General features: G+C 34.5%; 1 long non-coding RNA gene across 1 annotated transcript; it reads right to left on the bottom strand.

Moving 5' to 3' along the window:
* Positions 1-63,183: 63,183 nt before the first annotated feature.
* Positions 63,184-122,624, bottom strand: LOC134471032 (uncharacterized). The gene is made up of 3 exons (XR_010040374.1): positions 122,489-122,624; positions 89,497-89,598; positions 63,184-66,386 (listed from the first exon to the last, which is right to left on the bottom strand). It is a non-coding gene; the product is annotated as an uncharacterized LOC134471032 (long non-coding RNA).
* Positions 122,625-144,179: the final 21,555 nt, after the last annotated feature.

Below are 144,179 nucleotides of genomic sequence, written 5' to 3'. Positions count from 1 at the left end.
GAACTTCTCTTTTCTTTCTTGATGTAATGGCACACATGCTCTGTATTGTAGAAGGTAGACAAATTTCTAAAATGTAGGATTTTTAAATCTTAGTGCTATAATTTTAATCACTTTTAAGTGATTTGATGAATTTGAAAGTTCATGAAGGCAGAAGACCGACATATAGCTTTAATCTTTGTTTTACATCCATTTATTATTTATGGAACAGGTTAAGAATGGGATATTTGTATGTTGGAATGTATAATTTGGCCATTGTTTACTAAGCACCAGATATTGTCCCCCCACAGTTAGATATACTCATAAATTTCTTTTTATACTTACATTATTTTGAATTACTGACAGTTGCAACTAAGATATAACTGTACTTAATCAAATGAAGTTGGGTACCGTTATATTTCTATAGCCAGTAAGCACTCGTGGATCACCTACCATGAGCAAGATCCTACTGGCAAAATGCACACAATTGCTCTACGTTTCCAGCGCTTGAGGTTGCATAGAAGGCACACATGGAATTGAGGTGAGGGGATGATAAATTTGGGAGAGTTTGGAAAGTCTTCAAAGGGGAGGAAAGACTTGAGAAAATAATTAAAAGGAAGTAGACAAAGGAGAACACAAAACTTATTTTATGTATATGTAAGAGTTAGAGCAAAGGGGAGAGGGGAGACAAGCATTTATAGGAGCTTGTAAAATTACAACTGATTCAGTGATCTGGAGAAGTGCAGCGTTCACATTCCAAGAGAAGAGAATAAGTAAAATCAGGCCAAAGGAATATATAAAGGAGAGTTTTATAGGCTGCATCAATGACTTACAATTTTATCTTTCAGAAGATGGGCAGGCACCACTGGGATTTAGGTAGTTTGTGTGTTTAGAAATGTCATTCCCTAGGCAAGTTCAGATGGTTTACTGCAGAGAGCCAAGAAGCAGAGATGAGTCAAGAAGCTGCTGATAACATCCAAATGAGAGATGATGAATCAAGAATGGGAGGAGCTTAGATGAAAAGAAAAGATACAGTTAGAATAATGTTTAGCTCCAACTTAAATACCATATTGAACATAAAATGCTTCCTTCTCCAGAGAAGTTATAAACTATTTCTACTTTTAATCCTTGGGACAGAGGAGAAAACTGATAGAGATACTGTAGAATGACTAAATGTGTTAGTAGCACAATTTAATAAAGTTGTATACAATCATTTTTATAATTTGAATATTTCACTTATCATCAGTCCACACACCAAAGGTACAAAGATTCAATAGCTACTAAACGCATCTGGAATACTCTAATTTTCCCCTTGGTCTGAACTTTCACTCATCTCATTCTACTGTGGAAACAGAAAGTGTCACTATCTTAATAAAACAGCATAAGATAATGCCAAGGCATTAAAGGATGGCTGTAACATAGTGGAGAAGTTAGAGAGATTTTAGTAAAATGTCAGCCTTTGTGCAGGTACAGCGAATGGTAGGATATAACACAATGTGTGGAAAGGGCAGGGAAGATAACAACTTTGCTGAAGCAGAGAATTTATGTATACGGAACTAGGTTTGACTGAAAGGTAGTGGACTCATTCTATACTGTAGAAGATCATGAACACCTAGCTCAGGAATTCACACATTTGTTAATAGATTTATACTTTAAGTCATTAGATCACGGCATTTTGTTGAATCTATTTCACTTCAATCAAGTTTATTTTTCCATACTCATGACTCCAAGGTTCAGTGCACTTGAGCATAGTCATATATAATTGTTTTCGAGTCTGGCTAATGAATGCACAGTGATTTCTTTCTCATCTTTTTTTCTTCCTTCATTTTTTACTTTAAAGTGAAAGAATACACCAGAATGCTTATCCTAACACTATAGATTACTCAATAGTTTAATGAAGAAATTGCATATATTTATTAAAAGTAAATAAAATATATATAAGTATAGAAATATGTGGTACTTCTTAAATTGTTTATTCCAAAGCACAAGTACAAAATGTATTTAAAATATAATTTCTCTACCATTTCTTGAGTGTTTGTAAAATTTAAATCTAGTTTTACTACAAATATTTTGAAACAGTTGGTAAAATTATTTCCATTCAATGATCTATATATTGTAGATATATTATCTAAATATAATTAAGTCAATGTAGAAATGATATAGAAAGAATGAGGATAAATGCAAATTTAAACTTTGTCTACTCATTTATAAACAGACTTTAATCTTAATGGAAACATCACTGACAGAGACACTGACTATATTTAAGGTATAAAATATGATGTTTTGATATACATTTTGAAATGATTGGTACAATCAAGCTATTTCATATATCTACATCTCAAATAGTTGCCACTTTTAGTGGGTGATGAGAATTCCTAAGATCTACTCTTAGTAAATTTCAAGTAGAAAATATATTATTATTTATTATGGTCATTATGATGTATATTAGAATACATTTGTCTTATAACCAAAAGTTAGTATCTTTTGTCCAACATTTCTTCACTCATTTGTATACTACAATTTTACAGACATTGTTTACTAATTTTCTTTTTACTTGTATCTTTAGGGTTTTCTTTATTTAAACTGAAGTTACATTGAAACAGACTATTTCTTTTGACTTTTCTGATTCAGATACCTTTTATTTGTTCCCCTTTTATATTATCTCTGCTTAGGAGCTCTCATATTGTGTTTGATAGAAGTGCTGAGCATGAATATCCTTGTTACTAACCTTAGAAAGCTTTCAACTTTTCATTATTATGATGTTAGTTATGGCCTTATGATACCTGGATTTTGTTGTATGTGATGAATTAAATTCCTCCTACAATTAACTTGTTGAGAATTTTATCATGAAAGGATATGAAATTTTGTCAAATAATTTTAATGTGTTTATACTGATTATCATATTTTCCTTCATTCTGATAATGTATCATATTTATTGATTTTCATTTATCCTTATATAGATAAGATCATTTCATCCATTTTTGTGTTTTCTAAATGTTTTATTCTACATTTTATTTTGTGTATTCACTTTCTTAATGATATCATTTGATAAATAGAAGTTTTTTATTTTATTTTGAAGAAATTCCCTCGCTGTTTAAATTTAAGGCCAATATTTTCTTCTCTTGAGAAATCTTTTGTCTGGGTTACAGAGACATACTTCTTGATACTCAAGTTTTTGAAGTTTTGTTTCTACTGGGTACAGGGTATACAGTCACAATTTGATACATGTTACAGCAGATAATCATCAAATCTGGGCAGTTTGTTCTCCCTTCCTTATACATTTGAGAGGTTTTGGCTGATTTATTTATGTTAGTCATCTTCCTGTCCATCAGATTGTCTAGCTGTTACTGATTTCATTTATTGGGGCATTCAGTGGCCATTAAACCCATCTAATAAAATTTATACATCATTTCCATTATGGTTTGCATTTCTTAATAGACACCTGTTTCTTTTTCCAACTTTTCTCTTTCTCTTCTAAAACTTCCAAACTCTTTCTGCATTAAGACACTATTTTCTATAAATCATTGACCCTATTTTCAAAAGTTGCTTGTAAAAGTTTTATTGTTAATTTTTTTTTATTTAAAGAAAAGGAAACAAAAAAAATACATGGGGATAAAAAAAGGGTAGAAATAATACAAAATTACAGAAAAAGAAACGGCAAGAAATTGCTGGTTGATAAGTTACATATTGTCATCTTAGAAATAGCTGTTTAGGTTATAGAATTAAAGTATTTAGAATGACATTCAAAAAGTGACACTACAAACAGTTCTGTTCAATGATCGAACAAAAGCTCAGTAATATGGTTATCAGTCCTACACATTTGTTTTGCATCTCAGAGGGTAAGATTAAACATATCAAAAGAGAACAAAACAGTTAAAAAAACAATTTAAAGAAATACAGATTTCAAAGCAAGTCCGCTGGAGATCTTCACTGTCTATCTAACTGTCTCTAGTTTCTTACAAATAGTTGTCCCCATCTTCACCCACTTTATATACTTATTGCATATTATAGAACTAATCAAATCATTACAGGATGATGAAGGCTTTTTAGGTCTTCAAGATCTAACATTAGGGAAGACAATAATAACTACCATCGCGTCTCTCATTCTCTTTGTGATAGCAGTCCCCATCTCTACATATGATGAAATTGAACTCAAGAAACCAGTCCAATGTCATTCTAATCAGCGAACAATAGTATTGCTAGAATTTATATCATAATTCTACAAAATTAGCCTTGGGTTTCTTAGCGTCTCTTCCTCAGACTATCTGTTCATTACATCTTGCATTATATAATCTGTTCCCGTAAATAATTAAAAAAAAAAAACTCATGTGTGAATTTCTACATATATATCTATCCTATCCGTATTATAGGGAAAACCAAGTCGTAGCAAGACAGCAAAACAATTTCCTAGAAAAACATGCAATGGATAAGACATATAAGACCACAATATAGATGATCTTCCGTAGTTACTATGTTTTCTCTTGTTATTTTCAATAGATTTGTCCACAACACCGGCTTATTATAGTTAAACATAGTATTACCTATATTTATAAAAACTTAACTTTGACAGCATTGTAGGATTTGAGAGATGTTAATAGTTAATACCAGTATGGATATCCTTTACATCTTGTCATCTTCAGAGTAGTTGCCTCTACTTTTAGGGTTGATACTAACAAGTATACCAAATTCAAATAAAATCAGCCAAGGCCAACCCATAGTCTTATGATTCAGATTCAATTAAGATCAGTCATAGTAAGACAATGTAAGTAATACAGGATTTCAGTTTAAGTTAATAGGAAAGTAAGGATAGTTACCATGGTATAACCTGCTATTTTTGGGTCAAGATATCTGTGCCCTCAAATCTAACATGAGTGGACAGACCAGAACAAATTAAATTCAAACTAAATATGGGGATAAGACTACTGTGTCTTTTAAATCCTTATACACCATTATCATTAATGACTTCTGACTTTTTTAAATAGTGTTTTAGAGCTGTCTATACTAAAGACTATAGCTTACCGTCTCTGCCTCATGTCTGCTACTCTACTTTTTTGCTGTAATTTGTCCACCTTATTCCCTCATTCCACTGTCTGCCCCATTCATTGAGGCCTCTCTGCCACTGTTGCTGGAATCCTGGTATCCCTTCCTCTCTTTCTCTGTAATGTCCTTCAGCACTCTCTGTAGGGTTGGATTGGTGGCCATGAACTCCCACAGTTCCTCCTTGTCTTGGAAGCATCTTATTTCTCCATTAATTTTGAGAGAGAGTTTTGACGGGTAAATGAGCTTTGGTTGCATATTATTTTCTTTCAGGACTTGGAATATTTCTCACCACTCCCTTCTTGACTTAACAGTTTGTGTTGATAAGTCTGCTGTTATTTTGATAATTTTCCCATTGTAGGTAATCTGCATCTTTTCTCTGGCTGCTTTTAATATTCTGTTCTTTTGGTGGATTTCTGGAATCTTGATTATTATATGTCTAGGCGTAGATCTGTTTTTGTTGTAGGTAGCTGGTGTTCTGTATGCCTCTTTTATCTGGATATCATTTCTTTTTGCTATACATGGGAAATTTTGCTTTAATATATCTGTGAATATTCTTTGTATTTCATTTTTGGTTGCTCCTGCTTCCTCACTCACATTCTTTATTCTTAAGTTATGTATCTTTTTGTCATCTTCTAGTTTTTGAATTGTTTCTTTCTGGTTCCTTGTTATTTTTAAGAGGCTTTTTCTTTCACGATCATATGCATAAATCTCTCTTCAAGTTTCAGAAGACTGTCTTTAGTTTCTGTCAAGGCATTTTGCCAGAATTCAATGGAGTTTTTAGTTTCCTGGTAATCCCTTTGGATCTGTTTCATGTATTCTAAGTTATGTTTAAATTCTTCTTCAGAAGTTTCTCTTTCTTTTCTGATTTCCTCAGTTCTTCCATCTGTGTTCTCTTGGGCGGGACTTGTCATTTCTTTAATTAATCTCTTTATATCTTGCCTCACTTGGATCAGGAGTACAGCTTTAAATTCATCTATGAGGTCATGGAGGTATTTTTTAATTTCAGCTGAAGCTGTGTCAAGTATTGGATGGTTACTGTGCTTGTTCTCTTCAGTGTTTACTTCTCCTGGGCTTATTTTATCATGTTGGGCAGCTGGACATTTTAAAAAATTTTTATCTTTTGTCATGTTACTGGTTTCTTTCAGACTGGAGTGTCCTGGGGGTCTCTGGCCCTCTCCAAATTGCTTAGGGCCTTTCAGAAGCATGCTGACTTGAGTTTTTGCTGTCCTCCCCAATTTTCTGTTATCTGGGGTAGTCTGGGATGCAGGGGCGGTACAGGCTAGCCTCCAGCCTCTGTGCCAGTCAATCCGTAAATTAGGCTGTACTTTCTGGATGTCACTGAGTTGTGACTATTTTGTATCTGCTTATGGGGCCCCAAGCAGAGGCTTGGTTTAGCCCCAGTAGCTCCTGCCAGTTCTCGCTGTACCAGAAGCAGCTGACTAATGTCACCATGGCACAGGGTTCTGCCCAAATCCCAGCTGTTCTCTTCCAGACCTCTCTGTAACAGGAGCACCAGGACAGCAGATCTGCCCAAATCCAAGATGTCTTCCACTAGTTCTCTGTACGACGCTGAAGCCAGCACTTACTCAGGCTCTGCCCAATTTCAAGATGTCCTACACCAGACCTCCCTACAGTGGGACTCGGTGATGTCACCGAGCTGTAGGTTCTGCCCAACTCTAAGATGTCTGCCGCCAGACTCTGTGTTATTGATGTCCCCGTGGTGGCGGGCACTGCCCAGTTCTAAGATGTTCTCTGGCCAACCCCAGCAGCCGCGGGGTCCCCAGTACTCACCAGGGTTCGGTGCAGGTCCTCCTCTTGGGTCTATTGCTCACCACGCCGCTCGCCCTCCCTGTGCTCTCGGCACAGCGTGGAATGATCAGAAAACTGCACAGCGTTCGGCTTCGGAGCTCCAGAGCCTTTCACAATCTCCTCTGGTGCAGGGGGGCAGTCCTGACTGCTTCTCGGGGTCCCAGGTCTCAGTTTCCAGCAGTCACCTGCGACCTGGTTGCACCTCCGCTGGATTGCCCCTCAGGGTAGACTTTATTGTTAATTTTAATGACTCATATCACATACTACTTTTTCTCTTGATTATAGGTCACATTTCTATTTTAAAATTGTTTAATGTTTACATTTTTAAATCTCATCCTGGATATTTTGGATCACATAATGCAGAGTTCTTTTAAAATAGTGTAACTTTGACGATGATTAATTTTTAGCAGATGGATTTACTTTGCTCCAACTCTGATACTGTCTACCGGGATGTAGACAGCATTAAAAGTAGTTGTTTCTTCCCCTTTAGGCCAACAGTTTCCTCCTTTTTTTGTGTCTCACTTGTGTGTGAAAAATTACAAAGTAAGTCAAGGGCCTGGAGCATTTGCTGACATTTTATTCTGTTCCTATTTCTTGATAGTTGTTCCTGGGGTTTTCTGCTACCTGGACTGTTATTCCCAAACTCTAATTTCCCACTGCTTATTTCTCAAGATAGTGAGATTGGGGCTTTCTGCTTGATTTCCTGTTTGCATCATCTCCTTTTTGCATGTTTTTGGGCAAAAACAGTACACAAATGCACACATCACTAAGTACAGTGTGCCTTTTTGAAGAGTTGACTCTTTAAATCTTGTTTTTGAATATTATGCAATACTTTTTAAATGCAATCAGCTCTTCTAAAAAAATGTGTGTCCCAGTATGCCAAATGATGCAACTAAAAGAAGAAGGCTTACAGAAAATAAATCATATTAGGGATGCAACATTCCAGCATTTCATTAGTGAATTAAAAAACATATTGGTAAAGAGGAAGCCTAGTTTTCCAGGTGTTAAATGGTTAGAAAATGCATAAATACTACAATAAGTATGCCATTTTCCTTGTAAAACTTTAGAATTTATTTGTGCAGTGAATTTTGCAAATGATGCATTCTGTGACTTATTATGAAGTGGTGGAAAGATGTAGATATAGATGCATGTGGTTCATAATAAATGGGAAGAATTGAAGCAACCAATAGATTTGTAGGATGTATGTCTATGTGTATATTATGTGTTGCTACGAAATTAAACTCAGGTAAGTGCCATTTCCTGCATTCAGGTAAAGTTTTATATAGATGAAATTGGCATAAACAAATGTGAAATCTGAATTTTGTTCAAATTGCTTTGAGTAAATTTATGGGTTCAAAATAAGCATTATAACAAAATAAGCATTATAACAAAGCTGACTGTAGTTTTTAAAAAATTACATTAAATTTATATTTGTCATTTGTAGAGTTAGTTTAAAACAAATTAATTTATTATTACTGAAAATAGAGCATACATTTTTATTTGAACTGTTTACTTCTCTGCGCCTAACATCTTTCATTTATCATTATTTGTAAAATTTGCTATTGTTTTGTACTACATGTATTTTGTTGATTCTTTATTGTTGCATGATATTATATTTTATAAATATATGACAATTTATTTTCCATTATACTGCTGAATATTTTGGTTCTTTTAAGGTTTTAACTATTTTAACCAAAGTTGTTATGATGTTCTGATGGGTGATGTATGTAAATATTTCTGGATCACAGCATATGTGAGTGTTTATCCATAGTAGACACTGACAAATAGTATTTCCAGGAAAATGTAACTATTTGCATTCATGAAAACTTTGTGAGAGTCTGGTTCCTCTACATTGTCTCTGATACTACTTACAGTCCTTTAAATATGGGTACCTTGTTGAATTTTCTACTGATCTGCAAACTAACATTTACATGTTCATATGTGGGGTGGGAAATTAGTTTTAGAATTTTATTATAATGACTTTTAAGAAATAAAATATTTATTAATTAAGAATAGTCCAATAAACATAACAATGGTCATTAAAATAATTAAACAATGGATTAAATATTGCAGAGAATCTGTAAATTTCATTTTAATAGATTTTAGTGGCTTTATATATCAGATCAAATGACCACTCTCTAAAGTAATTGATTCAATCACTTTGGATCCATTCAACATATTTTTTTTTTAAAAAGAATGAGATAAGGGAAACTTTAAACAAAAATTTTTAGTAGTTATGATTTCTCAAATAAAAGAATTTTTTAGTAATTTGTCTACGTATACTGGCAAAGTCTTGAAATGAAATTGAAGCTCGAAATTTTCTCTAGTTTTTATTCAAAATCTGTATGTACTATGAATTAAGATTGTTTAAAATAATTATTGAATGAAACTTAATATTATTAAATCAAATTTAGTATTAGGAAATGTGCCTGGTGAGTACATGACCATTTAGAAGAAATTAGTGCACTGTATTAGTGGCTATTTAAGTTTATTTTTTGATCTGTGTTAGAATTTCGTGGTATCTAAGCACTATTCATGCTAAGAATTAATGCTAAAGAAAGGAAGGAATGTGAAAGAAAAATACAATTTTTTACAAGGTTCTTGGAGGAACTTAGCGTCCCAAGGTCACTGAAGGAAACAGGAAACAGGTACAGTCAGCCCTTACTTATAAGAAACCTCTGAGGAAATAGAGATAAATGGTCTTCAAATGAATTTTTAGCTCAGACATTAGTTTCACCTGTGGTTTGCCAAGGATTTTTTTTTCACAACAGAAATTTGACCTGTCATTTATTTGTCAATATATTAATATCTTCTTATATTTTGGTGGAAATGGTGGCAAGGAATGGGAAGAAATCTAAGTACAGTGAGTTAGGTAAATGAGAGGCAACCTAAATCCCTCCTTTTAGCATGTCAGTGGCATACAAGAAGCATAAAATGATCAAATACTTCAAAAAGTAATACTCTTAATCTAGGAGATCCAGGAACGTCACCCAATTTCTTTTGAATTTCTAAAATAATATTCTTTCCTCTCATGTAGGCTTCATTACTAAAACTCCGGCTTCATTACCATTTCTTTATAAGTCCTTGGGTATATTTGAGTAGAAAAAAATAATGTAATCTAACACATGTATCTGTGGGATGTATGCCCTTGTGTGTGTCCGCATGTGTTATTTATATTTCAACATAATCTCAGAGAAGGGTTTCACTGCACTTGAAGAAGAGAAATGAGTAGAGCAGACTCACGAAAGGACTTGATGGATTATGTTGCAGAAGATTTGACAAGAGAGAGAAAGGCAATTGCAGGATAAAATCACTACTCTGTGGAAGAGAAAGAAGTGAAGCTATTAAATTCAGACACATCATCAGTGGTCAGATTATCACTCCCTGGTTAAGAAGTGTGAGGGAGAAAGAATAATACAAGAGAAAAGGGTAATAGAATTTTAAAATAGTTGGTTTGAGATGGCTGGGAATAGACACTTTAAATGTCTATTGATTTTTACTGGAAATAATGAAATGATAGCCCCAATCCTAGATTTTTTTTAACAGAAGATTTATTTGAGCCTGGCTTAGGTCAAGGATAACAAGGCTCCAGTTACTCTAGGTTTGAGAAAATCCTACTCTGGAGTTTAAGAACTGCAGACCATATTAATTATGAGTGTAGATATTTATCCTGCAACTTCAACCTTTTTCTCTTTTACTGTTGTTCACTTAACTTTATTGATGCAAGCCTGAGAGATAAAGTAACATATGCCCATACCTCTGAATTTATGATATAATTTACAGTTTTTTTCTTAAAAGTCATAGCTTTACTGGATTAATTGAAACTATTGGTTAAGAAATATCTAGGTTAAAATTTTTGATATTACTGTTTTTCAGCTTATTTTATGAGCCTAGACAATAATTTTTCCTTTTATTCATTGGTTTTGTCAAAAGTAATTTAGTGATTTTCCACTATATTTATTACTCTTTTATTTTGAAATACATCTAGGAAAGTCATCATGTTTTAGAATTATACATTTTAGGTAGAAAAATCAGCAAAGATATCAATTGCTTTAGAAAAACCTTTGATGTAATTATCTCCAACAGGTAAAATAAAGTAAAAAAGCAAAAGAGTATTTTGATGTCTGTAAGACAGCAATTTTAAGTAAATTTTCTTAGGAAATTTTTGTTTTTATTTATCCTGCTTAAACATCACTTTGTTGGAAAGATAAAAAAATCAATGAACTTTACTTTTCATAGTTAGAAAAAGTAAATTTATAGAGTACACTGGTACATTTATTCTTCTAAAGAGCTAGATGGCTTGAATTTTTCATAGTTGTCGAAATTATAAAAAATTAAAGAAAGGAAGGAAGAAAAAGAAAGGTAGAGAAGGAATACATAGCTCTAGATAAAGAATTGAACCTAGCTGTGGTGCTACATATCTATATTCCTAGCTACCTGGAAGATGAGGCAGGAGAATTTCAAATTTGGTGAGATTTTGTTTCAAAACTTAAAACAAATTAAATTAAGATTAGCTCAGCGTGAAAACCTTGCTTTCATCACCCACTCCCAAAAATCTTTCTTTAACCTATTAACAATGATTATTAATCATTTCTTAATTCTGTTTAAAATGGACTCACTGTCACTGTTATTGTTAGTGTTAATATTACTATGCACATATATCTACAAAGTGTTTAAGAATTACAAAAAAATATGAAGGAAATTTTGTATTTCTCTACTTCTATTGTTTTAAAAGTTGCTTCTTTGTGTTTTAGCTAATAGATTAATTTTTAAAAATATTCCTAAGAAACTGTAACAAATAGAAAACTTAGTAGAGAGGATTGTGTTCATAATAACAAATATGCAGACATAAATTTGAAGCCAAATACATATGAATGAAAACATTGCTTTACTAAAATATTTAACATTGAGTACTGCACAGAAAATCCTATGTGTTTATGTAAATGTGATCTAAGGTATTGTTTATATGCAGCAAAATTTCTCTGCCAAGAACATAAGCATGCCTGATTGAGGAATTAGGTATGAAATATTTAAATCTATGCATAATCCAATAAAGTATTGGGTTATTATTTTTGTTCCAAAGTATACATTGTTCTAGACAATGAAGAGTAGATTTGATATGTCATACTAGTAACATATTGAAACATGTTTTGCATTTACTCAATTGCTTAGCAGTTCTTTTTGTTTTTTTGTTTTTGTCTTTTACTTTTTTATTGGTACTGGGGATCGAACTCATGACTGCCTACTTTCAAGGCAGTTGCTTGTGCCGCTGAGCTATGCCCTGCTTAGCAGTTTTTTATTAGAACAATTTGTTATGTACTGCACTAGATATAACATTTATGGATAATACAATGGGAATAATTAATCAATATGAACATAAGATAATTTAATAGGGGATTTATCAGAAATATTAAGTGCTGGTATATAGCGTGGGTTTCAGTGTGCATGGGAGAAAAATTAACAAGCATCAGAAAAAAGTGTAACTTATGTTTTGTCTTGTTACTTTTCTCTCATTGCTGAGACAAAATACAGTTAAAAATGGAAAGGTTTATTGAACTCTCCGTTTGTGGAGGTTTCAGTACATAATTGGCTAGCTCCAAGGAAGGGTGGCAAATGGCAGAAGGGTGACAGTTCATGGTGACAGAAGGCAATAAAAAGGCAACAAGAAAGACAACAAGGCAAGCCTATTTCTACCCCTTTTAATGTACCCAGTCTACCAGGTTTAGGATGGTGTCAATTCAATCCATTGACTGATCCAACAACCCCTCCCCTCTTAATCCCAGCACCTTTAGTTCCAGCACGGCACTACAAATAAATTGCACACTATAGATTCAGCTATCTGTGATAAAACCCCATGACTGCGTGAAGCTTTGGGGGGACAAACCACAACATTCCACTCCTGGAACCCTGAAAACTCATACACATATCTTTATGCAAAAGACATATAGTTTCAAGAGTTTCCAAAGTTCAAATAGTTTCCAGTTTAAAATATTGTTTCACAAAGGAATATAAATCTCATCCCTGTTTTTTCATCTTGGCTGGAAACAGAATAAAATGCATTACTTTACACTGTGTTTCTCAAATGCATGATTGATTAACCTTACATCAAGTAAGGGATATATTTTGGAATTATGGGTTAAGGAGAGATGCCAGGTGCTTACACATTGGCATCAAATTTTTTGAATTCATCTTATATTTCTTCCTGGGTGTTTCTTTCTTTTTTTCTTTGTGGTAGCTCTCAGTGTATATAAAAAGATGTGAGGAGCCACATATACGACAAAGAGAGACTCTGCAGAAGTCATAAAGGATAAAATCAAGTGAGCTGGTATTAGGAAAATTTGACTTTATTTCCCCATGGCTTTTACCTAATTGTTTCTTTCTATTTGCGTTTCACTGAAAACTCTTGATGAATAAATTGCAATTGTGCCAAACTATGAAACTGTGGTAAATATGTCCATTTTTGATTAATGGCTCTATCATCCTCTGCCAACCAGGAATCTACAGACATTAATTTTAGTAGGAACAGCTGGTTCTGGAATACAGGTGCAGTCTGTTCCTGCCACATAAACTGCCTGTGATATATTAATAAAAGAATTATGGTTTAACTTTTTCAGATATCATCAAAAAGTCAGGTCAAAACTTTCATGAAAGAGAGAGGATAAATACACTGTAATTTGTTTTCATTTTTGTTCAGTACATTGTCTTACTTGTAATTTTTATCGTTTTGAACATAGCATTATTTGGTTATGAAGGGGAAAAGAGAGCTAAAAGGGCTTTAGTGAAACTGGTCATGGCTTATAAAGAAAGAAGCCTCAAATTAGTAATCACTGCTAATTAAATAAGACTAGAAGTAAAAGTATTCATCTCTGTGAAGGATAAATAACATAATGGATTTTAATAGAGAATGTCAGTTTATATTACCAGTCACAGATCTTGCTTTGGTCAGTCGTGCCATCTTTAATGATTTATATCTTCATTTCCATCATCATTTGCTTTGGTAACTTACTCTTGATACCTCAGTACATAATGAAACTGAACTATATATTTAAAAAGATATGGTTTATGGAAGATAAAGAATAAATTATAAATAACTACTGGATAGCACTTTGACACTTCAGCAGAGGTTATTTTGAAGATCATAACATTTGGTGGAAAATTTAAAGGAGAAAATTCTGCATCAGGCAGTGTGGTATGAAGGAGAACATAAAACCCATGCAGCTTGGACACTTCACTGCTTGCCAAGTTTAATTTACTGTATACCGGTTATTATCTAACTTAAAATCCCTGTGATTCTTGTCTTAAATTTGTTTATTTTTGTAATTTCCAGTTTGTTTTCAGGAACAATGAGAGAATACATGTATAGTGTTTATTAAATAGTTGTCACCTACCATGAATTCTTTACAGTGTAAGGATTCCATAATTAAATATTGTTTATTCTTATTAATATCTAGGTGTACATTATTACACTAGACTTTTACTGAATTATTTCTGGTAAAAATTTCCATAATAGAATAATAATTAAAATATGCTTATTCCTACACTCAATAAAGTTTGATTATCAAAATAATAAAGTTACCAGATCTCTGATATGTTCCAGAAATCTATGGGAAGTGATAAACACTCTTGAAAAGATATATTTAAAATCAGAAAAAAGTATTCCAACACTACTTTATCATTTTCTAGTTGAGCAGGATCTTATCTAGTAATGTAATTTCAGTGATCTAGTAACATTATTTTGCAGTTTGAGAAAAATGTTAAATATTACATCTATTTCTGACTGTAAAAAAATTGCTTTCTCTAAGTTTGATAGTTATGGAAAATTAGGTAATATGTGTGTGAAGAATACCTCATCAGCAGTCAATTGCTTTATGAAGTTTCCTTTTATTTACCAGCGAGCTTATTTACATAACTTCCATCTTCAAGATCCAATTCATAAACATTGTGTTCTGAGCATGAAAACTTGTTATTCCCTTAAAATATATTATGGTTTTTGTATTTATGAAATGAGATGACTTTAAAAAGATTAGCTGCTAAAATAGCAACAGGGATTAGAATGAATGTAATTCTTGAGTTGAGAGAGAATGTTTTTTCTCTTTTTCTCTCCTTACTTGCAAATAGGGCTTTACAGTTACTTTAAATCTTTTTCTTCATAGGATGAACTACACTTAGTTGGTACATCAGATCTAGAGTGAGGAAAGAGAGCTTTCCAGCAGACCTCTGCCGGCAAGCAGAATTTAGGCTAATTTGTCTTTCCATGGCAATTATTCTGATTTTGCTGACACTTTCTGGATTGCTAACTGATGATACTTGCCAGACTGCACCTGTAGACTCCTGTTGGCTGAAACAGGAACTTTGAAAATTAGATCTATGAAAAAGAACGTATCAATCCTGTCTATTTGGTATCTAATTTGTTCTTTTTAAACTTCACTTCCTGCCTGCCTAACCTACTTCCTGTACTGCATTTTCTGTGTACTGAGAGAATACACCTGAGAATGAAATGTTAAGCGTCCAGTGATCAGCAGCCTGCAGCACCTCACTCCCAGTTGAAGGAATTTTCAAGTGCACTGGAAATTGAAAAATGTTAACAGGATGTCTTATTTTCTCAGAAGATAGGCAGCTAGGCATGAAATATAGTTTTAGGCTGAGGCCAGATAGTTGAGTAGCAATGATAGAGATGTTGATGACAAATTCCAGATATTGGCTACTTGCCTAAATTTTTAAGTAAAGAAAGAATTTGACACTATTTTGAAACTGAAGTGGTTCATCCAAGGCCATGAGTACAATTTTTAAATGTAAAAAGCTCTGTGACTTACTTGATAACTATATACTTGAAATTTATTGCTTCCTTGTATCATAGATGTAAAAGAGACACCAATTGGGATTTAAGAGTTTTTAAGTGGAGTAATATCATTTAACATTGGAACATGAAGTCTTTTAATGATAAAAGAATTTGCTAAATTATAGCCACACTAACTAGCAATAAAGAAAACTTGCTTTCATGCAAAACTTGTCTCTGAGCCTTGATTTTCATCACTTGCTTAAGTAAATTATTTAGTAGACTACATGAACAAAAAGAGAAATGTTGTAACTTAGTTTTTCCGCCTTTAAGAGCAAGTTTTTAAACATGTCATCCCAAGTTCCCTAAATGATTAGTAAATTAATTGCAAAATAGTATTTCATTTCTCTAAACCATGTCATAAAGACAAAACAAAGACAAAAGAAAAAATTCCATTTCATCTGTCACTAAAAAAAAATCACTTGCAAATCACTTCTCACTTTTCAAGAGGTTAATATTTCACATGGCTTCAAGAGAAGAGTTTAGTGCATGAAGTGTAATATAACAGAGCTGACAGGGACTAGTCAAGCCTAACATGTGAGACGTGAAGCATAACACAGCAGAAGAGACTGAAGATAGCTGCTCTCTTTTCTATTTTCATGCTCAAATAGTGCATGGCAAAATCTAAAGCTTGGAGTCAGCCTGTTTGGATTGAAATCCCAATTCTTATACTCACCAGTGGTGTCATATGGAATGAATTTAACACTTCACACTTCTACCTTTTGTAGATTTTCCAACTACAAAACAGGGATGTTGAAAGAATTAATTATTAAATTAATTAATTTAAGAGAGAACTCAGTGCTGGTCACATAGAAGCTCTCCATTGTGAAACCAATTAAAACTTCTCATTTCATGCTGCAGTCTGGGAAACCAGAGACTGTTTCCAAGAAAGAGTATATTCCTAGCAGGCATCATAACCTCAGATTAAGGAAAATAATGAAAATATTTTGTTTCTTTTAAAAATTAATAAGTATATAAGACTAAGTCCAGTCAGTCCATCTCTTACTTTTCTACTATAAATTTGTACTTTAGCATGATAGTAGCTTGCTGTGCATCTCTGTACCTTTCCCTGAGGGACACAGGAAACAATGTATATATTTACTCACTTGATGTGATGAATGGCAAGCTGTGTGCATGTGTGCAGAAGTGACAAAATGGAATTTTTACCTACGTTTTGCTCTCAGCTAACTGGTTTACTGGAGCATCACAGAGTGTCCAATAGACCCATATCACTCCAAAATTTGTTAAAAATAGAAGTTTTGATTTTTCTGAAATAGTCCAATTCAGTACCATGGCATATGAAAAATGAAATTTGAGTTTTATAGGTGGTAAAAGGAAATCATCAGATTACTCATGCATGAATGATAAGGATGGTAAAATACATGGTTTCATAACAGAAGGGTAGTGTGAGTATATAATGATAATGATGATGACTTTGATATTGGCCTTATGTGAAATGGAGCAAGAATTAACTCATAAGACACAGAGAATCCAGACCTTCTTGATCCAGATGATGAAAAAAACCACCCATAGCCAGTGAGTAACTGGCTAGTGAAAACGTTATAAAATGGCTACACAACCAAACAGAATTATCTAATGTTAGAATTAGGTCCAAAAATATAGTGAGGGTCTGGATAGAGGTTCAAGGTATTGCACAGCATAGCAGCATTGCCAGTCAATGTTGGAAATTACAACAGATGAGATGTTACAAGATACTGTGAAATACATAAAGGATGAAATGCCAGCAAAAAATCTGCATGCATAATAGCCATATTAAAAAATATATTTGTTCTGATACCTCACTAGCTGAACTGAAAGCACTTGTAGGTGGGCTGTACTTAGCAGGGATTTTTATGGTGATCGCAAGAATGTAAAAGATGTATTGAAAAGTGATGGGTCAAAATATGGCATAAAATTATGTCATTGTACATGCAAAGGCTTAATATACTTTCCATTTAGAAATGTATCCTGGAACACAGGAATCTTGTCTTTATTTGTATAGTAATAAACTGAATGATGTTAACTGTCTCGCTCTCATCTCCCAAACTATGTGGGAGTTCAACATGTGATGTTCAACAATTGGCTTATGGTTTCTATTTGATTTACATTTGCTAACACAGCACAGGTGGACCAGTGAAGGAACTGTAGGCAGGAACAAAGCAGAAATTGCAGATGAAATGTTGCAATTATGAAACAGAGAATTGCACAGTAAAATCATTGGATTCCACAAAAATCTTACATGGGCCTCATATATGGCAAGAAAAACAAACTGGTACTGCTGATGTCAGTATTTTACCATTAAGGAAACACTGATAGGGAAACCTTAACAAAATGAAAGACTGAGGCAGAAACTTTTCAGAATGAAAATGAACATGCAGTAGATGTTGTTGATGAGTTGTGCAGCACTTGAGACACAAAGCATTGGCAAAGGTTTTATTTTATGTGATCCTAAACATGTGGGGCATAAAAGTTTAATAGTTTACAAAGAAAACAACAAGTGCAAAATATCATGAAGAAATTTTCTTAGAGTATTGGGACTGGAGCTCATGAAGATTGTTTAGAGCAGAGGAAAAATAAAATGTTTCTGCCAAGGAAACTATGCACAAAAATTGTGGAGAACACTGGTGATCTGACAGGTGAACAGGCAGGTGCATAATCACAAAGAACTACTATGACAACAGGAAAGCAAAAATGGTATTGACCATGCCCTACCAGAAAGTACAGGAAAATAAAATATATGTGCTATAAGTGTAAGTGATACTTATGTATGGAACATGTAGTCGTCGTGTGTGAAAATTGCCTTGGGTGTGGCAGTTGAAGGAAAGCTTACTTCTTTGATAAACTCTTGCTTGTGTTTACGTTGTATTTCACATAGGTTTTTATTTTTGAATCTTAGCAAAAAAAACACAAAATCTTATTGCTCACCATGAATTTAATATCGTTAAAAAAGCCCACCACATGTACATATTTCTATAAAAACACAGTAATTTGTTTATGCTTTCTTATCTGTTTTCTTTAAATTATTCTATTATTCAATATTTTACATTTGATACATATCATAATTATATATAGCTCTTGTTTGCTAGAAGTCAAAATTCTCCAACAGAGTTATGTGGCAGGAAATAGTTTATTTAAGTGGAAATATAAGTCACATAAAGATTCTATTAAAATATGAAAATGAACTATTTCTATTTCCCCCTAGATAGTATTATTATTGATTTGAAGGAAGTATAGGTTAGGTGGAAGCTTGTTTAAAATTTCTAATTTTTAGTCTTTAAAAAGATATTACTGTGTAACATGGTAAGTTTAGCATTATTTAGATTATCTAAAATTGAGACGAAGTTAAAGTAATAGATACTCAGTCTTTACCTAGAGTGGACTATTAAAAAGGAAGTGTATGCTACGTAATATGGCAAAACATTGGGCATTATCAAATAACTATGATGGTTGATTTTAGGTTAAAACATTGTGGGATAAAATACTTCACAAGAATAAAAACCATGCTTAGGAGCCCGGATTTAGTGCAGTGGCTCAAACACTTGCCTGGGAAGTGCGAGACCGTGAGTTTGATATCAGGTACAAAAAAAAATAAAAAGCTTAGGTTTTCTGTCTCTGATGAATGTTGACCGTACCAACCCAGTTGCACAGTGGTGGAGAACCCAGGGCACATGTGCTACGGTAGGCTGTTTGTACCGTGGAACGCTCTAAAGTATTGCCATCACTGTGAACTAGCTATATTACGGTTTACACCATGAATAAATCCCAAAGCTCTCACCTGTTCAGGGGCAGGCTTTTGCAGGCTTTTGGAAGGAGGCTGGATTGTGGGTCTGCACTCATATATGTAGTGTATTTATTCACCAGTGAATTCAGTGGCCAAGTGTGCTGAGAGGTCGGTCTGGTCAGAAAAGGGAGGCCATTGTGAGATGACTGAGGAGGTTGTATCGCCCTTGGATTACTTTCTACTTTATTTGCTTTCTGGTTACAGTGATGTGAAAAGCTGGCCTTTCCACCATGCTGTTTTGGCATTTCAGACTGCTTACCATAAACTGACACTTCTATGACTATGAGCCAGAATGAACTTTTTCTTCTTTAAATTGTGTGTGTCTGGTTTTGTGTCTCGGCAAAGGGGAAAAGTGAATAGAATGACCATTCTGTCTCTATTGTGAAGAGACTGTAATGTTAACAATGATATGCTCTGGGTTATTTGGGTGTAGGCATTTTGAATGCAACCAAGTTTGGTCAATTAGATGCACTTAGAGATAGAAGTGAAGTGAGGGGATGGGAAGAATCAGACTTCTAAGAGTCAGTTTAGCTGTTTTGTTTACTAGAAGGCATCTCCTGGTGAAGAAATACACAGCTATGGTCATTTCCTTACACTGGCAGCTTTAACTTGTGTGGAGTTTGTAGTTTCCTGATATGGGACTATTCGGGGTTGACTACAAATTCTAAATTTGAAAATGAACTCCAGAGGAACTTTGTGAAATTTTATCATGATCTATGTTTTCAGTCCTCTCCAAATTCTGTGCATCCACGGATGAAATATCTTAGCAGGTAGTGAGTTTTCATTATCAGGGATATCAAAGGAGATATTGATAATCATTAGCCCAGATGTCATGAAGGAAGTAAAAACAGTATGGTGACATAAGGAGACTGTACTATTGGTTTCCTTTTAATCCTGAGATTCTAGTAAATGAGCTACTTTTGATGAATTTCAGTATAAATCAATGCTAATTCATTGAAAAGACTTCTGCCATGAGATGATTTGTGGATTTGTGTAAGCCCTAAGAGTAGCAGTGAATACAAGGCGTTAATTAAAAGACCAACAGTGTCTAGAGCAAACGTATTTGAAAAATTCCATATTAGATTTCATTTTCTTCCTTATTATTTTATTCTTTAAAGTTTTGAATCTTACGCTGACAAACTTAAAAGAAGTACAGGAGCCTTCAACTATATGCTTCATACTCAGATCTGAGAAAAATAGATTGGATTTATCTTTCTATACCAAAGGACTTGCTCATTTGTAAATAAAAATATTCAGTATTAAGAATGTATGCCTCAATGTATGAATATGAAAAATATTACATTAATGTAGTAATTTCTTTTATTTGTTGTAGTAGTCATTTACAAGCCTGCTGATTTCAATACATATTAAATTATAGCTTTATATGGCATGACATTTGGGTACTTTGTTAAATTTAAAAATCTAACAATTCTTTTGCAAATCAATGTTTCATAACTTAGCTTGTAATAAATTAGTGATTTGTGACTTGCCAAAATTTTAATGTTTTGTTCAAGGCCATTTTATAAAGCAAGTTATTTGAACATTAGCTTCTGAAAGCATATGTGATTCATTTGTTGATAAAATACTGCAATGAATTTGTTTTTTCTACTAGCTGACAAGAATGTTACACAAGTATATGAGTTGATGTCTGTAAATATTCTTTATAAACTGCAAATAGTATGAGAAATTGATATGTATAAGACATATAACCTTTATAATATATCTAAAAAATGAAATATTAGGAGTAAAGAAATTCCACTATTTCCTTTAAAGTCATGACTTATGTAGGATTATTCACTACAATGATCATTTGTCATTGCACAAAAAAGTGCTAGACCATTTATTAGAAGAGAAATGAGTAATAATAAATATTATGTATTAGAATAGATGAATCAATATTATAAGTATTCCTGCATGCTATAAATGTCTTTTGAGAAAAATATATCCAAGAAAATTATTAAAATATTAAGCCTAAATTATCAGTGAAATCAAATTACTATGTACCCTGGAGCAGTCAGGGGCTGTGCTTATCATTTATAAAAAGGGGCCAAACTGAAAGAGGAAGGAAACTCAGAACAGACTAGGTTTTTAATGTATTTACTGCAGTAGTGTTGCAGATCAAAGCACTGGCTCCCTGTATTTCATTTTTGTATGCAGAATGACAGTGGTTGGTGACCAAGTTCATGCAATGCAGTCAGGATATCACTTCACATCCAAGAAGCCCGAGTGAAAAGAAGTAAGGAGTCAGTTCAGTAGAAAGGAACTGAATCAAAGAGGAGGAAAGCGCTTCAACTGAGGCTCCCAGTAAAGAGCTTGCTGGGGGCTCTGGAGAAACACCTCAGGAGAGTCTCCAATAGTGGAGCTACAAAGTAGGGCCTCTGGCTAGGAACACAGATGTGTAAGACCATGCTTGGACTGGAAGTCAGGGGCTGAGTCCTTGCCTATAGCTGATTCTAGAAACCTAGTACACAACTGTGCATACCAAATTTGGTGAGGTGATGGCCTCTTCTCCACTTGGAACCTGCCTAGCTAATCTTAATATTTTTCTATGAGAGACAATACACTAATTTTGTGGCTGGAAAGCAGGCTTCCCAGATACAAGGTAAACTATATTTCTTGGGTCTATATTATCAAAAATTATAAAAGGTTATTTCATGTTTAATACCTGAATTGCCTGTATATAAACTCAGAAGTAGGCAATACCTGTGTAAAGAAAACTACATGATTTATTGCAGGTCATCATAAAATAAAGCTTAAATAGTTGAGAAGTCATAAACTATTTCTTGGGTAGAAAAGCATGTAACACTTAACGCTGTTAACTTCCCTAAATTTAATCTACAGTTAATTCAAATCAAGATCCTAACAGATGCTCTTGAAATGCGATGAATGAATTCAGAATTCCTCTGAAGAATTTAAGAAACTCTTAAATTGCTTTTTTTTTTTTAAATTGTAAAAACTCTGACATTTAAGGGTTTTTTTTGTTGTTGTTTTGTTTTGCTTTGTTTTGTATAAAGAAGCCATCAGGAAGAATTCAAGGGCCAAGCTACCTTGGAAGTAAAACTTCAATATTGCACAATGATAAGAAGCGAAGTTTAGGAAATTAAAGAAACATGATTTAACCATTGAGGGAAGAAAGTGATTTTTGTCTGAAAACTTCATGTTTTCAGAAAGGTTACTTTTTAGAGAAGAAACTTTTCATTTGATTCTTCTTTGTCCAATTCTCTGTGACTGGCTACTATTATGATGGTTATATGCTATTTTAACATTTCATTAATTTATTTTATATTTTCATTTTGAGACCCTTAAGATACTCTGAAAAACAGATGCATACTCTTAAATGTACATAGACACACATTTATATATGTGTGTAAATACATTAGTGTAGTGAGATGTTAAAATAAGTATAGTGTAGATCAACAAAGTAGCGGTGGGGCCAAGTGTGAGTGAGCTGCTTTGAAAAGACAGTAATTATAAGATGCCTCTCTGGGGGATAACACTGTAGCAGATGCTCTTAATATTAGCATCATGTATTTTAACTTAATATTTGACACTTTACAGATATTTTCCAACTATGGATATTTAGTTTGATATTTTAATACCAACAACTAATGTCGTCAGACACTTTCTAAACAAGTCCCAAAACAGATAAGAAAGGATCAGCGTCAGCATTCTGAGACTACCATGTATGAAAATGGTTCAATTATCTTGAATTTACTTAGTGACAGGCCATTTATTAAAGAGCCTATGTGTATAATTTATGATTAAAGACTTTAAAAGATTGTTTAAGTCTCTTCCTATTATATAGATCTAAAATTGTAGTTATTAAAATACAGAACAGTTAAAGAGTTTTGAGTAGTAGCCAAACTCAGGTGTTCTTTTGTTTTAATTAGCAACTTACTCTTAGACTGGGCCAGCGCCTTGGAGTTAAAATGAGCTGGTGACTTCATTCTCGAATCTGACTGCCTTTAGCATTTTGTTCCAGAAGCAATTGGATCAACTGACATAGGGAGGTTTTTCCTAAGAAGCATTTTACTTGGTTGTAAGCATATGACATCTATTTTGCATGGGTTGGGGAGGAAGTCAGCTGGCACCACATTAGAGGCTGGATTAATGGCATTAGAGGCTACAGACTCCTGTTTTCATAGAAATGAACCTTGGATGTTCAAAAGAGGAGACAGATTTTAATCCTGTATATCCTGCCCCTAGTGAAAACTTGTATAGATGTGTTTTTGTGTTTGTAACAAGGGAGTGGTTAAATAATTTTATCTTATAAAGTTTCCATTGTGATCAGAAAGTCTATGGGGGAAATATATAATAAAATTTCTATAAATTTTGATTAGCAGAATATAGACATATTAGTCGACTAACAGTGACAATACAATGCTCCCAAAGAGTCTGGAAACATCCAAACTTTATGTTCATTGCTTTCTGAAAATCTTAATTTAGTCTACAATTCATGATTGAGTCACTTGAGAGAACACAGAAAGCTGGCATTTTAAAACTTGAGTAAAAACATTTTCATCCTTCAAGACTGAATTCAAACATTGACATACACACACATATATATATATATATATATATATGTCATATATTTATATATTTACATATACATGTGCATTGAAATGCAACCGTGCTGACACTTAATGGAGAAGTTGGTTAGTTGCTACCAATAGAGTAGTGGAGGATGAAAACAAAAATTGTAAATCCACTGACCAGCACGAAAGTGAAAGCAATAGAGAATACTCTCAAAACCTGGTCTTTGGCTCTATCCTCTGACTTATTATTTCTCTCAAATATAAAATAGACGCATCCATGGTTCTTTTTTGCTTTATTTCATAAGGTTGGATTACCAGTTGTGTGCTTACCAGAAGTTTAAACAAATAAAAGAAATGAGAACAATTCTGTAGACATGTTTGCTTTGTCTTGAGCTAATACATAAGTTTTATCCCCCTTGAAAACCAGTAGCCCAATTACTGATATTGATGATTATGTACTATAGCCTACATTTGTTACACTTGGCATATGGCATCATTAAATATAGCATCATTAAACCATGAATATAAGTGATGCTTGCATTAATATTTAAGACTATGGAAAGCAAGTGAAAACAATATAGTGAAATCATGCAGTATTGAAAATCATGGGCATCAATAATGAATGAGGGCTTGTTTGTGCTTTCACACTGGAACTCCAAATTTATAATCTGCAGAGCAGTCCTTAAATGTATACTTTACCTAATTTTCCAGTTGATCTTTATACAGTCTAAATTTTGGAGTGGTTAGGTGGTTTAGTCTAATTCAAATGGGTTTTTGTTTTGTTTTGATGTTGATTTTTGGTGGTATTGAGGGTTGAACCCAGGGCCTTCACACAGAGGTACATTCCCTACTCCACGACCCTTTATTGAGAAAGACTCTGGCCAAGTAGGTCAATTGCTTAGGCTGAGCTTGAGCTTATACTATCCCTGCCTCAGCCTCTCAGAATATTGGATCACTGAAAAATGTCACCATGTCCTGTTCAGATGACATATTTTTGAGGAATAGTTACAGTAGCCTAACTTTATTTAAGTTAAAACGTACTCTGCAGTAGAAAAAGAATGATGAAATAAGAGAGACCAAGTTTGAGGCATTAAAATACAGTAGTAAATGATTTTGACATGAAATAAATGATTCAGTAATGATAAATTTTTACTTACTTTTCCTGAGAAGATTGGAGGATGAGTTGGATGTTGGGTTAGGAAAAATATTAGAAAGAATGAATGCATAAGCAGTTGTGATTGATTGGCTCCCTAACCAAACTATAATCATGGAATGCTGGACAGGTTTGATGGATACAAAGAAAAGCAAATGATGAATTATGTATCTGTTACATGTGAGGGATAGACAATCACATATACATATAGTATACATCATGTAGTATTCTGCATATATAAATAATACCCGAAGCAACCTGATTCTTAAAAAGACAAAGCCATTCAAAAAGACATTTTACCAAAAAATGTTTGTGTGTGTCATAAATACATAGAATACACAGAAAAATGCTCAGAATCATCATCTGGCAAATGTAAATAGAAACCAAAATGATCCATACTACCCACCCATGGGAGGACTAAATATTCTTTTTAGAATGACATTGCTTTCGGTGGGCATACGGCACAACTGGCACTGTCTTCGAATTTCAGTATGAGTGAAAAGCTTCTAAAAGAGGAAGTTGTCTCCAAAGAGACAAGACATAGCATCAGATATCTGATGAAGAGGGCTGGAAAAGGATCACATAATTCCTTCAGTATTGTGATGTGAAATTATTGAAACATTATGTTTGACCAAATGGCTAAAAGAACAGTCTATCAAGTCTAGATACCTTGTTTTTACACATTTGATGACGTAAAAGGAATAGTACACATTATCCTTAAAAAGAAAATATTGTTTACCTAAAAAGAAAATGTCAATTTGTAGTTACACTGAACAAGCAAAACTCCAAAAAAAGAGAAGATAGGGATCTAAGAATGATTAGATGGGCAAAGAGATGAAATTCCCAGGGTGACAGACTTGCAAGAAGCTACAATAAAATTAATTCAAACTCTATGAGTAAGTCAGAAGGGTCCCGTAAGACTGTCATAAGGAGGAAGGCAAATGCTGTCATCACAGCTGCACATGACAGGTACAGAGATTGAACAAAAGAGAGGTGGAGGAATAAGGTGCTTTCCTTGCAATTTGATTAGATGGAAATAAACAGCTTGAGACCTGAAAACCAGAAAAGTCACGATGTACCTGATCAGAAATGTAACATACTTTCCATGGTAAAAAGAGGTAAACTATAATAACAATTTAAAGACTAATTATCACAGATTTCCCTGACTACCTGTTTGAGCAGGCAGTGATTTATGAATCAGACAGTATCAAATCAAACATGATTTGAGTTCTTGTTTGTGGAAGAGTGGCAAGGAAAACACTTGATTTTAATGGAGTCTCCCTAGTTAGAGGTTAATTCATGGATTCTGGGTGGTAAACTCTCTAATTAGGGCTTGGTTGACATTTTCTGATTGGTTTTCATTTTCCTAAACTGTACACATTTACATTAAATTAGAATTTGTTTTGTTTGTTTACTAAGAATTCAGGGTCTTAGATTTGTCTTAGTCTGTGGCATCACATACACAGTGTTAACTCCTCAGCACTTGCCTTTAGATGGTCCTGGTAGATATGACAAATATCAAAACAGAAATGGTGAGGGAATTGTTCTGGCTGAAAGAGTAGCAAGTCTCAAGGGATCAACACAACCAAGATCTAGCTTGTAAACTGAATGCCAAGCAGATGGTGAGTCCTGGGCCAAACTGAGCGCCAAATTCAACAACTTTCAAGGCAGTCACATGCTAAAATTTGACTCTAATTATTTAGCAACATAAAATTATACTTTGTGTTTTATGTATTCAATCATTGTACTAAATCCTGTAGAAGACAAAATACTAGCAGTGCTCTAACATTTTGATTATTTATAGAGAAAAGTTGGAAGTCAATTGTTGCTAGAAAAGGAATGTAAAGGCTATGAAACAGTAGCAATAACATGGTATCATTTAGGGCTCAGACAGAAGCAGCAGTATGTATGTACATGTGTGTATATATGTTATACATATATACATGTTTAATATTTAAGGGACTAACTATGTAATCCCAAAGACTAGATGGGTGACAGCAGGGAAGAAAAGTAAAATAATAAACTGAGTGTACTTTATGAGGCTGAGCTGAAGGGTAGATTTGCTACAGCACTAGTAAGACAGTATATATATATATATATATATATATATATATATGATATTTAATGAAACTATGATATTTAATGAAACTATGATACTATGAAACTATGATACTATGATACTATCATTATTTTGATGATTTCTATTGATTAAAAATGAATCAGGTTTGTGAGATGCAGTTTGAAAGTGAAACATCCAATTAAGAATACTTATTTGAAAATAAGCTATCTTTAGTTTAGAATCACTGGACTATATCTCTTTAATTTAAAGCAGAGAGAGAAAGATAGTAAAGTGACAGAAACTACCAGAGCAATTACTAACACTGAAAGAAATAAGCACCATGAAAGTATAGACATTTAATTTTGCTATTGGCAGCAATTCACTTAGCAGCTATTCACTCTTAATCAGCCTCAAGTTGTAAAGAATAGAATAATAAGCACTATTAGAATAATTCACCATTCATCAAGAATAATAAACCACTTAGAATAACAAGGCTAAAATAATAAACCAGTGTTTCAAACACAGAAAAGGAGAGTGGGGAAGAAGAGGAGATTCTTAGAGAAGTTGAGCGTGTTGATGTTGTGAGCTCCCCTAATTAGTGTTAAATTGCACATTGACTTCTCAGCGTCACACGCTTGCATCTTGCTCAGTACTGCTCAGTGTGGTTTATGGGTCATCTGGATTGGACCCATCTAGCATAATGATGGTAGTGGAGAGAGAGAGAGAGAGAGAGAGAGAGAGAGAGAGAGAGAGAGAGAGAGACAGACAGAGAGAGAGACAGAGAGAGAGAGACAGAGAGAGAGAGACAGAGAGAGACAGAGAGAGACAGACAGAGAGAGAAACAGACAGAGAGACAGAGAGACAGACAGAGAGACAGAGAGACAGAGAGAGACAGAGACAGAGGAAGAGAGACCGTCCAAGGCTCCACTTTAGCTGGAATGATTGTTCTTTACAAATTTATTTACTATTCCACCTTAAGAACATTGTCTTCTGCTGTCACTGATTGCCAGAATGTGCTTGATTTTAACTTCATCTATCAAATATCTGCCTATTATTCAAGCCTTAGCTGAACAACTGTTTCCTTCTTACCCTTCTCAAATCTAGCTCCCTATCCACTTGCCCTCTCTGGAATAGGTAAGAGTAGATCACAGACTCCTAAAAACAAAAGATATTGCAAAGATTATTTAGTTCAATTTGCTGGTTTTGAGAAGAGGAATATGGAACAGAAAATGGTTAGAGCTTTCACTTAAGAGTCAATCTCTCTTTCCAAACAAGTAATGATCCAGTTGTTCTTCAGAAAGTCAAGCATACTATATAAATACCACTGTATGTGGTTATTTTTAGCACTGTATTATAAATAATTTTGAACACTAGTTAGATGCTGGAAAACAACTTTCCGCTCTCTTCTAATCTACTGATTTTACAAGTCAATAAAGTATTCATTTATAGGATTCAGTCCTTGTCAGCAACTTGTGAGTCAAATGAGAAATCATTGGTCCTCTTCAGTTCTCTAAATATAGATATACAGGTATATATGTGTACATGTGTGTATATGTGTGATTTAAATATATGGTGAATGTTTAAAGTAAAACAATTATTATAGTAAAAGACATTTGTCATTCATCTCATTCACTTGAGCCCACTTGTCCCTTGGTTCTTGGCATTTTCTGAAGCATTTCTGGAAGTCCTCTTTTGTGAACTCTTCAGTCATGCTGTTGTGTTTCCTTGAAGTCCTGAATCAATTCAAAATGTTTACCGTTCACTGTCATTTTGACTTTGGAGAAGAGACAGGATTTTCACAGCACCAGATCAGATGAGTAAGGTGACTAAAGACACATGTAATGGTTTTGCTGGTCAGAAACATTTTTAATCAGCTCAGGACACTGAGGTTGTCATAAGAAGACACTCAGGAAGGAGGACGTCCAGAACTGCTTCAGAAAATGGCAAGGGTGGTGAGACAAGTGAGGGGAAGTATTTTGAGGGGAATTAATGGCAATGTGTCTCTGACAGCAACAAATCGATTTTCACATTTATTTTAAACATTTATATATTTTGAGCACATTGTTCATGTGTATATTAGTATTAATATAAAAACACATATACATTGTACCTTTGTATATTATATATATATATATATATATTGTATATTTGTATACCATGTACATATATGAATGAAATACATTGATGACAACTGAAAAATTGCATAAGATAATTTCAGAATAATACTTGAAAGATATGTTTGAACAACTTCGTGTGACTATGAAATATTACTAAATTAGCCTCATTATCATGTTCAAATATTTAAGTTTAAGTATAACTCTATAGTGAAAATTAATTAGATGTGAAATTTTTATTTTTTTTAAATTATAGCATGTTTGCATTCTTGAAGGTATATATGATTTAAAATTCTCTTAGGTTTATATAAAACAGAATTTAGTATTCAAATAACAATCTGATAATTAGATTGATCTGATTTTATTGTCCTTTAAAGAAAACACTTAGGTAATTCTATTCAATGAAAAAGTGGCCTTCTGAAAAAGAAATTCTTAGTATCTTAACATGACCCATATATAGCAGATATCTTACAGAGTAACCTTTGATATAACTTTGAAAGCAAAAATTTAAATGTTTTTTGATGAACTTAATCAGTGCTAAATTTTTGCACAATTTTACACATAATGGACTAGATTTTATGAAGTTAGTGAAAGGGGAAGTTTTAAATAGTTTTTTATTAAAATATTTTCCCTTCTCAAAACTTTTAAATAGTTGTATTAGTGCAAATATTTATCTAGCATTTTTCTCTACATTTGATAATCTCATTTATGAGTGTGTCAGAAAAAATATATTTTCAATGATATTCTGGTGAGTGCATAAGTTCCAGAAAGACATGAACGACTACAAATATTAAATGGGAACTATTTGATTAAATATATAATTAAATATTAGATAACAATATTGCTATTGGATATCAGCATCATAAATGACATAAAGAGAAATAAATATATTGTTAACAAGAAACAGATTGTTTTAATTTGCCTATACAAAGTATATTTTATTTATTAAGAGGTTCTTTAGCATAAGCCCTGAGCAATGTTCCTTCAAAGCTTTGCTCATAGATGATATAAAAAAAAATTCTTCCCCATCTCCCTGTACCTACTCACTATTTGAATTCATTTTAGCTAAGAAAGTCATTCTCAGGATTAGAAAAAAAGCTCTATGCACTAGATAGGGTTTATCTAAATTGCTTCCAGCTTCCTAAGTGGTGACTTTCATTCCTATTAGATTATATGGAAAATTCATAAGACTATTTTGGAAAAAATTCCATCCAAAATATTTAGATTTTATCTACTACTAAGAGGCAAACAAAGTAAGTTGTCTAGTCTTCCTCCCTTTCTTCTCCTCCTCTCTACCCTCTTCTGCCTACCTACCTTCTTCCTCTCCTCCTCTGTCCTTCCATCCTTTCCTTCTGCACTTCCTTCCAGGGTGAAATGTGGAACTAAAGAAAATGATGCATCCCCAAGGAACAGAAGCAGAACATCTAGCTGAAGTGCATGCTGAAGTTCTAGGAGTAAATAATATAAATTGGCCTAGGATATGAGATTCATTAGAAAGAATTGAGCTGGACCTGGACGTATTAGTAGACATTTGACACAGAAAATCTTATGCCAAAAAATTATAGGTTAAATTATATTTTTATTAAAAAATTAAAGAAGGTGAATAAGTTAAAAGAGGACATAACAACATAATAACACAGGTCAGAACAGAACAATTTAAGCAACATGATGATTCACCACAAGATAACCCAACATAACAGTAGCTACCACAGTGTCTCTTTCCTTGAAATATTTGAGTATAACTTTGTATATTACAGCATCAAACACTTGACAGTGTAAAACCATTCAAGAGAATGAAAGTATTGCAGGGTATTTAGAACCAACTAACAGAAAATGAACAATGGTTTCTATATTATCTCCTTGTCTATAAAAATTTTTGTTTATATTATCACATATAATAAAATCCAATAAACTACAACATGATAAACCGATGGAAACAGAAGAACAAAAGCTTCATGGGACTTCAAAATAAGATGATATTATATCAGCAATAGCTATTATATTGTCCTGTTTTCTTCAAAATAACTTCATAAAATAAAATCAAACAATGCAGAATAGAACCATTCCAATTAATGAAAATATTTATAAGGCTTCAAAGAAATATATTGGGGAATCATGTTTACCACATATTTTTATGTATTACCATTTCTTACACTAGAGAAATTATTTGGTATTTATACATTTGAGGCTGATTTATTTCACTTATGAGTATGGTCTCAAGCTGTGTCCATTTATTTATAAATATCTCAATATGATCATTCTTTATAGCTAAGTAGTACTCCATTGTATAAAAATACCACAACTTTTTTGTCCATTCCTCAGTTGATGGACACTTGGGTTGTTTCCAAGATCTGGCTATTACAAATTGTGCTGCTATAAACATGGGTGCACATATATTACTGTGGTATGATGTTTTCAGTTTTTCTGGGAATATGCCTTGAAGTAGAATAGCTGGAACAAATGGGACTTTGTACCCAAGCTTTTTGAGAAATCTCCAACCTGACCTCCACAATGGCTGTACCAGTCTACATTCCCACCAACAGTGTAGGAGAGTTCCTTTTCCCCCACAGCCTCTCCAACAGTTGTTGTTGTTGGTTTTCTTGATCCTGGCCATTCTTTCAGGAGTGTGATTGAATTTCGATGTGGTTTTAATTTGCATTTCTCTAATGAGTAATTCTGATGAACATTTTTTCGTGTATTTATTTGCCATTTGTATTTCTTCATCTGAGAAATGTGTATTCATCTCTGATGCCCATTTTTGGATTGGATCTTTGAATTTTGGCGGTCTGATTTTTTTTTTAAATTCTTTATATGTTTTAGACAGAAGTCCTTTGAGGGACAGTTCACTAAGATTTTTTCCCAGTTTGTGGGTTTTCTTTCACTATGCTGGAGATTTCTTTTGACTTAACTACATTATCAATTTCGTTAGTAGATATTGGGTTATTCAGCAGTTTTACATCTTCTTGACCTAGCTTTGGTAATTCATATATTTCTAGGAATCTATCTATTTCTTCTGTGTTATCAAACCTATGAGAGTAGAGGTTTTCAAAATAGGTGCTGATGATCTTCGGTATTTCTACAGAGTCTGTAGTGATTTTGCCTTTTTCATTCCTTATTGCATGAATTTGAGCTTTTTCTTCCCTTTTTAAATAAGATTGGCTAGGGGCTTATCAACTTTATTTATTCTTTCAAAGAACCAACTCTTTGATTCATTGATTCTTTGGATTGTTTTCTTAGTCTCTATTGCATTAATTTCTGCTCTGACTTTTTAAATTTTCTCTCTTCTTTTGGCTTTGAGCTAACTTGCTCTACTTTTTCTAGCTGTTTGAGGTGTAGCATCAGGTTATTTATTTGTATTCTTTCTGTTTTCCTGATGTGGGAACTCAGTGCAATAAATTTCCCTCTGAAAACAGCTTTCATTGCATCCCACACATTCTGGTAAGTGTATTTATATTTTCGTTTGCTTGTAGGTATTGCTTAATTTCTTTTTTAATTTCCCCTGTGACCCACTGATTACTCAAGAGTGTGTTATTCAGTTTCCATGTGTTTGTGGGACTTTTGCTGTATCTTTTATAATTAATTTCTAATTTCATGATGCTATAATCTGATAACATACATGGGATAATTTCACCTCTTTTGCATTTATTTAAATATGTTCTGTGGGCTAATATATGATCTACTTTAGAGAATGTCCCATGTACTGCTGAGAAGAATGTGCATCCTGATGTTGTTGGGTTGAACACTTTGTATATATCTATCAAAGTTCACATGTGTGCTTCAGTTCTGTTATTTCTTTGCTGATTTTCTCTCTGGTTGATCTGCCCCTTATTGTCAATGGTGTATTAAGGTCTCCTGTTATAATTGTGTTACTTATAGTTTGGTTTTTCATTTCTGTCAATGCTTGCTTTTATATAACTGGGTGCTCTGGAATTTGGTGCATATATGTTTAAGATTGTTATCTCTTCCTCTTGAAGTTTTCCTCTAACCACTATGTAATGAGATTCTTTATCTCTTCAGAAAGTTATTGGCTTGAAGTTCACATTGTGTGCAAACAAAATAGCTACCCCTGCTTTTTTTTTGGGGGGGGAGCGGGGTTCCTGTTGCATGAAGTATTGTTTTCCATCCTTTGACTTTCAGTCTGTGAGTATCCTTTTGGGTTATATGGGTTTCTTGTAGACAGCATATGGTTGGCTTTTGTTTCTTGATCCATTCTGTCAGTCTGTTTCTTTTAATTGGTGCATTGAGACCATTTACATTAATGGTTATAACTGTTATATGTTGGTTTCTCATTGACATGTATCTTCCTGCTGTTGAATCTTGATCTTTCCCTTCTGTTTAATTGTCTGTTTGCTTAGTGGTTTTTTGCTAAATGCATCTAAACTGTCTTTCAGTATTCTTTGCAGGGTTGGCTTGGTGATCATGAAGTTTTTCAGTTGTTCTTTGTCATCAAAGTGTCTTATTTCTCCTTTGATTTTGAAGGACAGTTTTCAGGGTATCTCAATCTAGGTTGGAAATCATTTTCCTTTAGGATCTGAAATAATTCACTCCATGCTCTTCTTAACTCTAATGTTTGTGCTGAGAAGTCTGCTGTGATTCTGATAGGTTTTCCTTTATAAGTGATCTGTCTTTTCTCTCTGACAGCTTTTAATAATCTATTCTTGTGTTGGATTTCGGGGATGGTGATTATTATATGTCTGGGTGTAGTTTTATTTTGGTTATGGCTATTTGGAATTCTACATGCTTCACTGATCCTGATGTAAGTTTCCGTTCTCATGTTTGGGAACTTTTCAACTATTACTTCTCTGAAGGTCCTCTTGGTATCTTTTATGTTGTCCCCATCCTTTTTCATTTATCCTTATCAATGTTATGTTGTTTTTATTTGCATCATCTTGCAGCTGTTGAATTCTTATTTCCTCATTTCTTGTTATTTTTAAAAAGTTCTTTCCTTTCCTGTTCACTAACTTCAATCCTGTCTTTGAGGTCTGAAATTCTATCTTCACTTTAACTGAGGCAGTTTTTACAACTTTCAATGGAATTTTTGATTTTCTGCATATCTCTGTGCATCTGCTTTATGTATTCTGTTTGTTTCTTACGTTGTTCATCTAGGGATTCTACCTTTTTGTTTAGTTCCTCCAATTTTTTAACTGTTTCTTCTTTAGATATGTTCAGCATCTCTTTCATTACTTTCATCATTTCTTCTTTTACCTGAGAAATTACTTCTAGTTTGAATTCCTTTAAAGCTTCCTGGAGTTGCTTCTTCATTTCAGTTGCTATTATTTCAGATTTTTCAGGTGTATGGCATATATTTTCTTCTTTGTACATAGCGCCTAAGGTTTCTTGGAATGGACTGGATTTTGAGGTTGTATTTTGGTCTTTTGCTTTGTTATTTTTCTATATTTCCTATATTTCCTATGCTTCAAGTGTTGTTCCAAGCCTTCCTCTGGATGTGTTGGAAATCGTGTCCCATGTCCTAAGCTTCTGGGACCAAATGGAAGTTGCTGAGCCTGGTCCAGTTAGGCCCTCAGTCCCTTCCGTGCCACCTTTAGTGTTTCAGGTAGCTGGGCAGACACCTAGCCACTGAGGATGATGTGTCGAAGCTCTTCCCAGGAGAAGACCAATGCCTTGGAACTCACTTCATCTACTCTCAAATCCTGTAATTGAAGAAGTTCACTGGGCATGATATAGTTGTTTCCCAAAACCTCCCAAGGCTAATCTAGTGTGCCTGGGCTCTGGATGGGTCCTGGAGCTCTGCAAGAGATGATCTTAAAGTTTCCCCAGGACTCGGGATGGCATGGATTCACTCCAGCAGCCAGCTGAGTTTCCTGGTTAAGAGAAGGTCACTGGGCATGTCCTGGGCATGCCTGAAACCTGCAAGTGCAGCCTAGTGTGGCGCGGCTCTGGGTGGGTCCTTGAGCTCTGGAAGAGATGTTCTTAAAGTCTACCTAGTGTTTCAGATGATGTGTACTTACCCCAGCCAGTTGTTTCCCAGTTTGGGAGGTCACTGGGCATCATGTTAAATTGTATTTAAAAGATCCCAGGAAGTATGAAGAAATCCTGAACAAAGTATAGCTGAATGCTGTGTCTGTGTGAAGCTGATAAAGAAGCTGATAAAATAGCACCCAGATGGGAAGGATCCTGTGTATAAAGAGGAAGAGTTTAGCTGTTATCCCATTAGCAAAAGAGAGAACATAAACATTTTTGAAGAAGATATTAATGAGTTCAGAAGAAATAATTTTTTGTCATTTTGGTAGTTTCTTTGGTTTACGACCAAGAGATGATTTAAAAGAGAATACTAATACAATCTTCTCATTATGTAGACAGTGTTTAATTTGTTTGTGCCATACCTTAGTCTATGGGGCAGAAACTTAGCCCTCCAGTGGAGGGGGACTGCAGTTGGTCACACCGTGATAGGAGTGTCACCTGTGGCTATGATGCAACAGCAACACACTAGAGGAAGAGGAAACTTGCATCTGTTGGGGATGGGGGACAATTTTCAAGGAAATTTCCTCTGCTCTGACACCACAAAATTGGTGTTACTCATGATTCCTTGCCCAATTATCTTTTTAAAGTTGTTATTACAGTGCTCATTGGATCACTCTCAGTACTGCTCCAACTGAATGACACTAAATCCAGCTGAATTCCTAAGTGACAGAATATTATGCTTTTTCCTCACACACTTAGCTTCATGTTAACACACAGCACATTATCTCATATTTAGTTTGCTGACACATATTCATGGATGACTCACTAGCAAGTGTAATTAACCCAAAGAGAAGAAACTTTTCAAGACTTGCTGTAGTAAATATGTAGTGTTTATAGTTAATATTCTACTACTTATTCATACAAAACCAGGTTTCCAGAATTCCTATGAGAACATTATCTAAATGAGATTCATTCCCACTTGAATAGGGCTACAACTTGCAAACAATTTCCTTTTCCTTTGACAGCATCCCTACATGTTCACAATTTTGTACAAAAGGTTTTTTATTGCTATTGCTATTGTTATTGCTGTGTTTTTCTTTCTCTCCTGAGGAGAATCCCTAATGATAGAATTTTATGCTTTTTCCTTCCATACGTAGCTGCATTTTAACATGCAGCACATTATTTTTCTTTATTTAAAGAGAAAAAAACAAAACAGAAAAATGGTACAAATAATACAGAATTTCAAAAATATTAATGCTCAGAAATCACTAGTTGATAAATTGCATATTTGTTATCTTAGTAATAGTTGTTCAAGTCACAAGATTAAAGCACAGAAAATGGATAGTCAAACAATGAGAGTGCAAAATTTTCTATACCATGATCCAACAAAAACTTACTAATATGGTCATGTGTCTTACACACTTAAACATACAGGCAGTTATATCCTTTAGAGCATTTTCTTTTCCTTTATTTTTTATAATAGCAATTACACATTTTGTATCTTACTACTCCTACTGTTTTTGTTTTTTTAAATCACAGAGACAAGGTGGTATTTATAAATATGATTCTTACTTATTTCACTTATGAAGATAGTCTCTAGATGCTTCCATTTGCCTGTAAAGGCCTCAAGATCACCCTTGTTATAGCTGAGTAATATTCCATTGTATAAAAATACCAGGACTTTTTCATCCATTCTGCATTTGATGGGCATTTTTGTTGTTTCCAAGATTTAGCTATTACATTGTATTGCTATAAACATGGGTGCATATATATCACTATGATATGACCTTTTCAGTTTTTCTAGGAAAATACCCAGGAAGGGAATAGCTGGATTGAATGAAATTTCCAATCCTAGTCTGAGAATTCTCCATACTGATTACATAGTGGCTGCACGAGTCTACACTCCCACTTACAGTGGAGCAATGTTTTTTTTCCTCCACAGCCTTGCCAACACTTGTTATCAGTTAATTTCTTATGGCAGCTATTCTTTCTGGAGTCAGATGAAATCTCAGTGTGTTTTAATTTGCAGTTCTCGAATGACCAGTGATAGTGAACACTTCTTCATGTATTTATTTGCCATTTTTATATCTTCATCTGAGAACCGTGTGTTCATCTCCAATGCCCATTTTTTCTCATTTTGAATTTGGGGGTCCTGATGTTTATTAATTCTTTATGTTTAGATGTAAGTCCTTTGTCTGAGGGGTTGCTGGTTAAAATTTTTCCCATTCTGTGGGTTTTCTTTTCACTCTGCTGTTGATTTCTTTTGAAGTGCAAAAACTTTTTAATAATATGAGGTTCCAGTTGTTGATTCCTGGAAATGTTTCCCATGCAGTTTTCATTTTGTTCATGAATTTTCTACCTGTTTTGTTCATGAATTTTCTATGTCTCCAAGACTTTTATCTACCTTGGCTCCTAGCAGATTTAGTGTTTCTGTTTTAATATTTAGATCTTTGATCCATTTTGCCTTTAGTTTAGTGCATGGTGATAGGCATGAGTCTAGTTTCAGTCTTTGGCATGTGGAAAGCCAGGTTTTCCAACACCATTTATTAAAGAGGCTATCCTTCCAGTGAACATGCTTAGCCCCTTTGTCAAATATCATGTGGCTGAGTGTCTTTGGGGTTGTGTTTGCATCTTCTAATCTGTTCCATTGATCTTCAGATCTATTTCTTTGCCAGTACCCTGTTGATTTTATCAATGTAGCTTTGTAGTATAGTTCAAGTCAGAAATTGAGATGTCTCTGGTTTTGCTTTTGTTGCCCAGAATCACCTTTGCTGTTCTAGGTTTATTCTGTTTCCAAATGAATTTCAGGAGTGTTTTCTCTAGAGCTGTGAGGCATGTTAATGATATTTTGATTAAGATTGCATAAAAACTGTAGAACAGTTTTGGATGTATGGTCATTTTCACAATGTTGGTTCTTCCTTCTAGCCAAGAGCAAAGAATATCCTTCCATTTTCTAATGTCCATTTCAATCTCCTTTTTAGAGAAGTATAATTTTCAGCATATAGGTCTTTTACATTCTTCATTAGGGTGATTCTTAAGTATCTCATTTTTAAGATGCCATTGTGAAAGACAATATTCCCATAATTTCTCTCTCAGTTTTTTGTTTGTGTACAGAAATGCTATTGATTTTTGAGTGTTGACTTTGTATTGTGCTACACTGCTGAATTTGTTTCTTACCTCCAGTAGTCTTTTAATGGAGTTTTTTGGGTCTTCTATATAGAGAATCACAAATACTCTATATATCATATATATGTATATATATATATATATATATATATATATATGTGTGTGTGTGTGTGTGTGTGTGTGTGTGTGTGTGTGTGTGTATGAAATAGTGATGATTTAACTTCTTCCTTTCCTATCTTTATTCCTTTTAATTCTCTCTCTTGTGATTCCTCTGGCTAATATTTCCAAATTATACTGAATAGGAGTGGTGATAGTGGACATCGTTGCTCTGTTCCTGATTTTAGAGTGAAAGCTTTTAGTTTTTGTCCTCTTAGTATAATGTTGGCTGTTGGTTTGTCATACATAGCCTTTATGGGATTGAGGTGGACACCATGTTTTCCGAGTTTCTGAATGATTTTTTTATCATGAATAAGTGTTGGACTTTTTCAAAAGCTTTTCCTGCATCTTTTTTTTTTTTGTCTTTTTCCTTTTTATCGGTACCGGGGATCGAACTCACGACTGCCTGCTTGCAAGGCAGGCGCTTATGCCGCTGAGCTAAATCCCCAACCCCCTTTCCTGCATCTTTTGAGATGACCATGTGGTTTTTGTTCTTGGCTCTGTTGATGTGGTGTATTACATTTATTGATTTGTGTATGTTAAGCTGTCCTTGCATTCCTGGAATGAATCCCACTTGGTCATGATGTATAATCTTCTTGATGATTTGCTACATTCTATTTGCCAGTATTTTATTGAGAATCTTTGTATGAATGCTTATTAGTGAAATTGGCCTATAGTTCTCCTTTTTAGTTGGGTCTTTTTCTGGTTTTGTTATCAAGGTAATACTTGCCTCTTGGGAATGATTAGGAAGGATTACTTCCCTTTCAATTTCACTAAAGAGTTTAAGGATTATTGGCATCAAATCTCTAAATTTCTTGTAGAATTCAACCATTAATCCATCAGGACCTAGGCTTTTCTTTATTGGTAAGTTTTTAATCACCTTTTCATTTCAATAGCTGATATTGGGTTGTTCAAAATTGCTATATCTTCTTGATTGAGATTTCGTAGTTTATATGTTTCTAGAACTCTGTCCATTTCCTCTGTGTTTTCCACCCTATGTGAGTAGAGATTTTCACAGTAGGAATTCATGATCTTTGGAATTTCCATGAGATTTGTGGTAATAATTTCCTTCTTTTCAGTCCTTATTGTGTGAATTTGTTTTTTTTTTCTTTCTTTTTTTTTCTTTCAAGAAAAAATATACTGTAAGAAATCACCAGTTAATAGGTTACATATTATCTTCCCAGGAATAGTTGTCCAAATTACAAAATTGTGGCATATAAAGTGAACATTCATACAGTGAAATTGGAGACAGTTTTGTTCAATGATCTAACAAAAACTCAGTAATATGGTTTTCCATCCCACACACTCAAACATACCTGTGGTTATACCCCTTAGTCCACCTTCCTTTCCTCTCTTTTTTACAATAACAATCAGACTTTTTGGGTTTTATTACTCCCACGGTTCTTATTACTTTTTTTTGAAGAGAATAAAAACAAATGTGACTAAGCAAAACAGAGTCAGTTAGAACAGAAGGGTGGGCGTAGCACAGGATGCAAAAATAGAATACCAGGTGATCAAAAGTGGTTACCATTGTGCCTCTTGCTACTTTTAAATTTAGTTGTCTATATCATCAGGTATGATAGAATTGATCAAAACAATACAGAACAAGACCAACAAAACCTACACTGAAGATCTTGCAGGACTTCAAAAAAAGGATAATAGTCAAACCATAATGGGCATCATAGTATATCTTATTGCCTTCAAAGTGGTTGCCTATACCCTCAAACTTGATACTATCAAACAAAATAGAATATAGAATAATCAGACAGAACAAGGTGGGGAGAAAAATATTGGGGTTCAAATCAGGTTAATAGGAAAACCAGGAAAGTAACTATGATATGTCCTGCTATTTTTAATTTAGTTTTCCCTTAATTAAAAAAATGAGAGAAAACAGATTAATTTAAATAAAGGGGGGGGAGATTGAGATAAGAGAGGACATTGTAACAGAACAACACAGGGCAAAACCAAACCATTCAAGCATCATTGTATTTCACCACCAGATAATCTAACATAATAGTAGTCGCCATAGTGCCTCTTTCCTTAAATTATTTGAGTATAACTTCGTATGCTATAACATCAAGCATATCAAGACAGTGTGAAGCCATTCAAGAGAAGCTGGTTCTAAATACCAGCTAATAGAAAATGAACAACGGTTTCTTTAATATCTCTTTGACTATAAAGAATTTTGTTTATACTATAGCATATAGTGAAATATAGTAATATACAACACGTTAAAACCAGTGGAAAAGGATGTACCACAGCTTTATGGGACTTCAAAACAAGATGATATTAAGTCAGCACTAGCTTTTATATTGTGTTGTTTTCTTCAAAATAGCTATTTGTACTATCATAGATACTAAAATCAAACAACCCATGTTAAAACCATTGTGGTTAATGAGTGAAAACATTATATGGCTTCAAATCAATATGATTGGGAATCATGATAACCACATACTTTTATGTATTCTTATCATTTCTTACACTAGGGAAACAATTCAGTATTTATACATGTGAGTTTGATTTATTTCACCTATGAGTATGGTCTCAAGCTGCGTCCATTTATTTATAAATGTCTCGATGTGATCATTCTTTATAGCTGAGCAGTACCATTGTATAAAAATACCACAACTTTTTTATCCACTATTCAGTTGATGGACACTTATGTTGTTTCCAAGATCTGGCTATTGCAAATTGTGCTGCTATAAACATGGGTGCACATATATCACTGTGGTATGATGCTTTCAGTTCTTCTGGAAATATGCCTAGAAGTGGTATAGCTGGGTCAAATGGGGCTTCCAGTCCCAGTATTCTGAGAAATCTCCAGACTGACCTCTGCAATGGTTGCACTAGCCTACACTCCCACCAACAGTGCAGGAGAGTTCCTTTTTCCCCACAGCCTCTCCAGCATTTGTTGTTGTTGGTTTTCTTGATCTTGGCCATTCTTTCAGGAGTGAGAATAAATCTCAGTGTGGTTTTAATTTGCATTTCTCTAATGGCTAATAATGATGAATATTTTTTCATATATTTATTTTCCATTTGTATTTCTTCATCGGAGAATTGTTTATTCATCTCAGATAACCACTTTTGGATTGGGTCTTTGAATTTTGGGGGTCTGATTTTTAAAAATTCTTTGTATGTTTTAGATAGAAGTCCTTTGTCTGAGGGGCAGTTCATTAAGATTTTTTTTCAGTTTGTGGGTTTTCTTTTCACTATGCTGGAGATTTCTTTTGACGTGCAGAAACTTTTTAATAAGAGGTGATCCCAGTTATTGATTCTAGGAAGTATTTTCTGTGCGGTTTGAGTCCTATTCATGAATTCTCTACCTAATCCTATATCTTCAAGGTTTTTACCCAATTTGTCTTCCAATAGATTTAGTGTTTCTGTTTTAATATTTAGGTCTTTGATCCATTTAGATTTTATTTTAGTACATGGTGATAGGCATGGGTCTAGTTTTAGTTTTCAGCATATGGAGAGCCAGCTTTTCCAGCATCATTTATTAAAGAGACTGTCGTTCTCCCAGTGAACATGTTTGGCCCATTTATCAAAGATAAGGTGGTTGAGTGTGTTTGTAGTTGTGGTTGTATCTTCTAATCTATTCCACTGATCTTCAGCTATGTTTTGGTTCCGGTACCATGTTGATTTTACTATGGTTGCTTTGTAGTATAACTTCAAGTCCGGGATTGTGATACCTCTTGCCTTGCCTTTGCTGCTTAGAACTGTCCTTGCTATTCTAGGTCTTTTCTCACTCCAGATGAATTTTAGGAGTGATTTCTCGAGTTATGTGAAGTATGTTGATGGTATTTTTATCGGGATTGCATTGAATCTGTATAAAAGTTTTGGGAGAATGGCCATTTTCACAATATTTATTCTTCCTATCCATGAGCAAGGGATGCCTTTCCATTTCCTGAGATTATCTTCAATTTCATTTTTTAGTGTATAATAATTTTCCTTGTACAGGTTTTTCACTTCTTTCATGAGAGTAATTCCTAGATATTTCATTTTTTTTTTTTTGGTTGCTAGTGTGAAGCGTGTGGCTTCTCTTATTTCTCTTTCTGTGACTTTGTTGTTAGTGTTATAGGAATGCTATTGATTTTTGAGTATTGGTTTTATTTCCAGCTACATTACTGAATTTATTTATTATATCTAGCAGTCTTTCAATTGAGTTTTGGGGATCTTCTATGTAGAGTATCATGTCATCTGCAATAATGATAGCTTACCTTCTTCTTTTCCTATCTTTATGCCTTTTATTTCTCTCTCTTGTCTAATTGCTCTGGCTAGTATTTCCAGCACTATATTAAATAGGAGTGGTGATAAGGGACTTCCTTGTCATGTGCCTGATTTTAAAGTAAAGGCCTTCAATTTTTGGCCAATATCATTTAGTGTGATATTAGCTGTTGGTTTGTCATAGATGGCCTTTATTATATTGAGGTACAGACCATCTATTCCAATTTTCTGCAAGGTTCTTATCATGAATGAATGTTGGACCTTGTCACAAGCTTTTTCTGCATCTATAGAAATGATCATGTGGTTCTTACTTTTGGCTCTATTGATATGGTGTATTACATTTATTGATTTATGCATATAGAACCTTTCCTGCATGCCTGGGATGAATCCCACTTGGTCATGGTATATGATCTTCTTGATGATTTGCTGCATCCTATTTGGCAATATTTTATTGAGGATTTTTGCATCTGTGTTCATTAGGGAGATTGGATTCTCTTTTTCAGGTGGGCCCTTTTCAGGTTTTGGTACTAGAGTAATATTTGCTTCTAGGAATGATTTAGAAGGATTGCTTCCCTTTCAATTTCATTGAAGAGTTTGAGGAGTGTTGGTATTAGGTCTTGTAGAATTCTGCAGTGAATCTGTCTGGGCCTGGGCTCTTCTTTGTAGGTAAGAATTTAATTACATTTTCAATTTCATTAAATGAAATTGGGTTATTCAGTAGTTTTACATCTTCATGACCTAGCTTTGGTACTTTGTATGCTTCTAGGAATCTGTCCATTTCCTCTGTGTTATCAAACCTTTGAGAGTGGAGGTTTTCAAAATAGGTGTTGATGATTTTCTGTATTTCTATAGGGTCTTTAGGGATTTCTCCTCTTTCATTCCTTACTGCACGAATTTGAGCTTTTTCTTCCATTTTTTAAATAATGTTGTCTAGAAGCTTATCAATTTTATTTATTCTTTCAAACAACCAGCTTTTTTGGTTCGTTGATTCTTTGGATTGTTTTCCATTCTCTATTGCATTGATTTCTGCTCTGATTTTTATAATTTCCTCTCTTCTTTTGGCTTTGGGCTTGACTTGGTCTTCTTTTTCTAGCTGTTTGAGGTGTAGCATCAGGTTATTTATTTGTATTCTTTCTGTTTTCCTGATGTGGGGACTCAGTGAAATAAAATTTCCTCGAAGGATAGCTTTCATTGCCTCCCACATATTCCAGTAAGTTGTATTTCTGTTTTCATTTGCTTGTAGGTAGTGTTAAATTTCTTCTGTGACCCTCTGATTACTTGAGATTGTGTTATTCAGTTTCCATGTGTTTGTGGGACTTTTGCTGTATCTTTTATCATTAATTTCTAATTTCATAGCACTATGGTCTGAAAGCATGCAAGGGATAATTTGAGCCCTTTTGCATTTATTTAGATATGTTTTGGAAATTAATATATGGTCAGTTTTAGAAAATGACCCATGCACTGCTGAGAAGAATGTGTATTCTGTTGTTATTGGGTTGAATACTCTGTATATGTCTATTAATATGGACAAATATGTCTATTTGTTCACAGGTGCGATTTGGTTCTTTTATTTCTTTGCTGATTTTCTGTCTGGTTGATCTGTCCATTGGTGTCAATGGTGTGTTAAGATCTCCTGTTAAAATTGTGTCACTGTTAACTTGATTTTTCATTTCTGTTAGTACTTGTTTTATATAACTGGGTGCTCTGGAATTTGGTGCATATATATTTAGGATAGTTATCTCTTCCCCTTGGAGTCTTCCCCTAACCAGTATGTAGTGACCTTCTTTATCCCTTCTGATCATTATTGGCTTAGAGTTCACATTGTCTGCAAACAGAATAGCAACTCCCGCTTTTTTGGGGGTTCCTGTTGCATGAAATATTGTTTTCCATCCTTTGACTTTCAGTCTGTGAGTATCCTTTTGGGTTAGATTGGTTTCTTGTAGATAGCATATGGTTGTATTTTGTTTCTTGATCCATTCTGCCAGTCTGTTTCTTTTAATTGGTGCATTGAGACCATTTACATTAATTGTTATAACTGTTATATGTTGGTTTATTGTTGACATTTTATCTTTCTGCCGTTGCATCTTTGTCTTTCTGTTCTGTTTAATTGTCTGCTTTGCTTAGTGGTTTTTTTCCTAAATGTATCTAGGCTATCTTTCAGTATTCTTTGCAGGGTTGGCTTGGTGATCATGTAGTTTTTCAGCTGTTTTCTGTCATGGAAGTATCTTATTTCTCCATCCATTTTGAAGGACAATTTTGCAGGATACATAAGCCTAGGTTAGAAATCATTTTCCTTTAGGATCTGAAATACTTCACTCCATGCTCTTCTTGACTTTATTTTTTATGCTGAGAAGCCTTCTGTGAATCTGATAGGTTTTTTCCTTTATAGGTGATCTGTCTTTTCTCTCTGACAGCTTTTAATATTTTATTCTTTTGTTCGATTTCTGGGATGGCCATTATTGTGTGTCTGGGTGTATTTTTATTTTGGTTATGGCTATTTGGAGTTCTATATGCTTCATTGACCTTTACATCAGTTTCCAATCTCATGTGTGGGAAATTTTTAGCTATTACTTCTCTAAATATCCTCTTGACATCCTTTATGTTGTTCCCTTCTTTTTCATTTATCCCTATTAACCTTATGTTGTTCCTCTCTGTGTCTTCTTGCAGGTGTTGAATTGCTATTTCTTGTTATTTTTAAAAGATCTTTCCTTTCCTGTTCACTGGCTGAAATCCTGTCTTCAAGGTCTGAAATTCTATCTTCACATTCATTGAGGTGGTTTTTACAGCTTTCAATGGAGTTTTTGATTTCCTATGTATCTCTTTGCATCTGCTTTATATATTCTGTTTGTTTCTTATATTGTTCATCCAGGGATTCTATCTTTTTGTTTATCTCCTACAATTTTTTTAACTGTGTCTTCTTTAGATATGTTCAACATCTCCTTCATTTCTTCTTTTACCTGAGAGATTATTTCTAGTTTGAATTCCTTTAAGGTTTCCCAGAGTTGCTTTTTTATTTCAGTTACTATTATTTCAGGTATTTCAGTTATGTGGCATGTTTTTTCTTCTCTACCCATGGCTCCTAGGCTTTCTTGGGATGGGCTGGATGTTTGAGACTGCATTTTGGTCTTCGTTTTGTCATTTTCCTACATTTTTGAGCTTCAAGTGTAGTTCCAAGTGAGGGAGAGAGGTCAGCCAGGCTGGGACGGAATTTCCTACCCTCTCCTTACTCACTGATCTTGACAGGAAGTCCGGGCCTGGTCTCCAGGCAAAGGAGAGAGCTCCTCTGGGCTGGGACTGGGCTCCCCACCTCCTCTGAACCCACTCCACCCAACAGGAAGCTGGATCCTGGCCCCCATGTGAAGAAGAGTACTGTGCCTCCGCTGGACCCACTCATCCCAACAGGGAGCTGTAACCTGGTCCCCAGATGAAGAAGACAGTTCCAGGCCTCTGCTGGACTTACTAGACTGACAGGAAGCCGGATCATAGGCCTCAGGTAAAAAAGACAGTTCTCGGCCTCCGCTGAACTTACCCATCCGACAGGAAACCAGAGCCTGGTCCCCAGGGAAGAAGAGAGTTCGCTGGGCTGGGGCGGGATTCCCTGCCTCTATCAGACTCTCTGGTCTGACAGGAAGCTGGAGCCTGGCCCCCAGGTGAAGAAGACAGTTCTAGGCCTCTGCTGGCCTCACTTGACCAACAGGAAGCCGGAGCCTGGTCCCCAGGCGAAGAAGAGAGTTCTCTGGGCTGGCTCTTTCTTTTTCTTGATAAGGTTAGCTTTATGAATTTCATTTATTATCTCAAAAAATCAGATTTTTGATTCACTAATTCTTTGTATTTTTTTTAGATTCAGTTGCATTATTTTCTTCTCTTATCTTTACAATTTCCTCTCTTCTATAACTTTGGGATTAAGATGTAGCAACCTTAAGATGTAGCATTTGGTTGTTTATTTGTGCTCATTCTGTTTTCTTGATTTGAAAATTTATTGCTATATATTCCCTCTTAACACCATTTTCATTGCATCCCACAGATTATGGTGTGTTGTTTCTGTATTTTCATTGAATTATGGGTATTGTTTTATATATATTTTTAATTTCATCTGTAACCCACTGGTTTTTCAGAAGGTTGTTATTTAATTTCCATGTATTTATGCCAGTTTAGCAGTGTCTTTTACCATTAATTTCTAATTTCAGTGCTCTATGGTCAGATAATATGCATGAGATAATTTCAATTCCTTTTCATTTACTTAGTAATGTTTTATGGGTTATTGTATGGTCTATTTTTTAAAAAAATTATTTAAAAAAGAACAAAACAGAAAAAATAATAAATAATTTCAAAGAAAAATAAATAGTAAGAAATCACTAGTTGATGATTACATGCTGTCCTCTTACAAATAGTTGTTCAAGTTACAAAAGTGAAGCGTACAGGATGGACCTTCAGACACTGACACTGCAAACAGTTCTGTTCAACTATCCAACAAAAACTTATTAATATGGTTATCTATCCTATACACTTAAACATACATGCAGTTATCCATACTTTCATGTATGTTAAGATTAAACAAAATAAAGCATGCTAAAATCACTCTGAACAAATAATAATAGTATTGCTGGATTTCACATCATGATAATGTGGGATCAGCACTGGATACTGCAGTGTATTTTTTTCTTCAGAGTAATTGTTCACTTCATCATGTGTTATAAGATCAGTTTTCATAAACTGTTTATAGGTTCTCACATGCATGAGTCTCTGCATTTATTTGTATCCTTTCTATATTAGCAGGAGAAACAAAACAAAGCAAGACAAAACAAAACATATTCCTATAAAAATATGAAATGAAAAAGTCATAAAACTACAGTACAAGGTGTTCTACAATTGTTCTGTGTTGTCTCTTGTCTTCAGTAGAATTGTCTATATCATCAGGCATAGTATAATTGAATATAGCAGTATATAACAATATTAATAAAAACAAAACATTTTAGATAGTGTAAAACTTCAAAAATAGGTAATAATCAAACCTGAGTGGGTATCGTAGTGAATCTTGTCATCTTCAGTGTAGTTGCCTATACTCTCAGACTTGATACTATCAATCATAACAGTTTTGGATAAAAATCTGTCAATACTACATAGCAATCTAACAAACCAGATCCAACTAAATTCAGTCATGGTAAAACAGTATAATTTATCGAGGGCTTCAGATTAAGTTAATAGGAAATTAAGGATGATTATTGTACTATATCCTGCTGTTTTTGGGAATAGGTATCTGTGCCATCAGATCTAGTGCAAGTAGACAAACTGGGACAGAATATCTATCTGAACAGAGCAGTGTGAGTAACGTGGATTTTTAATCCTGATACACTATTAACAATATCCTCTGCCTTCTTTTTTTAGACTATTCCTCCCCTTTGACTCCCACAGGGTGCACTGTGCATTTTTGGGACGACTCCCTCAGTTTATAGATGGGAGGGCAACCTGCTATTTACCTAAGTGGTTCTTAACCTTCTCCCTCCTGGACTTGATCTCAAGTTGTATTCCTTTACGTAAAAAACCTGTCTTTGCAACCTATCTGCAGGTGCTGGTCGAGTTCCTCCTATTACTCTCTGGTTCCCTTTCACATAGAACATTGCTTTCTCATATTTGATTTTTGGTCTATAAACCCTTTATCAGGTTAATTATGTTTCCTATATAGAGCATCTCAGTGGATCCTCTCTCCTGATCTACTCTGCCTGTGTTTCTTTTTCTCCTTTTTCTTTTGTGTATGTATCAAGGCCACCTATATTAGAGATTATGGTCAACCTTCTCTGCCTCATTTCTGCTGTGCTATTTTTCTCCAATTAGTTGTCTACTTTTCTCCTTCATTCAGTTTCTGCTCCATTCATTGAGGCCCCTCTTACACTGTTACTGAAATCCTGGCACTTTTTCTCTCTTTTGAATGTCTAGTATTGTCTGTACAGTCGGATTGGTGGTCACAAATTCCACCAGTTCTTGTCTTGGAAGCATCTTGTCTTTGTCTTGGAAGCATCTTATTTCTCCATTATTTTCTAGAGACAGTTTTTCAGAGTACATAAATCTGGGCTGGAGCTTATTTTCTTTCAGGGCTTGGAATACTTCACTCCAAGCTCTTCTTGATTTGATGGTCTGTGCTGAGAAGTCTGCCATGATTTTGATGGGTTTTCCTTTATAAGTGATCTATTTCTTTTCTCTGAAGGTTTTCAATATTCTGTTCTTATATTGAATTTCTGGGATCTTGATTATTATATGCCTGGGTGTAGCTCTGTTTTGGTTGTAGGTGGCTGGAGTTCTGTATATCTCATACATCTGAATATCATTTCCTTTTCCTATGCTTGGGAAGTTTTCCTTAATTATTTCTGTGACTAGCCTTTTTATTTCCTTTGTTTTTACTCCTGCTTCTTCATTCACATTCTTTATTCTTAAGTTATAGATTCTCTTGTCATCTTCTAGCCTTTGCATTGTTACTGTTTCCTTGTTATTTTTAAGAAATTTTTCCTTTCATGATCACACATTGCAAACCTGTCTTCAACTTTTGATAGTCTATCCTTAGTTTCTTTCAAGCAGTTTTGCCATCTTTCAGTGAGTTTTTAATTTCCTGGTAGTTTCTTTGAACCTGCTTCATGTATTCTAGGTTATTTTTTTATATTCTTCATCAAATGTTTCTCTCCTTTTTTTGTGTTCCTCTACTATTCCGTCTGTGTCTTTTTGAGAGGTGTTTAACATTTCTTTTATTAATCTTCTTATATCTTGCTTCACTTGATTAAATATTTCATTTTTGAGCTCTTCTATGAGCTCCCAAAGATATCTCATTATGTTCACTGATACTATGTCGGATATTGCATGTTTGCTGCCCTTAATCTCTTTTGTATTTACCTCTCCTGGATCAATGTTCTCAGGGATAGGGGCGGGGAATTTTTCTTGTTTCTTTTCTCTTGTCATGTTTTTGGTTTCTTCCATACAGGTGTATGGTTGAAGTCCAAGCCCTTTTCCTTGTTGCTTGGACTTCTGAAGTGTGCTGGCTAGGAATTTCTGACCTCTCCACTTTACTATTGTTCACTAAGGTACAAATAGGTGCAGCACATCCTGGCCCTTCCTTTCCAGGTCAGTCAACTTACAGGGGGCCTTCTCTGTGTCAGTATGCACCGATGTACGGAATTGGTTTGGGGCAAATTATTGGTTCTTGGCCAGAGGTGTGACCCAGGCCAAGCACATCCTACCATTGTGGTCTGGGAAGGGAACAACTGACTGAAGTCACGGCCATTCCTTGTTCCAGCCCGTCCTGCCCAATTCCAACATGTCCTCCAGTTGGTTGCCCCTTTCCTGTGGGAGGGTCTTATTCCCAGCACTCAAAGCAGGTCAATGTAGGCCCCTTGCCGGCTCCATTCTCTGTTGGGCTTGCAGACCTCCGACTTCAGAGTGACCACAGTTCATGGTTTCCAGAGTCATAGCAGCAGGAGTTCAGACTGCTAGGTCACAGCAGTGGGAATTTGGGAGGCTTGGTGAGTCATGGCTACGTGAGTTCTGGTACTGCATTGAGAGCATCATGGCCACTAATCTTAGCTGCTCCAAAGGTAACCCCAAGACTGCATGTTTGACTGGTTCTTTTCCCTTTAGTTTCTTCCTGGGTTGAGAGGATCCATTTCCCTCTGGCCAGACCTCCCCATGATGTTTTCTGGCATCTGAGTTGTTTGTCTCAGGGAGCCTCTGTATTCTGCTGCTTATCTGTCCACCATCTTTTTGTATCCTTCCATATATGGTCTATTTTGAATGTTCCATGTGAAGCTGAGAATAATATTCTGTATATTCTGATGTGATTGTGTGGAACACTCTGTAAACATCTACTAAGTCCATTTGCTCACAGATATGATTCAGTTCTATTATTTCTTTGCTACTTTTTGTTTAATTGATTTCTATCTCTGTGACAAAGGGGTATTAGGGCCCCCTGTTATAATTGTGTTCTTGTGTATTTAGTTTTTCATGTCCATTAGCATTTGCCTTATATAGATGGGTGCTCCTGTATTTGGTGCATACATATTTATAATTATTAGTTCTTCTTCTTGAATTTTTCCACTAAAAGGTATGTAGTGACATTCTTTATCTCTTTTAATCATTTTAGGTTTGAAGTTCACATTGTCTACAAACAATAGTTACCCTGCTTTTTTCTGGGTTCCTGTTGCTTGGAACATGCATGTTTTTCATCCTTTGACTTTTAATCTATGAGTTTCCTTTGTGGTCAGATGTGTTTCTTGTATATAGCATATTGTGGGATCCTGTTTCTTGATCCATTCTGTCAATGTATTTCTTTTGATAGGTGAATTGAGGCCATTTGCATTTATTGACATAACTTATATGTACTGGCTCAACTTTGCCATGTTATATTTCAGTTGTTTGCTTTCTGCTTTTCTCCCATGTTTAATTGTTTGTCCTACCTGGTGGCTTCTTTCTGTTGTTGTTCTGGAGATTGTGGTCATTTTTATCTCCATCTAGTATGTGTTCCAATGCTGTTTCTAGGATTTGTTTGGTGGACATAAACTTCTTCAGTTGTTCTTTGTAGTGGAAGTATCTTGTTTCTCCATTAAATTTGAAAGAAAGTTTTTCTGAGTATATCAATATGGGTTGAAAGTTGTTTTGCTTCAGGGCTTGAAACATCTCACTCCAAGTTCATCTTAACTTGAGGGTTTGTGCTGAAAAGTTTGCCGTGATTCTAATGTATTTCATTTGATAGATGAGTTGTGTCTTTTTTCTAACAGCTCTTAGTATTTTGTTTTTATGCTGCATGTCTGGGATCTTAATTATTATATGTCTGGGTGTAGTTTTATGTTGGTTGTGATTGTTTGGTGTTCTATATGACTCACTAATCTGTGTATCCGGTTTTTCCCTATGTTTGGAAAATTTTCTGCTATTACTTTTATGAATATTTTAGTTATGTCATTTTCATTGACTCCTGCATTTTCACTGATGCATATTAGTCTTATATTGTTTCTCTTGGCATCATCTTGAAGCTTGGATTGTCATTTCATGCTCCTTTGTTATTTTTAATAGTTCTATTCTTTCACATTCACTAATTGTGATCCTGCCCTCAAGGTCTGAAATTATATCCTCAGCCTCATTTAAACAATTTTGCCAGCTTTCAATAGAATTTTTGTTTCTTGGATTTTTTTTTTTGAGTTTGTTTCATTTATTCTGTTTGTTTTCTATACAGTTCATTCATGGTTTCAATCAGTTTCCCATGCTCTTGTACATTTTTTTTCTTTATGCTTAGCAACTCCTTTACTAAGGTTGTTATTTCTGTCTTTACATGGGAAATTACTTCTAATTTTATTTCCTCTATAGCCTCATGGATTTGTCTTTTTATTTCACTTGATATCTTTTCAGAGATTTCTAGTGACTTTTAAAGTCCTCTATTTCAGTCTCTCCTTTATTTGCTCCCAATAGACTAGATATTTGAGATTGGATTTTTCTTTTTTGTTTTGTCATTTCCACCTTTTGGGCTAATATTTGGTCTTTCAATCCCACTAGTCATTCCTACTGTGTGATGTTTGTGTAATGGCTGGGTGCCACAATGAAGATGTGATCACCTGAATTACTTCTGCAGGGCCTGTTGGATGAGTTTTATATTATTTCTAGGTTGATAAACCTAGGAGTATTGATGTAAATCAGCCCTTAGTTTCTGCTGTTACTATATCTTCAAGTTGTTCAGAGTCACTAGATCTCCCTGTTTATAGTGTTTGTCTATGCTGGGACCCTACTGTGTCTCAGGGTGTCTCATAAGCCCTTTTAATTTTTTCCAAGATGGGGGAGGTCTTATTGACACCCTCCTCAACCTACCTTACATTCTCTGTGTGGAAAAATGACTCACCTACATTCTTGCCAAGCTCACAAAGGTTGTACTTTTGGAGGGGGCGTGGCTATTGCTTCTGTTTATCCACTGAAGGTAGAAAACTGTGCTCCTATATTAGGGGCAAACTCACCACACTGATGGAAGTCTGCTGAGAACTTCTCTTTGGATGAGGGGTTACTGTGTCTCTCATTGACACAACACGGCTAATCCACTGTGGTCCAAGGTTCTGGGGGAGAGGAGTGGAAGCCAAAGATAAACAGCAATACTAGATCCAGGAGGTGGGGGTCCCAGAGGACAGTGCCAGGATGGCAGGGGCACAGAAGAGATCTGCTTGGCCTGGCCCTGCACACCACTGGAGGCCCTGTGTCCTGCGGTTGGATGGCAGGGGTGCAGAAGGGGCAGGCTGGGGGGCCTGGCGTATACACTCCTGACACACACATTATTTTATGTTTAGTTTTCTGACCCACATTCATTGATGATCCAACAGTAAGAAGAATGCAGTGAAGTACAAACAGGAGTTATCCACATAATCTACTCCATTCTCCATTGTTCAATTAATGATTTTACATGAAGAGAAGTCTAAGATTCTCTTCAAATAAACATCAAATGACTGAATCATGTCCAGAACCAATAGTGCCATCAATGTCCCTGTTTCTGTAACTTTGACCGCCAGTTTGATCGCAGGCAGGAGCAACTACTCCAATGGCAGAAGAGTGTAGGCCTGAGTGGAGTTCTAATTCCGTGTGGCACCAGTGATCCACAGAAGCTTCACCCTGATTATAGTAGAAAAATACTAACTTGGGGACATGCTCACTTCAACACCAAGTTAATGTCAGAGGATTCAATGGGGACATCTTATCAAAGGGTCATTTATATGGATATGAGCAAAGGAGCACATCGAGCTAGTAATGTGCTTTAGCAGAAGGGACAAGAAGAGGTAGTGTAGTTGCCAGAGATCAGTGAAGGTGGGCAGAAGCCACTGTCAGATCCTGTGAATGACACTGGACTGAATGCCCAGATTCTCTCTCCAGCCCTCCAATCTACAGAAACCTGGCCCTTACAGTGTTCATCAGCAAGCAAGCAAGCTAACAAGAGAGCCAGGAAAAAATTTACATCACCCATCTCAGCCATCTCAGTGCACATTTATGATGAAATTGGTTAAATGAAAAATAGCTCTGTGATAGTTTAAATGTCCATCTGTCAGGGCATGGGGTGCCAAAATTCGGTTAAACATTAATTCTGAGTGTGCTGGTGAGGGTGTTTATGGAAGAGATTAGTGTGTGGGTCAGTAGATTGAGTTAAGTAGGTTTTCTTCCACAGTGTGGGTAGGCATGTTCTGATTAATGAGGGTCAGAGCAGAATGAGAAAATGCAGGGTTAGGGAATTCTTTCTCTGTTTCTCTATCAAAATTGCTTCAGTTGGGACCTCAGACTTTCATTCTTGAACTTGTACCACTGGCTTGTTGATTCTCAGGCCTTAAACTAGAATTTATCTGTAGGAAAAATTTTTTTTTTTTAAATTTAAAACATTCCCCAACCTGTGATGGCACACCCTTTTGTGATCCTAGGCAGCAACACCAAGCCACAGCCTCCTGTCAGACACAGGATCATGAGATAAAACAAACAGTGCTCTAGAACATACTGTTACATGGGCTAGAGATATTACCTATGAACTACGTATGAACTGCAATACTTCTGAATCATGACAAGTTTATCAAAATGTAAACAAATTCTAAGTCACATAGCATTTGTCAGTTTGTCTATCCTGTCTATCCAATTTCTATTCCTATGGAGAAACCTGACAATACCAGCTAACACAACAAAAAGAGAAAAAGAGTTTGGGGCTTTTAATGAATACCCTGCAGAAAAACAGACAGTAAGAATAACAGGGGGGTAACTAACAAAATAGATAGTATTTTGCAAATGGCCTCAGGTATATAAAAACAATGGTAAGCCTTGGGATATTATAGCTATGCAGCATTTTCAAAAGAATCTTTTGTGCTAGAAAGACCTATCAACCAAAAATCTTTGATAAGATTTCTGAGACATTATTTGTGTCTGAGCTGACTGTTGTGTCCATTTGGAAAGCTAAATAACACTATTTAGAAACATAGTTTCCCACTTGTAAGAAAGGAAATTCTTAGGGTGGGAGATTTAGATTAGTGGCACAAGCATTTGTCTGGCAAAAGAAAGAAAGAAAGAAAGAAAGAAAGAAAGAAAGAAAGAAAAGAAAGAGACAGAGAGAGGAAAGGAAAGGAAAGTAAAGGAAAGGAAAGGAAGAAAGAAAGAAAGAAGAAAGGAAAGAAAGAAAGAAAGAAAGAAAATTTAGAAAGAAAAAGAAAGAAAGAAAGAAAGAAAGAAAGAAAGAAAATTCTTTAAAAAGGATTCCAACAACTATTACTAAGGATACTATGGGCAAACTTTAAGACTATGTAGTCTCATGCTCTGTATGATAATAAATGCCTACAAGCCTTATTATTTTGAGGAGTTATCTTAAAAACTGTGATCTAAGAAAGTTACTGCACCTTCATTAGTGGATGCTATGTCTGAAAGACAGATTTATTGTTTTTCTATAAATATTCATTATCTGTCCTTTTGTTTCTCTGAGCATGCAAAACCTGGGACGTGTTGTGAGTGAGATAATAACTGGAAACACAATGCTCAACATGTGGGAGCCAATCACTAATAGATGGCTCATCCTCCATACTTACATGCTAATTATGGTTTTAGTTAAGTTTGTTTCATTTTTGTGAGGTAGGAATTTAGTATCTTATTAGTAGGATAGGAGAAAAGTCAAAATGTCAATTTACTTTTAAGATACGCTAACCATAATTTTTATGTTTGGTAACTATTCTTAAAATATAAACATTAAAGTCTAATCTCCTTATATTTAAAATAAGACTGATATATTTCTAATGAGGCTCCAAGGTTGGTAACATTTAAGCATAGACAACATATCCTTAGAGAAACAGTTCTGCTCCAGAGATGATAGAAGATAGACTAAATTTTATCTTAGTGTGTTTAATGCATATTACTTATCTATGAATCTGTGCTGTCTTCCAGGAAGATTCCCTTCATTTGTTGGCATCTGGAATATTTCTACAATTAATTTTGTGTATATTTCCAGGTATGTTCTCTGCTTTGAATTATGAATCTGTATGCTAGACACAGAAAATTATATAACATATATGATATTTGTGGTATTTCTCGTTAGTTTTTATTTTTTTGCTCAAAATAATTGTCAACAAAGAGTAGAAACTGATTCTTTTGCTTATCGCTATAGAAAAAAACTCAATTCTGTGTTACATAAATGGGTATCATTCAATGACATGAGCAACGGATTACATATTCTCTTCATGTGGCAGTGTGTGCAAAATGTGTAATTGTGTTGTCTTTTATGTTCATTCCACACTTGCAAATATTATATAGAAGAATCTTTTTAGATACCTTGAAAGATTGGTGTAACTTTTGCATTATAAAGCATAACAGTAATGTCTGATTCTCTCATCAGTTTTATTTAATAATCTCTTACTTATTTAATTGCTATATATGTTTTCTTTACAAAGTATAAGCTTTTATAATATGTTTGTTTAAAGAAACAATGGAGTCTCTCTCTTCAATATATCTCTACATACATACTAATTACATTATAAATATTTTATATGTTCCATTTAAACAAAAAAAATTAATCATCATTTGGTCACATTTAAATCAGTACCTTCTAATTCTTTCCTTGCTATCTTTTCTTGTTTTTAAACGTGGCATACATGTGGCATGATCCAAAAGCAATTCTACCATCCTTTTCATTAGTGTGGTCTTCTCTCCCAACATTTCCAAAAATTTTTATTACGCTTATTTTTATTACACAGCCCATGAGTCTCCGTATTATCCTGAAGGCTTGTCTTGTTCTGGTTGCAGCCTTGCTTTAGTCTCTGCAGTTACACTGATCTGCTTTTGCTGTTCAAATTCACCATATTTCCAGTAGCTTTAGGAACTGGGTTCCAAAAGGCCGTTCCCTAAGACTTCTCTCCGCTTCAGATCTTAACTCGAAATTTATTTTCTCTGTATTTCCTAAGATTGTGCTATAATCTAACTGCGTCTCCTAAAACTCATGCACTGGAAACTTAATTCCCAGTCTTTTGGGAGATATTCAGGTAATGATACCTCAACTCTTTTGAGTGGATTAATGCCACTATACAAGGGATTGATGAAGGGATTCGGGTTGCTCTTTGCTTTTGTTTGTCATATGAAGACACAGCATTCCTGTCTTTCAGAGGGTGCTGTGGCAGGCTGCATACTGACCACAGAGCCAGGCTTTTCTTAGTCACTAAACACGCTGGAGTCTTGATCTTGAATTCTCAGACTCCAGAGCTGTGAGAAACAAATTGCCACTCTCTATTAATTACCCAAATGTCAGAAAATCTGTTATAGCACCACAAACATTCAGACAAATACTTGCATAAGTATTTCTGTATGTTCATTCATGGCATGTATCAGTTTTATTTAAATCTTTCTCTGGTGATATTTTTCTCCTCTTCTAAAATATAATCTTTTTGGAGGTTAAATTAGTGCATCTTAATAAAATAATACAGTTACTAGGCAGTTAATAAAAGTATTGAATACATAAACACTCAGGCCTAATGTGTGTTACTGAGCCAACAGGTTTTACCTTTAGTTGATGTTGTTATTATTCAAAAAAAAAAAAATAGAAAATGAAGGCTTATTGTAAAATGTTTGTCTTCTTTAACTTTTGTTATGATTCTGTAAAAAATACTCTGAATGATTAAGTTGGCTGGGGCTCTGATTCCAAGAGATCAAAATATATTAATATTGAATTTCTAAATCTTTACCCTACATATAGTACTTAACAATACATTATTTTAATTGTAAGTCAACTCAAGGTAAGAAGGTGAACAGGAATGTGCTTACATAGTTAGGATGTTACTCATGTTAACTACAAGAATATTAATTACTGAATATCTTTTTTGCTTTATGAGATAAATGAATAAAAAGATCTAAATGCCTCCTTATGCATCATATATGGCCTGACATTTTGCTTCTTTACAGTGATCACTTAATCATATTGTTGAAAAATTTGTTATAAATGTAAAACTAAATTATTGGCTACATTTTAATCTATGCATGTGAATCAATGGTTTGAAAAATACTTTAAAATAATTCATCTATCTATAAACTTTGAAATTTTGAAGCATAATATTGGTGTGTAACCTAAATTTGTTACTTTATAGATGAGCAGCATGAATTATGTAGATTATTTAATGTTTTGCTGAAAATAATTCACTATCAATTATAGCTGTCTAGATCTATGTCTCCTAATTCTTAGCCTTTTGCTCTTACTGGACATTATCTCATATTTAAAATTTTATTTGTGCTAGAACAACATGAATACTTGCTTTAGTTTACTTCATCAATTCATGAACTCACAATAATTGCATTCCTTAAGTCTAGCGTGTGTAAAATTATGCAAAATTGTAATCAGCAACCAGTAAATTCATCTTAATTTCAGACCTATTAAGCTATTTCACAAAATTAATTGGCCTGTTAATTTATAGCATGTGATATGAGCAGATTTTTTAGAAAAAAACAGGGTACCCTAATTTAATGAGAGATAAAATCCTGAAAGAATTGATTATCAACTACATGTAGGGCATTATTATTAAGTGCTTAAGATATAGAATGAGAGAAGAAATGAGATAATGATAAACAGAAAACAAGGAAACTTTAGGATGTTTATAACAAGATCACTAGAGCAGCAATGAATCTTCTTTCAAGTTAGTTTCATCCTATGCAATATAATGAACCACAGGTTTCATCTAGACCTCCTTGGTTTCTCTAAATTTATGGATCTTTCTTTTCATGTATGACTTTTAAGTAGATAGAAGTCTGTCTGAAAAATGAGAAACACTTTGAAAATTCTAGAATGAGAATCCAATGCTGGCTTTAAAATATTTTGATATTATTTTGATTTTTATTCAGTCCTTTATACCTATGTCATATAATTGAGCCACTAAAGGCAACACTCTGGCATTCTTTAGCTACACAGAATTAAATCTGGTGACTGGATTAGCACAGTGCATTCAAGTTTATTTGTTGGTGATAATGAAAACAGTAGGCATGAAGTTCCTGGGTTATATCACACAGTGATTAAGGAGTATAGGATCCCATAAAGTAAGACAACAAGCATATTTTCTCTTCCTATAGGTAAAAACCAATCGCAGGTGATTCACTGCTAACAGGTCCCTTTCCCTGTGTCTTGTTAGATACGCAGTAACTGACAACAGTATTTTTTGAGGAACAAAACTAAAACAGCAAGTGCTTCATTTGTTTTCTAGCCTGAGTCTAAGGGAGGCAGCTTCCCACTGGCAGGGCTTTGTGAAGGATTCTGTAACTTGCATTGTGTTCTGACGAGTCTGGAACTTCCTGTGAATTGCTGGGGGTTTTTCTGACATACAAACAGATTTCATCATCCAGACTGAAGAGTGAATTTCCCATTTTATTGACCAAATAAACAATCTGGAATCCTCTTGTGAAATACATGAAATGTTTGACATTTCCAAAATGGATGGTGATTTTGTTGTAAAGAAAGTTCAGTAATGCCTTCTGTCACTTTTCATTTACTCCTTTTCTTAAAAGCAGTCCTATATGTTACAAGCTCACACAGACTGGCGGTTTGCCGCCACGAGGTTGTGGGCCACTCACAGATCCGTTGTTTTCAGCATCTGTGGCTCTGCTGGGGTTCTGGTTCTCTTTTACTGCCCAAGGTGCACTTCTAGGCTGGAGCAGGGATTTGGAAACTGAGTAGTGGAGATTCAGTGAAATCATGGATGGTATCTCCCAAATATGCTAGGTACAGATTTTCCAATTCATTTTCTATTAGTCTGATTTAACTTTCTTATTTGTTTTAGTTTAAATATTCACTGAGACTGAAACTATGATATGACTAAATGAAGGAAAATGTTACTGGTTTACAGAAAATATCTTCTACATGATACAGATCAAAAAGTTTTCAGAGATGAATGCCCCCAAACATACCAGCAGCTGCACATTTTTCATATTCAGTTGTAATTGTAAATCCAAATAGAAAGAGATTAATGTTTTTTATAGAAAGTCTTGAAATACCATTTTTCGTAAGATCGTTTATTACACTGCTCAGAAACACTTCCACAATTTCTAAAGTAATCACAAAGAAAAAGCAGTGGCTCACATCTTGTGAAATTAAGAACTTATGATCTTACCTCATCTCTTCAAATGCCTGTTAGCTTTTTCAGTGTCCGTTTACCACTGATTTTTCATTTTCCTACGACTCAGTCATTCCCTGCTTAAGCAGAAAGTATTTAGCCTGTTAGTAAAATTCACTTTGTTCTCATGCTTTCAAAATTCTTTTCTCTTTTGGTCTTTGTTTATTTTGTTATTCTCATCTCACTGACAACCAGATTGTCACATCCAGCTGTTCAGTCTCTGTACTGCAAAACAGAAGCTGCCCAAGGGAGGAGATGGAGACTGCATCCAGCCGGCATCCTCCTAACAAGCAGTGCCATCAGGAGCGCACAGCCGGGCATGTTTTTCCTCTTTCTTTTAAACTAAATTGCACCCCCAAAAAGGATATTAATACATCAAAAGTTAAATTGCACAAATAAAAGAAGAGAGAACTATGAGACAATCTTAATATCCTTTAAAACTGTGGTTTTATAAAATGATTAATAAATAACATTTCAAAATTAAAGTTGAAAAAGTAAGGCTAACTTTACAATGGGTAGTTTAGGTGTAGGTCTGCGTGCATGTGTGCGTGTGTGTGTGTGTGCGTGTAAAAGGTGTATTTTCTAGTTTGTGGCATTATAGATCTTCATCTTCCATTCTTCCGTTTTCTTTCTTCTAAATGAACCAAGCAAAGCCTGAGGGAAGACCAAAGTCACTGGCTCATTTTCACTAAAACCTAGTTCCCAAAGGCCCATGAGAAACATTAATTCTTATACATGTCTGGTGCTTGACGAACACCAGCACATTTTCACAGAGATTCCGATCAGCTGTATGTGTGCATTGTGATGAAAGTAAAATATTTTAAATCTTCAACTGGGTAATGTGCTCTCTTCTGGCCTTAACTGGTAGGAATCTCATAAAAATAATTCACGTATCCATTAACATATGAGAACTAGGCATAAGCCACTTGATATTCTGAAATGCGGTATTTGGCTTGCGGTAAAATCCTTTTAATTCTTCTTACATAGAATCAAGGACTAATATCTAAGACAGTTTCTAACTTTAGTTGTGTTGTAGGCGTTTTTTGTGCAGTAGACGTAAGCATATAAGAGTAATCACTTTAGCAAGCAAAATGCATCATTCTTTCTTGATTCCTTGCTTTACCGGGCACTTATTTCCAGTGGCAAATATAAAAAGGAATTTTAACCACAAAATACAGAAATTCAGACTCTTGCACTGAAATTCCTGACAATCTAATAGGGATTTTTTTTTCATGCATCATAACCACCTTCATGGTTCTGGTGCAGATGGTGCAGAAGGAACAGATAATGCTTATAGAGAAAAAACACTGGACACATTATAGGGGCCCTTTGTTATTCTCAATTGCTGATTGCTCTATGATGTGCTTTAAGCAGAGACTGGCCTTGCAGCTGTGACTTGGTGGCAGAGATGGCTCTGGCATGGCTATCTTCCATATAATGCAGCATTGTAGGATCTAGGAGATAATACAGACTAAGAAAGTGATGACAGCAAAATGTCACTCACTGAAGTATAATCCTCACACAGTCAAAAGCCAAGATAAATTATATAAGGCATCAAAATCTCTCCTTTTAAAGAAAAGTTGCCTTTGGAAGATGAGAACAGAAGCTTCTCATTACATCTACACCAAACTACTCATTATGTTATTGTGCAAAATTTTACATCTTTTTATTTGTGCTGCCAATCATGGATTGTACTGTCTGTAACGCATGCATATTTCCTGAAAGCAAAGAGAAAGACTTTTACTTTTCTTGGCATATTTTTGAAAAGTGAAAATTTAAAATGTCTGTTGTGGCTTTGATTTTTTTAAATGTGTGTATTTCAGAGCAAGATAATGCATATTTTGAGGATATACTCATATGTATGTTACTTCATAAAATACATGCATTGAGTTTATTATTTTACTTTATTGTCCCATGTTTGCAGTGCATGAAATTTACATTTATTTTAGGGAGTGGGTACCGGTACATAATATAGCTTGGTTCTTTTTAAAATTCCCTTTGCCTTTGTACCCAACTGTCTCCGTCTGTCTCTACATTCTCTTTCCCCATTTTCATTGGTATTATCCTCTGCTCATGTCTGTGACATTAAATATTTACACTCATTGAGGTTATCGGTTATCGGTGTAGGTGGCCTCTCTTAAATTTTCTTGCTTCCCTTTCTGCCTTAGGTCTGCTGGATCCCTTCCCATTTCAGAGCACTCCACTCTTGGTTTCCCTCTACCCACCTTTGTTACGCTCTTTGTCTAACTCGAAAGAGCAGTACTGTTTGTTTTTCTCTGGAAGAATAATGAAGTTGGAATTGGAACTAGAATTGAAATTCCTTGGAATTATATGATTCAACAGAAAATTCACAGGGCGATTGAAATTGTCAAAAACAGGCTGTAGAGTTGTGCACACATCCTTATTTCATACATGAAGAGAAATAAACATCAGTTTTATTATTAAAAACACTAAACTGTGGTATTGAAACTGCTCTGATATGACCAGAATATGCTTCCATAGTAGCTTTTGGGCAACTCAATTTAAAAAAATCTCTTAGATCCTGTTAAAAAAAAAATCTAGTAAATAGGAAGAACAGAAAAACAAATGAAAGCCATCAGAGCCGCCAAGGCACACAAAGGACATATTGGACTTTTCAATTTATAACTATCAATTATGTACAGTGCTATGGTTATTAAGAGGTTTTATGTAAACCTTCCTCTGCTCCATGCAGATTGTAAAAATCCAAGGGTTTGTACTACATTTTCTGAATTGTATTGGGATACACCGTCTGACAGTTATTAGATGAGTAGCTTTTGAACAAAGCTTCCGAGATTAAGCAATTCAATTTTTCAGAGAACACAGACTTGTCTCTGCCATGCCTTCTTACAGACATCGAATGTATGAGCTGAGAACTTTTTGAGCAGTGTCTCCAGTGTTATAGATAATGTGCAGAAATGCTCATTACTATCTGTGATCAGGGCTGCTGTCAATCCAGTAAATATTTGAAATACTAGAATTCCAACCAAGTTTTTAAGAAGGAAAAAAAATGTAATATATTAATGCCCATGACGTTATTCAAATAGCTAAAATTTGCAGGTTAAAAATGAAACACAAGTTTAGTTAATCATAGGACACTTGTGGAAGTTACTCCCACATATACACAGCAAGAATCAAGAGACTAAATCTTGTGATCCAATGAATTCAGCTGTTTTGTGTGCTAATCAATTTCAGTTTAAATTGAACAAAATATTTAGTGTCTGTTTCTGAGGTACTTACAAAACTGAAAATTTCAGAAGAAGGAATAAAATAAAATTCAAACATTAGGAAAATCAGAATTTTATTTATTCAGTTGGAAGCTTGTAGACATATTTCTGAATTGCAGACATAATAACAATTAAGCTCTGTCATGTCTGGTAGTCTCAGAAATTACGGTTTGTCTATAGTGAAGGAGGATGTTAGCATCTCAAAATATAGTGAAATGAATGTGCCAGATGAGAGGTAGCTATTTTATATATGGATTCAAAAGCTGTCATCTCCCTTTTATTGGAACATGATCCTCATCTTCTAAAAGATCCAAGCTTAGCCTGTCCTTAATGAATACCACCTTTAAGTATGGTAACAGAAAGTTACTTATTTCCTAATTTGCTTAGCATCTTAGTCATGTAAACACTAGGTAGAATATCACACTAGTTTTTTTTTTCCCCAAAATATCGTTAAGTAAGAATGGATTCTGTGCAAGTCTTTTTTGGGTGGAGGGAGCTCAGTGGAGGACTTAGCCTCCTCTTGGGAGCAAAGGAACTGCTCAACCACTGTAGCATGTTTATTTATACACTCAAAGAAAATGTCAGCTTCAAGCCCACTGCCTAGAAACTTGTTTTCCTGGCTGGCCTGGGCCCCTTGCCTTCTTGGTGTTGCAACAGCTTGTTGATATAGCTTGTTTGAGGCTTTCTGTGTTTTCTGGGATGGCCTCGCTTTAGCCCCACACATGTGATCAATCTGGCTTCAACAGCTCCCTGCATATCCCTCTTTTTTGTTTTGTTGTAGAACAGGATGAGGAGTCAGTCGAAGCTGGAGGAGTTGTATTTGAAGAACTGTGTAGAAGATCTCTTCATTGTTGAACAGTTCTCATTTTAAGTGCAGTCCCAGGATTTTAAGTTCCTGCATTCTGCAATTGAAACCCTGTACAGTCCATTAATCCATAACAATAGACAGCTATCAGTGTAGCTGGCAATTGTCAGGAGGTATTAGGTGACTTGAGTTTCTTTTATAGCGTACTACTTTAGCATTGTTTTATATATCTCTAGTAATTGTATGTTTTCTGCAGGACATAAAGACCAACTTAAGGAGACCTGTTTTAAAAACAACCAGTTTTTGTTATCTACCAAGGTCAGTTAAGTCTCCTCTACAGTAAATGCCTTGGTACCATGCATAGCATCTCTCAGCTTTCTGTCTGGATGAATGATGGCCACTGTTTGATCAAGCTGCTTTCTGTGAAAGCTTGGGAGACCTTTTTTCCTGGTGATTCTCCATAGGCACTCCACACACTGGTGATCATTTTCCTCTGTGGTATCATAATCTTCTTGATCAGAAGACTAGGGACTCACTGAGTACAGGACATTGCAGCAGAGATTCTGTAATGCCCTGGACTCTCATTGATCTCAGGAAGCTAGGGCCAAAATATTAGCTGTCGTCTTAGTCTTTCTGTCTGTCTTATTTTTTATCTCTAAACCTCAGCTGTTGCATATCCAGAAGAAAAGATTGATAACAATGTAGTAGAGGCAGTAAGCTTAACATTACTATCTTATCTAAATATCAAGCATCTTAGAATATAAAATGGAACTTTATTTTTTAACAACCATGGATGTTTTAACATTTGAATACCTATCGAATGTTAACAGTTACATATTTTACACAGAAAATTAGAAATCCAACCCATATACAACATTATAGTATGGCAATCTTATGACATTTTATAACATGTATGAATTTTCATTTGACACCCAATATCTCCTTTTAGTCCATCATCTCTATCTAATACATAACCTTTTACCTAACTTGGTTACCATTAGTAGGATGTACATCTTGTAAGTTTTTATTATAGGCAGAAGTCTGAATCTGAAACAATATTCTATCACTATAAACAATCCCTGTTTTATATTTTGAGAAACCTGTACATCTTGAATCATGAATACAATGATACACTATAAGGTTAATAGCAATCTGTCATAGCCACATGAAAAGTTTTGTATGGGCACCTTTAGATCAGAAGCCTTATTGTATTATTATTTTTTCTGATGAACAATGTGAACATATTACAAGAATATATTTTTATAACTTTAATTGGGGTATCTCTAATAAGGCTATCAATGATCAATAATCAATGAACAAGAGCTGGTTAAATGTTACTAGGTGGCCGTTTTCTTATTCATCAATTGAAGTCCTGTCCAATAATCTCTCCCCCCCCAAGGGATTTTGTTTAATCATCTTAATAATTTTTTTGATGACTTAAGAAAAATCCAATCATAACATTTAACATACTGTTGAACAATGAGAGATTCTCAAGTTATAATAAACAACAATGTACCTTACATTTTCCAACCAATTGTAGCATCATTTGAACTGAGCAGAAACATGCTTTTTAAGTCTATTACTCCAATGATATTTTGATGAGATGATCTAAAAATTTAAAAAAAGGAAGAAAAAATTGTTGAGCTCAAATAAAAAAGAACAACTGTTTACAGAAAGGACAAGTGGACAAACATGGACAGACAATCTATATAGATTCTAACAGACCCAGAAACAAGCAGAGTTGTTTGTGTCCACAAGAATTCTCTAAGTTCCCAAGGCCAATTTATACACTTGTTTCATGCCTCTTTGCTGAACTAGCTTGCTTCTTATACCCCATGTTCTTGAGGTTGGAACACCTCTCACCTCCAGCACCCCATGCTCTCAGGGCATTTCTTAGATGGTCTGTGACACCTGGGCACTTCTGTACAGGCACTTGTGCTTTTGGCTCTGCACGTGTGAACAATCACTAATTCAGTTGACTTCCAACAACTGCTTAACAGACCAGAAGAACAGACAGAAGAAACATGTACACAGACAAACTGACAAACATTTTACCCAATCAGAGTGCATTCAAATATATGGTAGCCAAATTGAATTACACTAACTTTTTGCAATTGTAGAATTTATAACTATAAACAGAATATAGTCAGATTTGTAGTAGGTCAATTAGCAGAGATCTCTCGTAAAAAGAATTTGAAAAGGACAAAATCTTACCTATAATTAACCGATATTTTTGGCATAGGAATTAGCACACACTTCTATCATCTATTTAGACCTTTGGTTTTATTTTTGGTTACCATCTCTTGGACATCCTGGGTCAATTAAGGTTGGTTCTAGCTTCATACTTTTCTGTCAGTTGTTGTATGGTCTCTGAGGCATCACCGTCATAGGACTGAGCATCAGCTTCTTGAGAGGGTGGAATCAACTCGTTCTCTGGCTTTGGGTCCATGATACAGCCAGACAGCACACTCAGGCAACCAGATAGGCCATTTAACATTTCCTGGAAAGACACAAGCATACCCTTGATCCCAAATTAGTACTGAGCTGGAGCCCATCCATTGTCTAGTATGAAAGTCTTTCTGAAGGACCCTTCCTGGTTTCTTTCTTTACCTGACTGAATAGTCCTGCTGCTGTTATAGTTTCATCTTTAGCAGGATTCACAAGTTTAATAGTACATACTGAAGTCTAGATAAAATTCCCCTTTTTTGTTGTTGTAATTAAATTTTGAGCAAGTTAAGAAATTTTTAGCCTGTGTCTGGGTTAATGGAGCTGTTTGCATAAGGCAGAAGCATTGTGATGGAAGGTGGCATGGAATCAGAAGCCTGCAGAACAGTGTCTAAGGGAGTCACAGTTCATAGCTGTGGAAGACAGCAAAAGTAGCCAGAGCTAAGGAGGGAAGCATAAAGCTCCTTTCCCCACTACACTGCAAGCAGGCAGCAGGCACACCATCTCTGTGCCCCATTCCTGCACAGGGCACAAATGTTTACAAAATGAGAACTCAACTCCCACCAAGTAGCTCAGCCAAGTTTCCAAACTTCAAGTTGATACATTGTATCAACCATTCCCAACTAATCATTTTCAACTGGGCAACCATGCACATTGCTTTAAACTAGTTTCTAGCTACAAAAGCATGCTTATTTTTAACTTTCTACAACTGAGTATTTTAACACAGATTTAACAATCCTTAGAAACCAGTATTGTCTGGTTCTATAGGAATATAAATAACGAATATAAACAACATATTACATTAAACTCTAACATTTCACACTTGCACCTGAAACAAGTAACATTATTTCCCTCCCTTGCCTGGCCAAACTCCAGGTGGTGGAGCTCTTTGGTTCCCTCCTCTGCAGTAAGTAGTGAGAGGAGCACAACGCAGCAGTTTCCCCCAGTTAAATAACCCTTAATAGTCTGTAGAGGTTCAGATAGATTTGTATTTTCACTAGCCTTGATCTAAGCTGTTTTCCATTTCCTCCCAAGTATGTAAATTTAAAATTCCTTCTTCTGGAAACAAACTCACAAAATTTAGCAAGCTGTGTAGTGTCAGTGAATTGAAGGTTAAAAATAAATATAAAAAAGCAAAACTATCTAAATAAACATAGAGTTACATTAATCATGAATTTGAAGCCGTAGTTGTGAAGAAATTGTGAAGTATACGATTTTGAAAAACAACAGAGTTTGAAATTTACACTACCAGATATCAAAACTCACTGTAGAGCCACAGTGAGATGTGATATGCTGGAGCCAGATTATTATCAACACATGAAAGGAAATGTTGACTGTTAGGAGTTTTACAGGTTAATTGTCCCAAGAAATTTATTATGATTATTAAGACCCTGTCTAATCCAAATCCACCACAAAAATGTAAATATTGAGATTGAGCACACCACCAAGAGTTCCATATACATCTGTGAGTTCTTAGAACGTATTTGCCCCATATCTAACAGCTGGTAAAAACAAGACATTTCTTTCTCTTGGTTTCTTACAAGCCGATTTTCCCTTTGAATTCTCTTAAGCCTGTTTGACTTTGGTTTCCCTCAAGCCTATCTATCCTTAGCTTTTTCGGTTTTCATTTTTCTAACTCTAATGGACTCATTTTTTGTCCCTGATTTTTACACCTGACAGTGTCACTATCAGTTCACTCCACTGATGAGTACTGAGTACCTGTTCACTTCTTGCTGCTAGGCACAAATGAGAAGTGTCCCCTCACTCGGGTCCCAGTGTGGGCGCCCTATGTAGTGACTGGCTCCAGCTTTAGATGTTCCTGGGGGAAGGATGGTGAGAGGATGAGAAAATAAAGAGGCAAAGCTGGGGTCAGGTGGAGTTCTTGTCCTCCTGGTGGGAGGAAAGAAACCCCCTGTGTAAGTCTTACAGTACCCGATTTATGGTCTCAATGTACATTTGTTGAGTAGACCAACATCTTTTACCTTTCTCATCCAATGAGGCTCACAAAAGAATTTTTCTGCTTATAAACTTAGGGGATATATATTTCATGGGGAAAAGCAAGAGCTACACTCTTGATCCTTTGTGTGGACATTTATCTTATGTGTCATTTTCTCTCTCTGTCTTTGCCTTCCTTCTTCTTTTCTTCTTTTTTCCCTTCTTTCCATCCTTTCTTTTTCTTAGATGGTGGAAATTTTACAACTGGGTTTCTGCATACAAGAGAAAATCCATAAGTCAAATTTAGATTTAATTTCTTTCCAACTTTGTAAATAATTAAGGACCATTAATTTCAGATTTTTTTTTTGCTTCAGAAACTTACACACATAAGTACAAGTTTAAGTGTGCATACTACTTGAGTATTCATAGTAAATTTTGGAGATGTCAGTTCTTCCCTATTTGTCTTCCAGGGTCACTACGACAATAAAAATGCAAAAATTTTCATGTTCATACCATGCAAATTATAAGTGCTATATTTGTGCCTAGTGCAACTGCATTTTCTTGTGATTGTTTCTTTGTAGCATAAGTTATATTCATGGTTATAAGGTGCTCTTCAATTAGGACTACAAACAATGAAGACCTATTACATTATAGTTATTTGTCACACTTAAGTTTCTCATTTTGCATGGTTGTCTTCCTTTATTAGTTTCCGTGGAGACTAACGTATGAATCATTTGGAGTGGGGTGGAAAAACAGAGTTGCCATGAACGGACCATGGATTTTGATTGGCTTTTGTTACCTGGAGCATGAAGACAGCTCTCTGTATGAAACACACACATGCCTGAGGTTAGTGCTAGTGTAAAATGGGGGTTCTACATGATATATACACACTAGAAAGACTGATTGCATCTTTGGAGCACACATTTTGTGATTTAAATAAATGGATCTCTCATATTTTAAAAAAGAACTTCTTTTGGCTCAAAAAGCACTCACATCTTACATCTATAAAAAAGCAGAGCTCTGAGGGGACCCCATATACAGACCTATATTTGGCTCTTGGTTTTGCTCAGGATTTATCAGATGTCTCTTTATCAAGCCTGGGTTCAGTGTTTGCTCTTCAGTCCAGAACCAAGGATAGTTATCTTATTATTGATTACTAAGTATGTAATTAAGGGCACCAGATACTAAGGAGTTCTGTAAATCTATCAAGAATATTTCAAAAACTACAACTTTTAAGAACAGATTTATTTTTTAACAAAGAAATCTATATGATGCACAAGATGCAGTTCTTTATTTGGCAAGGAAGGTAAGCTACAGCAATCTCTTTCGCTGACTACAGAAGATCGGTAACTTTTCAGGAGCTGCGTGGGCCAGTGTAGCTTATAACTTGCCATGAAAACATTACAGAAAATGATCAGTTCCTAGTGGTGGTGCTTTTTGTTTGTTTTTTCCATTCTTTGTTTCTAGAGATCTACTTCTTAAACATTTTCCAGAATGTTTGAATTTAACATCCATAGTGTTGTAGGGACAAATTAGAGGGTTAATAGGCAAAAAACGTAGATCAAGACTTGGATGGCTGACAATGTAAAATCTTCACTTGCTTATCTGCAACCACGTGCTTGAGAAATGTAGCCTATCATATGCTTGAGAAATATATTTCTTGTGAAAGTGTTACTCACATTTACTACATGCTTAAAGAATCTCCAAGTGACATAGTCTCCCTCCCAGAAACAAAGGCTAAGATTCTGACTGCCCCAGACAACACCAATCAGTGAAACAGTTAATTTAGAAACCAGTTCACGCCTGTAATAAGACATACACCAACTGGGCATCCCAAGTGGGACTTTTGGGAATTTGCTGCCTACTCTGCTGTTAAAATAGTTTTTCTCTGTCTTCCTCTGCATGTGTCACACTTTAAAAAACTTTCATTTCATATCATATCAGTTTTGACTTTATCATTTTCTACAAAGTGCCTCATTCCTTCACTCTTTGCTGAATTCTAGGAGAGGCCAAGGGTCATTGCTGAAGGCCTCACAAGAGCAGCACCCTCCCCCCACCCACTGGGCGCAACAATTTCTTTCTTGGGAACTGGTCAGTTTTACATATATCCCAAAACTATGGAAGCATCTTCTAAATGCTTGATACAGATCATTATTCTTGCTCTCATGGTACTTCCATATTTGCATTTATCTAAAAAGAAAGAGGATGACTTGCTTTAAAATGTGCTTTAGCTTTCACAGGCTGGGCAAAGTGGGAGAGGGATTTTTAGGTAAAAGCTACTGACTTGAACATTCTCTTTCTTGCTCACAAAAAGTAACACTGGCTCACTGAATCACCTGGCTTACATTTTTCTTCTTTACACTTTCAAGATAATTTTGTTAAATTTACTTTTTGTTGTTTTTAATTATTCAGTTCAAATTTGTCTTTTAGATTTTTTTACTAGTACAATATTGCTGTACATAATAATTACATTCATCATGGCTGCCTGAATATGCACATAATACACTTTAATTCTTTTTCCATTCCTTTTCCCCTCTTACATCTCCCTTTATTTCCTGGTCCTTTTCTGTTTTGCAAAACATGTTTCTGTGTTTCCTACTAAGTATCCTTTTTGCTCTCTAATTTATTTATGCATTGGTTTTCCCATAAGAGAGGAATGCTGCGATATTTAAACTGGTGTGTTTGATTTATTTCATCTAACATTGTGGGCTCAGGTGCATTCTTTTTCCTAAAAATGACTCAAATTTACATTCTTTATGACTGATAAGTACTATATTGTGCAAAATATCATGATGTCTTCAACAATTTACTTGTCGATGGACATCAGGATGCTTCAAATATTTAGCTATTATGAGTTGGTTTGCTATAAACATGAGTATGAACTTTACATTAATACGATGTCATTAATTTTTACTTGAAGTGGGATAACTGGGTCAAATGGAGCTGCTATTTTTAGTTTTTTGAGGAATCTTTATACAATTCGCATAATGACTGCTAGTTTACATTCCCATTAATAAAATAGAAGTGCTTCTTTTTGCCCTGCCACTTCATTGGCATTGTTGTAATTTGATTTAAAAAATTTTTTTTGTATTATTTTGAAGACAGTAAAACACAACACAACAGAACAAGATGGAACAAAGCCAACTGAGACTGTGCGCTGAAACTGGTACAGAACTTCACAGAAGATTACTGGGATAACAGTAATTGGTACCGTAGTATATCTCGTTATCTTCACAACAGTTGTTATTTCAATCAGGTATAGCAAAATCAAACGAAACACAGAACATTATAGAACTTATCAAAACAGAATATTGAATAAAGCAATACAATTAGTCAGAAAAAGCAAAACAGTGATAACAATATTTGCCTTCAAAGAGATGGTAGAAGGAAATTCCTCCTATTTGCTATATTACATATGGTCAATCTCCCAAGAGATGCTCAGACCTCTTGCTCCCATTTGCTAAGGAGGGTGGGGTGAGATGGATGGGATGTTTGATTCCCAGCCTCTGCACCGGTAGGCTCAGGGGTGCTTACCAGGGAAACAAGCCTGTTGGTTTCCCAGTGCCCTAAGTTCCAACATGGCGTGGATCTTGGGAGAGCCTGGGTGGTTATCCCCCTGGGGCGGCTGCAGCTAATTTGATTTTTTGATGATAGCTATTATGTCTGTAGTGAGATGGAATTTCAGTGTTATTTTAACTTGTATTCTGCTAATTCTGCCAAAGATGAATATTTTTTATCTATCTATTGGCCATTTGTATCTCTGTTTCTGAGAAGAGTCCATTTACTTTAGTTTCCTATTTTTAATTGGATCTTTTATTTTTGGGGGATCCATTTTTTGATTTATTTATATATCCTCAGTATTACTGCTGTGTCTAAGGTATAAATGGCAGCTTCCCCCCCCCCCCATTTTGTTGTTTGTCTCTTCATTCTCTTAGTTTTTTCTTTGCTGTCCAGAGGTTTTTGTTTGGATATGATCACATTTGTTGATCTTTGGTACTATTTCTTCTGCCAGTGGGGTTCTGTTTAGAAAGTCCCTGCCTATGGCTGTCTTCAATTTGTTTTCCAGCAGAGGAAGTGTTTCTTTTTTAATATTTGTATCTTTCATACAAAATAATTTTAGTTGGGTACCAGGTAAGCACAATGGGTCTGGATTTAACCCTCTGCTTGTGGACAGCCAGTTTTCCCAGCATCATGTCTTAAAGAGCCTGTCATTTCTTCTGCATGCTTCTGGCTCCACTATTCATTATCACCGGCTGAACATGTGTGGATTTGTCTCTTCATTATCTGTTCTGTACCACTGATTCACATATTTGTTTTTGTGATGGTAACTGGCTGGTGTTTGTTTGTTTATTTAATCACTGTAGCTTTGTAGTATAACTTGAAGTCCAGGATTAGGATCCTGCTGCTTTGTTTACTCAGGATCTTTTTTATTGCTCTAGATTTATTCTGGTTCCATATGAATTTTAGGATTACTTTCTATAGCTATGTGAGGAATGCTATTGTTATCTGGATTGGAATTGTACTTAACTCATACATCAATTTTGAAATTATGGGCATTTTGACAACACTTGCTCTCTATCCAAGAACATTTTCTGATGTCCTCTTTCATTTCCTTTTTCAGAATACTGTGGTTTTCATTTGTAGAGGTCTTTAATTTGCTAAGAGTAATTCATAAGGGTTTATGTTTTTGATGCTACTGTGAATGGTATTGCTTTTCTAATTTCTTTCTTGATGTGTTCATCATTGATGTATAGGAACACTACGGGTACTTTTGGTGTTGATTTTATATATGCTTTGCTACTAGTTTCAGTTATTCAGTTTAGGAGTTTTTGGTGGAATTATTGTAGTCTTCTCTGCAGAGAAAAATGTCATCTGCAAAAAATGTAATTTAACTTCTTCCTTCCCTTTTTTTTATTTAAGAGGAAAAAGAGAAAAGCACAAAACAAAACAAAGCGGTGTAAGGGTACACGTAATACAGAACTACAAAAAAAATAACAGTAAGAAATCACCTGTTAATAGATTACATATTATCATCTTGAAAATAGTTGCTCAAATCACAGTATCAAAGAATACAAAATGAACATTCAAACAGAGAGACTGCAAACAGCTGTGTTCAATGATCCAAAAACATTAATATAGTCAGCTATTTAACACCCCTATACACACTTGCTGTTATATCCGTTAGAGCTCTTTTTTTTCCCCCTCTCTTTTTTACAACAAAATTTACACATTTTGGATTTTATCACTCCTTAGTTCTTATTACTTTTTTGGGGGGGAGAGATTAAAGTCAAATATGGCAAAACAAAGCTGTCAGTCAAAACCAAGGATAGACATAGCACATGATGTAAAACAGAGTACAAGGTTATCAACAATGGTTATCAACGTTGTCTCTTGTTTCCTTAAAAAGAATTGTCTATCTCATTAGATGTTATAAACAAAACAGTAGAGAACAAGACCAATAAAACTTAGGCATTGTAAACATTACAGGACTTCCAAAGGAGACAATAGTCAAACCAGAATGGGCATCTTTGTGAATCTTATTGCCTTCAAAGTAGTTGCCTAAACCCTCAAACTTGATACTATCATACAAAATGGAACAGAGTCTAATCAGTCAAAACAAGATCGTGGGAATATTACAGGACTTCAGAACAAGTTAATAGGAAATCAAAAAGAGTTACTATTATATATACAAGTTTTTAAAATTTTCCCCTTAATTAAAACAAACATAAGCAATAACTAAATAATTTTTTTAAAGAATAAGGGGGAGATTGAGATAAAACAGGACATAACAATAGAGGTCAGAGCATGACTGTTTCAGCAACCTAGTACTTCACCACCATATAACCCGACTTAATAGTAGTTACCATAGTGTCTGTCTTTTTCCTTGAAATATTTGGATAAAACTTCATATACTATAGCTTCAAATATTTCCATATCAAGAAGCCCAGAATAAAGCCTTTCTAATTAATGAGTGAAAACTTTATAAGGCTTCAAGGCCACATAATGGGGAATCATGATTAACACATATTTTTATATATTTGAATCATTACTTACATTAGGGAAACTATTCGGTAATCACACATGCGAGATTGATTTATTTCACTTATGAGTACGGTCTCAAACTGCGCCCATTTATTGATAAACATCTCAATGTGATCCTTCTTTATAGCTGAATAATACTCCATTGTATAGAAATAGCACAACTTTTTTTATCCATTCCTCAGTTGATGGACACTTGGGTTGTTTCCAAGATCTGGCGATTACAAATTGTGATGCTATAAACATAGGTGCACATATATCACTGTGGTATGATGCTTTCAGTTCTTCTGGGAATATGACTAAAAGTGGAATAGCTGGAATAAATGGTATTTCCAATCCCAACTTTTTGAGAAATCTCCAGACAGATCTCCACAAAGGCTGTCTACACCAGTCTACACTCCCACCAACAGTGGAAGAGAGTTCCTTTTTCCCCACAGCCTCTCCAGCATTTGTTGTTGGTTTTCTTGATCCTGGCCATTCTTTCAGGAGTGAGATGGTATCTCAGTGTGGTTTTAATTTGCATTTCTCTAATGACCAATGATGATGAGCATTTTTTCGTGTATTTATTTGCCATTTGCATTTCTTCATCTGAGAATTGCGTATTCATCTCAGATGCCCATTTTTGGATTGGATCTTTGAATTTTGGAGGCCTGAGTTTTTTTAATTCTTTATATGTTTTAGAAAAGAGTCCCTTGTCTGAGAGAGAGTTCACTAAAATCTTTTCCCAGTTTGTGGGTTTTCTTTTCACTATGCTGGAGATTTGTTTTGACATGCAGAAACTTTTTAATAAGAAGTGGTCCCAGTTATTGATTCTGGGAAGTATTTCCTGTGCGGTTTGAGTCCTGTTCATGAATTCTTTACCTACTCCTATGTCTCCAAGGTTTCTACCCAATTTGTCTTCCAATAGATTTAGTGTTTCTGTTTTAATATTCAGATCTTTGACCCATTTAGATTTTAATTTAGTACATGGTGATAGACATGGGTCTAGCTTTAGTTTTCGGCAAATGGAGAGCCAGTTTTTCCAGCACCATTTATTAAAGAGACTGTCGTTCTTCCAGTGAACCTGTTTGGCTCCTTTATCAAAGATAAGGTGGTTGAGTGTGTTTGTAGTTGTGGTTGTAACTTCTAATCTATTCCATTGATCTTCGGTTCTGTTTTGATTCCAATACCATGTTGATTTTACTACTGTTGCTTTGTAGTATAACTTCAAGTCAGGGATTGTGATGCCTCCTGCTTTGTCCCTGCTGCTTGGAATTGCCTTTGCGATTCTAGGTCTCTTCTGGTTCCAGATGAAATTTAGGAGTGATTTCTCTAGATCTATAAGGTATGTTGATGGTATTTCTATTGGGATTGCATTGAATCTGTATAACAGTTTTGGGAGAATGGCCATCTTCACAATGTTTGTTCTTCCTATCCATGAGCAAAGGATGTCTTTCCATTTTCTGAGATCATCTTCAATTTCCTTTTTCAGTGTTTTATAATTTTCACTGTATAAGTCTTTTACTTCTTTTGTAAGAGTAATTCCTAAATATTTCATTTTTTTGGTTGCTAATGTGAATAGTCCAATTTCTCTTATTTCCCTCTCTGTGATTTTGTTGTTCGTGTATAGGAATGCTATTGATTTCTGAGTATTGATTTTGTATCCAGCCACATTACTGAATTTATTTATTGTATCTAAGAGTCTTCCAATGGAGTTTAGGGGGTCTTCTATGTAGAGTATCATGTCATCTGCAAACAATGATAATTTAACTTCTTCTTTTCCTATCTTTACCCCTTTTATTTCTCTTTCTTGCCTAATTGCTCTGGCTAGTACTTCCAGTACTATATTAAATAGGAGTGGTGACAAAGGACATCCTTGTCTTGTGCCCGATTTTAAAGTAAAGGCTTTCAATTTTTGGCCATTTAGTATGATGCTGGCTGTTGGTTTGTCATAAATGGCCTTTATTATATTGAGGCAAAGACCATTTATTCCAATTTTCTGTAAAGTTCTTATCATGAATAAATGTTGGACCTTATTGAAGGCTTTTTCTGCATCTATAGAAATGATCATGTGATTCTTATTTTTGGCTTTATTGATATGGTGGATTACATTTATTGATTTGCGTATGTTGAGCCATCCTTGCATTCCTGGGATGAATCCCACTTGGTCATGGTGTATAATCTTCTTGATGATTTGCTGGATCTTATTTGCCAATATTTTATTGAGGATTTTTGCATCTGTGTTCATTAGGGAGATCGGTCTATAGTTCTCTTTTTTAGTTGGGTCTTTCTCAGGTTTTGGTACTAGAGTAATATTTGCTTCCAGGAATGACTTAGGAAGGATTGCTTCCCTTTCAATTTCATTGAATAGTTTGAGGAGTGTCGGCATTAGGTCTTCTTTGTATTTCTTGTAGAATTCTGCCGTGAATCCATCTGGGCCTGGTCTCTTCTTGGTGGGTAAGGACTTAATTACATTTTCAATTTCATTAGCATAGATTAGGTTATTCAACAGTTTTACATCCTCTTGATTTAGCTTTGGTACTTCATATGCTTCTAAGAATCTGTCTATATCTTCTCTGTTATCAAACTTTTGAGAGTAGAGGTTTTCGAAATAGGTGTTGATGATCTTCTGTATTTCTATTGGGTCTGTAGTGATTTCTCCTTTTTCATTTCTTATTGCATGAATTTGAGCTTTTTCTTCCCTTTTTAAAATAAGGTTGGCTAGGGGCTTATCAATTTTATTTATTCTTTCAACCAACTCTTTGATTCGTTGATTCTTTGGATTGTTTTCTTAGTCTCTATTGCATTGATTTCTGCTCTGATTTTTATAATTTCCTCTCTTCTTTTGGCTTTGGGCTTGACTTGCTCTTCTTTTTCTAGCTGTTTGAGGTGTTGAGCTGTTCTAGCATCAAGTTATTTATTTGTATTCATTCTGTTTTCCTGATGTGGGAACTCAGTGCAATAAATTTTCCTCTGAGGACGGCTTTCATTGCATCCCACAAATTCCGGTAAGTTGTATCTGCATTTTCATTTTCTTTTAGGTATTGTTTAATTTCTTCTGTGACCCACTGATTATTCAAGAGTGTGTTATTCAGTTTCCATGTGTTTGTGGGATTTTTGCAGTATCTTTTATCATTAATTTCAAATTTCAGAGAGCTATGATCCGATAACATGCAAGGGATGATTTCAACTCTTTTGCATTTGTTTAAATATGTTCTGTGAGCTAATATATGGTCTATTTTAGAAAATGATCCATGTACTGCTGAGAAGAATGTGTATTCTGATGTTGTTGGGTGGAACATTCTGTATATGTCTATCAAACCCATTTGTTCACAGGTGTGATTCAGTTCTGTTATTTCTTTGCTCATTTTCTGCCTGGTTGATCTGTCCCTTGGTGTCAATGGTGTATTAAGGTCTCCTGTTACAATTGTGTTACTGATAATTTAAGTTTTCATTTCTGTTAATAATTGTTTTATATAACTGGGTGCTCTGGAGTTTGGTGCGTATATATTTAAGATAGTTATCTCTTCCTCTTGGAGTTTTCCCCTTACGAGTATGTAGTGACCTTCTTTGTCCTTTATGGTCATTGTTGGTTTAAAGTTCACGTTGTCTGCAAACAGAATGGCTACTCCTGCCTTTTTTTGGATTCCTGCTGCATGAAGAATTGTTTTCCATCCTTTGACTTTCAGTCTGTGAGTATCCTTCTGGGTTAGATGGGTTTCCTGTAAACAGCATATGGTTGGATTTTGTTTCTTGATCCATTCTGCTAGTCTGTTTCTTTTGATTGGTGTATTGAGACCATTAACATTAATGGTTATTACTGTTAAATGCTGGTTAATTGTAGGAATGTTATCTCTCTGCTGCTGCATCTTTATCTTTCTGTTCTGTTTAATTATTTGCTTTGCTTAGTGGTTTTTTCCTTTTTGTATCTAAACTGTGTTTCAATATTTTTTGCAGGGTTGGTTTGGTGTTCATGAAGTTCTTCAGCTGTTCTTTGTCATGGAAGTATCGTATTTCACCATCTATTTTGAATGATAGTTTTGCAGGATATATCAGTCTAGGTTGGAAATCATTTTGCTTTAGGATCTGGAATACTTCACTCCATGCTCTTCTTGACTTTATCGTTTGTGCTGAGAAGTCTGCTGTGATTCTGATAGATTTTCCTTTATAAGTGATCTGTCTTTTCTCTCTGACAGCTTTTAATAATCTATTCTTGTGTTGGATTTCTGGGATGGTGATTATTATATGCCTGGGTGTAGTTTTATTTTGGTTATGACTATTTGGAGTTCTATATGCTTCATTGATCCTGATGTCAGTTTCTGATCTCATGCTTGGGAAATTTTCAGCTATTACTTCTCTAAATATCCTCCTGACATCCTTCATGTTGTCTCCCTCTCTTTCATTAATCCCTATCATTATTATGTTATTCTTCTTTGCATCGTCTTGCAGTGGTGAATTGTTGTTTCCTGATTCCTTGTTATTTTCAAAAGATCTTTCCTTTCCTGTTCACTAGCTGCAATCCTGTCTTCAAGGTCTGAAATTCTATCTTCACTTTCATTAAGGCGGTTTTTACAACTTTCAGTGGAGTTTTTTATTTCCTGTATATCTCTGTGCATCTGCATTATGTATTCTGTTTGTTTCTTATATTGCTCGTCTAGGGATTCTATCTTTTTGTTTAGTTCCTCCAATTTTTTATCTGCGTTTTCTTTAGATATACTTAGAATCTCTTTCATTTCTTTTATCATTTCTTCTTTTATCTGGGAGATTATTTCAAGTTTGAATTTCTTTAAAGCATCCTGGAGTTGCTTGTCAATTTCAGTAGCTATTGTGTCCGATATATGAGGTGGATGGGATATATTTTCTTCTATATACATTGCTCCTAGGGTTTCTTGAGATGGGCTCGAGGTTTGAGGTTGTAATTTGGTCTTTGGTTTTTTCATTTTCCTATAATTCTGTGTTTCAAGTGTTATTTGAAAGCTTCCTCAGGATCTGTTGAAAATCCCCTTCTATGTTTGCAGCTACTGAGACTCTGGCACCACGCTACCCCAAGCCACTGGGCCTGCAGAACCAGTGGCCCTCCTCTGTCTGCTCAGAATTCCGCAGTTCCAGACAAGCTGGGCCTCAGGGACACTGTGTGCCCACCTGCCCCTTGGAAGCTCCCCAGCTCTTCAATCGCAGCTGGGTTAGTGTACTCACCACAGGCTGCGGTGCCTCAGGAACCTGTGATCCCTCCCTGCTTGCAGAGATATCCACAGTCCTCCAGACACACGGAGAGGCCGATGCAGGCACCCCAGATCTGCCCAGCTCCTCCTCTGTACACTGATGGCTAGTCATGGCAGCAAAACCGGCTTGGCTCCGGGGATAGTGTGGGCGCACCCACCCGTTGGGAGTTCAGCAGTTCTCCAACTGCAACCGGGATGGGGAGGCGGATGTAGAGGCCTCAAACCCACCTCTCCCCTTCACTGCACCTGGAAGCCTGGAGGGACTGCAACAGTCTGGGCGGAGATATCCACAGACCTCCAGACACACAGAGAGGCCGATGAAGGCACCCCAGATCTGCCCAGCTCCTCCTCTGCACACCGATGGCCAGCAACTTCTTCCTTTCTAATATATATTCCTTTTATTGTTTTTCTTATCATATTGCTCTTTCTAATGTTTGGAGTACTGTGTGGAACAGAAGTAGTGATAGTGGACATCTTTGTCTTGATCTTAATTTTACAGAAAAAGCTTTCAGCATTTCCACATTTAATATGATGTTGGCCATTGGTTTGTGTTACATGACTTTTGTAAGATTGATAAAAGACTGTTTTTTTGTTCTATTGTGAATGGATGTTGGCTTTTGTCAAAGTTTTTTTCTTTGTCTATTGAAAGGATCATACGATTTTTGTCCTTGCTCCTGTTTATGTGCTGTGCTGATTTGGATATATCGAACCATTCTGTTTCTGTGGGATGAAGCCTACTTGGTCCTTATGTGTGATCTTTTTGATGATTTGTTGCACTGTTGCCAGTATCTTGTTAAGGATTTTTGCATCTGTGCTCATTAAAGAGATTAGCCTGTAGCATTCTTTGTTTCAGTTGAGTTCTTGTCTAGTTTTCGAATCAGGGTAATGTTATTTTCAGGGTATAATGTTGAGAGTCATATTACCTTTCCTTTCAATTTCATTAAAGAGTTTGATGAGCACTGGCATTAGATCTTTCCTGAAAATCTTTAGACTTTCAGCAGTGAATTCCTTGAATCCTGAGTTTTCCTATTTCATAATTTTATTACTTCCTGGAAATATATAGAATTTGAATTAAAGAGAGTATGATATAATATCTGCTATAAGTAAGCTGATAATGTAGGAGAGTTAATAATGCAACTATATTTATTTGCATATAGGTATGTAATAGAGATATGTGTGCATGGCTTTATATGCTATTATTCTACCATATTCTGAAAACTGAGTTAAAATTGTTTAATGGACATTTCATAGTTGTTATACAAAGAATACAATATAAGCCATACAGTTGTGTTACTTGTAATAATCCAATGTAAAAGTATTAAATATTAAATTCTGGCATTAAATTCACTTTTGTCAACAGTTCAGGGATCTTTCTTGTTTATCTGCTCTTCTTAATATATGGTTTTCATCTAATGGATTAAATTTCTGTCTTGGTTCTACTCTGTATGCAGGACAAATGGGATTAAAAGTGCTGATTCTTTCCCTTTTAAAACACCCGGCACATCTTTGCATGTATCTCATTGATCAAAACTTAATCTCAAGTACAAGGAAATCATAGAAGCATAGTCTTTTATCAAGGAGCAGGCAATTAAAAGGTATTTTTTTGTAATGAAAGAAGATGGATGCAGAGTGGCTTTAGGGACTTGGCTATCTCTGTGAATCATACAACATGGGCTAAAGGGCTGGTTACAAGAGGAAGTCAAAATGACACTGCACTCTGGGACATGGGCATCCAGACATGGAGCAGCATAAACTGAAAGAAATGCTGTCAGAGCACAAGAAACACAGTCAGCTGAAGTGATCAACCAAAAAAAAATAGGTTTCTAGGTACAAATAGTGCAAGGAGCACAATAAAGACCACATCTGAGAATGTTTCTTGGGTTCCAAGAAGCAACATGGGAACTGTAATACATAGGAGGCTATAAGTGGGTCGCTCGATCAGGAATATTGACCCAAATCATCTTAAAGCCATAAGAGAAGGCAGAGGCCAACAACCCTCTTCCACATGCTTTAAGCCAAGACTGCATTTGAGGAGCTTTCGTGTGTGTGTGTGGAACAGAACCAGTGTTGCCTCACCTATAGAGATATTCACAGGAGGTCAGAATCTCAGTGCCTGAAAGATGCACTCAGCAAAGGCAAATTAGGGGAGAGACAATGTTTCCCTATTTTGCAGGAAAGAGCTCAACAGGAGAAAAATTGTGTTATCAAAGTAGATGCAACTTTGCTTTTACCCAAATTGGTGAAAAGTGAGCATATTATTGGCAGCAAAACTGAGATTTCAGAAACTTTTGAACCTGCTGGAAAAGAACAGGAAACAACTCTCTTTTCCCTAGCCTCTTGGCAAATACTGTCAAGTGAAATTCAGAGTGAATCCAGTCTTTATTTAGATGTCAATGAAAAGACAGGAATCTAAAGTCATATCTTCTATCATTTCAATTAGCAAGAGGTAATAAAGTACTATGAATTATGGACCAGATTTTCACTGAAAATTTCATTTCCTCAAGTAGAAGACTCTGTGGAAGAATCAAGGCTCTGGTCCGAGATTAAAGTAGTTTTCAATATATTATTACACCGAGACACAAAATAGAGTCAAATACATCATAATTTTATATAGACAGAGTTTGATGGAGCTTGGTAATTAACTTTGAGGAAAAGACCCCTAATTTTAACTTTCACTTTTACCAGTGATATGATTAGAGACAAATTGCTTAACCTTTCTGTCAGCTTGCTTATAAAATTGACTAACCTCACTTGTAAGATCTCTTTTGGTAAATTCTCTGTGGATTTATTCACTTGCCTGTCAGATTATTTACTGAGCTGTTATTATCTGCAAGGTCCTCTGCTAGGTATCAATCTCTACCCTCCAGCAGATGGGTGTGAAACCCCTGCCCTTGCAGAGCCTGCTGTGTACTTGAAGTTTAGCTGGGACAGTATGTTTAAAATACTTTGCACATTTCTGGGAATATAGTAAACTTTCTCTACAAAGACTAGTTGTCATTATTTCCATCATTAGTAAAATAACCAGATGACCCAGGGTATTCCATTAGAGTTTTGCAATAGATGTACTATTACATCTATTTTGAAGCAACTGGTTCTTCTCAGCTAATGCCAGGCACAGTGTTCCTATATGAAAATATGAGACACGTTAAAATTAATTCACTTAAACCCATCATTATTTGTTTTCCAATTTTTTACCTTTGTACTAAATACAAATACATGACAGAGGGAATTCTTCCAGTTTTTCAGTGGAAGGCAATTGATCTCAGAAACACACAAGAGAATGTCTTGAGATGAATTCGAAAAGGTGACGGTAATTCTGCAGCTTTCTCAAAACTCAAAAAAATGACGTGAATTTTTTAATATGAAAAATGTACAAACCTAAAAGTGAGTTAAAGTAATTTTTAATAGAGAATAGAATCATAATAATATTACCATCTTTAAATTCTAGGTGAGTAATCTGAAGCCTAAAAAGTCCAAGAGATGTTCTCAAAACCACTCACCCAAAAAAAGCTTGAGTGACATGTGTTGCACCCCATCAGAAGTACTTTACACTGTGATTTTGAGTAAAGAGATAATTTTCATTTACATAACCATTAGCAGAAGCTATATACTTCGGTAGTTCTCATTGTCATCATGAATAGGCTGTTCTTTATTCAATCAATTAATTTTATGTTAGTGATCTCAGCATACAGGATACATTAAATTATACTGTGTCATGTGCTTTAGAGTGATTTTGTTTAATGATTGAAACTGATATTGCCCAAGTTAATTTAATTTCTCTCTTCTGAAATTAGAAAATGATATTTATCTAACATGTAAATTGTTCCTACTTTATTTACATATTAAAAGAAAAATAATACATCTATAACAATATCTGAGTAAACCTCTTAGAAAAAACAAGAAACATGCACATGTAATATGATGCACACTTTATTACTTTTGCATAGAAAAGAATTTTATGAAGAAATTGTCAATGTCATGTCTTTGTAATCACGCTCAATAGAATCATGGTGCATATTGCTTTTCTTCTGAGTGGAAAAACTATGTACAAACTACATTTTATTGCTTATTAACATGAGCTTCCTTCTAATTATGACAGATCTTACATCAAATAAAATATATGGATATTAATACTTTTTATACTCAAATTCGACAAGTACTTTATTAGGAAAATTGCAGCAAAACTGCCTTTTCTCTTTTTAGACATCAAGTCTGAGTGTGTGTGGCTGGCGAGGCTGGGTGCTGACCTCGACCCATTAATCTTAGGCAGTGCCACCATTCTTTATTCAGGAGTTTAAATCACACGGTGAATTCAGTATATTTCACGGAGCACAATAGGAATAAAATTTAATCACATATAAATAAAGTGTTCTCTTCAGTCTCATTTAACCACTCTCTTCTTAAGTACAGGAATGTTAATAGCTTACAAGCTATTAAATCCCAATAGTGTATCCAGGAGCCAATTTACTGGTTCCCAAGCAACACTGGCGATTTTCACGCCAGGTGATTTTAAATTAACAACACCTGTATAAAATTCTTTTATTAGGAAATTAGGACAAGGGAATTGAGTAGGAGAGAAAAATAATAGTATAAAATGTGTAGTGCTTACTTATGTATTGGCCTGCTTTGTATACCTGTAACTGATTATAATGCTAGCGATTTTGTGAAGTCTTTGCTTGATCACCAATCCTGCCTTATTAAGGAATTGGAAAACTCATTAGAGACATCACCAAATAAGAAAAGAATCTGAATCCTGGCCTTGGTCCCAAAATGCTGATTTAAGCTTTTAAAATTCTATACTGGATACAAGGACTCTCTGAGATCACCAGAGTTTATACAAATGATTTGATAGTGTAAAATGTTTCATAATTAAATTATGCTACTATTTAATTTCTGTTGTTTCTATCTTTTTAATTATTTGGCAGGGAACTTATAATAATTGAGACATTTATTGTAAATTCTTCTAGGCTTGATATGCTGATGACCCCAAGATAGCTCAAATCCCAAATATCAAATTTGAAATTGGATCTTTTTCTTATAATCTCTTAAATTCCCTTGCCTTTTTAGAAGTGTAGCAGTTACAAAAAAGATATTAAAATTTAAAATAAGCTCAATTGTAATGTACTGAGCCAAACAGATTTTACTGTGCAAGTGAGAGTCACAATCCATAATATAGTTAACTTCAATGGTAGTCGAGGGTACATTTGCTACTGGAAATATTTGGTTTATAGCAGACAATTAAACACTAAAACTTAGAGATCTGTGCCTAACTTCATTAGTGTTTTGATGGAAAAGTTTGATATGGATTAACAGGAGTCAATGAGGCACATTTCTTTCCAATTCCAAATTCAGTGACCTTATTTGTAGTTTGAAATCAGCACGGTGAGAATATTTACATTATAGAAATCAACAAATGCCTTAAGCCACAGCTTTTTCTGCCTTGTAAAGCTGAGTACTCCTTGTATACGCTATGTTAGTAAATAAAGGTCAGAATGTGTACCTTTGTGAGACATTTTAAAGTAGGCTCATTGTACACGGTGGGATTCTGTAAGAGGTAATTTTGCTGTTTTTTACTATGAAAAACAAAACAAACCAAAAAAAAAAAAAAAAAAAAAAAAAAAACAAACCAAAACAGGCGGATAGTTCTGAGTCCTACTTCCAACCCTCTCTTTTACCACAAGTGATTATAGGATTCTCTGTACTCCAAAAGAAAATAAATCTGAGAAGCTATAATGTTTAGGCCTATACCTTTCTAGTAGAATAACTTACACAGCTTTCTAGTAGAATAAACCTAGCTGTTTTTTGTATTGTCTAAAATCCTTTATAGGCAGTAGTGAAAGAAAAGCTCAAGTGTTATGGCTTGTGTCTAGGTGTACCCCAAAGCCTCATGTGCAGTCACAGGTGTGGTATTTTTAGAGGTAGGAAAATCTAGAGTATATGGGTGATTCATGGTACAATGCTAGAATTAAGGGTGTGTGAATACTAAATCAGTCCACTGACTGGTTTGACACCACTCCAATCCCAGGAGCCTGGATACAATACAAGGGACAGAAAGAGGTTTGTCTCATCCATTGTTTGCTTACTTATGCTGTGTTCTGTGTGCCATGAACTGTTACTCTTCTTCAGTGCCCCTCAGCCAATCCAGCCTGCCTTTCAGCCAGCTGATTATGGACTGAAACCTCTACAGACTGTGAGCGAAATAAACCTTTCCCCTTTTAACTTTGGGTGTCAAGTATTTTGTTTCTGCAATGAGAAAAGTAGTTAAGACCTCAAGAATGTAAAAGTTCTGCAAAAGCATACCATCAAAACAAAAAAATCCAGGGCCCTTGGAAATGCAACCCCTAATACTGAAAATAAGGTAGAAGGTGTATAGGCAACATGTAACTCAGCAGATTCTGGGTACTTGCTGTACCCAGACATGGTTGAGTCACATATTTAAATTGTTCAAATCCTGCATATATCAAAGAGCCCCCTTGGCACCCGGGCCCCATTGACTCCTGGGAGATAACATCCAACCAGGCTGAATGAGAAAATTTGTATATCTGGTGTGCGGGCAATGCCAGAGAGTTTAGTTAGTATGATTTGTGGTGGGGCCAATCATTTGTTTTACCTCTGAAAGGACTGGAAAAGTTCTCAGGTCATTAACAGGGCTGCTCCATTATTGCAGGACCAACTCTGAAGTTACCCCTGGACACTGTAGTTTACCTGAGCTCCTCTTGTTGGCAGTATTTTGGGAAATGTTGTCACATCTGCTGCTGGGAGAATTTAGCAGTCTTTTTTCCTCTTCTGGGAGAGAAGAGCCAGAAGCTTTGATCTTATCAATCTTGGACACCACTGCTCACCTTTTTTCTTGCTGAGTTTTTAATGTGTAACCTTTTACTGTAACAAACTACCAATATGATGATAACTACTTTGAATTCAGTAGCATCTTTTTAAAAACGTTTAAGCTTGATTGTGATGGTGGAAATCCTCAACATAGGTTTTCAGGGAAGTCCAAGACCATGAGTCTACCTGGCCTTCCATCCTGAATATCACTCTTTGGCCCAGGTGTCAGTTCCCTTAGTTAAAATCTTGTTTCTGTATCTGAATAAGGCTTACCTATGTAATTTCTACATTCTGTTCCATATCTGTTGTTATGTGATTCTAAATAAGCAATTTACCTATTATGGCCCTATTTAAAACCCCCAAGATTGAAACTGTTGAGGCCTAGATCTTTGCAGGTACCAACTCATATGCTAGGTTTTCTGTAATCACAGTAGTTTTGCTTTTACTTTGTTTTCCCCCCTCTCCTATCTGTTATTCAAATGTGACATTAGTTTTGTAATAAACAAAATTAAAGACTACAATATGTTAGGCATTGTAAACAGTGGAGACCAAAGGTAGAATATTTATTGTCTTTATTAGGAAGCATATATTTATATTTTTAAAATATTATTTTGTCCAAATATGAAGACCGTGGAGCCTTTAAGGGATTAGAAAATAGATTTTTGGTTCTGGCTGTGCTTGGAGAACTATGGAGTTCTAAGCAAGCAGGTGGGTGCCCACTTTCCCTGGAACCCAGCTTGTTTGGCACCCTTGCATCTTCTGGGTGCACTGGATCTGGGGCACCTTTATCTGCCTCCCCGTGTGCTTGGAGAACTGGAGTTCTAAACAAGCAGGTGAATACCACTGGTTCCAGAGGCCTGACACCGTGGGGTAAGTGTCCCCTGCACTTTCCCCCCAAGCCCAGCTTGTTTGGGATCCTTGAGCCTTCCAGGTGCACTGGAACAGCTAGGCGGGTCTGAGGCGCCTGCGTCCACCTCCCTGTTCCAGTTGTGCTTGGAGAACTGTGGAGTTCTAAGCAAGCAGACGGGCACCCACTTTCCCCGGAGCCCAGCTTGTTTGAGACTGTGGAGTTCTAAACAAGCAGGCAAGTGCCACTGGTTCCAGAGGCCTGGTGGCCTGGGGGAACTAGATGCCAGAGTCTCAGGCGCTGAGGGCATAGAGGTAGATTTCCTACAGACCCTGAGGAAGCTTTCAAATAACACTTGAAACACAGAAATATAGGAAAATGACAAAACAAAAGACCAAATTAAAATCTCAAACCTCCAGTCCATCCCAAGAAACCTAGGAGTGAGGTATATAGAAGAAAATATATGCCATACACCTCAAATATCAGACATAATAGCAACTGAAATAAACAAGTAATTACAGAAGCTTTAAAAGAATTGAAACTAAAAATAATCTCCCAGGTAAAAGAAGAAATGATAAAATAAATAAAAGAAATGCTTAACATATCTAAAAAAAACACAGTTAAAAATTGAAAAAACTAAACAAAAAGATAGAATCCCTAGATGAACAATATAAGAAACAAACAGAATACATAAAGCAGGTGCACAGAGACATACAGGAATTCAAAAACTCCACTGAAAGCTGTAAAAGCCACCTCAATGAAAGTGAAGATAGAATTTCAGACCTTGAAGACAAGATTGCAGCTAGTGAACAGGAAAGGAAAGATCTTTTAAAAATAACAAAGAATCAGGGAATAACAATTCAACAACTGCAAGATGATGCAAAGAAAAACAACGTAAGATTGATAGAGATTAATGAAAAAGAAGGGGATGACATAAAGGACATTAAGAGAATATTTAGAGAAGTAATAGCTGAAAATTTCCCAAGCATAAGATCAGAAACCGACATCAGGTTCAGTGAAGCATATAGAACTCCAAATAGTCATAACCAAAATAAAACTACACCCAGAAATATAATAATCACTCTCCCAGAAATTCAACACTAGAATAGATTATTAAAAGCTGTCAGAAAGAAAAGACAGATCACTTATAAAGGAATACCTTTCAGAATCACAGCAGACTTCTCAGCACAAATAATAAAGTTAAGAAGAGCATGGAGTGAAGTATTTCAGATCCTAAAACAAAATGATTTCCAACCAAACTGGTGGGTCCTGCAAAACTATCCTTCAAAAGCAATAGTGAAATAAAACACTTCCATGACAAAGAACAGCTGAAGAACTTCGTGATCACCAAGGCAACCCTGCAAAGAATACTGAAAGACAGTTTAGATACACTTAGGAAAAAAACACTAAGCAAAGCAGACAATTAAACAGAACAGAAAGGTAAAGATGCAACAGCAGAAAGATAACACGTCAACAATAAACCAACATATAACAGTTATAACCACCAACGTAAATGGTCTCAGTGCACCAATTAAAAGAAACAGATTGGCAGAATGAATCAAGAAACAAAATCTTACCATATGCTGTCTAGAAGAAACCTATCTAACCCAGAAGGATACTCACAGACTGAAAGTGAAAGGATGGAAAACAATACTTCATGCAACAGGAGCCCCCCAAAAAGCAGGAGTAGCCATTCTGTTGGCAGACACTGTGAACTTTAAACCAGTAATGATCAGAAAAGACAAAGATGGTCACTACATACTCACTAGAGGAAAACTTCAAGAGGAGGAGACAACTATCTTAAATATATATGCACCAAATTCCAGAGCATCCAGTTATATAAAACAAGTATTAACAGAAATCAAAAATCAAATTATCAGTAACACAATTGTAACAGGAGACCTTAACACACCATTGCCACCAAGGGACAGATCAACCAGACAGAAAATCAGCAAAGAAATAATAGAACTGAATCACACACGTGAACAAATGGACTTGATAGACATATACAGAGTCTTCCATCCAACAACATCAGAATACACATTCTTCTCAGCAGTACATGGATCATTCTCTAAAATAGACCATATATTAGCTCACAGAACATATTTAAATAAATGCAAAAAGTTGAAATTATCCCTTGCATGTTATCAGATCATAGCGCTTTGAAATTAGAAATTAATGATAAAAAATACTGCAAAAATCCCACAAACACGTGGAAACTGAATAACACATTCCTGAGTAATCAGTAGGTCACAGGGGAAATTAAAGAAGAAATTAAACAATACCAACAAGAAAATGAAAATACAAATACAACTTACGGGAAACTGTGGGATGCAATGAAAGCCATCCTCAGAGGAAAATTTATTGCACTGAGTTCCCACATCAGAAAAATAAATAACCTGATGCTCCACCTAAAACAGCTAAAAAAAGAAGAGCAAGTCAATCCCAAAGCCAAAGATGAATGTCACGATCTTCATTCTTACAGTCTATGAAAAAAAACAAAGCAAACAAAAAAATTCTTTCTGCATGTCACTAAAGTTACCTCATGCAATGACATCATGTGTGTCCTCTTGTAATTCTTCAGGGGACATTGGTGGTCTGAGTTCATTTGCTTACTCTGGAATCAAGATCATCTATGGAGTTCTACAATGAAGAAAGGTCATGGGAGGCACATTGCTGTGCTATTCCTTCTCAGTCAGATCTCTAGAAGTTTTCTCCCTAGTTTATATTCTTTGCAGAAGTCCTTTTCCCATCTTTAGTGACGCTAGTGGGTATCATGTTTGAGTTCTGTACCTAAGGCACAAGCAGCTTACAGACCACGATTTCACATCTTCTCCCAAGTCCTTCCATAAATCTTCCTCACCAAAGTGGTTCAACTGAGAGCTATTATTCTCTTCCAAATAGCTATCTATCTGAATTAAATCACTTGAAGGTAGCTTACCAATATTACTAAGTCACCATTCCAAAGACCAGTTTCAAGTTAAAATAAGGGACGCATTCTTATTCTTTCCTTATCAATATTTTTGCTTTTGCAATTAATTTCTGCAACATTTTAAATATATTCGATCTCTTTATATAGTCATGAATCCATTCATGCCATGAAACAAAAAAAAAAAAAATCATGCTCTAGCAAGTATTGTTGCTTCCTCACACTAAGCTGTACACCAGGTGGTGTAGAGAGACTCTCTCAATAATTGGATAATAGAGCAGCTCAGGAATTTGCACATTTTTAGCACTACAAAAATTAGAAAAAGGCCAGATAGTTACACGAGCATTTTGCAGACATAGGAAGTTAAACAAAGAAGAATGCAAATACAAGGAAATCTATTAAATTTTACACAATTCTAAAATATTAAACTAAAATATCCTGGAACAGAAGGGGCCTTAGCCGTTCATTATAAAACATGTTTGATTGAATCCAGTGACGGTGGTTTTAGAAGAAACTTATTGAGTTAATACATTTTCATTTGCAAGACTTATTTCCCTCATCAGCTCATGTGCGTGAATTATAGAAATGGTAGCAAGACTGCTGCTGGTCTTATGTCCTTCCAACTTTCCCATGAAAGAGGAAGTTTTGTCATAGCTCGATTCAAAACAGCTTTGTATGGCTGAGATCAGAATTCTGTGCACTGCAGGTCTTCAGCATTAAGGTACATAAATGCACTTGGAAATTTTTTTAAAAGGATGTTCAGTTTAGGAAGATTAGATCTGGGGTCAGGTATGAGAGTCTGAGTTTCTGAGCTCTTCAGTGTGCCTGATGGTGCTGACCCTCAGGACCTTATTAAAGAATAATACTAATACCTGTTTCCAACTGCAATGGATTCTGATTCAATTGATGTGGAGTGGAACTGGACTTTTGGAGTTTTAATGATTCACAAGGCAAGGTCTGAGAACTACTGCTTTAGAGCAAGACATTTTAAGATGTCCTGATTAGAAGAATAAGTTGGGATACTTGCTAAAGAGCAAGAGTTGACCAGAATCTCCAGGAGAAGATAACCTGCAAAGAAGGCAATTGTGTGTATAACAGATTATTTTCCAGCATCAGCGAATTTAGTTCAACTCTGTCCTACAGTAATCACTGAGGCCAGTCATGTAAGATTCGACTGCTTATATTTGGGATCATGCATTCACCTTTAGGCCAGTTTATTTACAGCAGGAAGAAGTGTCATGTGGTAGATGCCTTTATATCTCATCATCATTGGACACAACTGTGTCCAAGAGGGTGGGCTGAGAGAAAAATCTTGATCATCAAAAGGATCGGAAAGTGAGAATTATTATTCTGTGAATTACAGTGAGTTAAAGGAGACTGCCCCTTACTTTGCACAGAATGCAGTTACTTTCCCAAGTTGCTTTTAAAATAGTCAATATGTAGTTATTTTCACAAGCAGATGGTCTCTGTGATGTTCATTTTTTAAACTCTATATTACATGACATTTTTATTTTTATATTATAGCATAGTGTTGTGTGTTAGCCTGCAACTTGTAGAATTGCCCATTAGGTTTATAGAACAGTTTTCAATCAAGTTACATTTAAACACTTATAGTTAGTCATGCTGGCTCCAGCATGTGTACATAGAATATACAAATGCTGTTTCTCAGCAAATTTCCTGGGAGATTTTCAGTTCAAATAATAAAAGTATGCTAGATTGACTGCTAAGGCTAAAAGCTACCATTTGTGTTTAAGTTGTGCAAACATGTTATTATTGACTCAGACTAAATGCCAGGCACTGTTCTGAGGCACAGAAGGACCAAGATACTGTGAACTTTTCCAGAATACATTGGGAGGAATGTGCAACCTTTTCTGTCCTCCTATGTTTGTCCCTTTCAAATGGCATTTGTACTTTGAAAGGTGCAAAATTGTAACATTCAGTTTGAAGGGAACATTTAATTTTATGGAAAGTAAGCACTCCTTTTTTCTACTTCTCATACTTTAGAGTAGGCCTGTAGGATACTTGGTTAGTATAAAACATGATGAGAATATAATTTTATTTAGGTACAATAAGACCAGTGGAGTAGTTGTCTATTTGATTTGCAGCCTTTCTTTCCAAGGATGGTCAGATCAGGGACAGTATTTGTGGTAGTGAGAAAATAAAAATAAACAGAACGATCAACATCAAAGCCAAAGCAGTCTTTTCCCCCTCACTTCCCTATTTTGTTTTATTTCTCTCTATCTGAGTAAGTGCAAGTTTCCTGAAGACATTCAGACCAGCACACTGTTTCCCTAAGTGCCACATGACAAGTATTTTGTTGCTATTGTTGTTGTTGTTGATGTTCTTTGTCCACTGCTGCACCTGATGCCTAAACAAATGTTGGCACATGAGAAGAGACAAGGATTAATTCTTTAATAAAAGACTGATTTACCCTGGGTGTGGAGGGTGCGGGTCTGTAATCTCAGCATTCTAGGAGGCTGAGACAGGCAGTTTGCAATTTTGAACCCAGCCTGGGGAATTCAGTGACTTAGCGAGATCTTTTCTTATAATTTAAAAAAGGGAAAGGGGACTGGGCATGTAGCACAGCCAGAAGGCCCTGGGCTCAAGTCCCTCTATCACCAAGAAACAAGGAGAAGATGAACAAAGGGCTCATGATCATGGCATTTCCTTGTCAAAGCCGAAATAAGGCTGTGGGAAAAGGCCAGTGGAGCTTTCTTTTATCTTTCTCTTTATCCGTGTATATTTTATAATTTTCTTCTGTTGATTTAACCTTCCTCAATTTATGGTTTAAAATAACACTGTATTCTTCATGCAGTCTTTTCCTCTTTATAGCTGAAAAAATTGCAAGATTTAAGTTTGAAAACATTTTGTATTGTTTTACATCACTAAGAAGTTTTATTAATTTTATTTTTACTCCTGTGTGAAGGCATAACATAAAACTTGTGTGGCTGAAACAGTTGTTTAGAACTGAATACAGAGCTCTTTGTGACTTGTTATGTTGATCTTGTGCATATAGTAGAGTTCCAGCTTTTCTTATTCAAGTTTTAAAATATACTCCTTGAGAAGAATAAATATGACTAGATATGCAAACTGCCAGATTTCTGAAAATTTTAATAATTCCTAAATATTTTAATTGTAGGTCCAAATTTACAAAGAATGTTTTTGTACATTTTGTGCACAGTTAGGACAATAATAGCATCTCATTATATTGACACTGCTAATTTTTACCTGTAACCTACAGAAGTTTGCAAAAAATTTGAATAAGTATTTTGAGGATGCTTTCAATAGAAGAAAGCATAAATAACAAAATGCATTATAATATTTTAACCCTATACTATGTAACAGAAATTCTGTAGCTGTAAAGTAAGAGAATCTGTTTTCACTATTAGCATGATAATCCATTCTTGCTAATTCATGTGGAAAGATTCATTAAATCTTATCAAGTATATTACAGAATTGTTAGGATGGCCAGATTCAAATTGTGACCAAGTTAAATCATAATACAGAGGCCTGCAAGTTAAAAATGTGATTCACTCTCCCAATTTGCAATTCTGAAAGGTGGCCAATTCTGTTCTTGGAAACTAAACCCTTCCTGACTCCCTTATCCAGGAGAATTCCATGGGAAGAATTTTTCCTGAAGTCATTCTCCTGAAAACCAAAGTTTTAGATAGGTGCATCTAAGTGACAGAACCCAGATAACATACCTGAATTCTACATGCAAGGAATATGGGGAAAGGGACTCTTGTGTCTTGTAAAAGTAAGGTATTATGTCCAAGCATAGGTAACATGTTTAAAAGCTTTTGGGTAAACAGAAAATGTCCTCTTGAGACAGAGATTTAGCTCAGTGGTACAGCACCTGCCTGGCAAGAGTGAGGTCCTGAGTTTGTCCTGGTACCAGAAAAAGTGTCCTCTGAAGTATAGAATTCCATGGCATGGATAAAAACAAAAACAAGGTCCAGTGTCTCAAATTGCAGAGTGAACATTAATTTCAAACTCAATTCTGCATGGCTCCTAAGACTAGATGTGTTCTAAGTAGTGTTTTCTGAATGCTCCTTTGCTGAATTGCACTTTTGTCAAAGTGTTTTTGGTAAGTCTTACTTTTTTTTTTTTTTTTTTTTTTTTTTGTCTTTTTCATTTTTATCAGTACCAGGGATCGAACTCACGACTGCCTGATTACAAGGCAGGCACTTATGCCACTGAGCTAAATCCCCAGCCCCTGCAAGTCTTACTTTTAATAAAAGGATATTATTAATGTACTATACCCATTTTTTCAACTTTTCCTAAGGTCTAATTCTATACCAGGTAATGAGTTAGGTTTGGGGAATATAAACACATGCACAAAAATAGTCAGTGTAGACAGTGAGCATTTAAATCAAGAGCTACTCATTTTTTTGATGTGTATATTTGTGTTGGTCAGTTTTCCTGTTGCTATAAAAAATTCCTAACACACACAATTTGAAGGAGGCAAGGTTTGTTTAGGCTCACAGTTTCAGAAGATTCAGTGCATGGTTGCCTGGTTCTGTTGCTGTGGGTGTGTGGTGAGGAAGGAACATCATGGTGGAGCTAAGCTGCTCACTTCAGGGCTGCTGGCGGGCAGAGCACAGGGGAAGAGCATCGCAGTACCTTCCAAGGGTCACCCCTAGTGATCCACCTCCTCCAACAGGATCTCACCTCTTAACAACATAAAAAAATCTATCCAGTAATTATTGTAGCACCCCCATGATCCTAGCACCTCTCCAGGGGTGTTTTAGTCCAGTCAAACTGGCAATGCAGCTTAACTGGCATGGGATTAGTGAGTGTTCTCCAGAGAAGCAGGAGCAATTATACATGTGTGTGAAGGGCAGTCTTGCTTACAAAGTCACCAATTTAAATGTGAAACTCATCCAAAAAGCTACTTGTAGAAATACTCAGAGAATGTTTAACAGTATGTCAGAGCGTCATGTCCCAGGCAAACTGACATGTATTAACCTTCAAAATTAACTTTGTTATGCATTATTGTGCATCTCAGTGAGACAGATTTCAACACTCCTAAAATTAGATTTATTTCAATATATCTGTATCTATAATTATCTATAATGTTCTGAATTTCATGTTGATAAATGTAGAGGTGTAAAAGGGCAGTGATTTAAATTTTATGCCCGTAGTAAAATAACAATAAATGATTTGGCTTTATCTTGTTTTGAGAACTTATTGATAATACATAATTAGTGATACAATGAGTACATGCTATAAGAATTCAAGTTAGAATATAAATGCAAAACATTACTGGTTAATGTTCTAATTTTCTCACACTGTTTCTGAGGTATTTGTTTCCAGAATAACATAAGACATCTTAACGGTGACACATAATTTATGTGTCATGGTAAAAAGAGAAATGTCCTCTGTGCTCAGAATTTCATAGTCCATTGATAATTGGATATTCTGGGTGTTTTTTTTTTTTTTTTTTTTTTTTTTGGTATCAGACTTGAACATATGACCTAGTACCTGACAGTCAGGGACTTATGCCACTGAGCTTCATCCCCAGCCCCTCACAGTTCTTTGAGTCAAATCATCTCAAGTGAAATATATATTGTAATCTAAGTTAGCAGCATGTATATACATGTGGATATAAACATCATACCTTTACATCATACATGAGTATATGATAAATATTTATAAAATAGATGAATATATGCAATTATCACATTTAAAGTAAAATTAGAAATTCTTAGGGGGTAATATTGTAGAACAACAACGATCTTTTTTCAAATTTTCTTGAGAAATATCCAATTTTCCTGAGTTTAACAAAATATTAATGGGTATGTATTTCATTTAATTGGTATGTGTTTAAAAAGATACTTTCCCTAAAACATTTGTATTTCATGTAATTCACCAAATGGATTTTTAGTGATCCAAAAGTCACATTTTTCAGACATGAATGAGAAGAAATATTATTCCCCATATCCTGCATTTCCATTGGGATTGAATGGGAATTTTAGATATGTCAAAAACACTATTCTAACATATTTAGACAGAATTAGGCATCATTGTTGGGAATAATGAAAGTGTTCTGCATGAGAATAAAGTCATTTAATGGGTCTATTTATTGTTTGTACCACATATCTGTATATTAGGCTCTCATACATGTCATCTGTTGTAGTCACAGGTTGTAAGAACAATTGTTATTAGGACTCAGAATTTATAATATTATTTATAATAGTCACTCAGAGTTAACGCAAAAAAGTGCAGGAAACCTGTCCACAACACTAAAGATTTAAAATATTCGTCCAAGGGCTTGGATCCCACAGCAATATCCTGCATGAGTCCAGATGAAGGTCTAGAGCCCACGACAATGATTCCCTCAAGTCCAACTAGAGGTCTAGAGCCCACAAGAAGGACTCACATCGATCTGTTTTATGGATCTGTACTGGGAAGGCCCAAAGGTCAGTGGTGGAAGCTGGAAAGTTTATGCCAGTGGGGTGAAGGAGCTGTGCTGCTAGGTTCTATACAGGAGCAGAGAAGTCACGCTCAAAATAAGAACAGGGCTTCCCTGAAAAAAGCACCACAGCCATCCTCAGTGACATGGAGGCTCCAAGCTCCTTTGATGATAAGAACAGTAAAGTTTATGCAGAGAAGCCAGCATGAAAAGTTTCTCCTGGAGATTAAATGGCATATGTCTTCCCCTCCGGACACAGGAAGTAATGTTTGATGTAAGGACCAGAGCTCCCCCAAAGTGAACCACAGCCACTCTCAGCAACAAGGTCCCCAGCTCCTCCAATGACAATGATCAAACTCACACTGGGGAAGCAAGTCACGACGAGCTCCTCCAGGAGAACCAGCGGATCATAACAGCAACACTTAGAGAAACCACAATGCTTAGCTCTTCTTCACGTCTTTATGATGGCAACTTTCCACAGGTGGACCATTACACTTAGCACCATGCTGATTTAATTCAACTGGTGTCAATTGACCACCAGTTTTTAATCCATAACATGATCCCAACTCGTCATGATTTATGAATATTTTTATTACAATGGTGCAAAAGTGTTACATATTCAAAAAAAACCATGCTTGAAATTTGAAATTCATCTTTTTCCTCAGGTTGTGAGGTGCAGTTCAGCACCGTCTCTCTTGCTATGCTGGCCCACAGTAGCTTGGTGCAGCGCTGAGTCAGCTGCACAATTTCCACTGTGAACAACAAATACTGTATAGCACACTACATTGCTAGTGAGTTTTGTGTTTCTGTGTCCTGTCATGGTTATGTCTGTGTCATCTATACTCATGCAGTCATACTGCTTCTGACTTTCAGGACAATATGCATTAAATTACATAATAGGTTTAATACTTTACTATAAACATGCTTTGTGTTAGATGATTTTGATCAACACTTAAGGCAGGCTAGGCTAAGATGCACTGTTCAGCAGACTAAGTATATTGAATACATTCTTAATTTATGATACCTTCAATTAAAATGGTGTTGGGATTTAGCCCCACCATGGTAAATCAAAGAACATTCATAATTATTTCTTTGTCTCTGAATTTCATTAGGAAAAGAGCCTCCAAGATATTTGAGACAACCTCTATAATTTCCCCCAATATTACAAAAGCAACAATGAAGAAAAATTTATGCAATGTTAAAGGAATAAGATGGAAAATATTATATTCTTAGAATGAAAAATCAATAATCATTTTATTCTCTGGAAGATGCAACGAATCATTGACCATACTGAGTAAAATTTTGAAAGATTAATATATTTTACTTGCTTAACTTTTCTTTCTCCCTGTGTCTTTTTATGTAGCAAGTTTGGGTGGGAAGAATCTACCTTCTCAGTAGCATTACCCGTTAAAAATTAGTCTTAGTCTTTTAATGAATGAATAGAGCAAGTAATTATACACTTAGATTTTGCCTTTCATTAACATCTCTGTGAATGATAAAAAGCACAGAATAGTCAATTTACAGTTATGATATCCATATGTAGATGCAATTGGCAGGTCTACATATAGACAAATTATGGCATTTTATGTGCAATTAGATTCAAAATATTCCGGCACCAAAATACATGTGTTGTGTTCTAAGCATATAATTATGAGATCGAGGTAAATTTACAGTATTGGAATTTGGATAAAAGTTCTTCATTGATGGGAAAAACATTTTTAAGTGCCAAGTAAATAAGAATTTTAATGTCGATTTCAATGAATATGTGAGACGTTTTGCATTTGTTCTGTGTTTAACTCTAATTTTTCTCATAAGGGTTCTTTTTTGAAATATTATGAAGAAATTAAACAGTTTCTTGCAAAATCATGAAACGTATGCCCAAGGGTTGCTATACAAAGTCAGGGGAGCAGTAGAGCTGTGCAGAGTTTAGTGAAACTGGATAGATCAATATGGTTAAAACCAAGCTAATACCCAAACTGATCCCCAAGCTGGCAAATAATTTTTTCAGTGATATATTAGTTAACTCTTCATTAAGGAAAATAGAGTAAAAATAATGAAACAATACAAACTTTACCCTTTGCATGAATTGTGCTTGCTTTTTCTAGCATGGATCATTGCGTGTCCCCATTTTTAGAATTTTTCATGAATACTGATCTACATTCTTCTGTAAAAAAGTAATTTAGGGAAATTATTGAACTTTTAATCAGGGAGAGGAAACTATAAAGTGAAAATAGTTGTACTCAAAGTAGTCTCCATGGTTAAACTTCTCACATTAAATAAAAGATTCTGATATTTGAGATAAGTAAATACAGCATATCAAGTTTTGTTATTAATACTATTGTTGCTAATTTTACTTTGCATCTCCATAGCCACTTTCACTCTACTACATGAATGATTAAATTTACAAGTTATCTATGTATTCCTTTAAGTAGATTATGCTAATGGTTGTATTTTGAACTCTACTTATAAAATTTAACCATTACTACATGTGAAAAATTAGATTATGAAGGCTGGTTGGGTGTTTAAAAAATCTTGATATAGTTAATTTTCTGTCAAATTATTTGTAGCTGAAAATAGTTGTGATCACAGATATCGTTTACCCTCTATATCTTCCCTCTTTTTCCACAGTAAGAATGCTTCCTATGTTTATATAAGAAAATAAAATTCAGCATAGCTAACCAATATAAATTGTGCTTATATTATGTTACATCTATTGTTTTGTAATTACTGTGTTACCTAATATAAATTAGTGTACATTATGCTTTAGGTTAATACTTAATTGTTTACATCATATGTATTACTCTCATGATTTTTTTCAAAACTTATTGTTTTATTCATACATGTTTGCAATAAGTAATGGTTACATTTTTTTTTTGCAGGGAGCTGATGTTTGTACATAACAGATCTTGATTTTTCTCATCCTCTTTTCCTCCACTCCCTCCATCTCTTGGCTCCCTTTTGTTTTGCAAAAGATCTGTCTTACTGTTTCCTATTATTTATATTTTTCTTGCTCATTATTTATATTTCAGGTTTCTCATATAAGAGAAACCAGGTGATATTTAAGCTTGTGTGCCTGATTTATTTCGTGTGACATTATAGTCTCAAAAGTCCACTCCTTTTCCTACAAATGACTGATTCTTTTTGAATGGGTTTAAAATCAGCTGAACAACAAACACTATTTCTACTTCCTCTGTGTGCTTTCATTTCATAACTACAGATGTGTACACCTGGTACCTCACTCATAGAGAAGATCACTTAGTAAAGATATTTGCAAACATATTTAACATGATACATTCTTAGAGCTTCTCATTTTCTACAATTAATTAGGTATAGTTCATATTTTAGGCCCTCATCAATTGCATGCTAGACTGACAAAATGTTTACTGTCTTATCACAGGAGCAGAAGATTTTACAAATCGTCAATACAATCTTTTTTGTCCATTCAAATGATAACAAATATTAATGCCTTCATGGTTGGTCCATTTTGGTAGAAATATACTTGTGATTTTCTATAGTTTCATTGGCAATAAATCTTCTTAAGTATAAGAAATTAAATTGATTTCCAAAGTTATATATGAGATATGAGACCTTTGTCAGCTGTGGCTATATTCTACCTGAAGGCAGCAGTGAAAATATTTCATCATGATCAGGAGGCAGCTTGCAAAGCCTGTGCTTTCAGAAGGCTGTGGGACAGATGAGTGGGTGTTACAGAATTGGTCCCGGCTCCCTGGCCACGCCTGACTGAGGAAGGGATGATGTAAGGTTTTCTAACTCTCATAGAGGGAACTGATGGGTTAACACTGACCCTATGTGATGAAATAATTTCCATTGTTTCTTGGAAATTGGAAATCTATGAAGACTGATTATAATTATAATAATCTTAGCAATATCTATTATTCAGTGAAATCTTTTGGTTCTTCTTCTTTATCCATGTACCTATTATATAGTCCAACATGCTATCTAATACAGTAGTAACAATATTCTTTAATTTATGATAATGTAATTTTTTCTTTTTAACGTATGGTAATAATAGTCTTTAAAATGTGTTTTTATTTTTAAGTGTATGTGCCTTCATCTTTTGAAATAAGCTTTACTATTTCTATTTCCAATTAATCTTAATATTTAAAATTTTTGGCTTTATTGAACTATAATAGAAGCTTATATTTAGATCTACAGCATGATGATGTCATATACAAATATAATGTGAAATGATTAAGTAAAACCAAATTATTTGTCACATCTAGAACTTCATCTTCATATCCTTTTTTTGTTTTGTGGAGAAAACATTTAAGATAAACTACTTAGCAAAATTCCAACTATACTCTATAACATTGCTATCTGTAGTCATTATGTTGAAAGTTTATTCAATAGCTTATTTCTCTTATACTTGAGTGTTGTATTCTTGGAACAGTATTTCCCCAAGTGTATAATCGTCAACTTCTAGTAACCACTGTCCTTTTCTGATTATGAAAATTTAACTTTTATATTTAAAATACATTATTTGTACAATTTAATCTCTCTGCAATTTGATTTAGCATAGTTCCTTTGAAGTACATATGCATTGTAACAAACAGTAGAATTTCCTTCTTTTCTAAGCCAGAATAATATCTCATTGTTTATCTGTACCTCAAATTCCTTATCCACTCATCAGTTGAAGAATGCTTGTATGGTTTCCATGCTTGGCTATTATGAGTAATACTCAGTGAACACGAGAATGTGTCTTTTCTAGATGTTAGTTCCACTTTTGATGGTTATCAACCTAACAGTAGATTGAAAGATCATGTTGCAGTTCTTTTAAATTTTTGAGGAATTTCCATGCTTTTTAAAAATAATGACTGTGCCAATTTATATTCACAACGATACGGCAAAAGTGTACTTATTTATTTCTTATTTCTTAGTGTGTTCTAAAGGGAAAATTCAGCAGTTTATTCTTCATTTTATTTGTTTTCCTATCCTTCTATATTAAAGTAATACTTTAGAACTCAGATTAATGGCTTGAAATAGAATTGAAATAATATTTTCTTTCATATCATTGAATTATCTAGAGAGATACAATTTTAAGTATGGCTAAATTATATGACAGATATTTTCAAGACCTAATTCCTGAATTTTCCTATTCCTGAAATAGGAGTAGATCAGATGAAGATTACAATTATAGTCTTTCTAAATTTTTCAAATTAATATCTTTTTTTGTTATCCTTATTTTATTTCTATACTATGCACAATTTTGATTATACTTGAAACTTTTAGATACTGGTTGTCTACACTTTAATATATTCATACAACCAGAAAAATAACAATCACATTATAGTGGCAAAAATTCTGCAAGGCTTACAAAATGGAATTTATTTTCTTGAAAGGGAAAATCAGTATGTAAGTGGGAACATGTGTGAAACTAATACTTGTCTGATGATTTCCTCTCCAAGACTTGGATTAAATTGTAATATCCCTAAGAAGGCCAGTGGCTTTTTTTATTGCTTTGATTTTTATTTTAACTTTTGTTTGTCCTTTAAGATTACCAAAATGTGTGCTTTGTGGTTTCTTATCTCCTGATATTTTATCTGATGATATTTATGAGTAGCAAGATTAAAAACTATGCATACACACAAGGGCACATAGAGCAATTGGGAAGATAATGCTTGCACATTGTGTATTTATCTTTGTTTCTTTAGTGCTCTTTGTCAGAGCCCATTTACTTCATGCCATGCCTGTAATAGCAGCACCAGCCTCTTCATATTCTTTCCAAATAAGCCCAGATCTAATCACAGAATATAACGGAGTGTGCAGTGAATCTGCCAAGTAATTAAACCACTCACTGGTGCTAAAAACTTTGAAATTCAATTACTTGTGTCACTGGGAATCTGATGCCAGTTATGAGTCCAGTGAGGAATAACATTTCTTTTATCTTCAGATCTTTTCATTACAGTTATATTTTAAAAATAGCTTTATATTGTGTCTACCTTAGATCACTCTTCAGATGGTGACTATCAGGGCACTGTGGACTTTTTAATTGGCCTCTGTAGGGATTTGTGTGGATTTATCTGTCTATACACAAAGTACACAGATTATTTGTGTTCTGCTTTGAGAATATATTACCACATATAATGTGGTTTGTCACTAAAATGTGATTGCTATTTTTCTGTTGTACGAATGAATTAAAAAAGGAGGCAACTGAAAGCAAAGAATTGTAAGTAGAGATCTAAATAGTGCACAATAAAATAATACAGTATCTAAAAAATGTAGGTTTGAAAAGTTTAGAAAGACTAACTGTAATCTGGTCATTTGATCTAATCTCATTACAGTAAAATTCAAGAAGTGGATTTTGAAATATTTGTCAGTTAAAATGGCAATTCTCTAGACAATGTGAATGTAGTGAATTTTGTGTTCCTATTTGAGTAGAACATGGAACCAACAGGTCTTTTGATTTTAAATAATAAGTGGTATTGATGCTCTTTGCCATTTTCCCCAACTCTGTTGTCTCGTAGAGCTATATATTCACTGGCTGGAGATTCAGTATTCTTCAGAGGAAAAAGCCAGATCTAAGAAACACTAATTAATCGGTCCAGCAATATTTACTGAGGATTTACATGGTGTCATGTACTGTAAAAATGCAACAGAGATAAAGGATACCAAATGCTTGAGTTGTTTCTTTTTGAACAAGGCAGAGTAGTGAAAAATTCAGAAGTTAGTCAGACTTGAAAGGTCTAATTGGTGCTTTGACTGAAGTGACTGAGTCCCATAGAGATGGGACAGCATGCAGGTCTGAGGCCAGGTAAAGCTTCCAAAGCATTTACCAGAGGAGAAATTATAGTCAGTAAGTTGGAAAAAAAACATGCTAGGGCTAGGAAGCAGTGTATGTGAAAGTTTTGGTGTCATAAAAATTCAACTTTGAATGAAAAACAGAATAGTATAAAATCATAATATTACTGAAAAATATCTTTTAAAGATTCCAATATCAAGTGTTAAGACTTTTAATAGAAAAAGTCATGAAAGGAAGAGACTTAATTTCCTAAATTTTTAATTCTAGGATTAGCTATCATTTTTAAGAGCCTTATACATTTTGCTTCAGTTCAAATATTGCATCAATTTGAAATGACTAAATAGACTTTTTTATTTCAACACATTGTGCTGCACTGACTTTGTTAGTTTCTAAAGTGCAGTTCTCCTACACTTAAAAATCTGAAGTTCTTTAAAAGCTTGTCATATACTTCACTCTGTGACGAACTAAAAGCCAACTGAATTTTTTCTAATCTATTTGTCTGAGAATTTGTCATCAAAATAGGGTGGGAAAGTTCTGTCTCCATTTTCCACCATATAGTCTATTTTCCCCTTCTTTTTCATTGTCTTCTAATAAACATTCTCACCCACCAATTCTGTCTGAGTTCTTATGTCCTGTCTCTGGTATTGACTCTCTGCTTTCTCTAGTTTATTTACTTATCACGAAGTCATATTTCTTTCTCCTATCATCTGGAAAGAATGAATCTTTTGGCTTAACTAATTATCCCTGCAGTTCAGAATGAACTGAAATGTGTTATATATTTAATAAATGTCCACATTTTTCAAAAAAAATCAATGAGAATTCTATATTCTATCCTCTTCTGTTGATGGATTCCATGAAAGCAGGACATTTTGATTTGGCCTGTGCTTTCTACCTACTCCTTAGAATAGCAACTGGCATATAATTAACATAATTATATGAATGTTCAGTGAATGTTCATTGGATGAATTAACAATTCATTTAATTGGCTAAGAATTTTAAAATCTTAAATTTTTATGATAGCATAATAAAATTATTTTAAGAAATGTTAAGGCAAAAGACCACAGAACATACAATTTCTTTTCCAATACTTTTGCTTTAATTAGCAAAATATATGCTGAGTATCTTTTTGATGGTCACTATACGTATCTTATATAGTAGAAGTTTCTGTTTAGTAGCTAAAATATTCATGAAAAACATTTTCATTCAAGATTGGGTGCTGGGAGGTACTTTAACTCTCATTGATGATACTGGCTGCGGTCCAAATACCAAATATCAGTGTTATTAAATGTACTTGCTGGCATTTAATCTGTTAATTATCACTTAAAGAGAAAGTCCTTGACATTTCAAGAATTATTTCCAATTATTGCTACTAGATTGTGCACATTTCTTTTCCTTTAAAAAAATTCATGTACGACTGTGACAGAAGAAAATGAATCAGTTACCATTTAAATTGAATCATTTCTATAGCATTCTAGTTCACATTTGAAAAAAAAAAAAAAAAAAAAAAACAAATAAAGTGGTCTAAGAATCCGGGAATGCCTCTGGTAAGAGTTACCCACTCTCTCACTAGCCCCTTAGATGTGCACTCTGCTTTGGGACAACACAATTAGGGTGACAACTCCAGTGTGTAAGAGAGCGTGTGAGTAGTAAGAAATTCCAGAATGCTTAGTTCAAGCTACCATCTATGAACTGGGAAAGCAGGAATGATTTCTTTCAGAGACTGTGCTCTGATATTTCAGCTTTTTAATGGTCTTATACTCAACGCTGAGCATATTCTGAAGTATACTCTTAGACAAGATATTTCCCAATTAAAAGAGATACATTTTTAGTTTTAGAAATGCAACTTTAATAAAAATTCTCGTGGAGTGGTATCAGTCAATTGCACATATAAAAAAAATTGTATTCAGATTCTAGTAAAAATATTATAAAAATAATCTAAATGAGGCAATTTGAATACTGAATAGTTTTGATGGTTTTAAGATTGTTTCTATTGTAAGTATAATGACATTGTTATTGTTTTAAAAATGGTCAGTTTGCATAGATAGTTCCATACTGAAATATTTATGAATAAAATGAAACTATATGTGGAATAGGTTTCAGTGATCTTGTAAAGGAATGTAAGGTTTGGATTTAGGTAAAAATAAAATAAGATTGACATTAAAGTGATAAGGATTAAAATTTTAGGTAGGATCATTATGTTCATGAAAGTATTCCTTCTTTTTAATTATGTTACCTCTTAGTAAAATAATTTGAAACAAAAGCAAAACTGTATTACGTATGAAAGAGAAGGTTAAGAAGAAAGTTAAGTTAAAGAGAAATTAAATCAGTCCACACAATGCTTTCTCTTCCTAACTTCTATAGTGCTAGAAGCACAACTTTGAGGAAAGTATTTTTATATTTTATTCTATAATTTTGCCTACTTGATTAGTCTTTTCATTTTTATCTTAGTAAAGAAAAAAACTCTTAAAATGATTTAGTGTAACCAGTGTTGAAAATGTGCTGTCTAGTGTGATAATAATTTTTAACTAGAAAAAGTCAAGTGAAATGGATATCTCTTTCAGCAGGAACCGCAGGCTACAAATTAAAATTCAAGGCAGTATCAGTGGGTGAATGCATTGAGCAGATGAAAGCTCCAAACCATAAAATGATAAAAAAAATAGAACAAATATCTCAAAACGATGGTGGTTGGTAAAGGAGAAATTCAAGTAGGACAGAGAAACTTAGTGGTAGGGCACTTAGAGATGATGAAAACTGTAAACCAATACATGGAAAAGCAATACTTATAGTCTACTATCTGTCAAATAGTAGAACGAGAAATCTGAACTACCAAATAAAGAATTTTCTTATATTTATGGACCTCTTTTAAATATATTAAATTAAAAGTTTAAATTTTTTCACAAGAAAGGGCTGCACACTTTTAAATTAAAATATTCCATAGACTTACTTCCCCATTTAGTAAGTTTATGTTTTATCTAATTTTATAAACTTCAATTTCACTTATGTTGATTTAAATTATGTGACTTTTATAAATCATTACCTTACTTGGAGAATTAATCTAATTTTTAAACATACATCATCAAAGGAAATAGTGAAAAGTTTGTTATCACTTTTGTCAACCTAATAGACAAAATTTATAAGTAAATCTTATCATTTTTATTCTCATATTTAGAGTGATAAATGCTATTTTATATATGTTAATTTTGCATACTTCACAATTCTGAAAGAAGAAGTTTTACTGTGATTCAAAAAGCACTCATTTTTTTTTAAAAGGAAAAAGAGAAAAAAAAAAAGAACAGAGCAAAACACTGTAAGAGTACAAGTAATACAGAACTACCAAAAAAACCCAGTAAGATATCACCAGTTAATAGATTACACATTATCATCTTAGAAACGGTGATTCAGGTCATAGGATCAAAGCATACAAAGTGGACATTCAAACAGTAAGACTGCAAATAGTTGTGTTCAGTGATCCAATCAAAAATATTAATATGGTCATCTATTTAACACACCTAAACACACTTGCTGTTGTATCATTTAGGGCACTTTTTTTTCCCCCTCACTTTATTACAATAAAATTGACACATTTTGGGTTTTATTGCTCCCATAGATCTTATTAGTTTTTTTGTAAGAGAATAATATCAAACATGATAAAACAAAGCTGTCAGTCAAAACCAAGGATAGACATAGCACATGATTTAAAAACAGAGTAAAAGGTTATCAACAATGGTTACCATAATGCCTCTTGCTTCCTTAAATTATCTATCTCATTAGGTATTATAAAGTTGAACAAAACAGTAGAGAACAAGACCAATAAAACCTAAACATTGTAAACCTTACAGAACTTCAAAAGAGGATAATAGTCAAACCAGAATGGGCATCATAGTAAATCTTATTGCCTTCAAAGTAGTTGCCTATACTCTGATACTTGATACTATCATACAGAGTGGAACAGAGTCTAATCAGTCAAAACAAGATAGTGGGAGTATTACAGGACTTCAAATAAAGTTAATAGGAAATCAAAATGTTACTGTAATATATTCTGCAGTTTTTTTTTTATTTTTCCTCCTTAGTTTAAAAAAGAAATTTAAAAAATTAAATAATTTTTAATGAATAAGGGAGAGGTTGAAATAAAAGAGGGCATAACAACATAACAATACAGGTTAAAGCGTGACAGTTTCAGCAACCTAGTGCTTCATTTTTCAATTATTGATGTGACGATTCTGGTTGAGAAATCCTTTTGGGAACTATTAGCTATTTTCCTTACAGATTTGTTGTCATTCATCAGTGAGAAGGGCAATGAGAAATCAGCAAGTGTTTCTTTTCCCATCATTATTTATAATGATGTAAAGTATTTCATTGCTTGTTTCTGAGAATTTCAGGGTCTAGCAGGATGTAAGTCAACCTTTTATTTCGTCTCTTAACTTCCTTCTTAGTCTAACTCCCACATTGCCAAGGAATACAATCTTCCTGATTTTAACCCTGAAAAATACCCACTTAATGGGTTCAATTCACTTGTGTTTATAGATTCTCAGAATGATGCAGCCACTCCAATTAAATTTAAACTTTTCAACACACCCAAAAGAAATCCAATAGCCATGAAGAATGAATTATTATTCATCTCTAGCTGGAGTGACTACACCCCTTTTCTGACTTCTTTCACTTTAGCTTTGTGGACATTTCTTAAGTTGAAATTATGTAGTATGTTGTCTTCCATTTCTTTCATTTAGTATAGTGTTACATAGATTACACTTCATCCCTGTCTATGGCTAAACACTATGGCTGTGTATAGGTTTTCTTCCATCATCTGATACCCATTGAATTGTTTCTGCCTTTGAGGGATGCAAAAAGTACTGCTGTGAGCAGTCAAGTACAAGTTTCTATGGATACACCATTTGATTTCACTTGACTTTATTCTTAGGTATGAAATTGCTGTGCCATGAAGGACTACCTTGTATAAAATGTTTTTATACAAAATGGCTGTGTCGTTTTATCTTCCTGTCAGCAAAAACTGAGGGGTCTAAATTCTACTGACATTTGCCAACACTTGTTTTTTTCTGTATTTTATATTACAGCTGTCTAGTTTTTCTGAGGCCTTGGGCATTTTATTATGGCTTTGATTAATATTTCCTTAATGATGTCAAGCGTTATTCATGTGCATATTGACCATATGTACATCTGCTTTAGGGAAATACCTGTTCAAATTCTTGTCTTTTGAAAAAAGCTACTTACCTCTTTTATTTAGTACCTTTGATTCTTACATGATATTTTGACTTACAGAAAAAAATGATTAGAAACAAGAATTCCTCCTATTCTCATTCGCATCTGTCAACACTATCCTCTACTATCATCTTGCATTTGTATAAGGGATTTGTCGTACTTGATGCATTATTATTAACTAAGATCCAAGGTTTGCATTACAGCTCTTTCTTTGTGCTGTACATTCTATATATTTTGTCAAATGCATAATTCTATGGATGCATCATTAAAAGATCATACAGCACAGTTTTGCAGACTTATAAATCATTTATTCCTGGCCTAATTCTCCCCTGAAGTTTGGCGGCCACTCATCTTTCCATAAGTGGTATAGTTTTAAATTTTTTAGAATATTACACAGAGTCGTATAGTGAGTAGGTTTGCAAACTGACTTTTTTCATATTTGTGTTTGCAAACATTTTTCTCAGTCCGTGACTAATTTTTTCATTCTTCTAAGGTGTTCATTGCAGAGAAAATATTCTTAATTTTGATGAACTTCATAGTATCTATTTACCCCATGGGTGCATGTACAAAATTTATTTCTAAGCTCAAGGTCATCTTTTCTCTAATATTGTCACTTAGATGTTTTGCAGTATAAATTTGTTTTATATTTATATTCATTTTGAATTAATATTGTGAGTGGTATAAATTCAGTATATAATTTTTCTTGCATGTAGATTTCTAGCTATTTTAGCCCCATTTATTGAACATACTGTCCTTTCTGATTTGATTTCCTTTGTTCCTTTGTCAAAGATTATTTGACTATACTTAGGTGGATCTATTTCTTATCTTTTTATTATTACATTTTAAGAATTCTTTATCCTACATGAAAACATTTTATCAAATATTATTTAAAAATATATTCTGCAAATATATAGAGTTTTAAATTATTTTATGTTTTAATTTTTTTGGTACCAGGGATCAGACTCACAATTGTGTGCTTGCAAGGCAGGCTCTTATGCCACTGAGCTAAATCCCCAGCCCATGAATTCTTTTTTCACTGTAATTTTGAAGTCTTTTGAAGAACAAAAGATGGCAAGTTTAATTTTTTCTTTGATTTTACAAGTAAAAAATTTTCCCCAATCTAATCTGATGAAGATTTATCTTTATGTTTTCTTCTAAGAGTTTTATAGTTTTATCTTTGAAATTTCAATTGTTTTAAAGTACTTTTTTCTTGTATTTGTGAAGGGATAAAACAGACTCAACTTATTTCTTAAGTATATGTATACGCAGGTTTCCTAGCATTGTTTCTCTGCTGAATTGTCTTGGCATGCTTGACAAAAAATTAGATAAATCTTTATGTCTGAACTCTTAACTCTGTTTCAGTGATCAAATTCTTTATGCTGGTGCCAGAATGTCATGATTAGTATGGCTTTGCAGTACATTTTGAAATCAGGACACGTTTTTCAACTGTGTATTTCTTTATCAAAGTTGTTTTGCTATCATGGATCTCTCCTTGTTGCTGAAACACAATGGCAGAGACCTGCAGCTTAAAAAAATCAAGGATTTACTTTGTCAATTTACAGAGATTTTAGTTCATAGTCTGCTCCAAGTCAGAAGGGAATAGGAGGGCCCACAGGAGCTCATGTCACGGCTTCCAAGAAATAAAGAGAAGAGAGGAAAAACCAGAGGGAGAATTGTACTTTAACAGGTCTTTCCCCACCATTCCATCTCTTCTGATAGAAATTCATCTTTTAACATCATATTTATCCATAGTGCACCCATGATTCAATCACCTTTCAGAAGCCCTGCCTATGAATATATGAGATTTTAGGGGAGATACCTAGATATGTAACCCATAGGATGTATGAACCTTAAGATCAGTCTGTTAATTCATGCAAAGCATATACATAGAATTTTAATAGTGATTTTGCTTTATTTATAAATTAATTTAATAATTATTGCCATCTGTAAAAGAATGGGTCTTCCAATCCATATATGTATGTGATATATATATATTTTTTTTTTCCATTTACCTATATTTTTAGTTTCAGTAATACAGGCATTGTTCATGTGCAAGTCTTGTACTTATTTTGCTAAAATTTTTCCTCTGTATTTTTACTTTGGTGAAATTGTAAATGGAATTTTTTTTAATATTTCACTTTATGGTTGTTTATTGCCATTGTAAAAAGAAATACAATTGGTTTGGCATATTGATCTTGTATCTTACAACATTCTTGAAGTTATTTCTTCAAAGTGTTAACTTTTATTATTAAATTATTTAGGATTTTTATATACTAGATCATATCAAATATACACGGATAGTAGCACTTTTTCTCCCAAGCATGAACATCTTTTATTTGATTATTATGCCTTAATTGCCTTAGCCATAATTTATAGTAGATGTTGAAGAGAAGTTGTAAGAATAGGTAGCATTATTTTTTTATTTAAAAAAAAGATTAAGATAAAAGAGGATATAACAACACAGGTCAGAACAGGACATTTTAAGCAACATAGCGTTTCACCACAAGACAACCCGACATAAGAGTAGCTACCATAGTGTCTCTTTCCTTGAAATATTTGAGTATACCTTCATACACTATAGTATCAAAAATAAAAAGATAGTATAAAACCATTCAAGAGAATGAAAGTATCACAGGGTATTCAAAACCAACCAATAGAAAATGAACAATGGTTTCTATATTATCTCCTTGTCTATAAAAATTTTGTTTATACTGTCACATATAATAAAATCCAATAAGACACAACCTGATAAAACCAATGGAAAGAGAAGAACAAAAAGCTCGGTAGGACTTCAAAACAAAATGATATTAAATCAGCACTAGCTATTAAAATGTCTTGATTTTTTTCAAAATAGCTGTTCATAAAATCACAGACAATAAAATCAAACAACTCAGAATAAAACCATTCCAACTAATAAATGAAAACATTATGAGGCTTCAAAGCAATATAATGGGGAATCATGATTACCACATACTTTTATGTATTTTACCATTTCTTAAACTAGGGAAACTATTTGGTACATACACATGTGAGTTTGATTTATGTTGCTTATGAGTATGGTGTCAAGCTGCATCCATTTATTTATAATATCTCAATGTGGTCATTCTTTATAGCTGAATAGTACTCCATTGTACAAAAATATCACAATTTTTTATCCATTACTCAGTTGATGGACACTTAGGTTGTTTCCAAGATCTGGCTATTACAAATTGTGCTGCAATAAACATGGGTGCACCTATATCTCTGTGGTATGATGTTTTCAGTTCTTCTGGGAATATGCCTACAAGTGGAATAGCTGGAACAAATGGGACTTCCAATCCCAGCATTTGAGAAATCTCCAGATTGACCTCCACAATGGTTGCACCAGTCTACACTTCCACCAACAGTGAAGGAGAGTTCCTTTTTCCCCACAGCCCCTCCAACATTTGTTATTGGTAGCTTTCTTGATCCTGGCCATTCTTTCAGGAGTGAGATGGAATCTCAGTGTGGTTTTAATTTGCATTTCTCTAATGAGTAATTATGATGAACATTTTTTCATGTATTTATTTGCCATTTGTATTTCTTCATCTGAGAATTGTGTATTCATCTCCGTTGCCCATTTTGGATAGGATCTTTGAATTCTGGGGTTCTGATATTTTTAATTCTTTATGTTTTAGACAGAAGTCCTTTGTCTAAGGGACAGTTCACTAAGATGGTTTCCCAGTTTGTAGGTTTTATTTTAACTATTCTAGAGATTTCCTTTGAAGTGTAGAAACTTTTTAATAAGATGTGATCCCAGTTGTTGACTCTGGGAAATATTTCCCATGCAGTTTGATTCCTGTTCATGAATTCTCTACCTACCCCTATGTCTTCTAGATTTTTACCCAATTTGTCTTCCAATAGATTTAGAGTTTCTCTTTTAATACATCAGATCTTTGATCCATTTAATTTTAATTTCGTACATGGTGATAGGCATGGGTCTAGTTTTAGTTTTCGGCCTATGGAGAGCCAGTTTTTCCAACACCATTTATTAAAGAGACTGTCGTTCTTCCAGTGAACATGTTTGACCCCTTTATCAATGATAAGGTGGTTGAGTGTGTTTGTAGTTGTGGTTGTATCTTCTAATCTATTCCATGGATCTTCAGCTCTGTTTTGATTCCAGTACCATGTTGATTTTACTACAGTTGCTTTGTAGTATAACTTCAAGTCAGGGATTGTGATGCGTCCTGCCTTGCCTTTGCTGCTTAGAATTGTCTTTACTATTCTAGGTCTCTTCTGGTTCCAGATGAATTTTAGTAGTGATTTCTCTAGGTCTATGAGGTATGTTAATGGTAATTTTATTGGGATTGCATTGAATCTGTATAACAGTTTTGGGAGAATGACCATTTTCTCAATATTTATTCTTCTTATCCATGAGCAAGGGATGTCTTTCCATTTTCTGAGATCCTCTTTAATTTCTTTTTTCAGTGTTTTATAATTTTCCCTGTATAGATCTTTCACTTCTTTTGTGAGAATAAATCCTACATATTTCATTTTTTTTGGTTGCTAGTGTAAAGAATGTGGCTTCTCTTATTTCCCTTTCTGTGATTTTGTTGTTAGTGTATAGAAATGCTATTGATTTTTGAGTATTGACTTTGGATAGCATTATTTTTACTTTAGCATGGTGAAAAGTATTCGATCTTTTGTCCTTAAGGAAGAAGATAGATGGGGGTTTTATTGGATGTCATTTATCACATTGAGGAAATTCAAATTTATTTAATGTTTTTTAACCTGGAAATTGTATTAGATTTCACCAGAGGTTTTTTTTTTTTTTTTTTTTTTTTTGCATTTATTGGCATTTTTATATAGTATTTTCCCTAGATTGTATTAAATGCGAATTAGTGCAGTAACTGTGTATGATGTCAACTTGATTCCCATGCAGGGAATTGGTGGAAGATGCATGTGCGTGCATAGCGGTGAGTCCTGGAGTCCTGGCCTTTGGGTCTATGTCTGGCCTTACCCCCTTCCTCTCTGTCACTGTTCCTTTTCTTCCCTGCTGCCATTAACTAATCAACATTACTCCATAGTGCCACTCTGTGCCCGTGGGAAGCAGCTGACGTTGGATTAAATCGTCCTCAAAAGCAAACCACATTAAACCTCTCCTACTTTAAACTGTGGGTGTTTGGAGAGGTTGTGTTCCCCAAAGGGGAAAAAGATCAAAAGAATCGATATTTGGGTGTTATGCCAATTTTGTTTTCCTGGAAGGAATTCTGCTGTCATGGCTGAGAATACTTTCATATGTCATTGAACTTAATTTTTTGGTAATGTATTGAATACATTCTGCGTATGTACTCTTGTAAGAAATCTTCCTTTTGTGATGCCTTTATTTTGAAGATCCTACACAAGAAAATTATTAGAAGAGTTTCTTCATTATATTTATTATTTTCTGGAACAAAATACAAAATAAATGTTGTTCAACTGCAGTAGCATGGATAAATGAAATAGAATATTTTTAGTGCATTGTGCTTTACAGAGGATGCAGTTTAAAAACTGTTAATACATTTGATAATGGGTATATAAGAATTTTTCTTTTAAAACTATTTTATAGTGTTTTTATTGGTCAATATTTGCCAATAAATGAAAGATTATATAATATCTATGGTTGTGAAATATTTGTTAAGAAATGAGCATACTATTTTCATTGCACATGTACCATAACAAATTAAAATTATAAAAAGTACTTCAGGCAGAAGGCAAATGAATCCACTTTAAAAATGTATATATTCAAATATGTATCAAAACATACAAGTTGACTCAAAAAGATATTTCTTTATGATAAGAAGATCAAATAAACAAGAATCAAATATCTATGTGCCTAACATATATGTGCCTAATAAGGAAACCTAAAAATACATGAAAAATAATCACAAAGAAAAATCCACAAATGTAGTTGGACCTCTATAATACTAGTTAGAACAAATACATAGGAAATCAACAAAAATAGAGAAACATAGTAAAATATTATTGAAAAATTTTTAAAAAATTAACATTAATAAATCACTATATTCAACAATTTTAGAGCACACATTCTTTAAAAATGTAAATGATATTTCCAAACTTAGACTATATTCTGTGCCACAACTATATCAGTAAATCTAGTAATAAAAAGTCATTAGAGAGTTGGATAATTCTTTAATGAACTAGATTTTAATTGTAAATCAATAATTGAAACATCTAGAGTATTTCCAAATACTTGAAAATTAAACATCATTCATCATTACTCATGGATGAACAGATAGGATTTAAGAAAAATAAAAATGTTAGTATAGTAATAACTGTAGCATGTAGCCCAAGATGATAGAACTGTTTTTATTCAAAACAGAGATGCTTAAAATTTATGGTCTAAGTTTCTATATTAAAAGGTTAGGAAAAAGAAAATCAAACTTCAGTTAAATGGAAGATAATAAAGTGAACATGACACTAGTAGAGTACCAAAGTAACATATGGTATATAAAAAATTTCTGAAAAAACACCTGCAGTTGAAAAGTAGATTTGAACAGATGAGCTTTTAGCAAGCCTGCAGACAAAGAAAAGAGGGAACGTGAAGTAATGTCAGGGATGACAGAGGTGGCATCATTACAGATCCTATCACAATGTTAGAATACTGAGGGAGTGTTATGCCTAATTTAATGTGAATAAATTTGATAAATACAAACCATGTATCAAAACTGAAACCAAATACTATAGGAAATCTGAATTCTCCCAAGCTTATTAAAGAAATGAATTCATAATTAGAAACCTTACTAGAGACTGGAACCTGATGTTATGGAGTAGTTTGTACTGGTCTTGCCTTTCTATAATGAGAACTAGCATGTTTGGGGACAAAAACACAAATATTTTCAAATTCGTTACTATGATCAGTGTCTGACTATGATCCTGAAAGAAAATATCAGCCAAGGTAAGACAGCATCACTGTAGACACCAAAAGACAGTGGGAAGTATGTTTTAAACTTTATCAAGGGTATTTTAAAATTTAGATAAACTGGGCGTGGTGGCACACCGCTGTAACCCCAATATTTGGAAGGCTGAGGCAGGAGAACCACTACAATTTCCAGGAGGCTGGTCTGGGATACTCAAGTGAGTTCAAGGCCAGCCTGACTACATAGCAAAATGTTGCCTTAAAATAAAATAAAATAAAATTAAATTAAATTAAAGCTTAGATAAAATTTAAGCATTCATTGCATTATACACACAATGTATTTAATAGCAAAAAACTAAAAATAATAATTTCTACAAAAATAATGACCTCTGCTCAAATTAGTTGTAGTCAGTACTGTACTAAAATTCTTAGGTAGTGTGAGAAACACAATATAGTACAAGACATAGTTTAGAAATGAAATGAAATTGTATTTTCAGATTAAATTTTGCCTTTCACTACCTCCAACCCTAAACTAATAAAAATGCTTTGAATTTAGTAAGTCAGCATGTGACTTAAATTTGTAGTAACTTCCAATTTATCAGTCCAATTAGTTAAATAGAAGGTGGTCAAAACTGAGACTTTTTTTGTCAATTTTTATGAGATAAAATAAAGAAAATATAAAAGTGACAATTTTATCAAATTTATCCAGTGGAAGGATGAAGGGGTTGAAATCACACCTGCCCAGTGGATGCTGGAATAGTCAGTACGCAAACACATGCACGGCCTCCGTGATGCTGGGATATCTCTCTACTGTGGGGGTGGGGGAAAAGAAACATGAAATAGAATATTCAGAGCTTGAAAGGCAACTAGCTTTTACAAATGTATGTAGTGGATCAAGATTTAAAATGTACTTTGCTGTAATCTAAATTTTATATTCTAGCCACTTCACCTCTAAGGATGATTTTTCTTTTAAAAAATCAACAAGCAAAGCAACACACTGTAGTTTTAACCACGGGCTTGTATAATGCCTAAAGATATATCTATTCTTAGAAGATTATACATAAACCAACCCAATTTTGATAAATGATTAGCAGTGAACACATTTCATCTTGATCTCTCCCAAAATGATGTTAAACAGTAAACCTCCTTGGTTACATTCACATATGTAACTAACCAAAGAAAGAATTTCATACATATGAGCAAATAAAATCAATCGTCTATCTAAAGAAAGAAGTATCAAAATGATTAAGAGAGCAAACTACTCACATTTTATGAATATGGTAAATCTGAACCATTTAACCTAATAATTTGTTAAATTGAGAAACTATATTCTTTCCTTCTGGGTACCAATAACTTCCTTCTTATTTTTTCTTGTGTGTTCATGTTGCCTTATACCAAATATTGAATATTCCTTAGAATTGCTATTGAGTCATGCATTAAAATTACTCATACTTACCTATAACTACTAAAGTAAATAAAACCTAAGTATCTGAAAAATGTGACAAAAGCCCAAATTTTTAAATGTGATTTTGTCCGACAAATTGATTAAGCATATGATTCCCTTTATTTTTTGGTTCTGTGATATACAGATTTACAGAGGGGTATTTCAGTACATTATTTCATTAAATAACTTTCTAAGGTCACAGATACATTTATCAGTAGAATCAGAAGTATGTTAATCTTTCCTGACTACTAAAACTCAACTTGGAGTCAGCAGTATATTGTTTTCTTCGTGCTAATATGCTAATATGGGTTTTGAAAGCATGAAATAGTACTGCGTATGAAATAAGCAAGTTACATGAAAAGTAATTTGTAAATTAGGCATTCATGATGGGAATACAATCACCGTGCTGATTCATACTCCTGGTGGTACTCTGAATGCAGTGTTGAACTTAACCATGTTTTGATCACAAGCATGTGCCAGCTGGTAAAAGAACAAAGACTGGCTTTCATGCTAAGAATGACATCAATCTAGGTGGTTTCTATGCTGTGGAATACACATTCAGAAGCAATTGTAGGTAGGTAGAGTTCTGTCTTCTTGCAGAGTCAAGACACGGCTCATAAATCTCAATAGGAAACTTGGGGTACAACCTCCGATGGGCTCCATCCTCCAGCCACCCAGACATTTCATGTGTTTTTGGGTCAAAGAACTGAAAGATAATAAAATTTTAAAAAGTGTATTTTTGCCTGAAATATTGGCATTAGTAGCATGTTAAGAATGACTGAAATTTTTGTAGCATGATATTTTAAGTAGTTTCCTTTGAACCTAACATGTAGTAAACAATATGCTCACTTGTTGATTAACAATAAAATCCAAAATTCTATATTACCCTAACATGGGTGGCATGTTAATATATGCTGAATTACTTTAATTCCTATAGTTTCATTAGCATTTTAGACCACAACTATTACAATGATCTTATAATTCTAATTTTTGGTCTTTCTGCCATATGCACTCTTTTCTCAATATGGAAGAAAATTACTTAGCTGTACATTTTTAAATACTGAGTGTGACAAGTAGTTAATTTGCCACTTAAAAGAATCCATAATAGACCTCTTTTTAAAACAGTTGGTATTTTGCTTCATGTTAGAATTTAGAGAAAATATATTAATTTTGTGAATGATATTGAATACTTATCCAAATGATAGCAAATAGACATTTATAGTTACTCTTTTCAACAATGATTATTGGTCTCTGAAAATAATTACAGTGGACTTTAGACTTTTCTGAGAAATGAGGCTCCTCACTAGAAAACAGAAGAATGATTCGCATACGAAAAAGCCCTGACAATGCCCTAGTGCTGCTTGTGGTCCTTCAACTGGCATGGCACCTAATGGACTTGTGCTATCTATTGTTTGCACCTTGAAGAAAGAAGATTATTTATGCCAGCCTTGCAAATAAGTACACAACAGTTTATCAGCACAAATTGTTTTGTCAGCCTGTCTTATCGCAGAGTTTTGCCAGTTAATGAACAATAATTTACCCCAGTAGCCTAGTATAAATCACAGATTGTTTTCACCTAGTGTCAGTAGTGGTATCACTGAAGTTGATGGGCTGTTGTCTAAGCAAACCAGACTCATAGTACCGTTTATTTGCTTTTGATGTTGTCCTGCTTCCAGGATAGGGAGAGGAAAAGGTAGCATTTGGAATAAGCATTACCAGGTCTTTCCTCAAGAAAAGCTATTTCACCAGATGCCTGCTGACTGGGCTTTCACCAGTGTTACTTACATGAAAAAAGATAAATATGCAATCCCTGGTCTAACTTGACACATAAAGGATGAAATATACACCCAAGGACAGCACCCAGAGGCTATCCTTACTCAACTCAACTTACAATCCAGAGGTCTGGGCTCACTAGGAGACTGAAAGTTACTTACAGGACTACAGCATGCTCTCCCCTGTACCTCCCCACATAGCTAAAGGTCTGCTACAGCAGTCCTGTTTACTGCAGACATGCTTGCTCTAAAAAAGGAGATTTACAAGACACACAAAGAGGCTAAAAACAATTTTTTGAAGAGCAAAATAAGCATAAAAATAAATTGAATTATATTCAGGGTATTGGACTCATCAGACAAGAAATTTAAAACACCTGTGATTTGGAATTATAAAAGGCATGAAAATCAACAAAATCCAAAGATTAGATAGGGAGAAGAAAAGAAAGAAAAGAAAAGAAAAGAAAAGAAAATGTACAATAAGCCTTAGAATAATTGAATTGGTTCTACTTCAAAAGTGGGTAGGTCGCAAGTGTTCCTGTCTGTCTGAATTCTTCATGTTAACACCTGTTTTAAGTGAAATAAAGTCACATCATTTGGCAGAAATGACTTTACTCACAGTATTTTGCTATTTTATGAGTGACTCAAGACTACTAAATTCTTACAATTTTAATATAATTTAAAGTTTTCCTCTAGGTTATTGGAGAGTACTGGGCACAAATTTCAAAAGATCGATAGACACAGGAATTATACAGTTTGAATTTAAGTTTTAGATATATGGTCACATGTGAAAATTAAATATCTAAATTTTTCTTTCCACAGATAACAAATAAGAATATGGTGCTCACATAAGCACAGTAAGACTCCCAAAGCATTCTGTTTTTAATTTTAAGCCGTCTGCACTCCGTACAGATGTGGGTGGAGTCTTTATCCTTACATCTCAAACTTGGCAGTATTATCTTTCCCCTCTATTGAATTTTCTTCCTTATAAAAGGCAGGCTTCTGTCTCTTCAGCCAGAAAATCTAACTCTGACCTCTGACATTTACAGGTGTGAGTTCTAGGTTATCATTGTAGTTGAGAGAATGAACATGAGCTTGCTAGGAATAGTTCCCCAATGGCTTCAGGGTTCATTACAGCTCCCACTGGCCTTGTTCTCTTCCCATGTTTGATGCGTTCCTAAATGATCGAATCCTTGTATAATAGTTTTAAAATCCCATAATTATTGTCACTAGACCAGTTTTCTTCTGCACATCTAGCCACATCATATTGATCCTGACTTATAAATTACTTTGGAATTAAGTTTTAACATAAGTACTATTTCCTTACGAAGGAAATAGTTTGTATAATCTACCAACAACTTTGATTACGTTATCTCTTCTCTTGTTCAGTTTGCTGGAACTGTTCTTTTCTTATAGCTTACACAATACTTAACTATATGTATTATTTGGGTCTTGGGCATGGAGTTAACTTTTATGAGAAATATGTATAATCCATAGTGATGCTTTGATCTCTGATCTTGGAGCCAAATATTTCAATTCCTTGATGAATCCAAGTAGATAATCCCTTCAAGAAGGAGACTACAATTTTTTTTTCTGATATGCCTTAACAAAGTCATTAACAAAGCCTAATATGCCTTAAACAAAGTCATTCTACTTAAGTGACATAAGTATACATATATCTGTACATAGTCTAATTGCAATCCATTTGACAAACTACTAGGCTACCTAAGACCTTCAGGAGCTGAAACTTCGGCTAGGTTAGCTTACAACGGGGAGTTTCTAATCCTGTTGTGCAAGAAGGTACAGAATTTATAATTATATAAAATACATATACTTGAAGTTTTACTTATAGAGATTAATATTTTGTATGTTTACTTTTATACTGAAAAATCTCCCTAAATGATATGTTTTCAGAAAATTATGTATTACTCAAATGAGAAATATTTTTATATATTTCGTGAGAAAAATTGTATTTATTGCCTATAGCATAACATTTTGAAATATATATACTATGATTAATACTGAATAAATCAAACTAATTAGCATGTGTATTACTTCAAATACCTGTTTTTTGTGATGTGAACACTTCAAAGCTACTCTCAACAATTCTCAAAAATGCAATCCATTGTTATTATCTGTGCTTGCCCTGTTGTACCAATGATTTCTTGAATTCATTTCTTCTGACTGAAAATCTGTATTCTTCTATCATGTCAGCCACTCTTACCTCAGTGCCTACTGACCAACATTCTAGTCTGTCCCTCTAAGAATTCAGGCTTTTAGGATCCATATGCAAGGGAGATCAAGTGATATTTGCCACGCCGTGCTAGGCTTACTTCACTTTGCCCAGTGACTCCCAGGTTCACCCATTTTGTCACAAAGTGCTATGTTCTTTTAAAAGGCCAGATAGAATTCCATTGATTATATGCGCACATTTTCCTCATTTATTCGTCTGTTGATGGGCATTATCTTACTTTTACAGTTTGGCTATTGTGAACAATGTCTCAATGAACATGGAGATGGATATGTCTCTCTGAAATACTGATTTTAATTTGTTTGGATGTGTGACCAAATATGTTATTACTGGATCATATAGTAGTAATGTTTCTAACATTTTAAGAATCTCCATACATGTTTTTCAATGACTATACTAATTCAAATTCCTATTAGTGGTGCCACTTGCCACTAATAAATTTTCTATTTAAGTTTTATATATATGAAAAATTTTAAAATAAAGCCATCATTGATTATCTTTCCATCATCAAATGTTAATAAACATGATAATCATTAAGAAAATTTTTCATTTATGAAAGCTTCTAAAAATTTTATAAGCTGATAACTCACAGAATACACATAACATACATTCTACTTTGCATATGTAACTCATTTAAATTATTCTATCCCCAAATTGTTAGAACATCAATATCCCAATCAAAGATAATTTGATATGATCAATATTAGAGTTGTCAAATCAATCAGAAATTCATACAGTAGGCATCTCATTATAATCAACTTTAATGAGTCTTCACAAGTGCTAGACTTATAATTTTTTGCTTTCCCCCTTGAAAATGTTAAAATATAAGGTTATCACTACATTATACCTTCAGAAGTGTTTATAATTGTGAACTTAATAAAAATTGTCAAATTTTATAGCTCTATAGGTTCAACTCTAGGCACTTAAGGACTTCAATCAAATAATTTTATTTTGTTGCAACCACCCACAAATAATACAATAGTTTCCAAGGGCATAAATTAAAACATAATTACAAGAAATACCTTCTCAGCTTGTTTGAAGATACAGAAAATTATTGGAAAATTTGCTGGGGCAATGTGCCGAAGAGTCTAATTTCAAAGTCACAACCACACTAATTTTGACACTTTAGAAGTAAATGCAAATTAACTTGAGATTTTGTGTAAATGGTAATTTTTATACATCCTGACAATTACCCTTTGCTATTCAGTTGGGACTGAAACTTTTCCGGGTGTACTATCTTTGAGACTTAATTAAAAATAATACCCAGTTTTATACCTACCCTGGCAACTGGCATGTTTATTTTAAGTAATTAAGATTTTGATTTCTTTCAGTTTTAATTCACTTTTGAAATATTACTTTTTCTACATTTTATGTTTCATGATACACTGTTATACCTAGTTCTCCTTAAGAAAATACTGTTTGTTGAACTCACAATTCAGAAAACATGTAAGATGAATGCAGTAATCAAAATTTCTTAAATATTTTCACATCATATATTCTGATTTAATTATAAGTAGTTTAGCTATTATCGAGCAAGATATTTGCACTGACGTAACAGTAAAACATTTCTTAGTGTTTTTCTGTTATACTAAAAGTCTGAATAATTTCAATAAAAAGACATAAAATAACCACAGAAAGTGGAATTTACCTTGATGCAATTAGAAGCTGAAGTGTCACATGAAGTTTCTGAACTTGATGGACTACTCGCAATTGTGTTCAAATGGGTGCAAACCACTACTACCCACTATAATCTCTCATGTAGACCACAGTTGAAATTTTCTTCATGTGCTTCTCTCTGACTTTTGTGTGACCTTAATATCTACCAGCATGACAAGTTGATGAGCAGAGCAAAACGCCCACGTGAAAGCACGAAAAGAATTTTAATTGGTCCTAACTTATAAAAACCACAACTTTAATTACTTAGATGAGTTATCTGTGAGAGTATTTTTGTTTGTTTACTTTTTAAAACTGTAATGTTTATGCTTTTAGAAGACCTCCAGGATAACTCACTCATGTCATGAAAATCTGAACTGCTAAGGCAGGGTTGATCAGCTGTTTGTTAAAATAATTTCCTATTGTTTATGGTAAAGCTCTTCTCTGTGACTCTCCAAAGTTCCTCTGCTACATGTCACTGTAACTGCATCCTGAAGACTTTTGGGGCTGGGGATTTAGCTCAGCGGCATAAGCGCCTGCCTTGCAAGCAGGCAGTCGTGAGTTCGATCCCTGGTACCGATAAAAAAAAACGAAAAAGACAAAAAAAAAAAAAAAATAGGGGCTGGGGGTTTAGCTCAGCGGCATAAGCGCCTGCCTTGCAAGCAGGCAGTCGTGAGTTCGATCCCCGGTACTGATAAAAAGGAAAAAGACAAAAACAAACAAAAAAAAAAAAAAAAAAAAAAAAAAAAGTTCCGGGAGAACATGGCGGACAGATAACAGCAACTACCGGAGGCTCTCTGAAAAACTAGGCTCAGAAGCCAGGTATGGTGCGGACTAAAGAGACATAAGCAGGTGGAGTTATGCTCTGCTGACTCAGGAACGACCTCGGCTGAGAGAAACCAACTTGGAATGCAGTCCTGGTGCTAAAACAGGAACAGAAAAGTCTCGCTGCTGAGGCTGGACCCTGCGCCATTGGAAGCCGCGATTTGGGTTTCCCGCCGCCCGGCGGCTGGCTGCCTCTACATCAGCTCGGCAAGGAGAGAGACGCGCGGAAGCTCTGAGAACGGGAGTCTGCGAACGGAGTCGAAAACAGGACGGGCAGGGAGGCATGTTCTGACTTGTGGCGAGGTGAGTGACAGAAACTGACACTCCACCACAGTTTGACTCCAACGGACTTTCTGGGCCAGAGCAGTCCTGCGGGAGCAGGGCGCGCTGGCGACTCCAGCCACACATTCCCCTCTCAGGCGGGATTGGTGAAAAGTGCCTGGCCTACGTGACGCCGCTGCCGGCGGCCCCTTAGGCTGGCCCAAACCAGATCCCAGAGCCTGACGGAGGCCGGGAGGGGCGGGCCCCCGCGTAGGCTGCCTGGTGCACAGCGGTGAGTGGGAACACCTAACCGGCGCAATTCGATCAGGCTGTGGCTGACAGGGAGAGAAGCTGGGCCTCTCATATAAGCTTGCATATATAAGGAACAGAGAATATGGGAAGAGGCAGCAACAAGAAAGGCTCCTCGGCCCCCAATTCTGAGAAACAGGCAATAGTAGACACCGCACCAATACACATAAAGCACCATATAGAGAGCCTCATAGACCAATTCAGGAATGAAGTTATCAACGACCTGAAGCTAGAAGTATGCAAAATAGTTAGGGAAATGCTAAGCCCCACCCAAGAAAAAACAGATGGTGGAATGGAAGAACAGAAAAAGAGGGGAGAATTGTTTGATGGAGAAAACAGGGAAAGCATAGAATACGTGAAGCAGGTTCAAAGGGACTACCAAGAAACTAAGAAGTCTATCGAAGACTGGCATAACAGCTTGAAAGAAACTAAGGACAGACTATCTGAACTGGAGGGCAGAATTGTAATATGGGAGAATGAAATGAAAAACTTCTTAAAAATAACAAAGAAACAAACAGCAATAATACAAAGACAAGAAGATGATAAGAGGATCCATAACTTAAGGATTAAGAACATAAAAGAAGAAGTAGGGACACAAACAAATGAACTACAAAAGCTACTCACAGAAATAATCCAGGAGAATTTTCCTAATTTAGCAAAAGGTAAAGATACTCAGATGTATGAGGCATACAGGACCCCCGCTACCTACAACCCAAACAGAGCAACACCCAGGCATATAATAATAAAAATTCCAGAAATTCAATACAAGAACAGAATATTAAAAGCTGTCAGAGACAAGAAACAGACCACTTACAAGGGAGCACCCATCAGAATTACAGCAGATTTCTCTGCACAAACCATCAAATCACGAAGAGCGTGGGGGGAAATAATTCAAGCTTTGAAAGATAATAATCTCCAGCCAAGATTGAGATATCCTGCACAACTGTCCCTGGAAATTGATGGAAAAACAAGGTGCTTCCAGGATAAAGAGGAACTGGGGGAATTTGCCACCACCAATTCAACTCTACAGAGAGTATTGCAGGATATTCTAAAAAAAGAAAAATACAAAGAATCCAGAAATAGTGGAGGCCACAACTAATGGAGCAGAGAACAAAGTGAAGAAGACAAACTGACAGCTACTGACAGAATAAGAGCTCAACAGAAATGAGGCAGAGAAGATTGGATGATAGGAACAGCTATTTTGGAGAAAATGACATCTTAATAGGTAATACTGATTTAGTATCATCTTGTTTTGAAGTCTCATCTAGCTTTTGTCCTTCTGTCTCCAATGGTCTAAATAGGTTGTATCTTACTGAATTTTATTATGTACGACAGTATAAGCAAAAACCTTTTAAAGACAAGGAGATTATACAGAAACCATTATTCATTTTCTGTTAGTCGACTCTAAATACTCTGTAATGCTGTCATTCTCTTAAATGGTTTTACATTGTTTTGATATACTTAATGCTACAGTATACGAAGTTGTACTCAAGGATTTCAAGGAAAGAGACAATATGGTAACTACTTTTAGGTCAGGATTATCTGGTGGTGAAACACTGTTCTGCTTAAATGGTTATGTTTTGATCTGTGCTGTTTCGTTGTTATGCCCTCTTTTATCTCAATCTCCACTCCATTATTTACTGTTTTAATACTTTTTTTATTTTTATCCTTTTAATTAAAGAAAAAAAAATAACAGGATATATTATAGTAACCCACTTTGACTTTCCATTACCTCGATTTAAAGCCCTGTATTACTCTCACCATCTGGTTTTTAACTGATGTTCCCCTATTCTGTTTTGCTGGATAGTATCAGGTTCGAAAATTTAGGCATCAGCTGTGAAGATAATGAGATTCATTATAATGCCCATTCTCGTTGACTTTTATCTACTTTTGAAGACCTACAATGTCTCCAATGGTTTGGTTTTGTCGGTTTTGTTCTTTACTGTTTTGTTCAATTGTATTATAACTAATGGTATAGGCAATTCTATTAGAGATAGCGGGAGGCATTATGGTAACCATTGTTGATCACCTTGTATTATGTTTTCACATTATCTATTATGTCCACCCTTTTGACTTGACCGATTCTGTTCTGTTATGTCACATTTGGTTTTACTCTCTTCCAAAAAAGTAATAAGAACCATGAGAACAATGAAACCCAAAATGTGTAATAGTCATTGTACAAAAGAGAGGAAAAGAAAGTGCTCTAAATTATATAACTGCATGTATGTTTAAGTGTATAAGATAGAATATGATATCACAGAGTTTTATTGGATCATTGAACAGAACTGTTTGCAGTATCATTGATGGAATGTCCACTTTACAAGCTTTAATTTTGTGACTTGAACAATTATTTCTAAGATGACAATATGTAATCCATTAACTAGTAATTTCCTACTGTTCATTTTTTTTCTGCAAATCTGTATAACTTGTACCCTTTCTCTGCTTTTTTTTTCTTTTCTCCTTAAATAAAATTAAAAAAAAAAAAAAAAAGAAAAAGAAAAAAAAAAAAAAAAAAAAAAAAAGACTTGTAGGACTTCTACAATCTAAGGGATTTCTGGAACAGGAAAACCCCCTGAGGAGTCTCCTCTAGCATCTGTTCTGAATGCTTTTCCTATCTCCAAAATGATTGCTACATATTTTGAATATCATCACTCACTGTAGAAAACATAGTTCTAGAAGACAAATTCTACATCTTTGTAGGTGAAACGAACAATTATCTAGAATAAAAATATATTTTACTTTAAAAATCTGACAATGGTTTGATACTAAATGCTTAATAATGTGTCAGATACAGAGCGAATCAAAGAAGCTTGTCCTCTACCATCTTCCTAATTGTGATACTGTATTGGATTACTAGAACAATTAAGGTGATAAGAAGTGCCTTGGGAGTTAATTAGCTTAGCTCTTTTCAGGAGTGTGACCATTATGCTAGAAGTATGTCAGCTACCACCTTGATGTCATGAAATTATTTCACCTGCAACCTAAGCTATTTGCTCTTGGAATTTCCACTCTGAATTTATTAAAAATCAGATCACAGACAAATGCTCACTGTATGGAATTATTTAGCCATCTGTCCTAGACATCCAGCACTGCAGCACACAAGTCAGGAGCTAATTGGGGTTTGGAAATTGACCAGAGTGGAAGGAGTATGTCTTAGAATTGTGACTTTTCCAAGTGACTATGTGTAGTCCTTTGACAATGACCTTGATTGAATGGGAATGCTGATACTGCCTCATGAATTTGTATGGAGATTGAAGGTGGCAACTCATGCAGAACACTGAGCTTAGTGCCTAGCACAGTTTGAAAACTCAAAATATGAAATTACTATGCAGGCTAATTAGTCAACATAAACAATGTTAGTTTCCTTACCTTCATAAGATTTCTATATTTTCCTATTTTTAATTATAATTTAAACATACTAGGAGCAGAAAAGTGGTTTGCAGAAAGGAGGTAAAAAGAAGGAAATGTTGGAGAGTGGAGGGGAAGGTTATTTATCAGGGATGTTAGAGACAGGGCTGTTCTTACCACTTATCTGACCATGTAACTTCTGTCTTTTCCTATCAGCACTTCCTGTACCAGGATTCTTTCAATGCTCTTTATCCCTCTCCCTGTCTCCTTCCTTTTGTTACTTCTACCCATATCACTGCTAGGCAACAATCAATTTATCACTTACAAACCATGTTGTCTTTAAAAACTCTTACTAGAAATGTGTAAACCACAAAATTGTGTGGCAAGTATTTGTTGAGCTTCATACGTATCGGTTTTCTTGTAGCAATTACATTGTTTTAATACCCAGAAGTCTCTTTGGGTTTCCATTGCACCTGATTCTTCTCCACACCAAAACTGTCTACTAATGCAATTACAATTATTCAAGTTAATGTGAAGTATCTCACAACGTGAATAAATGTTTATGTATAGTTCAATATCACTCATTCAAATTTATATTTTGTATGCTAATCTGTGTTCTAGGTAATGTTTCCAAATGGGACACTGTGCAGAAATGTTGATGAGAATTCATTCAATACATAGATTAAGAATATGTATTCTTTGTTTTGATAACTCTCATGTTAGTATATTTCAGAAGTTTAAACATGTATTTCTGAGTTCTGATTGGGAGTTGTTTACAGTAATGTTGATGGCTTTATTGACCATTTTAATATATTATAAACATCTTTTAAAGTGACTTAGTGAATATGATCTTTTTAAGATTTAATTATTTGTGCTACATTGTATATTAATTGAAATCCATTATTAGATTATCTAATTCTTGGATGTAGATGCATGCTTTTTTCATGTTTTTAACTTAATTTTGCCATGAACTCATTTGTATAAGCCTAAAATATGTCTATTTTTAACAAATGAATTGAATTGGTTGTGGTATACTTTAGAATAGTTTCAAAGAAAAGTTATTTCATAAAAATTGAAAACAAGTCTGTAAAATTAGCTTATTCTGGACATTTTTAGAAGTAAATCCTTGCTAATTTAAAAATATTCACCAAGATTATTAGTATATTTAGTATTATATTATTTAAGGAGAAAATTGTATTAATTTATACATTTTATCTTGCACTTCATATTATCAAATATATTGTACAGTATGCATTATGTCTATATCCCTTTTATTTGCAATCTAATGAGAACTTTAAAAATATTGGTTGTATTTCAGTACTCTGGGAAGCTGAGGCAAAAGCACTGCAAGTTCAAAGGCAGCCTGGGTAATTTAGTAATTTAGCAAGACTGTCTCAAAAAACAAAAAAAGGAGAAGGAGGTTCATGGTTGCAATCCAGTGCAAAGATCCAGGGTTCAAACATAATGCTAACAGAACAAAATCAAATGAAACATTCAACAAGATGTCTGTTTTTTTGCTGTTGCTTTTCTTTAAAATTTGTAGTCATGATATATTTATTTATATTTTTTTCAAAATGATATTCAACCTTTATGAATGCTTCAACTTTCCTACTTTCAGTTCACAGATACTTGCAATGATCTTTTTCTTAGGTTAGTTTTGTTTTAAGTTTTTAAACTTTGTAGATTGCAAACTCACATCAATTCATTTTATTTTTGTAATCTAAGATATTGAAAACTAGAGTTTTTATTTTTAGATAAATCTTTAGTATGTTTTGTAAGTTTTAATACCAAATATCTAAAGTAGCTATTTGCTATATGCTTTTATATCAATATTCAAAGGAAGTCTGATTTCTTAGTAACCATAATAGGGTCTACAACTAATTATCAAAAAGGTAAAAGTTTCACCCAGATGATGTATTTTCATCTGTATGTACCCAAACATACATATGTATGTGTAATTGTATTTATTTTGTCTTTGTATATACATTTAATATAAACATATATGCACATATATATTCTTGTATAGTACATATATTCACCCATATATATGTCCTAATGTATACATGCCATATTCTATATGTGTTTTTAAATTGCTTGTTTTGGACTTTAGATTTTTGCTTGAACTACTTAGGTTTTCTCAGAGCCCAAGGAGTTGTGGTTTAAACTTTGGCATCTGGTTATTTCTTTCTGTTATGGATAAGATATGGTGAGAGTATGTACATACTAGAGAGTATAAAAAGTTTTTAATTAGTTATTGTACAATTTGCATTTCCAAATAATGACATCATATTCATAATATGTAATGTGATGTTTTCACACACACACATATATTCATTTATACATATATATAGCATCATAATCACCACAATTAAATTAATTATTACCCATACTTTAAGTTGGATCCCTGAACTTGTTCATGTCAAAATAGAAATAAAGAACAAAATACAAGAGATATATAGGAAATAGGGAGAAGTTCAAATACTTCCCCAAAGTACAAATTCTGTATTTTAAAATATTCAATATATATGCTAATTGCTTTCATTTATACTACTAGTTTATCTTAGTTGCAGTAAATTTTCCACTGTACCAATGCCTGGAAGCTAGAATTATAGAGAAACCCAAACCATACAAAACCTTAATATGAAAATTAAATAGCCACTCCTAAGGCTAATTTCCTTAATGAACACAGACACAAAATTTCTCGGCAGGATAATGGCAAACAGAATGGAACAAATCATTTAAAAGATCACGTGTAATAGTTTTGGCTTCATTCTAGGGATACAAGAATGTAGCATACATCACATAAACATAAAAAACAAAAACAATGTGACTCTTTTACATAAAAAATATTATATTAGACATATGTTTCATAGCTTGTTTACAACACACTTAGAAAAATTAACTTGTGAGGCAAAAGACTGACACAATACAACTATAAACTTTGTTAAAAAATTGACAAGAAGAGATGGGTATCTCATCATGGATTTCAAGAAATAGTACTTTTAAATATCTACATTATCTACAATATTCTACCAGTTCACTCCAATAGTTCCCAAAATTTGAATGACATATTTCTTCAGAAATGAAAAACACTAAACGATGAAATGGCATGTATTGGTGCCAGTGTTGACAAGAGGAGTTCTTATGTACTGTTGATAGAAATTTAAATTGAGATTGTCGTCGTGGAAAACAGCATTGAAGTTTCTCAGAAGATTAAAGTAGACGTAAGAGAAGACCCGGTAGAGCATTTTGGAATTTACACTCAAAAATTTAAGTTACTCTCAGTGAGGTATTTACATCTTCATATTTAATGCAGCATCATATACAATTGACATAATGTAGAACAACCTTCTTGTTCAATTTTTTTTTTTATCTTTTTCTTTTTTATCGGTACCAGGGATCTAACTCACGACCGCCTGCTTGCAAGGCAGGTGCTGATGCCGCTGAGCTAAATCCCCATCCCCTTATTGTTCAATTTTTTAATGATGTAAGTTTACTTAATTCCTATGATTTTTTCACAGTTCCATAAACTAGCTGATACTCTATACAGTGTAAATAATGATATATGTGATAATCGTAACATCAATCATATAATTATTGCTTATTTTTGCCTGTCATAGTTTTATATATTTTATAGATTACATTATATTAAATTTGTATCATTTCCCTTATATTTTTAATTATTTCAATTTATATATTCTACTGTATATTAATAAATATTCTGGATTAATTATTTTCAGTATGTAGCATATCATTTATTAATACAGAGTTGCCATTTTAAGATTTTTAAGATTTTTAAGATTTTTGCATTGTTTTATAAATTAGAAGTTATTTACTAATGTTTTATATTCAGTAATTATTTAGGTATTCTAATATCATATAATTATGTATTTCTTTCTTTTTTTTGCAGTACTGGGGATTGAACTCACAACCTCGTGCTTGCGAGGCAGATGCTTATGCCGCTAAACTAAATTCCTGGCTGTCTTCCTTATTTAAAAACAGTATTTTCTTAGTCATTCTGTTTCAGATTAGCATCATATGAACCAACTTTTTATTAACAATAATAGCTATCTCAATCCTACAAGCATTGAAAAATGCATATGCAAAATAACTAATTATTATAGATGCCATTAAAGATATTATTTTGTCTTGATTAATATACTATATTTGCCCTTCCTATTACTGTGTTTTCTTTCTATGATTGGTAATGTGATCCATAGGTTTTCATTTTTTTTTTCACATCTTCCAGTGATTTACAATATATAAATATTGTCATTTGTATATTAGCTAGCATTTTCCATTTTCAAAATCAATAAATAACTTTCTACTAGATATTAAGTGAAGTACTTAATGTGCTGTATCAATTGTTAATCCATTCTCATGTTTGTTAGTCCATGAGAATTTTAAAGCTATTTTGATTTATATAACCATTTGAATTATACCATATATTTTTCCATGAATTATAATTTTTAAAATATACATTATTTGAAGAAACACTGTCATTAAGCATTAACTTCATGTTTAAATGTTTTAATACTTTATTAAGTCAGTTTCTGCAGCAATGGGATGCATTTGCCAATATTTTAGTGTCTTATAACAAAGAACACTTATTCTTGCTCAGGTGTGTGAGAATTCTCAGGATGCTGCTGTGCTGAGTTGTTTGGATGAAATTGCACTTTGTTTTATATCCTGTCTAAAGGAGTAGCTATCTTTGAGGAGGAGTTTTTCCAAGGGGAAGAGGGGGAGGGCAGAGTTATACCACACAAGTGCATATCTTTCTGCTCTCGTGGCTCCTAAGTCTGTGGTAATTTTTTTAATTGACAAAGAAGTCACATGATCAATGTAAAGGTCTTTGTAAAAATATACTCCTTCCACTGGTAAGTATAGTATGGAAAGGGAAGGAGCAGTACTAATAAGATGAAGGAATAATACTTTCGGATAAGTGGTATGATGAACTACAATTCTTTGTCACAAAACTCTTCAGGAAAAACTTTGGTATTTCTTTAAATTCTCTTTACTACGTTCACCTGCCACTTGCATTTTTATAGGACATTTACTAAAGTAATATATTATTGTGCTTTTAAACTGTCTTCTCATCTTTCTTTTGTAAATGGGTCTAAACTCTTTGAAGCACTACATTTCTCTTAAACTTGCTGGGCGATAGATTTTGGGTCAAAGAAGAATGCAAAAAGTAGAAGGAAGAAGAATGCAAAAATGAAGAGCTATCTGTATTTAATACAGAAAAAGAAATACTGAAAATACTAAATAAAAATAGAAAATAAATAAAATACTAAATGCCTGAAAATACTAAATAAAAATAGAAAAGCACAATGAAAATTCATGGAGAATAGGTAAAGGATTTCAGCAAATATTTTAAGAAAGAAATGCTAATAGAGTTGAACCCTGAGAGAGATCAAATTAACCATTGGGCAAATCCATTAACATTTTTAAGAAGACCACTGCTTTCTTGAGAGTGACAGGGGGAGAGGATTCTACAGTGCACAGATAAATAAATGAGAAGGTCAAGGACATAAACAGATGCAGACAATTTTCAAAATCACTGATAATGAGGACAGAAAAACTGCAATGAATAAGGTCAAAGGAAGATTCTTTTTAATACAAATTGAGCATGTTTATATATAATTGGGAGGTTGGGAAAGAGAGAGAGTTTCTGATAAGAGAGGCTTATGGGTTTTGGAGTGATATATTGGAAACTACATAATATGAGTCCAAGTATGGAGAGATAGAGAAAGACAGCTTTTTCATTGTAGTAGAGATGGAATAAAAGATGGATGGGAATACAGACAGATACAACATGATGTGTGAGAAATAATATTTTTCTTATTCAATAAAGCCTGATCTTTCTATGAAATGAGATATATTCATTTTACTAAGTCTTGTAGGCCATAGGCAAGAATATTTAAAGCATTTGTTAGAGCATACCAGATAAAGTAAACATCAGTTTCTTTTTTCTTTATCTGAGAGATTAAACCTGACCTTTCACTCTGAGCTACACTCCAAATTTTGCTGTTGTTGTTAGTCTTTTTTTTTGGAAACAAGGCAGAGTTGCCCAGCTGTTATGGCTTGTGTCTGGGTGGCCCACAAGCCTCATGCAATCATGGAAGCAGCTGAGTCTAGTGTTTGTGATTGTTTCGTCATTGTCTAGCATTGGGATTGGTGGTGTGATGCTGTACCTGCCCAGTGGTGTGGAGCCAGCAGACAATATGGTGGTGGGCAGAAGGTATTCTTCCCTCTTTGTCCGGTATATCTTGTTGCTTGCAGCCACCATGAATAGCTGCCCCTTAGCCATGCTCCCCTGCCTTGGAGCCAGCTGAGTATGGACTGAAACCTACAAAAACTATAAGCTACATAAACCTTTCCTTGTTTCACTTAGGGCATCAGGTATCTTGTCTTACCAACAAGAGAAAAGTAACCAAGACACCAAGACATGAAAGCCCGTGTCTCAGCCTCCCAGAGTGCCAGGATTACAGGTTTACACTATTACTCCAAGATAACATCATTTTCTTAACATGGGAGTACACTTAAGTTTAAATATCACAATTAAGTGATTTATTTTAAAAACTTTTTTACCCCACTTTTCTAATTATTTTAAAACAGGAGATGAAAGAATAAAGATTCATCATAGGTTATGTTAAACAGCAGACATAAAAGACTAACGTAAAATACAAAGATGTTATGATCCACTGTTGAATTACAGCACCACATGTATTGAAATTTTATAATACTGATCTATGTCTCATGTGTTTTATGTGACATCAAATAGGATTTATTATTTGGACATTCTCTAAAGTTATTAATAGTTTCCTGATGGATTTATTTTCCCTTTGTTATAGTTCCAACTCATTTTTATTTTGACATGTTAACTTCAGTTAAGGGGCACATAAAGTAAAGAGTGCACCTGCTTTCTGTCTTTCTTGTAGTTATTACATTTTATTTTAACATGCAGTGTTTTAATATTCACTTTAATGCCTTAGGCAGTACATGTCTATTTTATCTAAACTGCTATTCTCATTGGGATTTTTTGGTGCCATTTTCTAAATTGTCTTTAATCACAATATTACTGTTTTATGTTGAAAAACTTAAAAAGAATTTTATTTTTATTGTAAGCATAATAAAACTTATTATAGAAAATTTAAAGCAAATATTTAAACAATAAATTCTTTCACAGAGAATAATCTTTGTTAACATTTTGATTATGTTGAGGGTGTGTGTCTTCTGTTTAAGAAAAGAGACTATAGTTTTCATGTTGGATGTAACTCAAAAGTATTATAATCATTTTGAATGGCAATTTAGATCTACATTTTCATTTTATTAAATGTGATATTTATTTATTATAAATTTTTGTATCGATGATGGAGAATTAGGTTGCTCTCAATAGTTCAAAATCATATTCATAATATATAATCACAATACTGTTTTCATTATGACCATGTTTGCAGTTTTTAAAAATACAATATTCATACCAACAGAGTGATTGTTCAATCAAAATTTGAATATTTAAAGTTTTGATATGTGCTGTTCACTGATCTTTTTCTTTGGTCTCTTTAATTTGTTGGATGAAATTTATTTTTCAAGTTAAAAATATTTATGTTAACATAAATATTTGTTTCCCTCTTTATAGTTTCCTACTAAAATGCTGTGCCTTGCTTCTTTGTCTTAACCCAAATTATTGCATTTTTAAAAAAAGGATGTTGTTTTCTATACTTACAATAGTAAAAATAATCACATCAAGGGACATGTACCAAGGACAATGCTAAGTATTCTTCATTTGGATTCCAGCTGGCATGAGTGTATCTGAAGTGGCACCAGTATCAACTGATGTTTCCACGTAAATATTCAAAACTTCCTGTGTCATGGAACAATTGAGAGTAGTTGATGAGCATGTTGACGAATTCGGGGTAAGTAATCTTGACCCTTCCTGCATGGTGCAGAAGTCTGCAACCTCAGATATAAAGTCCATTTACAAGGCAGTATTTCTCTTTTATAAAGAAACAAAAAAGCTTTTCTTTTGATAGAGAGAAGGAAAAGCTATCTGCTAGATGATTTTTTTTGTGTGTGTTTTTACATGTTTTCTAATACCTCCTTCCTCCTGGCCCCCCATCCCCAAAATATAGGAAAGTAAGAGTCTTGCATGCAGATAGTGTACATTATTTCACAGAAATTAAACGCTTTTTAAATATTAAAATAGCAGGAAATGTGTATTAGATAATAATATATTTCTTTGAATGCAATAGTTATAATAATTTTCTAAATATGTATTTTTGTCCTAATTTTACAGATGAAAAAATGGAGTCACTGAAGACTTAAGTCAGTTACCTCTGATCACTCACTCTGATCATGAGAACTGGTGTCACATGATCAGTTGGATCCCTGCTGCTCTATTCTTAACCAGTGCCCTTTATTTTACTTAAACACACACACACACACACACACACACACACACACACACACACACCTTCATCATGTAGTTCTTATCCAATTTAGAAACCATGCACCCCTTTGTGTTTCTACAGAGATTCACCTTTATTCTAAAAGCAGACATGGCCCTGTATTTTCCCACCAAATTATGAATTATTAAAAGGATGTTAGAAGTCTTTTACTTAGCCCCAATTACCTGGTATCTATTATATTATTTTCATTCCTCCCACTAACAAAATCCAGTTTTGCTTTCCATGTTCCAGGCATTGCACTGGTAAATTTTTCTCCTGCCCCTGGCCAAGCCATTCCCATTGAATATGGTCCATCCTAATCCATTATTCTAACCATCTATGAATACTCAATTCCATATCAGATCATATACACAGGCAGATGTATACATAGACCTGAACATACCCTTTGGAGGACCACAATTTAATCCAGTAAAATTATCATGGCTATTTATTTCCAAAAAATTCCGTTGTGTTGCATTGATCTATTCATGTACCTTATGTCACATTTTTTAATTGTTAAAACTTTAAAATTGATAGCATACTAAAGCCAGTTCTTGTACCTGTCTTCCATCCATTTTACTTCTTCTTGGGCAGATATTCCTTAGCTACTCATACGTTATATTTTCTCTACCCATGTGTCCTACGAGAAACCTCTACTCTAAGATAAAAATCTCTTGGCACTCTTATTGAAAAAAATCTTGAACTTACAGATTATTGAATAACACTGCCTGCTACTGTATGTCTGTTACTCCTCAGTAATCTTTTCTTCATTTTCTCTGAATTTATGTGTCTAGAAATTTTACTGAATTTTCTTATTTGTAATTGTCAATTGACTCTCCCTGTTTTTTTAGAGTATACAGTATCAGGTACAAATACTGATACTTCTATCTCTACACTTCAACTTTTATACCTTTATCTCTTTTCTATGACAATATTAAGATAGAGATGAGTGTTGACTTTCCTATCCTGCTCATGACTTTAGTGCAGAAATTCCAAGTATTTTCCCTTAATTAATCAAAATTGACCTTAGATGTAAGAGTAATTCTATCATTTAAGCTTTTAAAAGTATCAATTCATGAACCCACCTCATAATTAATCAAATCTTCAAATTATTATATATTCATCTATACTATTATCATGTGTAATGGTTAAATAACAGAAGAGAGGAATGGTATCAATTTTGTGCCTCCTTCACAAATGATTCGTCAGATTGTTCTGCCCTGGTATCCAAGTCACTATTGTCTATAAAAGCAGCCTCTTGTTCACATACACTCTTAGCCCAATTTTAGTGTCATATCAGTTTCATTCTATCCACCTTCTACTGCTCATTTCCTACCATTTTTCCTTCCTTATCTCAAGTCTAACCTGTGACCCTGGAACTCAGAAGAAAGAGGGGAAATGGGAGAACAATGTTTTTCTTCCATGTCTTCTTCCCTTGCCACATCCACACCCTGAAGTTTTCATACTTGCTTTTCCTCACTTGTGAAATGGAACAGAAAAATTTGAAACTGTCTCTGATGGTGCTGGTATAACTTACAACTCTTTCTTGGATAACACTAATCTTTCATCAAACCGTTTATGACAGGGTGTGTTTGTATATTCTTCAGTGTCCCTGTGGGAACTTGTCCTTAGTGACTTTCTATCTCTGGGACACAGTACTGCATGCCAACGATGTAAAGGGACAGTTTATTTTGTTTCACAGATTCAGTCTATGACGAGCTGTCTCCAAGGCAGAAACACAATGGCAGTGGGGCATGGTGGAGGAAAAGGTGCCCAACTCATGACCCCCAGCAAGCAAAGAGGAGGGAGGAGTCATGGATAAGAAAAAGCCTTTCTTAGGTCATGCCGCAGTGACCCATGTCCAACCAGGTGTCACCATCTAATGTCACATTCAACTCAGAGCTTATCACTGGGTGATTAATCCACTGCTTAATGTTGCACCCACGTGATTCATTCATCTCCCTCACACATGAGAATTTCAGTGGACATTTGAGATCCGAAGGATAACAGGACTGCACGTGGCAGAGTTCTCAGCCATAGAAATGTGCCTCATCTAATCTTCTGTCCCACACTGCTAACTCTTTCTTTTACCAAGTGTCTATGTTACCATCCCTTAATGTGTTAGCCCCTCAGCAGTACTTCTTAGGCATTGTCTCACAAAATGAAAAAGCCATGTCCCCTGCTTCAGGATTCATCTAGGCAACAGGAAGGACGTGCAAGGATGGAAGACCTATCAACACTTGCTCTGTGCCCAAAGGGGTCAGTTCTTTCCCGCCATCATGGAAGATAAGAACTGATGCAGGGATGAATTAGGCATCCATCCTGTCATACGGATGCCAGCCTGTTTTCAAAGGGACAGGAGGCTTTTTGAGTGATCCTCTAAACTCCTATAAATATAGGTTAGTGCCATAGAGAACACCTGCTCCTCTTTCTCATGGCAAGAAGAGAAGTGAATACTCTTTGACTATTAGCCTATAACTCTGTCCTTTGAAGACCGTTACTGTATTTCAATATCCTCCTATTAAGTAATTTAAATGTAGAAAGCAGAGTAGTGTGTCAAGATCCACTAAGGCACCTTTAACGGTTCAGACGCTCATAAGTATTCACATATGCAGGACTTTGGCCAGTATTATTTCTCTCAGAATTTTGAATTAACAACACATTGGAATTTTTATAGATGACTTGATGCTTGCAGATTTATTTTGAAGCAATGAGAGAATTCGAAGTTATAATAACTGAAAATAGTTTTGCTAGTGCTACTGATATAGCATCATACTTTCTGGTCACTGTAATTAATACAACTTAAAACACAGCTTTCCTGTATGTCATACTGCTAGAGTTATGTTTCAGATAGGACTGTGGTTTTTAAGTGGATGGTATATTTATACTGCATTTTCAAGTTTCTTGGCATTCACATCAATCTTCTCCTCAGGATTCATTAGGACACTAAAATTAGTTATATCAACTCAATAATTGCCATATGCCTTTTGTCAATGTAGTGGCTATAGTTCAATATGCTGACTTAAATACTGGAGGAGTTCTATTGTAATTCATTATCAGAAAGGAATCATTTCAAGAATTTGGTGTAATTGCGAATTGCTGTGTGATTGATTTGAAATGTATGCATTTAAAATATAAGAAACACAAAGTACAAATAAAATGCAAAATGAAAGATAAATAATAGGAAGTGAAGAGGGAGAACTTTCTCATAAGAGAAACAGGTCAAGAGAGGAAGGAAGGGGAGGAAGGGAAGAAAAGAGGGACAGAATAGGAATAGACATGTGCCGTACATATGAACCAGCTCTCCATAAAGAACATAAATATTATGTACTGTAAACATATACATACAGAAAAAAAGTAAGAGGACCAAAAGATGGATGGAAAGGGAGGGAGATAGGGAAAGAGAGGAAAAAGGAATTAAGATGTATTATGTATTTATACCAATCCTCAAAAGGAATGTAAACATCATGTATCTCAATTTGTACTAGTAAAAATGTATCATATGCATGTATATTTATGGATTCAGAAAGCATTTCTTTAGATAGCACTTAGACATTCTCATAGAGCTTTTTCTGAAAGAAATCAATGATTCAAAATTCTCAGTGAAACCTTGGTTAATTTTAATTCTTGCAAAAGAAGATTTTAGATCTTCCTTAGGGTATATGTCTTTGTATCATTATGTGAAATAATTTAACAACTCTGTATTTTAGCTTTATATCAGTTTCAAGTCATTTTATTTGTATAGAAGATGATTCATTTTAATTTTTTAAATCTTTCTAAAATGATTTAAACAAAGTCAGGTATGAGATGGTTCATGGAATTGAAACTGAAGGGATAATCTCTGCTGCCTTCTCTTGAGGTTCTTCATTTATGATGATTATGGATAAAGAAATCAACAGGCCAAAATTTAATCATAAGCCGGCTTCTTACAGAAGTAGTGGCAGTTTCTCCCAAGCCATGAGATTTAAGAGTACACACTCCTCCACCTCAGCCAATGTGACTTCAATAACCTATAAATACTTAACAAAAACCACTCAGGCCCACTGCTGTGCTGATTTTTGTGTTATCACTTTTATTATCAACTTCAATGTCAGCATTTTCAGCTTTTGAACTCAATACAGTTTCAGATTTTTACAATAGAATAATAAAGAGATAAACAAATGCACTAAATAAGTTAAATAGAGCCATTCAATTAGTTAGATACTATAAAACACAATAAACCTAATGTTAATGTTACAATATGCCTTATTAAAGAAACATGAAAATTTTATTACTGTAGTAAATATATGTAATGTAAAATTTACTATTTTATGCATTTAATTATATAGCTCATTGGCCTTAAGTACACTTATGCTATTGTATAAGTCTTAGCAAAATATATTTTTAAAAATAGAATTTTGCCTTTTATAATTAGAGAAAAATCCACTTCATGGTAAACAAATAAGAAACTATGGAAACAAGCAAAAGCAAAATCAGATATAATAGGTTGCACAGTACTATTAAGCCACCCATTGCTTTTAAATACTTTTGAAATATTCTTAGATACATATGCTGTTAAATATATTCTTCCTTATCCATAACATGTCAGGAACTTTAACTTGTTGATTGCATCACAATTTTGTAATAAAAATGGAATATTTTGTAATAAAAATTGAATATTTAAAGCTATATAAAGTGCATTTGATTTAATCTTCATTCTAAAACTAATATTTTTCAGTATTACTTATTCGATTTCCCAATTTTCATTATGTTTTCTCTCCTTACTGCAAGTTATTCAGAAATGTAGTTTAAAGATTTAAAGTTATTTTTTCATTCTTTATTTCAACATTTATTATATTTTAGAGATAGAATGTGTTTTATGGTGCACAATTTTGGAAATCTACTGTAATTTGCCTAATGGCCTTATAGGTAAACTTTCATAAATGTTACTTGTACAATGAAAAGAACACATGTTTTCTGTTGGAGTCAGGTGTTTTCATGTATCTATGCCAATTAAAGAAAGATTTTAATTTTTTTTTCTTGAAAGTTTGTTTACTTTGTTCTGATCATTTTACTTTCATATTTTGACTTATAAATTTTTGGCCTTTATTACCAAGGTAGCATTAAGGATGTTCAAGTAGAAGAATGCTTGATATTTATTTATTTACTGTTTATTATTCCTGCCACTAAGAATCTGACCAATGAGTAAACTTTCCTTTGACTCTTTTTACTGGTTCAATTTTGTCCAGCCTATCCATTCAGTGAATGTGCATTTCTTCTTATAATTTTATCGAGGCATCTTTTTAAAATTATCTCTTTTTTAAAATATTGGTATATGCTTGCCATACATAATGATCACATTCATCACAGGGAATTTGTACTCTGCCACAAAGAAAGACAAGCTTGAGACATTTTTAGGCAAATGGATGAACCTCAGTGTAATTTAAGTGAATGAAATAAGTCGGACACACAAGTTTAAATATTATGTTGTTTCTCTTGTGTGAGAAAATTAAAGGGTAAATAAGGAACAAAAGGGAGGAAAGATATTGGGCAGTATGAAGTAGGCGTTCAAATGGGAAGGGGAACAAAGTAGGGGAAAAGGAAAACATAAAAGAGAGAGAATGTCAGGAAAAAAATGGAAACAAAGATTTTATAAATGGGGGAAGGGAAGAAGGGTTGAAGAAAGGATGGAGAATAAGAAAAAAAAACAATTAAAATGTATTATCTGGGCATCTTAATTTTCACTTCTACCTTTCCATAGGCCTGTGGCCATTTACACTGCAGTTCAAGCACAGGCTCCTTGGCCAGTTAGATATACTAGTGCCTTTAGGGAAGGGAGAACTCATCAGAATGCTACCATTACTTTTTTCAAAGGCCAGCAATTACTACAATGTTTAGTGGCATTTTGTCCTGCAAATTGCCAGCATGGTAGATATGACAGCCTTTAAATAAATGGTACTTTGGCTTTTTAAACTGCATGATACAATCCCACATCCTGGTTCTAGAAACAATAGTTCTTAAAGTGTTTCTCAAATAGATTTTCCTGGAATCACCAGGAAATTGATGTAAATGTAAATTTTAGGTTTTCCTCCATTACCTGAAGAAGAAAGTGAGCACTGGAGCAAGGAATCCGTGTCTTAATAATCCCTGGTGGTTCTGATATAAGAGGTAGGGCATGGTAAAACTGGCTGAGGAGTGGGCGGGGCCTGTCAGTTTCAAAATTTCAGGGCAACCAATGATTGTCAGACCCCTATGTAGAACTTCTCATGGGCTCCCGCAAGATGTGGATGACATGAGACCAGATGTCACAGAGGAGCCCTGTATCCTGACACCGTGAGAGCCCACTCTGTGTTATATGAACATACACATGACACAGAGGAAGCTGTTTTCTTTTGTTAGGTGCAAGTTCACTCCACAGAGCAAATTTTTCCCATAACTCTTTACCCTTCACTTTTCAAATAAATGTTAGGCATTGTTTTTGGTTTAACTCCTCCAATTCTTTTTTGAAGATTTTTAAAGGAACCACCCAACAACATTTGTACTTCCTGTTTAATTCTGAGAAACAAAAGTCTTACATTTGTCCTGAGATGTAATATGCCATCTTACCTGAAATACTACCTGTTCATTTGAAAAAGAAAAAAAAATTCCAAAAATGAATCCAATTTCCTTCCTCTTTCAGCATCTTCTATTCTTTTAAACCTTTTTACATTACTAAACCTCTTGACTTTCTTGCCTTTCAATTATTTTTTTTTATTTATCTTGTGTTTAATGGTTTTCCAAATAATTGTAAGGCAATGCCTCTCATCACCCACTTCATTAGCTTCAAAACTTTGAAATTCAAAAGTAGGTCAAAAAGAAAGGTACACTATGGCATGGGCGTATGGATGACTTTGGCTTTTATGTTTGGTTTAGTTTCTGTGGAGTGACGAATTTCTGAAGTAAAGTAAAAGTCTGCATAAAAAAGGTCCTACTTTTGCTATAGAACATAGTATATTAATTTCTGTAAGTATTTTATATGTTATTTTATATATTTTAAATGTTATACATATAAATGTTAATTTAAAACAAGTTTCTGTCTTGAGAGAAATTTTATTTGAAAAGATTACTACAATAAAGAAAAACTGTACTTAGTCTGCTTGAGCTCTCATAACAAAATACTATCAGCTGAGCAATGTAAACCAGAGAAATTTATTTTTTCACAGCTCCGAAGTCTATAAATCCGAGATGCAGGTGCCACCATACTGATATACTGGTAGCCAGGAAGGTGTTCCTGCTGACTTCTGATGGTCACCTTCTTGATGAATGCCTGCATTGGCCTTGCTTGGTGTAAGAGATCGCTCTACTTATTAGGGTGTCAACCCTATGTGATTAAGACCCTGCTCTTAAGAACTCATTTAATTTCCTGCCAAAAGTTCCTTTCTCCAATACAGTCATATTAAGTGTTAGGGGTTTAGCATACTAGTTTTGTGAGAAAACAGTTCAGTTCTGAACAGGGCCTATTTGAATAATAAAAGGTCACTACAATAATAAAAACCATCCTGGCTTTAAGATCTGGAAGCATCTCAAACACAGGTAAAAATGACTTTTTTTTTTTTTTACAGTAAGGGATAAAGAAGGTTAGGAAAAAACAAACAACAACCAAAAACTAATAAAATGTGGAGGTATGGGCGACATAAGCAGTTGATAAAGTTCTGTGTTTCTTTGTGATCAATTAATGCACAAAGAAGGTATTTTGAGAGTCTGTATACTTGCTCAGGGTGAAGATGGACCAAAGTTCAGAGACCTGGGAAGACAGAAACTTGACAAAAGTTTAAATCAGGTAAGTTTCCACGTTGATCAGTGTGAACAGTTCTGCTTATTGTTAATGAATGATCCAGAGTAAGGAACTGTAGGATTCAGCATCTGATGTCATGAATGAAACAGAGGAAGCCCTGCGAGTGTCACGCGGCAGAGCAGTCCCATGGGGGAGACTTTCGCCACAGCAGGCACAGGAACTTCTTAACTCTACTGTGTTTCGGGAGTGCAGGTCTCAGACATCACAAGGCTTTACGCAATGAGCGCGGCAGTGCAGTACCCTGACATAGTCTCATTTTGCGGAAGCAAAGGAGGCTTGAAAAGTTACACCTGGATCCAACAGATTTGTGAACTGGGTTTTAGATCTATGTACTATATCCCTAATTCCAATGCCAGTCTTTTCTTTCAATTTCTCCTTCTACCTTTTTCTTAAAGAAGAACTGATGCTTCAGTTAGCTTAAAAATCAGTATGCACAAGATGATGTTATCTTGTCCTTTGAAGTACAGATTAACTGTATTAGTCACAATATATATTTACCCAATCCCATCCAGAAAAAAAAAAAAACATTTTTAAAAACTTTCAATGTAGTGTCTGTATTTATCTACTTATGCATTTGCTTATTATGAGGGACGTCTCATGTTGAGATAAGAAAAATCTGCTATAGTATGTTTGGCTCATTTAAGTTCTTGGACTCTATTGTAATCATAATGTCTTGGAAC

This window comes from Cavia porcellus, unplaced genomic scaffold (genome assembly GCF_034190915.1).
Source record: "Cavia porcellus strain 051 isolate PalLab524CR breed Dunkin Hartley unplaced genomic scaffold, mCavPor4.1 scaffold_1, whole genome shotgun sequence".
NCBI classification, from domain to species: Eukaryota; Metazoa; Chordata; class Mammalia; order Rodentia; family Caviidae; genus Cavia; species Cavia porcellus.
The sequence above is the reverse complement of the archived record's forward strand: the minus strand, read 5'-3'. Positions and strand labels throughout refer to the sequence as shown.